Source organism: Peromyscus leucopus, chromosome 10 (genome assembly GCF_004664715.2).
Source record: "Peromyscus leucopus breed LL Stock chromosome 10, UCI_PerLeu_2.1, whole genome shotgun sequence".
NCBI classification, from domain to species: Eukaryota; Metazoa; Chordata; class Mammalia; order Rodentia; family Cricetidae; genus Peromyscus; species Peromyscus leucopus.
In genome coordinates this window covers 40,885,921-41,030,099 of record NC_051071.1, presented here as the reverse complement: position 1 = coordinate 41,030,099, position 144,179 = coordinate 40,885,921, and the positions used below count along the sequence as shown (strand labels likewise).

At 44.2% G+C, this 144,179-nt stretch overlaps 2 protein-coding genes and 1 pseudogene across 3 annotated transcripts; 1 reads left to right on the top strand and 2 right to left on the bottom strand.

Moving 5' to 3' along the window:
- Window positions 1–44,303: 44,303 nt before the first annotated feature.
- Anapc4 (anaphase promoting complex subunit 4) lies at window positions 44,304–76,615 on the bottom strand. Its single transcript, XM_028865910.2, has 28 exons — window positions 76,304–76,615; window positions 74,847–74,952; window positions 69,007–69,139; window positions 66,507–66,581; window positions 66,364–66,390; window positions 66,227–66,271; window positions 65,564–65,648; window positions 64,826–64,930; window positions 63,060–63,143; window positions 61,977–62,063; window positions 60,283–60,347; window positions 59,718–59,760; window positions 59,523–59,599; window positions 57,761–57,861; window positions 57,625–57,676; window positions 55,641–55,696; window positions 55,411–55,457; window positions 54,275–54,331; window positions 53,908–53,964; window positions 51,557–51,650; window positions 49,588–49,685; window positions 48,907–48,968; window positions 48,789–48,827; window positions 48,593–48,694; window positions 47,671–47,745; window positions 46,671–46,844; window positions 45,091–45,214; window positions 44,304–44,696 (listed from the first exon to the last, which is right to left on the bottom strand). The coding sequence occupies exons 1-28, from the start codon at window positions 76,430–76,432 to the stop codon at window positions 44,418–44,420; spliced, it is 2,478 nt and encodes an 825-aa protein (XP_028721743.1). The 5' UTR covers window positions 76,433–76,615; the 3' UTR covers window positions 44,304–44,417.
- Window positions 76,616–85,377: 8,762 nt separating this feature from the next.
- On the bottom strand, window positions 85,378–132,975 carry Zcchc4 (zinc finger CCHC-type containing 4). Of its 2 annotated transcripts, XM_028865908.2 has the most exons (13): window positions 132,815–132,975; window positions 131,878–131,996; window positions 130,726–130,808; window positions 115,804–116,079; window positions 115,327–115,404; window positions 107,936–108,008; window positions 104,942–105,092; window positions 103,514–103,614; window positions 93,478–93,599; window positions 93,163–93,238; window positions 90,793–90,844; window positions 89,827–89,971; window positions 85,378–85,488 (listed from the first exon to the last, which is right to left on the bottom strand). In XM_028865908.2, exons 1-13 carry the CDS (start codon window positions 132,936–132,938, stop codon window positions 85,419–85,421), a joined length of 1,470 nt encoding a protein of 489 aa, XP_028721741.1. In that variant the 5' UTR covers window positions 132,939–132,975; the 3' UTR covers window positions 85,378–85,418. The 2 variants fall into 2 exon arrangements, with proteins under 2 accessions (XP_028721741.1, XP_028721742.1); XM_028865909.1 differs by lacking the exons at window positions 130,726–130,808; window positions 131,878–131,996; window positions 132,815–132,975 and having other exon boundaries at window positions 115,643–115,896.
- LOC114690902 lies at window positions 95,619–96,417 on the top strand (annotated as a pseudogene).
- Window positions 132,976–144,179: the final 11,204 nt, after the last annotated feature.

The window sequence follows — 144,179 nt, the reverse complement described above, 5'->3', positions numbered from 1 at the left end:
TCCTTAGAAATGACACCAGAAGATGTCCTCTGCCTCCACATGCACACCCACATATGCAACTGTACACACACACACACACACACACACACACACACACACACACACACAGCAAAAGACAACTGTTAAGATCGTGTACTGCGAGCCAGGCGGCCTTTAATCCCAGCACTCGGGAGGCAGAGGCAGGCGGATCTCTGTGAGTTCGAGGCCAGCCTGGGCTACAGAGTGAGTTTCAGGAAAGGTGCAAAGCTACACAGAGATACCCTGTCTTGAAAAAAAAAAAAAAAAAAGATTATGTACTGCTCTTCCAGAGGACCTGAGTTTGGATCCCAGTACCCATGTAGTGCAGTTCACAACCACCTGAAACTCCAGCTCCAAGAGATCTTACAAATTTTCATAATTTAAAAAAGAAACAAATGGAAAACTACCTGGCCTGTGTTGGAATTCAACCCTGCCACCCACCAGGCCTGTATTTCCGCACCTGTTGGCCTCATCTCATGGAGTCACTGATAAGGAAATAAGATGGTGAGAGAGGATAGAGCTGGCCGAGTAAGGGGGGCCTCTAAGGAAACAGGCAAAGTCTACCCGTCTAGAAGTTCTTTAGGAACTCAGCTGGCAGTGACCTGAGCTCACCCCCTCCTGAGCCTGATAGCAGCTGAAGGCAACCGCTCTGCCACACCCCACCTACCTCCCGAGCCACCCCAGGCTTCCCGAGACACCAGGGACTGGTTCTGCAGGAATTTGTCTCCAGCATTCAGATGTCAATTAATACTAATGCTCAGATGAACACGGTGAGCCACGCCCTCCCTGTCCCAGTTTCAAACGGCACAGCAGACCCCACAGCTCTCTGGGCCAGCCAAGCACACATAGCCCGCTCCAACGACAGACAGCTGAGCAACTCATGGTTCCTAGAAAGTTGTCTTCACTCACGTCCAATTGGTAGTTGATGATCCATCCATCCAAGGAATACTCATCCTAACCTCAATGTACAGGGAGGGGCTGGCCTTGGGCACAGAGATGACGTGGCCATGAGGTGTCTGCTCATGCCGTGCCTAGCTCTTTTCTTTTGTGTCTTTGGGAGCCTCTACATCATCGCCAGCTCCCTCTTGGCTTACCTGCTTCCAACGGCTTGTTTTTCATCCCTCAAGGCTAAACTACAATCCGTCTCCTCCTAGTCTCCTCACCTGCCCCCTTCACTCTAATTTAAGACCCTCTGTGCCATGTCCCACAGCTTGCCTTGTGGTTAGCTGTGTTCTGCACGGTGATCACAGCCCCCCTTCCTTCCTCGATAAATTGCCCCTCCTGCAGATAAATATTGCTCTTTTCTTATACAGACACATTACCAAGCCACTGTTGTGAAATGTAGTGCAAGCTTGACGAGCATTGGGGGCAGTTATCTTTAGTATAGTTTCCCAATAGTCAAAAAAGTGATGAATCTGAAAATTTGGTCCATAAGAAGAGTTCTTGTTGTTTGTTCAGAAAATGCTCAGCTGTAACTATTGTAAAAGGCCATGAATATAAAATAGTCAAGGCAGGAAGTGAGACATCAGTGTCACAACAGTGTGCTGCTATTATGCTTTGATGCTATTGATAATGATAACAATGATGTTTGAATTTGTCCAGAAATCAGGAATAAAAGTCAAAAGGCCTGGATTTGTCCTTCACCTATGACTTTCAAACTGCAGACCTTGGACAAACCCTATGGATTCCAAGGGACCGTGGCCTGTGGATACAAGGCAGGCAAGCTTTGCTTTATCTCTGGGGACCATTGCAAACCACCCTGAGTCCTGTGACAAGTCATCCTCCGGAGACACACACAAGTGTAGATGCCTGGCACACTCGCTTCCAGAGCAAACGTAAGTTTAATTCAGTTTTGAGCCCACTTGGCGGTAGATCCTGTTAGATCTCAAAGAAACCAGGGTCTAGTCTCACTTAGTACCTGTAGCTCCCTGAAGCACACTTCTCACTCTGTCCCCTACCCTAAACCTCTCCCTCCCAGAGACTGGGCTTCAGCTCCTTCCCCCCCCCCCCCCCCCAGCATCTCTTCCCTATATAAGTCAGCCATGTTGGCTCCTGGATGGCTCTCCTCCTGGATCTCGCTTGGTCCAACTGCCCCCATCTCTTCTCTCTCAGTGCCTTCTCCTCTCTCTCCTCTCGTGGCTCTGTTCAGTCAGGACCCTTCCAGATGCCTCTGTCTGTTCTCCTCCATATGCCCAGTAAACTGTCTTCTCAGCCATATCTTGGAGCAGGAGCAGTCTCGTCCTCATTTTCCATTCAGAGCCCACACCTCTGGCTGTGCAAATGTGTTCGTGAAGACATCTTTGTTCCTTATCTAACGGCTGTTCAGACCTCATTCCCTTGTGTAACTCTGGAACTCTTTTTTTTTTTTGGACAGGGTTTCTCTGTGTAGCCCTGGCCATCCTGTAACTTGCTCTGCAGACCAGGCTAGCCTTGAATTTAGAGATCCGCCTGCCTCTGCCTTCTGACTGCTGGGATTAAAGATGTGTGCCACCATGCCTGGCCCCTTGCTGTAACTCTTAAACACATGCAGAAACAGTCATGGCCATCGTCAAAGCGGACATGGTCACTGGGCAGCCTTTGAAGACCCACAGCCTGGGTCACCACGAGAATGAACTGACGCAGGTAGGCAGTGCCGGCACAGAGCGCAGTGAAGCCTGGGTTATGATAGCATGCTGGAAAACAGTAATCAAAGCCTCTGGGGATGTCCTGGGAGGCTGGAAACTCTCCTTGTAATCATTTATCATGACGTCAGAGACTGAGTTGGGGGGGGGGGCTGGTATTCACTCTACCCTGTCCAATTCCACTACCTAGGAAGTTGGGTTACAGGTCAAAGGTGAAAACCTGGGGATGCAGATCTTCAGTGGGTCGTAATGAAAGCCTCAGGTTCTCCTGGGGCTGATCTGCCCTACAGTGGCCCCTGGGCCTCATTTGTCAGCTCTGGAAGGAGACAAAAAGATCTGTCATCACTATTCTGTGCCTAAAGAGGGAGAAAAAGAGGAGAAGGGATAGGAAGGTTTCTACGAACCTGAGCACCCACCCCCCCCCCCCCCCCACCCCCTCCGTGCCTAGGCTTAGCTGCTAAACAGACCTCCCCACCTTCCATGTGACCACAGACTGACATTTCCCTAAGGAGTCCAGGTTATCACTACATCCTTTCCTGCAGGGCCCAAGATGCCTTTTCCAGGAAGCCCTCCCTGATCTGGTTACACAACCTCTGCGTTCAGATCACTGAGTCCCCAGTCCCAGATGGCTGCCGCCGCCCATTCCCTGCATTTGTGCCTTAGCTCAGCCAGGCGAGAACTCTGTTTCAGTCACGTATCATGGAGAAAAGAAGTCGGGTCAAGTCACAAAGATGTCACAGCAGACAGAGTTGAAAAGCCATGGACAATTGAACGTCAAGGTGTTAGGCAGAAGTATGCTCGCTCAACGGCCCTTCCCTAAAGCCTCCATACTCCCCGTTTTTACAGTTGGTGGCTAGGCTTATACTTTCCAGGCTGAAACCTGGGGGAACTTTTTCTGCACAAACCAAACTGAGAAAACAGACCAAGAGAAAATGCAGACTACTTTATTTGGATATTTTAGGAAGAAAAAAAGAAGCAGGCACAGCCCAGATGTCCTATAGTGAGTGATACTTGCCGGTCAAAAGCTCCACTCATCTGCATTTTTGTGCCTTGTTTTTAAAGATGGACAAGCAGTCGATGAACTCCAGGTATTTAAGGACAGAGAGTAAACAAATCTCATGAGGAAGTTCAACAGGAAGTAGGAAGAAAGCAGGAAACAGAAGAAAACCTTGCAAGTCCACACACAGCATCTCAGAAATGAAGAAGAATTGAGTGTACCCCTGAAGTAAGAACAGGATGATTGCAAAAGGAACACTCAGAATGCGGAGGAAAGCTCTTATGAACAAGCACAGTCACAGGAATAAACAACAACAAAGAGCATATAAAGAAAACAAAGAGGAGGAGATTATGAAAGAGATAATATACGAAAATGATTCCCAGGGGATAAATGGCTCAGTGGTTAAGAGCACTGGCTGCTCTTCCAGAGGTCCTGAGTTTGATTCCCAGCAACCACATGGTGGCTCACAGCCATCTGTAATGAGATCTGGTGCCCTCTTCTGGCTTGCAGTGTTTTGTGCAGAGCACTCATACAGAAAAAAATATAAACAGCCAGACAGTGGTGGTGCACACCTTTAACCACAGCACTTTGGGAGGCAGAGGCAGGTGGATCTCTGTGAGTTCGAGGCCAGCCTGATCTACAAAGTGAGTTCCAGGTCAGCCAGGGCTGTTATGCAGAGAAACCCTGTCTCAAAAAACAAAACAAACAACACCACCAAAATTCCCAAACTGAAGAACATTTTTCAGATTTTAAAAGGTCTCCAACTATCTGACAAGCAGAACAAAACAAAAACAAAAACAAAAACAAAAAACAAGCCCACATACACTCTCATAGTCATGAAATGTCAAAACACAAGGTTCTGTATAAAGTAGGGTTTTTGACACCACAATCTAAACTGAGGACATGACCACTCAAGGTGTGGTTGAGGGGAAGGTTTTTTATTGTATATGTGATGGAGAGTACAGCCAGGGCATCCAGAAGAGTCCTGAGCAGGGAGAGAATGTAGTAGACTAAACATGACTGAACAAGGCCATGGGGGAGGAGGAGGACTGAGAGAGAGAGAGGGCCAAGAGAGAGAGAGCCAAGAGAGTGCCCAGGGAGAGGACCAGGAGCCAAGAGAGTCAAGAGAGAGCATGGCTGAAATGGCAGGGCTATATAGGAATGAGAAGCTGGGGGAAGAGAAGCCCATGAGCTGGAGAAGTTTAGGATAAGGGCCAGGATGCCAGTATAGAATCTGTAACAGGTACTTGTGATGCTGAGAGAGTCTAGAGGCCAGGATGTGCTTTGATATGCTAATAGGCACCACAGTTAGCCTTTTGTCCTGAGTTTCTTTTGGATCTGACAGGTTACAAAAGAGAAAACCAGGAGCATCCAGACTGAGAATCAGAACGGATCGATTTCTGTACAGCACACTGGAAACGTGATAACAATGAGGCGGCATCTTCAACATTCTGAGGGGAAGTTAGTTTTGACCTGGAGACTTTCACCTAGTTTGATAACCAAAAAAAGTGGGAAGGGAGACAAGAGGCAATTTTTAAAATGACAGGCAGGGTGAGCCACTCAGTATGGGTGCTGGGAACAAAACTTCACCCTCGGAGAGAGGAGATCGCAGCAAGCATTCTGATCCACTGAGCCACCTCCCCAGCCCACAAAAGGTTTAGATGTTGGAGATGCTAATCCATCCCCATTCTGCCCCTGCTGGGACAGAGGGGCAGAAGCCTACCTGCTCACCCACTTGATGCCCAGATTGCTTCCGGCCATGTGTTCCTCACTGAGTCCAGTTCTCCAACACACAGAAGGAAAGTTAGTCCTTGGAAGAGGAAAAAAAATCGTGTACTTTTTAATGTAGAAAGCACAGTTTCATAGAACATACAATCAAATACAAAGTACATAGCTATGTCGTGATAATTATATGAAAAAGAATCAAATACAAAGTACATAGCTATGTCGTGATAATTATATGAAAAAGAAACAATTAGGAAAAGGGGGTGGGAAAGAGTTCCTTAGGGGACAATAATGGACCGTCGCTGAGGAACACTGGCTTAGGGAGTGGAAGACACTGGCAGGGACCGACGGGAGAAGGTGTTGGAAAAGGAAGCTTCCATAGCTGAGGAGATGACTCAGTTGACAGAGTATCTACCTAATGTGCAGGAAGCCCTGGGTTTGATCCCCATACAGCATAAGCTGAGCATGGTAGTACATGGTTACTCCATGACAGCACCTTTGACCACAGTAAGCCGGTAATCATTCCTTGTCTACTGTTCCAGTTACCCACCATCAACGACAGTCCAAAAACACTGAATGAAAAAATTCCATAAATAAATAAGTTTTAATTTGGTTTGATTTTTTTTTTTAAAGACAAAGTCTTGCTATGTAGACAAGGCTGGCCTGAAACTCACTATATAAACCAGGGTGGCCTTGAACTCTGATCATCATTCTGCTTAAGCCTCCTCCTACAGGCATGTGTTTCTATGTGCAGCTATGGTAATAAGTTTTTAACTCAGCTACATTCTGAGCACCAGATGAAATCTCTTACTTAGGATATGCATATCCTTTTCTCCAAAGTATCCACTCAGTATATGTGGAAGTCTGCTGGTCCAGCTCTGACCTGCTCCCACCTATGGAAGGGTTCTTGGGTGGAGGAGAGAGGAATGAGAAAATGCTAGGTAGAAAGAAAGAGACAATAAGAAAGACAGAGACATAGGATCGATTCAGGACAACCTGGTCAATACCCAACAGCCCAGAGCTTTATTCAAAAGAGCTTTTTATCATAAGCCAAGGGGAGCAGCAAAAGACCTCCCCCTTGCAAGGTCAAAGCACACATGTACAGCCAAGTGTAGATCCTTCCAAACACCTGGTAAACACGCCCATGGCCAAATCATCTCCTTATGCAGCCCTGCTGGGTAAAGCAAGCTCAGATTCTCTGACCCTGGGTAATTTGGGCTCCTACAAGCATACACCACCCTCTTACTAGTCACGAGGAGCCATCTCAGTTGTCTGATTGGTGGGCATAGTACTACGGTGATCCTATTGAAGTAACTTTTACCTTATAACAGCCCTGAGTACAAGCATACGATGTTGGTGATGGGATATGCTGACAGACGCTGCAAAGATTGTACATGAAAAGATGAAGGTATAAATTACTTTCATATAACTTTTTTTTTTTTTTGAGTCAGTCTCACTAAGTTGCACAGTCTGCCTAGAACCTTTATCTTCTGCTTGCATCCTGCCGAGTAACTGGGATTAAGATCTGTACCATCAGCCTGGCTTGGTTTTGTTTTTGTGTTTCTTTTTTCTTGTGCCAGAACCTTCATATAACTCTTATTTTAATACATTGTTACAACTGTCTTATTTCATTTTAGTTGCTGTTGTGAATCTCTTGCTCGGTCTAATTTGTAAACTGAGCTTTTAAATCATAGGTATGTACATTTAGGGGAAAATACTATGTATAGAATTTGGTATTATCCTTTCAAGCATCCACCATAAGCCTAGTAAGGTCTCCATAGATGAGGGGTCCACTGCATGGCTCCCTAAAGTTCCCAAGGATAAGAGAGGCCACTGCCTATCTCCCTAAGGTCCCCATGGATAGGGGACTGCTGTATATCTCCCTATCTTGGGTCCAGAGCATATGTCAGGACTACCTAGCTCCGAGCTCCAGGAAGACCATTTCTCGACAGGCCCCTTCTGGGCAAAGCAGCACCTATACTACTTACCAGTTTCACCTGGCTAGTAGTTCTTCCATCATTGTTACGACCATTTCCTTAATATTCTGCAGGAACAGAGAAGGAACCATGTGCCCTGTGGCTTCACAGGCTACGAACTTTATAGTGCCGTGAAAAATGCTTTTAATTAAACTAATATATTTTTTAAACTTCTGGAAAGTACAATAGTTTATATATCGAACTGAAATAAAAGTAGTTGGCTCTAAACAGTGGAGGTGGGAGGCAGGAAGGAATAAAGGGAGTAAATAAACCACATGTCTGACTCTGGAACCAGCTGCATCTTTCTTCCTCACGCCCTGGAGTGGTTTCAGCATAGGGCGTAGCAGATTCTAGAAAGGACTGGGGATGAGTGATGCGGGTAGACTGGAGGTCTAGGACTTGGCGAAACAGAACGGGACCACAGTACCCTGCCTGGGATCCCTTGAGTCTCTTGAAATGACTCGGAGCCTCTGCATGCAGTATATCTAGAACCGTCATAAACTCGGGTCCCTGCCATTCATACACCCTTCTCCACTTCCATCTGTGCCAGGACTCCAGGCTGCTTCGAGACTGGAGGCGAGGAGGTATTTAAGGTTATGATGCTGTAGAGAGCCTCTTCTCTCCTCCTCTTCGCCCACACAAAGATCGCCGGGAAACCTTGTCCTTCCCTGAGGCACAGGGCATCTTAGGAAGGGGGAGGATTTTTTTTTTTTTTTTTTTTTTTCAGAATCTATTCTTAACTCTACAGGGAACAACAGGACACAGCTTGGCCTCATGCTCTTTCTTGGCCTCTCTCAGCCCAGCTAATTACAGGTCACCATCAAGGAAAATTAAGCTTCAAAATAGTAGGGATGGTTGTGTACTATATTGACCTGCTCCCTGCTAACCAGACAGTGCTATTTCTGTTGAAAGAGAAAGAAACAAAGAAAACAAACAAAAGCCAGACAGACAGGTGGGGGTTGGGGGTAGAATTCAGGGTTTGTCCTACACATGGTCTACAGACTACATGTAGTTCAGGACAGCCGTGGGTGGGATCCAACACAAAATCATAAAGCTACTTAAAACGTCGTAAGATTTGACCCCCGGCTTTAACATGTGACCCAAGACAATTCTCCTTTGTCTAGTGTGGCTCAGGAAACCCAAAGCTTGGACAGCCTTCGTCTGCAGTAGGGGTTCCCACATTCGGCCACTGAGCTTTTGAGCTTGGACCCCACCCTTTCTTTTCTTTTTATTTATATTTGCTTATTTGTCTGTTTTCCAATTTGGTGCAAAATGTGATGCGGGAAGCAGTGGAGGTTTTGTGTGTGTGTGTGTGTGTGTGTGTGTGTGTGTGTGTGTGTGTGTGTGTTGGTGGTGGTGTTGGTGTTTCTTTAACGGGAGAGTTTGCTCAGGGAACTTGTGGGTAATTTTTCTTCTCCCATCTTTTTCTCAATTATGTTTTCTACTCTTTCTACACTTTGTTTTTTTAAACAAAACTCCCTAAATATAAAGCAAAAAGCTGCAGTGGTTTTCTTATTTGGAATAAGTAGAAAAGAGCTAGTCATGGCGCTGCACACCTTTAATCCCAGCACTCAGGAGCCAGAGGCAGGCGGATCTCTGTGAGTTTGAGGCCAGTCTAGGATACAGAGTGGCATATATAGCCCAGAACAGGCAGGGCTACATGGAGAGACCCTGTCTCAGGTAAATAAACAAACAAATAAATAATAGACTAAATTACTTGGACTATAAAGTCACTATATCTCTGAATGATTAGGTTTGGGTGGGTTTTTTTTTTTTTTGCTGTGGTGGTTTTCTCTTGTCCATCTCTGTGTTCTAAGTGTCCACCATGAGAGACTACTGCTCACATAAGAAGGGAAATACAGACTCTTCGTACATTGCTTCCCATCACCCACTCTGTCACACCTGGCATATCTCAAGAGAGTTCCCAAAGTCTAGCCAGAGCCAAGAGCCTGGAGCTGTGCGAGGGAGCTTGGTTTCTATTCATCATTTTTCCAGTTTATTTTCCAGAGGAGGAGGAAGCAATAAAAAATGATATTTGCATTTGTTCTTGGGTAGGTTCTAAATTACATTGGAGAAAACTTTATATGTGTGTACATTTCTTTCTGATTTTAAAAGTATGTGTCAGTGTGTGCATGTGGGGTTCAGAAGCCTGTGACAGCAGGAAGAAGGCTTTCACCAGATCCCCTGGAGCTGGAGTTACAGAACTGTGTGTCACCAAACATGGGTGCTGAGAACTGAACTCAGGACCTCTGGAAGAGCAGCAAGCACTCTTAACCACTGAGCCATCTCTCCAGCCCCAGAAAACTTCCTTCGATGAGCTTTTCGTCTTTCTCTTGAGTTTAAAACCAACAAATGTGTTTTTTCCAGTGGACTGTAGCGTCTTTGAGAGAGGTAGGTACTATTTCTTAGTCGTTTTAGTCCCTTGTACTGTCTATTAGGTGAGCTGTGATGGATAATAGAAGTGTCACCCTTCATTCAGCAAACGTATATTGAGGGATCCACTGAGCGCCACCCCTTCACTCGGCTCCTGGGAAATGAAGAGCAGAGCATGGGCTGTGAGACAAGGATCCCCCACCTTCTCCCATCTTTGTGGACAAAACTGATCAGACGGGGTGCGCAGAACAGTGTGTGGTGGCAGACGCCTGTAATCCCAGCTTTAAGAGGCAGAGAGAGGAAGACTTGTCATATTGCTGCAACAAAATATTTGACAAAAGCCATTGAAGAACGGAAGAATTTGTTATTCTCACAGTTCCAGGCGTTCAGTCCGCCATGGCAGGAAGATATGGCGGCAGGAACAGGAGGTGGCTGGTCACTTGAATCCACACCCAGAAAGCGGAGAGATGAGCGCTCATCCTCAGCTCACTTTCTCCTTTTCAGTCAGTCCAGGACCCAAACCTGCGGAAAGGGAACCCATGTGTCTTCCCACTTCATAATGTATCTTCCTTCTAGATAATCCCTTAGGGGCATGTCAGGGCATTTCTAATCTAGAAACCCCCTCACACACACACACTAAGGGGCTGTCTCCTAACTAATTCCAGATCCTGTCAAAATATTAACTATCTCAAGTCATTCCTGGTGATGGCCAGCCTGGGCTACATGAGACCCTGTCTCAAAAAAAAAAAAAAAAAAAAAAAAAAAGACCTGATTCAACAAATTCTAATTCAAGCCTATTCAATATCCTCTATACGACAGGTTAGGGCCTTATCCTTCAGGGACAGGATAAGAGAGGAAACCTAGCATTTCTTTCTACTATTTTAGATTTTTACAAATTATTTTTATACAGACTGGAGAGATGACTCAGAGGTTAAAAGCACTGGTTGACCTTCCAGAGGACCTGAGTTTGAGCCCCAGCACCTACAGGATGGCTCATAAATGTCTGTAACTCCAGTCCTGGGGATCCAATGCCCTCTTCTGGCCCTCACAGGTATTGCATGTACATGGTGCACAGTCATTCATCATGCAGGCAAAACACCCATAAACATAATAATATATAAAATAAAAATTCAAAAAAAGAGAAGAAAAGTTGTTGCTATTTTTATGTGTCTGTGTGAGTGTATACCACATGTGCAGGTACCAGAAGAGGGTGTCATGTCCCCTAGATTACAGGTGATTTTGAGCTGCTCGATGTAAGTGCTGGAAACCTAACTTGGATCCTCTGGGAAAGCAGCAAGTACTATTAACCACAGAGATAACACTTCAGCCCCAGAAACTGGACATTCTTGAAGAGGAGACCAAGAAGCTCTAGAAGTGTCCTTGCCGGCTTTGAGGAATCAACTAAGATCTTCAATGATGGACACAGGAATTGACATGTCCGTGCCATGCGCCTTGTGGAAAAAGCAGGCAGGTAGATGGCTCAGACGCCACATCCTAAAGGGACGCCACTGCAGGCTATCCAATCACTCATCCTTTCTGACAATTAATTGCTTACCATAGACCAGAATGAGCCTGTCTTGGGGGCCCACACCTGAAAAGCTGTGGTCAGTGGGAAGAATAAAATATAAGCAAACAATTACGAAATATGGAGATCCCACAGGAGCAGACGGCTGGACTCTAATAGAGGGGTGCAAAGCTCTAAGACTGACTCAGAGGTTGGCACGGAGGATAGCCATAAACATCAACAGAGAAACGTGAGTAAGTGTCCAGGGAGGAAGAAGGAAAGAGAAAGCAGCCAGGCAGAGGCAGCGGGGAGCATGGGTAGACAAAGCAGGTGGGAAATGGCCAGAGAGCCAGTGGAGCAGAAGGGACGTGCCAGGCAGTGAGTGGCGGTGAGGTGCCTCACGGGAGCCCAGAGCTGGCTCTCCACAAGGCTGGTACGTGTGTGAAAGATACAGTACTGTGTCCACAGGCGCTGAAGACACTGAAGAACTTCAGGTGAGGGAGTGAGCCATCCAAGTTGGGAGACACCTTCAAGGGAAGTGTCGTGAGCCAGAGTGAAAGGAAGCCAAGTATGTTGGTATATGTCTGCAATCCCAGTGCTCAGGAAGCTGAGGCAGGGGGGTTGCTACAAGTTGGAGGTCAACCTGGACTACATAGTGAGCTCCAGGCCAGTATGAGACCCTGTCTCAAAAAATAAAAAACAAAACAAACAGCAGCAAAAACAGTCAGGGCCATGGTTGGGTGGTAGAGCTCTTGCTGGGTGTTCCTGGGGCCCTGGTTGTCATGTCCATCATGGCAAAAAAAAAAGAAAGGAAGGAAGACAGAGAATAAATGAAATGGAAGCCAGACCTGGTGGTTCAAGTCTGCAGTTCCAGCACTCCAGGAGCTGAGGCAGGGGGATCTCAGGTTTGATGACATGATCTACACCAAGACCCTTCCCCAAAAATATCAGTAAGTAAACTAGTAATAAGTGAAATAGAGAAAGGGCTTAAACATCCCTGCACATCGCATTTATAAACTAGAGGCCACATTTGGTTATTTGGGTGTCTGTGGGGGAGAAAGGAGCATTTGAGGAGGGGAAAGGCTACCACAGGGGGACAGAAAGACAGAAAGGTGAGAGGGGCTGGAGCGTGAATCAATGTCAGGTAATGGTGATGGATAAGGGGACAGATGGGAGAGACCGAAGGGGCAGACGTGACAGGATTTATTTGGTGGCTTCACTATACCTGGGATCTGCAGCATCCTGGACTGAGAAATGACCTGACCACGTGAGCTCGGAGAGATGCGTGATGAGAGAAGTTTCTAGGTAGTCATAAAAACAAAGGGACCACTGGAGACCAAGTTGGGGGAGGTGTGGTGGTATATTGTGTACCCTAATAAACTTGCCTGAGGATCAGAGGACGGAGCCCGCCACTAGATTAGACATAGAGGCCAGACAGTGGTGGCACACATCCTTAATCTCATCACGCAGGGAGGCAGAGATTTGTCTGGCTCTCTGTGAGTTCAAGGCCACACTGGAAACAGCCAGGCAGTGATGGCACACACCTTTAATCCCAGTACTGGGAAGCACATGTATGCCTTAATCCCAGGAAGTGATGTCTGAGCAGAGAAAGGCATATAAGGCATGAGGAAACAGGAACTCACTCTCTTTAGACTGACGATTTCCTAGAGATGAGAACTTGTGGCTGGCTGTTCTGCTTATCTGATCTTTCAGCTTTCACCCTGATAGCTGGTTCTGGGTTTTTTTTTTATTATTATTATTAAAAGACCATCTAAGATTTGAACAACAGGGAGGGGAGTCTTAGTCTAAAAGTGGGAGAATCTACTTGTCTGTACGCTGATGGGAGTAAGCCCAGAGAAGGGGGCAGCTTGAGGTGCAGGAGGAAGAGACAGAGGCCAACCAGAGGCAAGCAGGGCTTTCTGTGAGGAGTCTAGAGCTGCTGGGAGGGGCAGTGGGAAGCACAGATGTGAGGGTGAGAGTGTGTTCCCTGTGGCACCTGTCTCCTCGATGACATCAGCGCCATCGTGGTTCAGAGAGAGGATGGGAAGCGAGTGTTGGACGCTTAAGAATGGAGGAGAAGCAGGTAATAGCTCGCTGTGCAGCAGGTGAGGCAGTGGAGCCTGGAGCAGAGAAGAAAATGCGATTCAGGTACCTAAAGTGTCCATGGGCGCAGGCTGGAGTGACCAGCAGGTCAGCAAGCTATGGTACCAAGTGGGACATTGAGGAGACGGGAAGACGCTCAGTGGGACTGGAAATTCCAACACACGCAAGGAGAACACCCTCATCCGAGCTGGCGGTGAGGTGCAGAGAAAGCAGCCTCTTCATGTCAGAAAAGTTTCAGAAAAAGTGGGGACCTGGTTTCCATTTGAGGGAGGAGGTCAAGCAATGAGGGCGAGTATTAGTGACATGGGATTCCAGGGGACGTGTCAGGAAGAAACTCAGCAGTCGTGAGAAAATTACTAGAAAGTTCCATTCTGCTGCATGGAGAGCATGCAATCCTTCCCAGCTCTGCACCCAAAGCCGACAGATTTGTTGAGTGAGTGGTGGCAATGAGTGAGTGATGCAATTACTGGAGGGGCGGAGCTGGCTTTTCCTCTGTCGTATCGTATCGCGGGAGTTTCTCTTTCTCAAACTAACCATGATGAACGAAGAGCTTATCCCCAAGTCAACCACAACATTCCTTCCTTTCCTCCACTTCTGTCTTTTGTGTTTGTGTGAGTGCCTGTGTGCCTTCTGAGGATCACTGGGGGGTGGGGATGGGGGTCAGGCCTGGCCATCTCACTGACGCTAACATGACCTTCTGCTCTCTCCCGCCCCAGGAACATCAAGACATGGCTCCTGCATTCTTCTGACAGGCAGGCTGCTGCGGAGCAGAAGCCCCTTCCCCTCCGTCTCCACGCACACAGAGCAACAACACTCCCTGAAAGAAACATCTCAGCCAGACACATGCTTGGGAGCACCTCCCTCTCTCCTTCCCCGGTGGGGTGGGCAGGCCGGGACCTGCCAGCCCAGGTGACCAGAGAGCCGCCAAACTGAGAATAAGAAGCCCTGACTGGTGATGTTTACGCAGTTCTGTCCTGCATCCAGAGGGGACATGCATGGTTCCATCTACTTCTAGGTTTTTGTTTTTTGTTTTTATTTTTTTAAAGTGTTAAGTCCCATTTTATTTTTTCAAGGTTTTTTTTTTTCTCTTTTGTCGTTACGAAGCCATCTCTTCACATGGGCTTTGGTGGAGGTCGTGGTGCAGCAGGTCTGAATCATGGTAGGGGTGTTTGGTCCTTCCGGCTTCATGGGATCGATCCCTGACTACCTTGCCATGAACCGCACAGCTCACACAGTAATGCAGTTTGACAAAGAGTTTGGGAAGCACATAAGTGTTGAAGACACTTGCTTCGGATGTGTCCCTGACAGCAGCGGCCTCTACGGTGTTCCGAATGACGGACTTTTGAATGGCCTTGTCCTTGGGCACGACACCGGGTGCAGTTTGTGCAGCGAATTGGCTGCACATGGCCATGGCCCTTTTTGGCACTTCTTTTTTTGGTCTGAATATGAAAAAAAATATATATCCTATTAAAAAGGGGTGCGACTTAGTCGGTTTCAGCCCTTTCTGGCCAGTAACCGCTCACAGCCCCGACAAAGCGAGCCATACAGGTCTCAGGCATTTCAAACCCGGACTTAGAAGTGACACCACCTTGTCATTTCCTCCTCCAAGACTCCGACTCTCAAGTCCCTACAATCAGAAACTTCTAGGTTTTTAATGCCCAGCCCCTCCCTCTGCCCCACCTTACCGCTGCGGGTTTTCACTGTCTAAATAGTTGCGGTCTTTCTCTGGCCAGGCCCCTGCTGAAGAAAACCCATAAACATTCCCAAGAGGAAGACAGCTCCTCCCTGGGCTGCAGGAAGAGCGCCAGGTTCCTGGTTTTATCAGCCAAGCCTGGGTGTCTACTGACCCCAGTGGTGGGCTGGTGAGAGCAGAGAGAGTGTTTGCCCTGATGGCGATCTCCTGGGAGACTTTGGAGAGAAGAGCTAGAGTTGTGGGCATCTCTGATGACGACGGCCTGCACCCGGTGCTTAAATGAGTCTCTGCTGCCACTGCCCAGCATGCTCTGCAGGACAAGGTGCCTCTCAGAGGAGCCCGGACAAGAAAAAATGAAACCCGTCCTCTCTAGTCGGACTCCAAGGCTCTGGAATGAACGGACTTCAGTTCAGAAACTTCCTCTACCTCTCTATGGTTTTTTGAGGAATGACCTAACCTGCCTGAGTGTCAGGCATGGTAACAGCACTCACCACTCAGGGTGCTTGGAAGGATTCCATCATCAACAGAGGCATCAAGTGGAAGGCGCTCAGCTCATGTCGGCCGCCATCTTTCTCCAGTGTGTTTACAATATTGTCGCTCTATTCCAGGACAGCTAACCTAGCATGCTTCTGGAAGCATCCGCTGGAACTTGAGAAACAGGAAAGGCAAAGCGGTAGATACAATGCTCCATCCTTCCTGGGTCCCCGAACAGGCCAGCCAGGCTTCCTCTCTGGACTCAAACTTGCACACCCCCTCCCACATACACACAGTAACTGCCCCCCTAGAGGCCAGTACCCTCCCAGGCCTCTGGACCTTTGCATATGCTGTTCCTTCTACCTGGAAAACCTTTCCTCTTCTTTTTGACCCAAATCTTCAACCCATTCCTTAGAACTAAAATCAGGGTTCCTCGCCAGGAAGTCTTCCTGGCCTCGTGGGGCATGGGTCCTCTGTGCTTACACTGTCCTGGGACTGAGGATACAGGATTGTGAATTGCTGTGTGCTGGGCCATCTCCCTGCCAGACCAGAAGCCCCGGAGCCAGGGCCTGGACTTCCCTCATCTATGAAAATTTAACAGAGAAGGCACCAGAAGTGTACACAAGTCATCTGTTCATTATTTACTGAGCATGTGCAATGGAGCCCAGGTACATGGGTCTTGTGGTAACAGAAAGCCAAACTCCCAGAAGACAGAGGGCACAAAGTGGATAAAAACCATATGCTGAATCAAGTTGTCGCCTCCGTGGAAAGGAGTCCTCTCTGCCTGCTCGCCATTGAACCCTCCCCTTCTAGCCGGTCTGAGCACTCTGTCTGCTGAGGGAGTCAAGGCACCCAGGAATGCACACATGACTCTTTCTCCCCGGAGAGGACCGACCATCCTGAGCTGTACCGAGCCTGTAGCCAGGCCATGCTCTGTGGCTATTTTTGCACAGGACTTCTCCTGTGAGACTGTTTTCTCCTGAGCAGCAGATCTGAACCCCAGGGTGTCTCCCCTGTCTGCTACATAGAAGGGTGCAGTAAAGGAATCTTTATCATCATCACTGGTGATGGCTTCCCATCTGAGGCGTTCTTCTGCAAGGATGAGGTAAACAGGTAGAGCTGCAGGGAGCAGCCCAGCCCACCCTTGTGGTTTTTTAAACCAGGAGTTCCTCTCAGTTGAGACGCTGGGTCACAGTGGAGGTCTAAGGCAGCCCTGGACCAGGCATGGTATATGGTGGCTCATGCTTACAATCCCATATTGGCGAGCTGATACAGGACTGTCTGGAGTTCTGGGGCCAGCCTGGGCTATAGAGATCCAGCCTCGTACAAGCAAACACACAACAACAACAGTGGGCAAACGAGGAGTCCCCAGACCCTAAGCGTCGGCCCCAAGCACTGAGGCTTCCTCAAACTCTTCCCGACTCTCTCTTCCCAAAGACCACGTGTGACAACTTCTCAATTCGGAGTGGACCCAACAGTGACGAGGAGGGGAGGCCTGCTGCCCATGGATCTCCCGACTTGTCTCCAGCTTTGGACAGAAAGAAGTGTCCAGTGTCACTTAAAGGGTGATGTAGGGGTGATGGGGGCTATAAGCAGACAGACACTCTCTCATGAAAATCTCTCTCTCTCTCTGTCTGTCTTTCTCTGTCTCTATGTGTATCTTTCTGTCTCCCTGTGTGTGTGTGTGTGTGTCTGTGTCTGTGTCTGTGTCTGTGTCTGTGTCTGTCTGTCTGTCTGTCTGTCTCCCTCTCACCTGAGAATGTATCTAGGGCCTCCCAATGCTAGGCACCCCCTGCCTCCTTTTTACTAAACTGCCCAGGCTGGCCTTAAACTAACTGGTGTCTTCCCACCCCCCCACCCCCAGGCAAGCTTTGAAGTTGTCATCCTCTAAAGTGGGACTCCAGGCCTGCTCCACCAGGCCCAGCTTTCCTGGCATTTATCTAGGCAACGTAAAATGGTCCAAACTCAGACAGAGCTCAGGGGAAGCTGACTGGATAAGACTGGGTGGGGACAGGACTGAAAGATCAAGAGGCACCACAACATCCACACGGGAAATAACCTGGGGTGGTGCTCGCAGCTCCGGACCCACACCTAAGTGTGAATTATCTAGGGGACAATTTCATGAAGTGCAGGTTCCCTGTGTCTGCTCGCCCTTAGGGTCAGTTCTGCTCACAGAACACCTATGCTGCAGCCAGGGTCAGCGTCCTGGCCAAGGTGGACTCAAGGCTGCAGTCCACCGCCAGGAAGATTTGCAAAGCTGTCTCTGTCTATCTTTGCACTCCGCTCCCCAAGTATCCATCACCAGGGCAACCAGACTTCTCAGGCAGAGGAGGCAGGTGGGGTACTCTGGGGTAGAGTGCTCCCATCCCAGTCTCAGTTCAACCGCCTCACTGGCCGGAGGTGGTTGGCACTGGATCCACAGCTGTATCACACACAAGCACTGTTGGTGGGAGCACTGTTTCCCACGCTGTGGCACCCCCTAAATCAGAGTCACCTTAGATGGTTATAGTTGAGTTATTCCTGAGGCCAGACTGATTTCTTAAATGATGGGATGCTGTGGGATGGTCTATATGTCAAATTGCTCTGATTGGTCAATAAATAAAACACTAATTGGCCAGTGGCTAGGCAGGAAGTATAGGCAGGACTAACAGAGAGGAGAAAAGAAAGAACAGGAAGGCGGAAGGACTCACTGCCAGCCGCCAACATGACGAGCAGCATGTGAAGATGCCGGTAAGCCACGAGCCATGTGGCAAGGTATAGATTTATGGAAATGGATTAATTTAAGCTATAAGAACAGTTTTCAAGAAGCCTGCCATGGCCATACAGTTTGTAAACAATGTAAGTCTCTGTGTTTACTTGGTTGGGTCTGAGCGGCTGTGGGACTGGCGGGTGACAGAGATTTGTCCTGACTGTGGGCAAGGCAGGAAAACTCTAGCTACGATGGGATGTCTATGGCAGATCTCTACAGAGAAATTCAAGAAAGCATGGGCTAAGGGTTGGGGCAACGGCTCAGTCGGTAAACCACTTGTCTTCCAAGCACAAGGACCTGAGTTCGATCCCCCAGAACCTGTTTTAGAAAGCCAAATGTGATAGGACACATGTGAAATTTCAGTGCTGGTGAGGTGGAGACATGCAGCTTCTGAGGGCTCACTGGCCAGCCAGGCTAGGCTACTAGGTGAGTTCTTGGCGAGAGACCCTCTCTCACAAAAACAAGGTGGCCGGCACTTAAGGGGTGACAGCATAGTGAACATTGGTCTCTACACACAATTCATATCACACACCTGTACACACACTAACATGCATGCACGCAAAAGACATACAAGAAAAAGAATAGTCTAAGCGATATTTTCCCAAAGTGCCTGTTACTAAAATTCCTTCCCTGGAGGAGACATGGACAACATCTACCCCCTCCTAAGGTTCCAACGACAAGCCGAGGGAATTCCACCAAAGTTCACTCTGAGCGAGCCAATGAGGTTGGCAGGCCTCCTTACAGAGCAAGGCATGAGGGATTAAGGGCATGTGGTGGTTTGAAAGAAAATGGCTCCCAAAGGGAGTGGCACTATTAGGAGGCGTGGCTTTGTTGGAGTAGGTGTGGTCTTGTTAGAGGAAGAGGGTATGGTGAAAAGGACTGAGGAAAAACACCCTGAACCTGATTGACCCGGGACCAGGGCTTAAAATCCCACCAATCCCTGAGCTTGCCCCAGAGTCAGGCTGCAGAATCTCACCAATCCCTGAGCACAGAATCTCACCAATCCTTGAGTTCCCAGAGCAGGAAATCCCACCAATGCTTGAGCACAAAACTCCCCAATCCCTGAGCTTGCCCCAGGCTACAAAAATCCACCAATCCCAAGCCACCCTGGAAAGTTCCCCCCCCCCCCCCCCCCCCCAAGAAACCCTTCATAAGCTCTGTACCCAGTTCAGTTTGCTGCGGCTTCTCACCCTAGAGGCAGCCACTCTCCCGGATTCTTCCTTCCCAATAAATCTCTTGAGTAAGATTGGTTGTGAGATGTGACGCTTTCGCTGGGTGGAGCCCATCTGTAACAACTTTCACCAGAGCTGGAGCAGAGAACTGTAACACTTTTCCTGGGGAAACTTTCCCCTAGGAGAGCAGAAGCTGTAACAACTTCACTGGGAAAACCCTTTCCTATCAGGGCAGAATTGTTGTTATACTTGTACTGGAGAAACCTTTCCCCGGAGCAGAGCTGTAAGCCGCTACCCTTACAGTGCTTTGTGGTATCCCTTGGCTCCCCACTGTCAGGATACTTTTCGGCCTGAGCCGCGATGCTTACAAAGTGTGTCGTCACTGTGGAGGCAGGCTTTGAGGTCTCATATATGCTCAAGCCAGGCCCAGTGAGACATAACACTTCCCGTTGCCTGCAAGACTTAGGACTCTCAGCTACTTCTCCAGCACACGTCTGCCTGCACACGGCCATGTTCCACCATGATGATAACAGACTGAACCCCTGACCTGTAAGCGAGCCACCCAATTAAATGTTTACCTTTATAAGAGTTGCCATGGTCCTGGTATCTTATCACAGCAATAGAAACCCTAAGATAGGGCATGTGAGCATGGGAGTCTTTAAAGCAGCCACAGTGTAAGATCTGCACCCAGGAAGGATGAAGGTTTGTGTCCAAAGCCATGTAGATGGACCCCATACTCTCACCCTTGCCCATGTATATTCTCTAGTCCCTCTCCCCAAGACACTTCATACGGTTGTTGGGTGACTCACTGGTCAATGTTGATAATGGACTTAGAATCTTAGGTAGCCAGTATTAAAATATACTAAGTATGGATTAGAGACGCTATTCAGTGGTAGAGTGGTTTCCCCACCATGGGGAAAACCCTGGCTTCAATTCCCAGAGCCGCATATAAGCACTCTAGAGGGAGACACAAAAGCACACAGGCACACATGCACGCACTCGAGCAGGGAGATTGGAGCTTGGCACTTATTCATCAAGACAGCCATGGTGGGATGTAGATACCCAGTCCCACGAGGACAGAGAAGCAAACATGGGCAACTTTTCTCACACCTGCTTCCAGGCTGTCCTTTAATATCTTCTTCAACAGCTACTCCAGGTTGGTGTTTCCACAGCTGACCACTAGAGGGAGCCACTCCCCCCCTTACACAGCTCCTAAGGAAAACATTCACCTCTGTTCTTACCAAACCCAGTGGCTCTCTCTGGTCTCTCTGCAAGTGTTTACCACGAACCCAGGTCATCCACTTAATCACACAGATTCACACCAAGGTTCTGGAGGCCAGCTGGCTCCGACACCCACTTATTATATAGTCTAGGGGTCTTGATCAGGTCCATTTTCTCTGCCAGTTAAAGAATTAAAAGACAGGAAAAATCTGAAGTGCAATGGGTAGCCGCAGAGAAATCACAAGCACTGCTAACAGAACCAGCAGTTACTCCATCAGCCTAAAAGAGCAGAAACATGAAATGAGGTTCAATCCCACCAACATCCCCTAGTTTTCTCCCTACATCTGCAAAATGGGTATGAAAACTCCCCCAGGACTAAATGAGGTGAGACGTAGATGGCTCTGAGCATACTGTCTCACAATGACCAACAGCTTTTGGTGTCTCAGCTCCCTTCTTGGAACTGGAGAGACGGCTAAGAGCACTGTCTATTCTTCCAGGGAACTCAGGCTTGATTCCTAGCACGCACGTGGCAACTCACAACCGTCTATAACTCCATTCCATGATGTCCTCTTCTGGCCTCCTCTACAGGTACTGGGCATGCGTGTAGTACACATACATACATACATACAGGCAAAACACCCCTACACATGAAATACAAATAAATGTATAAAAGCTTGTCCTCAAGTCCCCTCTCCCGAAGGTCAGGTCCTGAGGTTCTGGAAGCAGGGCAGCAGCAGAAAGAAGATGCTTGCAGTCGGCATACCACATCCCTGAGGGTACCTCCAGATGGCCCTCTAGGGAGCACACCTGTGGACTCAAGGCTCTGTACCCCTCACTACCTTATACAGTGGTGCCCTTCTCTGAAGGAATAAGATATTGGGATGAGAGAGGAGTTGGTGGGAGATGGGTGGGACTTGCGGGGGGGGGGGGCAAGGTGTGTCAGGCACCAGCCCCTCCACCTCTGCAAGACCCTGCTACATCCCAGTTTCCTCCTCCTCTGCAGAAAGCAGATGCTCCGAGGGCTCAGCAGGATGTGTTAGGAGACTCGGAAGGTGATGCTGGAATGCCTTGCCCATAGTAAGTCCTCCAAACTGTCTGCTTACAACACATTTTTCTTTAGCACACAAATTATTTTGTAGCATTAAAAAGGACAGCGTGTGACAGTCACTGTGAGACCTTCTGGGAGAGTTTAAGTTGTTTACCTTGGAGAGCGACTTGGCGGTATGCAGTGTGGCTACATCTTTGCAGATCCCTTGGTCTGGCCACTCAACTCTGAAATCTATACAACAAACAGAGGCTCATCTTCCCCAGTAGTGGATTTATTCAGGAATAGATGCTCTATGGAGATCCGTGTGCTGTGGTAAATTACTCAGGTAATGAATGAGGTTGAGGCAAGAGGACCTTCTTTAAAGGCAAAATGAGAAAGATTCTATGTTAGCTTTTTAACATAAGAGCCAGGAGATGAGGAGAGGGCTGTGAAATCTGTAGTAGTTCCTTTTCGATTGCTGTGATACAACACCCTGTGGAAAGCCATGTGAGGAAGAAGGGTTTACTCTGGCTTATGGTTCCCGAGGGATAGTGTCCACCCCACTGGGAAGACAGGCGACAGTTAGGAAAAGCACAGTGCGGGCAGCAGGAGGAAGCGAACAGACCACATTTCCATCTACACACAGGAAGCAGAGAGAGAACAGTAAGTGAGGTGAGGCTATATGCCCTCAAAGCCTGCCCACAATGGTGTACACCCTCCAGCTTAGGGTTCACCTCTTAAAGATTCCCAAACAGCGCCACCTACTGGGGATCAAGTGTTCAAATGTGTGAGCCTATGGGGGACATTTCTCATTCAAACCATCACACCATCTTCTGGGCAGGACATAGTCATTGTAATCACAAACACACACACACACACACACACACGCACACGCACGCACGCACGCACGCACGCACGCACACAAGAACGCACGCGCAAGCACACACACACTCAGCAGCTGTGGATGCCTGCACTGAGTCTGCACCAGAATGGAACCTGTTAACAGTTGGGTGTAGCTAGAGGAGGGGATCAGGGACCTGACTCCTCACTGCTGAACCACTTACAGATAGATTCATGTGTAGCCACTGGAGACCCTACCAGGCTCCAGAGGATAGCTCCGATCCAGTGCTTGCCCAGAAGCCCCTGGTGAAGCTAAATGAGTCAGAAAAGTGAAACTCATGAATCTGGGAAAGAGGCTGGCAGGGATGTGGGAGAGGGGGAGTTGGTGAGGTTGGGAGTTGGTGAGGGAGCTAAGAAGGGTGGCACACCCACACAAGTGTTTCCGGCACACTCTGCGGTGGCCTTTGGGCAAGCTTCTTGTCCTGGCCCAGTGCCGTGGGCAGTTCTGTCAGCAGACAGATGTGCATGAGACCTCATCCTTCTCATCACTGTGACAGGAGCAACCTCACAGAGGAAGGGCTGTGGGGCTCTCGGGTGCAGACTCTCCGTTCTAGAAGGGGAAGGCTCGGTGGGCTGCCTGTGGCAGGGGAGTCTGAGGAAATTCATGGTAGCAGAGTGTACAGAGGTGGGCCTGGTATCAGGGGTGGGGAGACGGGGGTGCAACATTCTAATGGCTTTTTCTCCCCCCCACCTTATTCCGTCTGGGCCTCCAGACAATAGGCTCATGCCACTCACCTTCAGTTAACTCTCTTTGAGACACCTGCAGAGATACACCCTTGGTCTCCTGGGCAATTCTAAATCCAGTCAAGTTGAAAGTGGACACACCACACAGTGACCTCCTGGCTTGTTCGTTTATTTATTTGGTTAGGGTGGGACAACCTGACCAATACTCTAGTGAAACTCTCACAAGCACATAAGAGATGGACATACAAAATGTTAACCGATGTGTTATTTGCAATTATTCCCAAATTTGCAATAGCCTACACGCTCACTGGCAGAAGTCTGGACCAGTAACTTGCAATGGGTAAGCTCACAGGCGGACCCTACAGACGGCAGGTGTGAAGAGACTGTCTCTATGTGTCACCACGAGTAAAGCTTCCAAATCAAGCGCTGAATCACACACACGCACACACACACACACACACACACACACACACACACACACACGCAAGGTAAGCTTCAGAAGGCTAGACAGACAGAGTGATAGAAAAGTTGACAAGTATGCATTCTATAATGTAGTACGTGTTGTATCTATGACACACAAATTTTAAAGCACACATAATCTTATACATGTTACGGAGACAAATACATACATTCACAGCGTAAAAACATGCCTGGGAGTAACTAATAATCACATTCAGAGAGAAGGAAAAAAGGAAAGGTCTTGGGAGAGGTTACCAAGGGGACTTCAATTATGTCTGCAATCTTGTCTTTTTTTTTTTTTCTTACATGTATGTATATGCATTTGCATGAGCACATGCTTGTGGAAATCAGGTGACAGCTGTGGGGAGCTGGTTCTCTCCTTCTAGCACGTGGGGTCCTGGGATTGAACTCGGGTCGTCAGCCCGGGCTAGAAGTGCCTTCGCTCACTGAGCCAACACTGCTATTTGGTTCAACATCAGAAGATACAAACCCTGTTCAAACCCTGGATCCCTGTGTAGCAGGCGAGCAGTAGCTCATACGGATGCTTGCTCTACTCGTCGGCCAGCTGAAACCACACGTAAAATCTTAAGGTCTCTAATATTTCATGAACTTTATTCTGGAGACCCTTGGACTTAATGTCTTCAATCTCCCTTCAGTTACCCACCCTAGCTCACTTGCTCTCATGGCCATAGACCTCCATCCCTCTAGCCCGGCTTGCCAGCTCGGTAGTGAGTTCACTGGCCTGGTGCCCTGCAGTGCCCACCCGTGGCTACGCTGAGAGCTTCCTTCCTGCTGATCAGCTGATCCGAAGTCGCTCAAGAGCCCTTGACATTCTCCTCCAGACTCCCTGGAGAGGTTTCAAGTGCTACCGAAGGACCAGGGACAACATTGTTTTTCTCACCGGGTGACTGTCCTCAATAACAGGTACCAGGAAGCCTGAGGACACTTATCCAGAATCAAAGCTTTCCCAGAAACTGTCACCAAGCCTTAGCTAGAACACGGGGAAACTGCCCACCCCTACTTCCCTGAGGGTCACCTGCCCCAAACTGCCTTTGTCACAACAAAAGGTACCCCTGGGGTTCTTGAGGTGTCGGGGAGGCCAAAAGTAGTGGCCCTGAAGTGACTGCCCAAATCATACTTTAAAAAACACTTAATAAAACACTCCACCAGTTTAGCCTGGTGGGATCTCAAGAAAAACCCAAACCAGCTCTTGTCTTTCTCTGTCAGAGCCTCCCTCACACGCAGCTCACCCCTGCCTGCTCCCTCAGCCTCTTCTAACACTAAGAGAAATGGACAAGTCTGTGCGGGGGCTCCAGGGAAGACTAGACGGGAAGCTGGAGAGCAGACAGGTGGCCTGCCCTGGCCTCACTGCCCTTCAGCACTGGACTCCATTCCTCATCCACAAGGACATCACCAGCTAGCTGGGTTCTGCCCTGCCCACCAGCAGGGGCTGCTCCACAGGGAGCCAGGCAGGGAAGCCCTGGCCTCCCAGATCTCACACCCACAGGCACAGGTCGCTCACACCCAAACAGATAACCCCATCACATAGCACAGAGAGGGTCTGTGTTAGACAAAGAAGCAAAGTGAGGTCGGGGGGAGAGGTGGCCTGTGACAGAGGAGGCCAGGAGAGGTCATCTGAGCAGTCTGACCTCTAGACACACGAAGAGAGCTAGGCCTGGAGGCATCTGAGGGAGACATGGTCTGAAAAGGGTATCTGAGGAGGCGAGGGGAGATACAGATGATGGGAAGACAGCAAGAGACAGACCCTGTCCTAGCCTCAGGAGAGCAGTGCCATGGTTACCATTTCACAGGAGGAGAAACTGAGGGTCCAGGAGGTGATGGGGCTCACCACAGTCACACAGTTTAGCATGTAGTGCTGCAAGCCAGGTCTGACCTCAGGAGTGTGGTCTCCCAGCTACCCTAATCCTTATTTTATTTAGCCCAAAGTGTGCAGGTGACCATCCCTGGAACCCCTGGGGAACCTGGGATAGATGCCACCACAACATATTAATATTTAACACGTATTACACAACAGCATATTAATATTTCTGCACTAAAGCCTGCCTCTTCAAGAAGTCAGTGCAGCACTCAGAGTCATCTAAATTCAGGGGCTGCAGAGATGGCTCAGGGGTGAAGAGCATCTGCTTGCTCTTGCAGAGGACCCAGGTTCTTCACATCACACTTAAAGGACAACTGCCAGCCAACTTTCATAGTTCAGAGCCTTCTGCAGTCCCTCTAAAGGCTTTGAGGACACACAGAGTAGAGATGCTGGAAGTGGAGGGCATTAAAGGGGACCGGAAGCAAGACCACCCCCCACCCACCCCCCAATACACAGATTGGCTCAGCCCAAGCCAAGAACAGCCAAGGGACAGGACCACGCTGGTACACGCTTCCTGCTATGGGGCGTGTAAAACTGCCGTGCCCTGGGGCAAGAGCTGCAGGCAGCAATGGAACCTGGGAGTCCAGGTCCATGGCCCAGTTAGAAAACACACAAGGCTTGGCAGCAGCTAGACAGACAGACAGACAGACAGCCTGTGAGGCAGAGCTGGGGAGACAGTTCAGTTGGAAAAGAGTCTGCTGCGTAAGCTTGAAGACGTGCCCTTATAACCTGGTACCCACTGGGAAAGGTGGAGACAGGTAGGTCCCTGTAGTTACCCAGATAGCATGCCAGGGCCAGTGAGAGAGACCCTATCTCAAAGGACAAGGTGGACAGCTCCTAAGGAACAGACCTCTGACCTCTCCACATGCACACACACACACACACACACACACACACACACACACACACACTCGCGCGCGCGCCGAAACACTCATACATAGAAAAATAAATAAGTAAATCTAAAAGCAGAGTTTGTCGTCGTCATTGTTTGTTTTTTAAAGAGTTTCACTGCTAGGCTGTGTCCTCAACCTCTACACTAGTTCACCCAGTGAGTGCCATGCAGCAGGAGTTTGGGATACACCGGCGAAGAAAACAACAAAAGATCGTGTTCTCCCACACCAGACATGAGCTCAGATTCAAAGTCTCATTGCACACAGAGGCGCCTTGAGCGCCTTCAGGCTGGGTGAAGTGGGAGAAGGCGGGAAGCCTGGGCCAGGAGCTTCAGTTTTGAAGAAAGAGTCAAATGAAGCCAGAGTTGCCACAGGAGATGCCCCCACCGTGGTAGGAGTGTGAGGGAGAGTGTCCCTGGAAGAGGGCAGAGCCAGGGCGCAGGCTGCAGCAGGGACGTGCTGGCCATGGCTGGACCGGAACACCTAAAGAGGAGAGAGAGGAGGGGTAGGCTGCTGCCGAAGATCATCACTCCAGGGAGGAAAGGCCTTTTTGAGGACTCTGTCACTGATTACAGATGGGAAAAGGGATTAGGGAGTCCTAAACCATGTGTTATGGGTTTGGAGTGATTGTCGGGGTTACCTATCAGGTTTGGGGAATGAGGGCGAGCTATATCATCCATTTTTATTTTTATTTGTTATTATTACTGTACATGTGGATGCTGGCATGCCACGGCATGCACATGGGATCAGAGGGCCACTATGGAGAATTCTCTTCTTCCACGGTGGATTCCAGAGATCCAAACTTAGGCATCATTCAGGCTTGTGGGGCAAATACATCTTGCTTCTCTACATGAGGAGCTGCACCATGACCCCAGGATTGTAGGAAGGTGACCTGAGAGTCTCCTAGACTAGCATTCCCTGTTTACATTAACATCTGTATAGGGAATTTGTTGGATGCTCAGCCTCTGGGGTTTTTTGTTTATTGTTTGTGTTTTGACTTAATTGTAAAGGTCAAAATCAACAGATTCTTTCTGCAGGGGGGCCCTCCCTGGTTTTCCCTTCTGAAGACACAGATATGACAGTCCACACCGGTCTCAGAACTGGGATCTCGGTGAGTTTCACTATCTGGAAAAAGGGCTTGGTAGGTAGACACAGGCTTCAAATCATGGAGAATTCTCTCTGTAACTTGTGACTTATTTATTCATCCGTTTGCCTACCTACTTAGCAGTACTAGGCAAGCACACTTTTATTTTAAAGACCTTTCCTTACTAATGAAAGATGGCAAATGAAATAACAAGACTAATAATAGGTAGTTGGCAAAAACCAAGATGAGTGATGAGGGTGAAGTTAAAAGACGATTTGTTTGTTTGTTTTAAGTAATAGAAGTAAAAAAGGAGAAAGGAGAGGTCGTGTCAGGCCTGCAAATGTTAAGTCACAGGCTGCCCAGGCTAGAGTCGGCTGCGCAGCTGAACGTAGGTCGCCCTCTAGTGGTCAGATCCATTTCTGCACCAGCCCCTTCGTTAGGCACAGGGGCTCCATTTCCTCACAAGGCTGCGGAGAATTGCTGCTTTGCCTTCCAAAGTTGGCTTTTTCTCACTGTTGCCTCCCTGTTTCCCCCGGGATCATCTCCGTTAGATTTTGCTGACCAGCTGTATCAAATCTGAACTGGACCATCATCACGTGTTCAATAATCCCAAGTTTGCAGTTTGGTTCTGTGCCAGTTATCTGAGCCTCCCCTGGAAAGGCAGCTCTCCCCAAGCAAGCATAATGAATCTCAAAAAGGTAAAGGGACTGACCCAACACAACGCAACAGTCAGATGTTTTCCTGGGACTTAAACTTTGATGCCCTCACTCTGAGCCACAGTCTTTTCCATTCACGATGCTAAAAGAGGGGTGTGATCTTTTACTCTGAAATGTAGACGGGTGTAAGAGAGGGGTTACATTTTGCCATTGTCATAAAGGTCACGTGGGGAAGATGAGCTTAAGTGACAATGGAGAAGGTCGTGCCGCCTCTGCCCAGCTGGATGGCATGGGCTCTGAGGGGCCGAATCACACAGGCTCCGTGGTGCTCCAGTTGGTGATTTACAGGGTGCTGGAAAGCGAGGCTGTGCCACAACTGGGGGTTGGAATGAAGGCGCCTTCCTGTAAACCAGGAGGGGGCCCTAATGTGTATTTTATGTACTCCAACACACTGGAGAGACAAACAGTCTGGCTGACAGAATGATAGAGGAATTTCTCAGCTGTGAACATCCCCGTGACCCCAGAGCTGATCTTTGAGTACTACCTTTCCAGTGTAGTGGTGGCCCCCAAAGTTCCCGTCTTTGGTTTCATAAACACTACCAGAGGAAGTAATAAATTGGTATAGTCGCTTTTAAAAACGATTGACGTATGACTTGTGACCCACTCCTGGGTATGTACCCAACAGAAACGGTCAAAGATATTAACCAAAATAGAGCGACTAAGAATGCCATGGCTGTCTTCTTCCTTCCAGCCCCAGTCTGGACTCAACCCGATGCCCAACAGTCAGGTGGAAGATAAAGTTGAGATCAAGCATTTCAGAAAATAGAACAAAAGCAATGAGATAAAAATAAATAAATAAATAAGAACGTAGGTGTCCATGACTAGTTTTGTTTTGTTTTGGTCAACTTGACCCAAGCTAGAGTTACCTGGGAAAAAAGAACTTCGGCTGAGTCTCCCTCAATGGCTGTAGGCAAATCTATAGGGCATTTTCTTGATTAATGATTGATGTCGAGAAGTCCAACCCAATGGGGGCGGTGCCACCCCTGGACCTGTGGTCCAGGCTGGTGTAAGAAAGCAAACTGAGCAAGTCTGGAGGAGCAAGTCAGTCAGCAGCACGCCTCCACGGCTTCTGCTTCAGTTGCGGCCTCCAGGTTCCTGCTCTGACTCAATGAAGGACTGCAGTGTGAAGCTGTTGGCGGAGATAAAGCCCTTTCTCCCCCAAGTTATTTTTAATCGTAGTGTTTAATCACAGCAATAGAAACCCTAACTGAGACAGGACAGGAAGTGTTTAAGAGTAAGAGAAGCAGTTTGTATGCTGTGGTGTAGAATGAGATGTCTTCCGTAAGTCTCAGGCGTTTCAGTACTTGCTCCCCAGTTGGTAGCTGTTTGGGGGGGATTAGGAGGTGGGGCCTTGCTGGAGGAAGTAGGTAACTGGGGTTGGGCTTTGAGGTCTCAGAAGACTCACATCATTTTGAGTGCACTCTCTGTTTTCTGTTGAGGTTCAAGATGTGAGCGCTCAGCCTTGCCTGCCACCATGTCTTCCCACGCTGTCCCCACCCTCATGGCCCCTGACCTCTGGAACCATAACAGTAAAATAAATTCTTTCTTCTATTAATTGCCATGGTCATGGTATCTTATGATATCAGTAGAAACGTAACTAATACATGTGAATAAATAGAAAAAAAAGAGAACAGAGGAAAAATTTTAAAAATTTTTGAAAAATTTTCATTGTAGCAAAAGCAATATTAAGAAGGAAACTTTATGGCTACCAAAGGCTACATTTTTAAAAAGCAGATGGATGAGGTAGAGCACTTATCTACCATGCACAAGGCCCTTCCGTGGTGTATCAGCACACACAATCAAAGCAGGAATATCCCAAATAAACTATTATTTCAGCCCAGGAAAAATAATACAAATGGCACCACAGTCCGTAGGAGGAAGACTGAATGAAGACCAGAGCAGAAGCTGGGCCTGGGCGTTGCTCGGCCTATAACTCCCACTTAGGAGGCAGAGGCAGGAGCATCTCAAACTGAGGGCCAGCCTGAGAGATGCAATAAGATCACTCCTGTCTTTGTTAGGGTTTCTGTTGCTGTGAAAAGATACCATGACCACGGCAACTCTTATCAAAGAAAACATTTAATTGGGGCTTATTTACACTCAGAGGTTTAGTCCATCATCACCATGGTGGGGAGCATGGTGGCACACAGGCAGACATGGTGCTGGAGAGGTAGCTGAGGGTTCTACAACCAGATCAGCAGGCAGCAGGAAGAGAGTGAGCCACTGGGCCTGAGCATTTGAAATTCCAAAGCCCACCCTCAGTGACACACTTCCTCCAACAAGGCCACACCTACTCCAGCAAGACCACGCCTCCCAATCCCTGTCAAGGAGCAACACTCCCTGATGGACAGTATTCAAATATATGAGCCCATGGAGGCCATTCCTATTTAAACACCACACCGTCTCATTAAAACAAAACAGTATCAACAACAACAAAAGTCAAAGCAGAAGTAACTGAGAGTCTGAAAAAAAATTACAAACAAAGAACTAATTTTTCAAAAGGATAAAACTGGCATACCCTTAGCTAGTCTAACTTTAAAAGAAAAAATTCATTTAAATCAGATACGAGGAAGGCAAGATGACAATAAACTTTACAGAAATACAAAGGAACATTTAAGGTTTTCATGATTGCAGCCAGTAAAGTTGATAACCTAGAAGAGATGGACAAATTCCTGGGCACGTATTTCACACCAAGATTCTGACATTGACCTCTTTTGTCAATTTGACTGGATCTAGAATCAACTAAGAGAGAAGCTCCTGGGTTCACCTGGCAGAGGTTTTCTTGATCAGATTATTTACAGTGGGGAAGACCCACTCTCGGTGTGGGTGGTGCTTTTGGGTGGCAGACTAGAGAACAGGAATATGAGGGAAAGCTTCTCTTTTTGTCTCACTGCCTTCACGACTCACTGGCGAGTTCATCTCCCCTGTTGCTGGTGCTGCTGCATTCCTTCACTGATATTAGATCCCAGCCTGTACAGGCTTCCAACATGGACTGAAGACCCGAGACTCTCAACAGATTGCTGAGGTGTCCAGCTGTCAGATCTCAGCTTCTCCGTTGGAAAATCGCCAGGGTTGGACTACTCAGTTGTGGGAACCAGTCTAATAAATTTCCTTTTAATACACATGCATTGTACCCATTCTGTTCTTCTAGGGAACTCTAATACAAAGATTGACTCAAAGCAAATATAAAACCCAAAGCTCATTCTCATGATGAGAGTGAGTCGGTAATAAAAGCTCTCCCATTAGGGCTGGAAAGATGGCTCAGCAGGTAAAGGCACCTGCCTCCAAGCCTGACAACCAGAGTTCAATCCTTGGGACCCGTATAGTGTAGAGAACCAACACTCACAATTGTCCTCTGACCTCCACATATGAGCCTTGGTATTCCACCCCATACATAAAATCACAAGAATGAAAATTAAATTTGTAATAAAGAGAATTCTCTCTTTAAAAAAAAAGTCTCCCATAAGAAAATGCCCAATTCGTTGGTGAAAGGTCCATCTGATAAGGGGCCTTTATTTATTTATTTGCCAATAAATCTGATGGTCTGACTTTGATCCCTGGAATACTCATGATAGAATTAGAAAACTGACTCCTGCAGGTTGGCCTCTCACTTCTTCATGTGTGTGGTGGCATGTGAGCACCCATACACATAGACATTCACAAAATAAATGTAAAGAAAACAATTGAAATGCCTGGGACCTGATGGTTCCCCTGCTGAATTCTACCAAATGTGCAAAGAATCAATTCTTCCTAAATTACTTCAAAAAATTGGGGAGGAAGGAATTTTTCCAAACTTACGCTACACCAGACAGACATATAACAAAAAGAGAAGACGATATGTCCCCACAGGGGTCATAGAGGGAAACTACCCAAGTCACAGCAAATCAAATCTAGCAGCACATTAAACACATTATTCACCACAGTTAAGTGGGATTCAGGCTAAGGCTGCAAGGACGGCTCAAAAAACACAAGTTGGTGAACAGGATCTGCTACAGCAGCAGGAGGAAGCACACACAGAGCGTAGGATCATACATTAGATTCAATGTCTCAGTCAGAGTTCCTATTGCTGTGAAGAGACGCCATGACCACAGCAACTCTTACAAAGGGAAACATTTAATTGGGTGGCTTTATAGTTCAGAGGTTTAGTTCATTTTCATCATGGTGGGACATGGAGACACGCAGGTAGACATGGTGCTGGAGAAGGAGTTGAGAGTTCTATAAGTACTCATGGCTCTTCTTCCTGACTGGGGATGTAATGTGATCAACTGCATTGAGGTCCTGTTGCCTATGGCTACTGGTCACTATTCAGGGATACTATGTGTCTAGGGCCATTCCCCCAATACTCTGCTTTACAGATATGACCTGAGAGTAAAGGGAGTTCTTCTTAAACAACCTTCAGACCTGTGCATTCAAGTGAGCCTTCCCCTTGCAAATGGCTACCTTGGGAGGCCACACACAGATACCAGCCCATAAGACTGCTTCTCCAAAATTCAGAAAGATATCCTTGGACACAGTTATGGCATCTCCCTTAAATACTTTCAATCGAGAAAAAAAAAAAATCTGTCATTTGAAAGTCTTAATGGGATTCAAAGCCAAAGAAAGGGCATTTAAACGGGGAAATTTTCTTTAGTCAGAGTCATTACTTAACCAGGCAATGAGGATTGTGAACCATGCAAGAGCTATCCTTTATTGCATCAGCACCATTGCTGTGATGAACTACTTGACAAAGGCCTTCTAAGGGAAGGAGGAAGGCCATTGGTTCTGGCTCACAGTTGGAAGGGACAATCCATCACAGCAGGAGAGGCATGTCGGCAGGAGCATGAGGCAGCTGCTCACCCTGCCTCTGCAGCCAGGAAGCAGGGAGATGAAGGCTGGTGTTCAGTCGCTGTCTCCTTTTTATTGAAGCTAAGACCCACCAGCCAAAATTATTGGCAAACCGGGAAACGGACTGGAGAGGAGACATGGTCCATTGTCCTTCCTTCAATCTCATGAGCTGGTCACCTATGTGGGGACAGAGCAAACTGTGTCTCTGTGAGACCTGACAGGAGAGGAGAGATCTCCACAGGAGACAGAGGTGACAGGGGACATGCACAGTGGTGTCATGAGAGGAGTCTATATTCAACTAAGGTCAGAAGCCAGACTTCCATTCCCCGCTCTGCAAATCCCATTTCCAGTCTGCAGGGAAGCAAAGCGAAAGTCCTTCGTGGGCTGCTTTTCGGCAGGACTGCTTTTCCGCAGGGCTGAGGATGGAAACCCTGCATGTTGAAGATTGTCAAGATCGGCCTCAGCTGCCACAGCCATCACAGCTGTGCTCAGGGAGGATGGTGGTCAGGGTCCAGCAGTTAGCAGGGGCGGAGGGCACAGTGGAGGGAGGAACCCGGAGCCAGGGGACAACGGGTGCCTGCTGAAGCTAGCTGGGTCAGCAGACTCTACAGCTGGACCGCCTGGCTGAGCATCCTGCCCCAGGGCCACAGAATGCCCAAGGGCAAGTTAGTCAGTGTCCCCCGAGTCCCAGTTTCTTCATCTGTGTAATGAGGTAATCATAGCACTCACCTCATGGGATGCGGACGGGGGTGCACGAGTTATCACAGATACGCTTGAAAGAGCTCTTACTAAAGGTTCAATCCTTGACAGCGATACTGGTCAGCTGAAGTCACGACTGCCACACTGGTTTACATTCTGTCCCTCCTGTTATGCCCAGATTGTGACCCCAAAGAGACCACCGAAGACCTTGGATGTCCAGAATGCAACAGTAAGGTTTATTCTATAGATACAAGTCTAGACAGGGAACTCATTCCTACACCCAATACAGTGAGGCAGGGAGGAGTTGCTCTTTCTTTGTGTGGCTAACTTTTTAAAGGCAAAACCCACAAGCCCTTCAGGGCAGTTGTGGGGGGGGGGGTTTGCACGGGTGCAACTCGAATTGGTTTATTTTTATCTCTGTTCTCTTTTAATTGGGTGAGGGTATGTAACCTTTGAATTTACTGATTGGGGGTTACAATTATCATTTTGGGGGCAGTTCAGGACAAGTTCCAGGCTTTGTCCTTGAGCTACCATGGGGCTGGCTGGCCTAGCACGTACTGACTGTGGGGGCTGGCTCAGTGGTCCAGGCTCTGTCCTTGACTCATGCACATAACTCTAAGTTGGTGAGGGGTCCCAGACAGTAAACATCTGGCAGAACTTTGAGCAGTCAGAGTATGTGCAGAAAGGGAGCTACTGCAAGGACTATGTCTTTTGTTCATGGCCCTTCCAGAGACTGCTTGCTCAAGTCTCAGGAAATTGATATTGAGGCCTGGTCTCTGAAAGAAGACTGAGCAGCCTGTTATGGCATCTGCTTGGTCCTTTCACCTCCTAGCTGTGCAGCTTGGGGCAAGTCAACTCCAAACTTCTCGGAACTTCATTGTGTTCTCCCTGATCTATAAACAGCATCCCTTCGCTGCAGAGTAGATCAGAGAACCACAAGAGAGCGCTCTGGAAGGCACCTTGAAGGCTTTCCCATACTCTTCCTCTTCCCTAACAGACTCCTACAGAGAACCTTAACAAACCAACTGAAGCTAAGGAGCAGGGAGGGGATGGGTGTGGGTAGGGATCCTTAGCAGCACCTTGCCTGAGGGCTGGATTGGCCCCAAGAGCCCAGGACTTTTGGTGAAATTTGGCAGAGGCAGAGGTTCCCAGATTCAGCAGGGTTGGGGCGCTCCTAGGTCTGCTAAAGCAGTCCGTTGAAGCATGCATGATCTCCTGGGAATATGGAAACCAGAACTGAGCAGAAAGGTCACTGCTGTCTAGACTGGGCACTTCCTCCGGAGGTGGCCATTTGGTCCACACTGACCCAGAGCTGGGGCAGTCCTGACTCGCACCTTCATGCAGAGGAGGGTCTCTCATTATGCTTGTGTTCTGTTTGCCCAGCATCTTGACCTCTAAGCAGGGCTTGCTTAGGTCCAGTCTCCTGGCACTTGACTTCAGGCAGCCTCTTCCTCACTGGGTCCTGTGTGATCAGCAGTGCATCGAAGACATGAGGCAGGAGAATAACTATCATGACTTGTTTCCCAGAGTCCTCAGAGATGGGGGCTGCTTCCAGGTGTGGAACCAAATCAGAACTGGCCCCAGCCACATCACAGGTCAGGATCTTACTCTCTCAGTAAGTGACCTACAGTGACTGGCCTCTCCCTGGCCTCTCAAAACCTCATTCATTGCTGACCTCAGCCCCCAATTCATTGTTATCTTCTCCACTGTTGCTGCATCGTTTCAGGTGACCCTAAGTGCCACAGAGGGGCCATCTAAAACCCTGCCCACTCAGTTGGTGAACAGTCTGCTAGTCAGCTTCTGCTTCCTGTGACAAAATACCTGAGACAATCTAATTTAAATAAGGAAAAAAATTGTTTTTGGTTTGTTTTTAGTCTATGAGGGACACACACACACACACACACACACACACACACACACACACACACACACACAGGGGCTGTGTCTTAGTTAGGTTGCTATTGACACGATAAAATACCATGTCCAAAAGCAAGCTGGGGAGGAAAGGGCTTCTTTGGCTTACCAAACAGGGCAGGAACCCAGAGGCTGGGGCTTATGCAGAGGCCATGGAGGGGTACTGCTGACTGGCTTGCTCATCATAGCTTGCTCTGCCTACTTCCTTATGGAACCCAGGAGTACTAGCTCAGGGAGGGTACCACCTACAATGGGCTTGGCCTTCCCACATCAATTTCTAATTTAAAAAATGCTCCACAGACTTGCCTACAGCTCGATCCCATTTTCTCAAACAAGAAATTCCCTCATCAGCTGGCGGTGGCGCATGCCTGTAATCCCAGCACTCGGGAGGCAGAGGCAGGCAAATCTCTGTGTGTTTAAGGCCAGCCTAGTCTACAAAGCGAGTTCTAGGAAAGGCGCAAAGCTACACAGACAAACCCTGTCTCAAAAACAAGGGAAACCTCCCCCACCCCACCCCCACCCCAAAAAAACACCAAAAACTAAAAAAAAAAAAAAAATTCCCTCCTCTCAGTTTGTGTCATGTTGACATGAAACCAGCCAGCACAGGCAGGTATCCCAATGTCCCCTTTAGGGTCATGCCCCAAGTGATCTAATGTCTTCCCACTAGGCCACCCCTGCTAAAGGTTCTTCCACTTCCCAATAGTGCTTCAGGCCGGCTTCTATGTAGATTAGTTTCTGCCCTGCTATGATCAAGTACTTGAAAGGAACAATTTATTTATTTATTTATTTATTTATTTATTTATTTATTTATTTATTTATTTATTTTTTCCATCACAGGCAATTTATTTTGTTCTATTCATTCACAGTTAATACAGAAAATACTTGGAAACATTTCCATATAATGTTTGACACAGAAATCATCAAATAGAAGTATACAATGTTGACAGGAGACAGTACATTTATAATTTATAACCCCAAATGTATTTATAAATTAGAAATGGAAAGATCTACAAATGAAATTATGAAGGTTCACCAAGTCATTTAATCTGTCAGTTTCTCATTCATTTTTATGTCTTAATAATATTCTATTGTATGAATAAGCCACATTTTATTTCTCTCTAATATTTGATAGCTATTTGAGTTGTTTTAACTTTTTTACTATTAGCAACACACTGCTGTAAACCTTCATGTACATGTTTCATAGGTGCACATTTTCAGTAGTTTGAGGATATATTCCTAAGGGTAGAATTGTTGAGTAACAGAGTAACAATGTTTTGCATTTTGACCAACCACCAAACTGTTTTGCCAAAGTGGCACACCATTTTACAATCTCACCAAATCCTTGTTTTTAAAGCTCTGATTTTTGTACAAAAGCATTCAATCATTCTGTCAGACTAAACCAGGAAAAGTAAGCTATAGTTCAGAGCTGTTCTATTCCATTTACTATGCAAAGCCATTCTTGGCGTTTGCAACTCTCAGCCCTTTTGAGTATTCTTGCAGTGTTCACCTTTTCCTCCACCACTTTTTTTTTCTTCTTTTTTTCTGGTGTATTTCTATCTATTACAAATGTATAAAAAATCCTCCATCAATGCTGCTGATAGCAGCAGAACCTTGAGAAATATACCTTTGGTTTGCCTCAGAAAAAGGAACACATATTGCATTGTAAAGTTTATAAAATTGGCTCAAAACATTGTGATAAGGTTACAATACCAGTTTTAAGAGTTCAGTGACTAATGGGGAGCCGATGGGATACATGCAGAACTGTGAAAGCGATCTCACTTAGCCAGCTGTACACATAGACTGTAAATCTACATTCAGATCATTTCTGAACTAAGACTATCATCTCAGTTTATCTATTGAGGTCAACCAGGAAACCCTAGAATATACCTTGATTTTTGCAAAAAAAAACAAAATAGGGGGAGGGGTTTCTTCAGCATTTCAGTCCACGAGTAACAGTATCCTAACAGGCAAAGTGTTCTCTCACTGTCAACATAGAATGAACTGCTGCTGGAGGTTCATTCTATCTTTTTAAAGATTTATTTATTTATTATGTATATAATGTTCTGCCTGCATGTATGTCTACAGGCCAGAAGAGGGCACCGTATCTCATTACACGTGGTTGCTGGGAATTGAACTCAGGACCTCTGGAAGAGCAGTCAGTGCTCTTAACCTCTGAGCCATCTCTCCAGCCCGAAAGGAACAATTTAAGGCCCGTGGTTCAAGTCAGTCCATGGTTACCGGACTGCACTGATCCTGGGCCTGTGGTGAGGAAGAATATTCTGGTAGCAGGGGAGTATTCGCTAGAGAAATAGGGACCAGGGATAACCTTCAGAGGCTTCCAACAAGATCCCAGAACCTTTCAAAATAGCACCACCAGCTGGGGACTAGACATTCAACATAGGAGCGTATTGGGAGACATTGCAGTTTCAAACCATCACAGCTGGAGACCAAGCCTTTACTAAGTGGGCACTTATTTTTTTATAATTTGTCCAGATACAAATTGTAGCTACCTATTCAGTCTCAATGTTTTGTCCTTTACCCCCACAGCAGCCCTCAACTGCCATTGGTGACACTTACCATCAGGGTCATGTCTGTGACCTTCACCACCGTAGTCCTACTCCGTGTCCATGACCTGTCCTCCACCCTCTGATGGTAAAACTCCCATACTCCCCCACCTCCTAACCCTATCGTTGTGCCGACCTTCCCTGACTCCCCTGCAAATACTCCTTCCAGTTTGGGTCTTAGTAAACTGGATAAATCCCATCTCAGCTTACTCCTAACTCTCATCCCAGCCCTCCCCACGTCCCAGCAGCTGTAGAAAGTGATCTTAACTTTGTTACCCTTCTAAAGTGACTTTCACACCTGTCCTCTCCACTCTTGCTGTGAGAACTTTGGTCCTGGAGGTGTGTGTGTGTGTGGGGGGGAAACTATGGAGCTATCTACTCTGCTCCTCTGCCTCCCACAGCAAGAGCTGCCTACCCATGGTCCCAGTCTCTCATCTCACATCTATCCACAGCCCAACACTCCTGCAGACATGTTATCCATGTCACTCACCACTTATGTGCAACTTGACCGAGGTAAAAGCCCACTGACCTTTCCTTTCTCCACTTCCCAGCAGCATTTTGTACACCTGACAGAATCTATCAACCAGTCACTTGGGCCGGCTCCCATCTCCGATGGCGCCTTCAGCTCTTGCGGAGAAAGTGACCCTGGATTGCACAGGGCCCCAGAGCAGTGGCTGCAGCCCTTTGCTCCCCACAGACACATGGAGATGCTGAGCTTACCCCCATGGGAAGAGACTGCTTTGTAGATACACCTGACCCCTCACACCTCTTCCTGCCACAGTGGGCAAGCAAGCAGAGACGAGGAGAGAGGCAGCACCTGCATTGTGGCAAGTTTTCCAGACTCCCTGAAATGTCTGCAGCGCGGAGTGTGGTTTAGAGCCACTGCCTGCTCATCTCATTTCACTCCCAGGAACCCAGTTTTACCATCGAAGCTGTAGAAAGAAATACAACTTAATGTAACAATAATGTTCACTCACTAACAGGAGTCAGGACCGCAGAAATGAGGAAGGATCGTCCCTCAAGTTTTTAGTCTTGGAGGACAGGCGAGCCTTGTAAATTTGATGGCAGGCTGTGCAAACAACAGGCCCGCTCCCTCATGTTAGCGCTGAAGACATAACAAGCCAGTAAACACTCGCTTCATCTCAAGTCTTGTCGTGGGGCAGATTTATCATCCATACAACAATAAGTGCACATTGCACTTTGCGTCCTGAGGCACCAGGTTCAGTCTGACTGCACACACCAGAGGAAAGGTGACATTTATGAACTGTAATGGCTTATTACCAGCATGACCATACATACCCAACTCGGCATCCACTACTCAGCAGAACATAATCTTGTTAGGACTGAAATGGGGCCCTAAGGGATTCATTTCTACATGCTGCAATGCATAAAGAGAGTTGAGGTACAATTATGCCTCCATCGTTTAAACAGATTTATAGATGTGTGAGCATCGTGCATGTGTAATTAACTTCCAGTTAGGATCATTTCTTAAGAACAAAAAAATGATTTTCAATGTCTGTAAGGGGCCCGTGGATGCTCTTATAACTACAAAATTCATTTTCTAGAAACAGCTTTCAGAGAAAGTAGTTCTCAACCTTAAAAGACAGAATTTATCATGGGTGCAGCCCTGGGCCAGACCCTCATATGCTGAATGGGTGGGATCAGAGTTGAATCCTGTATTCGCTAACTCGGGCAGTTCTGATGTGAGTAGTATGTGCTTGGGAGATCTTGGTCTAGGAAAAAAATAAGAAAAGAAAGTACAATGCAAACATCTATGATCTCCCTACTGTATTAACAATGCATTTCCTAGAAGTACCTACTCGACACATTTCTAGTTGGGTGTTAAGAGTCTGGATGTGAAATGCCCTTCCTGTCAGCATGTGTGTCTCTGCGCTTAGTCCCCAGCTAACGCTGCTGTCGAGTGAGGCTGCAGAACCCTTATGGCAAGCAAATGTGAAGAGGTGGGTCACCGGAGGTGGGTCTCTAGGGCTCAGTGAGTGTCAGCTTTCTGCATCCCGTTTGCCAAGGCAGTGTAACCAGCCACCCACCTCACACTTCGGCTCCCCACTATCATGGAGGGGAGTGGGCCCTGTTACCACTTCCCTATCATGACCCGATGAGCTGCTTCATGAACTGTGTCCTCCAGCAAAGTGTTTCTTTTGGGTATGATGTCACAAGAATGAGGAAGCAACCTCCACTGGGTATGGTGGTGCATGCTGTATTTTTTAAAAAGATATTTTACGTGTATGAGTGTTTTTGCCTGTATTTATGTGCGCCACGCGCATGCCTGGTGCCTGCAATGGCCGGAAGAGGGCATCAGATCTCTTGTCACTGGAGTTAAAAATAGTCATGAGCCCCAGTGTGGGTGCTGGAAACTGAACCTGGATCCTCTGCAGGAACTGTCAGTGCTCTTAACTGCTGAGCTATCTTTCCGGCCCCTGTGGTATACTACGTACACTGGTGAGGCTAAAGCTGGAGCATAGTGAATTTTAAGGTCAGACCGGCTACACAGTGAAATCTTATCTCAGAAAAACAAAAAGACTCTCCTGGACTGCATATTTCTCCCGGGGGTCATTTCTGCTTTTAAATACTCCTTGCTGTCACTGTAAGATTTTTATGACCTTGAGAGTATAATCTTATGTATTAGATCCCCATGCTCTAGGGGAACTAAATAATGACAGGGCAGACAGGCAAAACAAGAGGCTATAGATGACTACCACAACTTCAAAAGGTGCCATCAACACTGCCTTGCTCCTAGTGAAATCAAGAGATCCAATTTCACTTACAGCCATCCTTTAGCACTGTGTTGACTAGCCGAATGCCCTCCAAAGTACAAAACTACGAACTCATATATATTAACTCCCCTTCTTATATGTTGCCATAAACCCAAGGTGATACTGCTTGGCTTCCCTTTATATTTAGACTCAACTATTCTGATTTTAAAAGATGGGATACTTTAGCATTTGATGTGTGTAAAATTCTCACTGTGGAAAAAAAAAATCAAGAATACAATGGGAAGGAACAAAAACTGCAAAGCCAGAGAATTAGAAAGGATTTACCACCGTTAACATTAAGTCTGGTATAAAGTAACCAAGTAACTAAATAAAATGGGGGGAGAGGAGGTATGCTATTCAAATTTCTAAAGCTTCCACACAATTTATCCTGGAAAAGGGCAACATGGAACACCTTAAATAAGAAGTGTTAATCTAGCCAGGCATGGCTAGTGCACACCTTTAGTCCCAGCACTCTGGAAGCAGAAGCCAAGTGGGTCTCTGAGTTCAAGGCCTTCTAGGGCTATATAGAGACCCAGTTTCAAAAAGAAAAGACAAAAAAAAATTTTTTTTAAGTGTTAATCTGAACTGGGCATGGAGGTGCTCTCCTTAATCTCAGCCCTCGGTAGGCTGATCTCTGAGTTCGAGGGCAGCCAGGGCTAAGTAGAGAAATTCTGTCTTACCACCCCACCCCCAATGCTAATCTTGTCATACACACACACACCAGCAACATTCCACAAGCTCTCATTTCTCCCTCAAGCTCCAAAGCCCCACTGGACAGGGAGCTTTACCTAATGCTCCTTCCATACACAGCCAGGGACAGCAGCATCACTGTACTTGCCGGACCCTACCCTCCACTGTCATTGACGAAATTCCAAATGTAAATTCAGCATTTGTAGCTCTATATACTAAAGAAGTGACGGTCTGTAATCATTAAGTTATCCTAGACATTAAAAGCCAAAATACTTGGACTGGTGATTAGCTCAGTGGTCAAGTGTTTGTCCCAGTTCTGATCTTCAGTACCAAGAAAGATGTAAAAAGCAAAGCAATGGTAAAAAGAATATAGTATACATAGTAATAAACAGTATTGTACATCTTATTAAAGTTGGGTTATCAACTTCAATGTTTTCCATTTGGATGTAGTAGGAATCCAGTTCGTATTTGTTATACATAGGAAAAGCATTAACCACAAACTACTTTCCCCAAATTAGGAAGTCAGCTTCAAAGGGTAACTGGCATACTCAGATGTGGACTGAACCCCTAGGAAAGTCTGGTAATTTCAGCTCCAACTTATGTGTCTGGTGGAATCACAGGAAGTCACCGTGCATGTACCAAAGCCTTTACGAACCAAACACTGAAGTCACATGGGAAGATTCCTGGCTAGTAAGGAATCTGCTGCTTATTTGAAAGAACAGTTCATTCTAAAAAGAATCTCTGATTATTTGTTCCCTCGATCCTTCCAAGTTGGGTAAATGTGTGCAATGTATTCACTCTAAAATGTCTCACATGCCTGCAATCGTCTGACTGTTAACTTCACTGCTCCTAAAATAAACTTTAAAACATTTTGCATTATACTATAAACACTGACCCACTATCAAGACATTTATGTAGAGGCTGATCAGTTTCAAGACTACATTGTGTACAGTGTCTTCTGAAGTTCAAACCTGGAATGTCTGCACATGTGCAGGACAGTGGCTTCCATTCAGTTTTCCTTTCAAAGCCCACAGATCAGATCCATGAAAGCACCCAGACAAATACAACAAATAAAGATCTTAATTGCCTTTACTTTGTGATTCCAGAATTGGACCATACCTAGGCCCCAGAAAGAGCAAGTGTTCTGATGAGGTCAGATGAGGGGGCTGATGACAATACAAACAACCAACAGTTAATCCATCACTTGTAAGTGGGAGACAGAATACAGAAAACCGACTGGTTGACACCCATCTTTTTTGTGTGTGTGTGAGGATTAAGGCAGAGGGAAGAACTTCACTGTCATGCTGACTGACAAGGAACAGTTTGGGGAATTTGGGTTACTATTTCTCTTCTGATTTCTCTAAAGTTCAGAGTAAAGGACGCCGTCTCTTTTTGATGACATGGGACTTTAGCACTGAGCACCTTGCTCAGTGGAGGTCCAATACAGAAGTCTGGAAAAAAAAGAGCTGCTGTACATTCTATTTAGTAGTATTCTACACCCAACTGTGAGCTACCTATTAAACCACATAGCAACCCTACAGTTATCCACTCACCTGGTTATTAATACGTCTTCTTGCCTACAGATAGTTCAGTCTTTCATTTATCAGTGTATTGTTGTATATTAGCATTCACATACACCCTGGAATCTCCTGAACAGGCATGTGAGACTACAATTCTATTGGAGGCATGAACATTAGGAAGTGACACCGCATTTTCACTAAATTCAGGTTAGGTGTAGTTGGTCTGCACCGCTCATGTTCCCAGTGGCCAACAGTTAGCTTGTGTGTCCCTAACCAGGTCTACACAGAGAGAAAGACCCATCTATACACTAAAAAGTCCACAAACAGGGACACAGTCAAGAAAGAGAATCACATGGCCACCAAGCAGTGTTTTGTTATTTCAATCGTATGACAGGATTTATCTTTTGGCTTAGCATTAGAATAAATCAACGTAATTTACCTTAAAATTTTTCAAGTACCCTAGAAACATAAAATTTTAGAAAAGAAAGATGAAAATTAGGCCCAGTTTTTTAAATATGAAATGTAGGTGCAGGAGAGATGGCTCAGAAATTGAAAGTGCCCTCTGCTCTTCCCAAGGACCTGGGTTCGGTTCTCAGCACCCATGCTGGGAGGCTCACGACTGCCTATAACTCCAGCTCCAAGGGACCTGACACCTCTGGCCACTGAGGGCTCCCATACACACCTCTGTATAACCGTACACACAGACACACACACACACACTTAAAAATAATAAAAAGAATTATTTAAATAAAATACATGAAATGTACCAAAATATAGGGATAAATAGCTACATTTAGTCCAGCTCATCTTGAACTCTCTTCAGCCTCCTGCCTCAGCTTCCTAACTGCTGAGATGACAGGAATACGCTCCCTGACTATTCAAATGCAATGCTCCCTCACACAGGAATAATGATAATACCTTTGACAAAATGACTTGCCTTTTTCTTCAGGTCAAATTTGCATTTTTTTTGAACACTAGCTCTGCACAGCACAAAAGAGAAATCTCAGCAAGAAAGAAATCTACCAGTGACTCTCTTCCGAAGGATGAAACAGAGTATGAAAATATAAAATTTACCATTTATTTTTTGTTACACAGATAATTCAACGTGACCCACACCAACTTAGTCCACCCATATGTTTTTGCTACAATAACACACGCTGCAAAACTGGGTCAGGAGTCCAAATCAGGGTCAAGTTTCTCCACTTTGATGACTATATCTGGGTCTAGGGCAGCAGCATCTTGGGGAGCCTCTGTCTCCGACTCTGACAACACTTCCTCCTTGATCTTCACAGGCTTCCCACCGGACTCCTCCTCCTCCGCCTCCTCCTCCTCATCGTCATCGTCATCATCATCATCATCGTCATCATCATCATCTGAAGACTCATCGAGCTCCCATTCATCATCGATGTCCATCTCAAACACCCTCACATGCCGGAGGTTTGAACTTAACTAATGTAAACAAGGCCAGATGAATAGTGCTTAAGTGAATGGCTTAACAAATACATTATGTGTCAAGGAATAAAAATCAGAAGCTGAAATCAAAGGATGGCTTTACAGGAGTATATTCATAATCCTAATTTACTACAGAGCTCAACTCAGCTTTCACTTTATGTAAAATGACCTCTACATAAAACAGTATGGAAGACTAGCAGAATCCAGAGTTATTTTTTCCTATTTAGTAAGCTTCCTTAGAATAAGAAACTAATAGTCAAGGCTACTACATGCTTGCAATGAATAGAAACAATGACTCAGAAGTGACACAAACAAAGGAACTCGCGGACAATGTATCTAATGAAAGTCCACAGGAGCAAGGTCAGGCGCCTGCTTTGTCTGCAATACTTACCACACAGGACACTTTGCGAAGGCCATTCCCGGCAACATACTGTGCTTTCATGCTTTCCAGGAGCCTCCAGTGCTTCTCAAAGTGCAAGGTGCGTGTGGGAATAATGCTGCCCTGCTCATCGAGCCTACAGAAAAACAACCACAAGTCAAAAGGGCTCTCCTCCCTGGATCGTCAGGGGAGACTCTTCTACCCACCCTTCCCTTCTCAACAGAATTCTAGCAGCGGCCACAAAACAGCCCTGATACGACAGGCTATAAAAATACTGCAATGCCAAACACACAGAATATCATGCTAACTAATGCTTTCAAAGAAAGAAAGTAAATGCATTTTAAAATTAGAAAGAATCTAGTTACTTCAAAAAATTCAGTCAACTAAACTCACCTCTTAGAACAGGCCACATACTCTCAAAACGAATGAAGAAGCCCTAATTCTGGAAAACACTAAATACAGATCTAAATTGAATTCCACTACACACTAAGGTAACAATGCCCTTGAAAATGGAACAAAGCCATTCTTAGGAATCCTTCTTCACTAACTGTTAAACCAAAATAATAGGAAAGCTAATAAAGTTTGTGTCAATATAAACAAAACACACACACACACACAGAGCTGAGCCTAGCAAACAAGTCTGTAATCCCAGCAATTTGGAAACCTGTAAGACAAGAAGATCACAAGTTACTGGGTAACAGAGTGAGTTCAAGACCAGCCAAGGCAATTTAGTGAGACTGTCTCAAATAAAAAGAGGGGTGTGGCATAGGCGTTTAATGCCATCACTCAGGAAGCAGAGGCAGGCAAAGTCCTATGAGTTCAAGGCCAGCCTGATCTACACTAGTGAATTCCAAGCTAGCCAAAGGTACACAGTAAGACTATCTCAAAAAAAAAAAAAAAAAAGAAGGCTGGAATATAGCAGCATGGTAGAGCACTTTCTTAGCATATGGAAAACCTAGGGTTCAATTTCCAGTACAGCAACACAGAAAAACAAAGACAAAAAGTATAAAAGTAGGAATATTTCCATTCAGCTGCCTCAATAGTTATCCCTACCAACTAAAAATCTACTATTTGGCATGCCTAAACCATAAGAATCTTTTTTTCCCCCAGATAGGGTTTCTCTGTGTAATTTTGGTGCCTGTCCTGGATCTCGCTCTGTAGACCAGGCTGGCCTTGAACTCACAGAGATTCACCTGGCTCTGCCTCCTGAGTGCTGAAATTAAAGGTATGTGCCACCACAGCCTGGCGAATCTTTGATATATATCAAAATATAGTTGCTAAGCATGGTAGTGCAAACCTTTAATCCTAGAGGCAGGTGTGTCTTTATGAGTTCAAGACCAGCCTGGTCTATATATCAAGACTTTGTCTCAAAACAAAACAAAAAACCTAGACAAACAAAAACACAAAATACCAGTTAATTGTTAGCTAGCATGGTGATATACACCAGTAGTTCTAGCAACTGGGAGGCCGAGACAGGAAGACCATGAGTTCAAGGCCAGTTAACTAAGGTAAGGCTGTCTAGAAGGGGGGGGGGACGGGACAGAAAAACTTCTTGCCCTATGAGGCTGACAATGTCCTAATGAGTCAGTTACCTTGTCGAGTAAGTCCCAGTGAACTCATACTCTTCGGAATCCTCACTGTTATACACTAAGGACAACGGCAACTGAACCAAGATCCTGTCTCTTCCATCTCGTCCCATGGAGTCTTTAAGGATGACTGTTACAGTCTCATCATCATAAAACTGGGCGTCTAGACAACTGTAAGTGCTGGAAGTAAAATGTTCTGTTAAAGCAAAACAATCATGACCTCTAAGAAACACTGTATGGGGTTACTTCAGGCTGGCACTGAGGTCCAAAAAATTTAAGACGCTGACATTCTCTACAAGACAATTAAATTATCCTATCAGTTTCTATTAAAAATTACTTTCTGTACTAATTTTTCCCAACGTAACTAAATCTTAAAAATAGGTAATCATGAGAAAAGAAAAATCTATAGAGCTGGTTCACAGTTCTTAAACAGCTGACATGGAAGGCCAGGCCTTATGTCTACTAAGAGTTCATAAGTGGCAGTCATGCTATATTCTGAAGGTGAAAACCAGACCTATCTCAAAGAATCACTGAAAACACTGGGTTAGAACAGTGTTTTCAGCGTGAGGAAAGACCAGGCAGTGGTCAGTGTCTGCTCTTCCTCCACAAAGCCTCAGGGCTGGCTTGGTTGTCACTATCCTTCTGAACCCTAAGAAAACCCAGTACACCACTTCATCTGTTGCTGCTTCAGGGCAGTAACAAAGACTTCTGTCTCACTGGACATCTGCTTCCTGAACCAAAGCACTTCCTCGGCTTAGAAGAACTGCAGGAAAGCACAGCACATAAGGACACACAAATTCCTGTGAGGTGGTCAAGTTCTCACCAGTGCTAAGGAAAACCGCCTCTGTGTATGTCTTACGAAGAGCCCTACTCCTCTGTGGGAAATGAGAGAACACTTTTGCCCCTACCATCTCTGAGTCTGACGCCCTTCTACCCAACGACTACAGTTCACAGAAGCCCCCACCCCAGGACCCGTGCTTGTCATTCAAACAGGGTCAAGACTTACCTCCTTCGGACTTTTTCAGTTGTGGCATATGTGAAGCTCCCAAATTTAATACCAATTAGTCCATTATTGACAGATCTTGAAGAAAGCACGGGAATAAAGACGAAGTTATGGAACAAACTGGATAGTCAATAACCTAAACACTTGAAAGAATGCAGCTGGCAGATGGAGAACATTACATTTTTGCTACAGAATGCTGCTATCTGAGCTACACATGCCAGAAGAAATCACCTTGGTTTAAAAATCTCACAGTCATCAGAGTATTCAGATATTTGCTGGGCAAGGTGGCAACTCTTAAACCCTTAATCCCAGCACTGGGGAGGCAGAGGTAGGAGGATCTCTTGATTTCTAGGCCAGTTTGGTCTGCATAGTGTGTTACCAGACAGCCAGAGCCACACAAACAAACAAATAACAACAAAAAATATTTAGATACTTAACTAAGGATATCTGAAGAGGCCAAACTATTTCTCTATGGCTACATCTCAGCCTCAAAAACTTTCCTTTAAACTGAGATTCAACACCATTTAAGATGCTAATAGAACTGTGAACTTCATTTTTCTTTAGAATTTCAAAGCAAGTTTCTGTGGGCAGAGCCTCCCATTTACTGAAAGATCTCATTAGTCCAAGATAAAAAGCCTTCCATGATATACTCAGAAATGTTGGGTTCAGCTCCCAATACCCACACTGGGCAGTTTACAACTGCCTGTAACCCCAGCTTCAGGGGATCAAATGCCTTTTCTGGCCTCTGCACACACACGTAGATAAACACACACACACACACACACACACACACACACACACACACACACACGGAGGGGATAACAAATAAATCTTATAGAATCCAAAACACTGGAAGAGAAGCTGTGTGTTAATTGTTAAAAAATAATAAAATGTCTGCAATTTCAAACTTCAGATTAATACTTACTGGGAAATATCAGTATGTCTCCTTAAGATACACATTTTATAAACCGAATCTTCTAAAATAGTAAAAAGAAGATAATGTAGATTTGAAGTTTTATTATTCCACCTAAGGAACAAAATTTAAAGTCAGGATATGGTATCAAGCTGCCTAAGATTGAAACAGAGTTATATTATTCACCCAGGATGGGGAAGAAACTTACAGAAATGGGAATTTTAGCAATCTACGGGCAGAGTCCATACTGAAACAACAAGAAAACAAAATGAGGAAATCTACAATCACTGCTAAACTTACAGCTCACAATGAGTAAAGGGAATTACCTCCTAGCATCTCGGTATAATGGAATGCAAATTGCTTGATTCATCGATCTCCCCATTACATCCTATACAAAGTAAGATTTAAAACAAATTATCAAGGGTGGGGATGCAGCTCATGGTAAGAATGTCTAGCCAGCATGCTCAAAATGTTGGGTTTGACGTTGATCCCATCCCAAACCAACATGAAACAAAAAGGAAAAAGACATAATTAGTGCAATTACATACAGAGACACTCCACAGAAAATGTGACTATCGCCACTAAAGTTTGCTTTTAAAAAATCCCTATCATTAAACCTTAAGGTAAGAAACCTTAATGGCAGATGGGAAGGAAAAGAGAGAGAATTTAAAAAGGAGCTGGCAATGATGTACAGGCGAAATGAAAGCCCACCTCTCACTAGTTTCTCAACATTCGTCATTCAGCAGGGAACAATGGGACACGTGAGCTTTGAAACCTAAACTTCAAAACAACTAAGCCTTCTTCTGGGAACAAATCCCTAAAGATGCCAACACTTTCACCAGCCCATTTTTTAAAATTCACGTAAGGAGCTAGCAAGATGAACCATGAGAAATTGTCCACTTTAATAATGAAAAACAGTTATATACTATGGTCGTTTTCATAAGCGGGCCAGATGCTGCCGTTTTTTCTCATCCCCACACAAAGACACGCATTTCTTTCAGACTTACTGCTGGCTTTTGCAAACACTGATGAATAATGGTCTCCATCCGCCTTTTCACAAAATGCAATGACTTTCGAGGGTAATAAGGAAACAGCAAAGGACTTTCTGGTTTCAAACAAAAAGAGAAACAAAACCCAAAACAAGCTAAGTAAAGCAGTAATTAGGAGAAAAGAGAAGCACCCCAGTGTATCTCACGGTGGAATTATTACACCGTTATACACACACCTCATTAAGTGCCATCACAGCATCTGCATCCCATCAACCCCACTGCCCGCTACTAAACCCACCTCTCCTCTCACCCAAGCCCAACCGCATCCCTGCTGGCCTAGGAAAGAGCACAGCTCACTATGCTCTGGTGACAGGGGCAGTCAGGGTTATTTGGAGAGTGTCACATTAAAACAGAAACGAGAAATAAGAAACTACTCTACACAAGTATCTTTTTTTTTAAAACTTTTTAAAAAGACCATTTTATCAGCAGAAACTGATACATGACCAGGTGGTGGTATACACCTTTAATCCCAGCACAGAGTCAGGTGGATCTCTGAGTTTGAGTCCAGCCTGGTCTACAAAGAGTTCCAGGACAGCCAAGGCTGTTACACAGAGAAACCCTGTCTCAAAAAAAAAAAAAAAAGAATATATGATATAGCATTTTCTCCTTCCTGCTCTACAAAGTTGTTTATTTTTGTTATTTATTATTTTTAATTATATATACATGTCTGGGTTTGTACACGTGAGTGCTAACGCTTGCATCAGATTCCTCTAGAGCTGGAGTTAAGGCAGTTGTGAGCCCCTGGTGTGGGTGCTGGGAGCCAAGCTGAGGTCTTCTGCCAGAGGATCACAGTTCTTAACTGCTGAACTATATCCTCAGCCCCTAAGTTTCTTTTCCTGTTGTCAGTGTTGCTTACAATAACTGTATGAAGCAAGTAATCATCACACTCTCCAATTTACAGGTTAAACAAAACAGGATTAGCAGGCTCAGACAACTGCCTGGAATAAAAGGACTTCCAAGAGCTATGAATACAGACTCCACTTCTGAAGGCCTGTTCTTCCGCAGCTCTGCAGGTATCCCCTACACGCAGTACCTCATACCCTGGCCACACTGGTAAATGTATTTTAAACATTAATCTCGTAAGCTACCGACAGAGGATGGAATGAGAGAAAGGCATCTATGATCATTGTCTCCCAGTCCTACAACAGTTCCCCTAACCCTTGGAATTCCCTATTGACAGGAAGGCTTCTGCTTTACTAAGGCCACTATGGAAGGCTCCTTGATCAGAAGCTGCACTTTCCAACTCTATCTGCCAACCCTGATGGAGGAGAATGCGGTGGAGGTTGAGTTCAACCACCAATGGACAAGGCATAATCAGTCAGGTCTATGTAATAAAATCTCTATTAAGGAAAGCATATGCTGGGGCTGCCAGAGACTCCAGGTTGGTGAACACAGAGTGCTGGGAGGACCTAGAATCTCTGGCCTCTCCTCCGTAGCCTACTCCCATACACCTCCTGCCTGGCTGCTCCTGAGCTGTCATTTATTTTAGTAAGCAAGTTAGGAAACCTGAGTTTTTCTGAGCTGAAGAGAGGAAAGGATGGAAACTCCTTGTAGTCTGCTAGGCAGAGGCACAGGCAATTCGGGGCCTAGCCTTTTTGGGCAGTCTGGTGGGAGTATTAAGCTCCCATTCCTAAAGACTCTGACACTTACTCGAGGTTTGTAGTGTCACACTGAAGCAAATATCAGAACCCTCAGTAGGGATTGTGACTGGCTGATGTAATAAAAGGAAAAACATCTCATAGTGTTTTCTACCCATCATGAGAGTATAACACCCTAGTTGTCATTTTGCAGTCTCTCCAATCAAAGACAATGGACATAAAAAACCAGCCCAAAGAAGTCAGGGACATCCAGCAGGTCTCCAGCTCGGCTATCAACTGGAGCACTATGGACCTGGCCTCAGGTGACTGTTAGCAAGCTCATGAGGTACCTTTCAGGTGGCTGCTGTTTTGGAGGAAGTCGTACCACTGGTTTCCTTCTGTGTTGGGGGGTGACACAAGGTCGTCGTCTTCATCTTTCAAGTACTGTAAGTAAAAATTGACCATTGAAACTCAATAAAGAATGAAGCTTCCCAGCCAGGCGGTGGTGGTGCATGCCTTTAATCCCAGCACTTGGGAGGCAGAGCCAGGAGTATCTCTGTGAGTTCGAGGCCAGCCTGGTCTACAGAGCAAGATCCAGGACAGGCACCAAAACTACACAGAGAAACCCTGTCTTGAAACGCCCCTCCCCCAAAAAAGAGTGAAGCTTCCCAAATTGCTTGTTTTCTATTTAGTACATTGCTGTGCTTTTCTGCCAAATTCTCTGCAAGTCCATTGTTAAAGTGAGTGGAAGTCAGGCAGTGGTAGCTCACACCTTTAATCCCAGCTCTTGGGAGGCAGAGGCAGGGGGATCTCTGTGAGTTTGAAAGCCAGTCTGGTCTACAGAGCGAGTTCCAGGACAGCCAGAGCTACACAGAGTAACCCGGTATTGAAAAAAAAAAAAAAAAAAAAAAATGAGGGGGCAGAAGTCTACCAACTGAAAATGGTTAGAAAGGTCAGAGTGAAGTTAGAGATCACAAACTGAATTAAGTTTGTATTTCATTTCCATGAGCATATTTTAAGTGGTTATAAATTAGGTGCCAACTATCAATGTACTCTAGAGTGTGGCCACAGACCCCTGGGAGTTCTCAAGACACTTCCAAAGATCCAACAGATCAACAGCAGCTTTGTAACAACCCCAAGATCACTTACCCTTTTCACTGGCTTGGCATTTGTACCAGTGGTAGGGAAAGTGGCTGGTGTCTACACCAAGAATCAAGGTAGTTGTCCAGACCAGACAGGTACTCACTGCAGTTCCTAGCCCACGTATTTGTTGTTTTAAAATTATTGCTTTTACTAAACCTCAACCTCTGAGTACAAATCTTTAATATTCCGTGGGACAGAACTGGGAAGAAGGCACATGGCACTTTTGCTGCACGTGAGAATTATCCTATGGAGAGGCACTTGTGGAACTGTTTTAGTTTTAAGTTAGACAAGACACTTCTGAAGACACAGAACTACATCTTTACTTGAAAAAGTGGCTGGAGGAAAAACTATTCATCTTGGTATTAGAAAGGTATCTTCTGGAAAATAAAGTAAGCCCATCACTCTGAGCCAAACAACCAGAAGGTATTTCATGCCAATACAACATTTAAACTCCCACTGCGTGTGATGGCAGACTTGTAATCCCAGCAGGAAGATTGTAGGTTCAAGGGGAGACGAGGGTTCTTTGTGAGACCTTGCTTCAATAAAGAAGCAAACTTAAGCAAGAACTAAAAGTTAGGAAATTGCACCTGCCACTGCTAAGTCTGAGAGCTCTGCAGTATTAAAGAGTTCTCTGATTAGGCTAGTGTCAATGAAAGGTAACTTCTGGAGACTTACTGGCTGTAACATGTCAGCACCTGATCTTTGACCTCATAGAACCAATATTGCAAAAATACCAAGACATGATTTTATAAAGATATGCATGGATAAAAGATTATTTCCCATTAAAGGAAGATGAACAGACTCAGTGACCAAGTAATGGAGAGTTCACTAACAGAATCTCAGAATCCACATGAAAACGAACCTCTGAGAAGCCACCATTGTTGGGTTTGGCATTACTGTATCAAAAGAGACAGACAAAGCTCTTACACTGCTGTTCCCCCTCCCCCAAGAACAAGCGGGGAGGACTCCAGAAATCCTTGAGCTGCATTAGCCAAATCAGCACCTCAGAGCAGAGACTGGACACACAAGTGAATGGGGGACCTAAACTGTCTTCTACTGGCTTGGCAGAAATGAGACTTGCTAATACATAAAGCAATGCCAGGCCACTGAAAATTTCCATGAAAACATTTATGACAAGTGCATTATTTTTAATTAATGAATGAATAAATACTTTTTACACTAATAGTAATATCCACATGTGACAGTTAACACTTGACTTAAAAGTGCTTGGATTCTCAATAATCATTCAGAATATAAAAGGGTTCTGAGTCAAATATTTTAGTAACATTTATCTTTGGTCATTTTACTAAAAAGGTAAACTTGCAATATATTTGATATTAAAATAGACATAAACTTTAGATAATACAGATTAACACTAGGTTTTTTAATTTTTATTTTAATTAAAATATAATATCATTTCACCCCTTCCCTTTTTTCCCTCCAAAGCATCCTAAGTCTTCTCCCTCCAACCCTTCCTATGCACCTCACTCCCTCTCAAATTAACACTATTCAGTTTAAAAGTTAGTTCTTAAAATCAAGTTTAATCCAAAATCCATACCTGACCAACTCTTTCAACATTGAAGTATTTTCCTTTCCGATTATAAAGGTCTGGAGCCTGGAAGATAAATACAGGTTAATTCTAAAGTTAGCTTAAAATAAAAAGACAGCAATCTTAATTTAAACAAAAGATATGTACTTTACAAGAAAGCTGTTGTTGCCATTACTCTTTTAAAGATTGTGAGACACACACAAAGAGAAGCGGACTAAGTTTGCTAAGGAAGTACTGTCACTGATTAGCTCAATAGCTTTTTTAAAATGTAATTGCTACGGCCTTCAACTAAATTGGATTAAATGCTGCTACCTCTTACCACTGCTAAGGGTTAGTGAAATTATTCTCAAAAACTACAGAAATATAAATTTCTTACTTCATTAAAATGTTCAGTGAGAAATTCAGCAACAAATGTTATATCCTTCTGAGTCATCTGTTAGAAAACAAGACAAAGGAAACAAATCAGGACCAAGAAAGCACCCCAATAACAGACTCCTAAAGAGCACAGTTCAGACCTGGTGGGCTGGCAGGCCTCTTCCATACACCTCCTAAGGAGACCATGGACACCTGTCCCAATGCTGACAACTAGAAACTACTGTCGACCAAGCTCTGACTTAGGAAAATAAGCAAGCATTTCAGACGTAAGGAAGTTAAAGTAGGGACTATAAGGATGCTCTGTCACATGTCACGGAACTTTAGGAAACACAGATATTATGAAGTTAGGTGGCCATAATAATATGGTGTGAGTTTTTTTTAAAAGATATAAAACACAAAAAGCTAAAAAAGAAAAAAAAAGAAAAAGAAAAAAAAAGCTGGGTGGTGGTGGTGCACACTTTTAATCCCAACACTCAGGAGGCAGAGACAAGTGGATCTCTGAGCTTGAGGCCAGCCTGGTCTACAGAGCAAGTCCCAGGCTAGCCAGGGCTACACAGAGAAACCCTGTTGTAAATGCTGTGTAAACATGTGCTGTGTAAGAGACAGCTGACCAGAGCTCGTGGGAACTCACAGACTCTAGACTGACAGCCAGGGAACTGGCATGGGACTGATCTAGGCCCTCTGCATACAGGAGACAGTTGTGTAACTTGGTCTGTTTGTGGGGCTCCTAGCAGGGGGACCAGGATCTATCCCTGGCACATGAGCTGGCTTTTTTGAGTCCATTCCCTATGGTGAGCTGCCTTGCTCAGCCTTAATGCAGAGAGGAGCCTGGTCCTGCCTCAACTTGATATGCCATGCTTTGTTGACTCCCATGGGAGGCCTTACTCTTTCTGAGGAGTGGATGGGGGTGGGGTCGGGGGTGGGGAGGAAGGAGATGGGGAGAGGGAACAGGAGGAAAGGAGGAAGGGGAAACTGTGTATGTAAAATAAATTTTTAAAAAATGCTGTGTAAACACACTTGTTTACAGTACTATTTAGGGGAAAGTGAAAGAAAATAGCCTTCACATGCTCAGTACTAACGTTTTTCTTGAATACGTTGATGTGGACCTGCAGGGCTGCCCAAGCTCCTATACACTACCTTGTTCAGCTCGGGAAGCACGTGGTCTTCTGTCATTCTCAGCATTGCTAGAAAGAAAAAGGGTTTTAAAATTATCTGTGAAGGTCACCATAAACACAATTTTAATTACAGATACATTTCAAAGGCTAAATGTAAAGGCTAAAGGTTTACTTCACTAAGGAAAACATATTTCTCCCAAAAAATTGAACTATAAAGAATTTAAATCTGATTTATATTTGCACTCAACTTACCTACATACAGCCACCGAAAAAATGCCTTGAAGTTTTTCATACTACTATCTATAACTCTAAAAAGGTAAAAAATAAATCAGAAAAAAATTATCATGTGCAGTTCACGTATCACTGTTCAACTGTCAGGAAATACAATACCCCTTCCTGCTGTACTTTAGCCTGTCTGGACGACATTTAAACACCCAGAGCAGCATTTTACAAAACAAACATATCCCTAAAAATATTTTTTAAAGGCAAAGTGGTTCTTTTAAAAAATAAAGCAAGTGATTTAGATTGCAACTGGTTCTAAGTGTCATGCTCCAGTCTTCCTCAGTGTTCAGAAACAAATCAGGAAGAAATAGTTTTCAACATTATTTTCAGTTAAAAACAGTATTTACCAGTCAGTAAAAAGAAAAACATTAACTCCAAAAGGAAACCATCATTCCAAATCTGTATGATGTCAAAACATCGAACATCAATAGACATGCAAAGCTGATTTCTAATTCTGACAATAAATGAGATCTCTCAAAAATTGAATTTCCCTGGGCATTACACACAAGTATCACCAAATTTAGTACTGTAAATCTTTATCTTAAAGAAACCACTTCTGAACTCCTTAAGATTACATCGATGAGGTAATTACCCTAAGCAAGTAACACTGGGACCTTTCATTCCTGTCTTTCAAACCCTCACCCAGTACTATGCTGCATTTCAGCTCTGAAAAGTGAACTAGCACCTGTGATGGTTTGTGCTCACAATCAACAAGACACACTGCAGAATCACTAGGAAGAGTCTCCAGGAGCATGTCCATCAGGCTGGCCTGCTGGCCTGTGGACTTGGGCTGCTCTGCGGGAGTGTCTTGATGGTATTAACTGAGGGAGGCAGACCCAGCCCACTGGAGGCAGCACACTCCCTGTGTTTGAGTCCTGGGCTCAACAGAGGTGGAAAATGAGTAGAAAGCACTTGTGCATTCATTCCTCTCTGCTCCTGAATGTGGATGTTTTAAGTTCCTGCTGCCTTGACTATTGTTTGTAAGATGAAATAAACAACATCCTTCAAAGCCATGAGAGAGCAAGAGACTGCCGCCTACCGGCAATTTAAAAAAAACAACAACAACAAAAACAAAACAAAAAAAAACGTAAAAGCAATGGAGAAAATTCTAGGAGTAATATTTCACCTTCCGATCCTAAGTCCCGCCAAAATCATCCACTTTGTTTGAGGGTAGGAAAAAGACAGGGGAAGTGGACCTTCCACGTCTACTTTGTGAGTAAGTTGCTTTAGAATGTGCTTCAGAAAAGAATAATTAAGGAAAGGAGGTGATCTGAAAGCCCTGTCTAATGAGGAAAGCAGGAGAGACAGAGTCTCTGCAAACAGCCAGGCAGGGAGCAAAGCATGAAGCCTGGTGAAAGGACACCTGTAGGGCAGAGGAATGCCAGGATGGAGCAGCGCCCTCCAGAGAAACCAGGGAAGGCTGTGCTACAGACAGATGGAACAAGGAAACAAGAAGGCCTGTAGGAGATGGGAGAACACTGTGACTGTAGCACTTGCAAGGCTGGGAAGAGGATTCTAAGTTTCAGACCAGCCTAGGAACACAGGAAGACCCCGCCACAGCCCAACCCAACCCAACAAGACAAGACAAGACAGGAAGGTCACCAATGTTCAGGAAAATCAAGACAAACAAAAGAATGAAGATTGGCAGGTAAAGGAAATAAAATGTAGCTGTGGAGAATGAAGGCAGCACACTCCCTGCCTTCATTTTAGGAGAATGAAGTAAAGGAAGTAACACAGAGACACAGGAGTTAGAATGATTCCTTTGCAAGGACGATTCATGATGAGGATCCAGGGAAGGAGGGGGAAATAAATTTTCTCTTTAAATGATCTCTGTGCTACTGGCATAATTCTGATTAAAAATTATCTTAAGACAATCAGGTCAACTTGGTAGATTCTTATTTAAGTAAAAAGTAAATATTCTCATAGCCACACTCCTACAAAACCCATTACTTACTGGAGAAGTTCATTTGCCTTGAGGATGAAAGAACCCACCGCAGTAATAGCATCTAAAAAAAAAAAACCAACAAGTGTCACTTTTTGAGTAAGTGAACCATATCTAACCTAGTCCTACTGAGAAATTCAATCAGTACCTTCAATGCCTGTAGCATCCAGTCCCAGAGGTTCATATTTTTGTTTCCATGAAGCCATTCCTTTAAGTTCACTCAAATGATACAGTAAAGACTCTGACCCACTAGCAAAGAACAGAGATAAGTATCATTACTATCACCAAGGTCAGCAATCACCTGCTGAACATTGCTTCATTTCATAAGTAAGATCAAACAACACAATCTTTCTACAGGGAAGAATTACTTCCCCAAACTACTTCTAAGAACTAGAAGAAGCATTTGTCCATCATGACAACTGAGATGAAAACTCAAAACTACCAGATGAGATTCTCTACTCTGACCAGACCATGTCCCTTGCTGGTCAAGCTCTCTACCAACTGATCTGTACCTCTTATCCTAATCCTGGCACTTTACCATATGGACATCTGTTCAACAACAGACACTTTTGTTAAAGAACAGACTCTTACTATGTAGCCCTGACCAACCTGAACTATGCAATGCTGGCTGGCTTGCTTCCAATTTACAGAAATCCACCTGCTTCTATTTCCTGCGTGCTAGGACTAAAGCATGTGACACCAGGTTGTACTCACAAATATTTTTAAGCTTTAACTTCATGTCAGACATTAGATGCCAGGGATAAAGTGGAAAACAATGGTAAGTTCCTCACAACATTTAGTGTAAATAGTAGGTGAGATGGTCACAACAAGTCATATGGCACGTCTTCCATGCCTAAGGGCCTTAAGGGAAAGGCACAGGTGAAATGGAAGACCCTGATCTACTCCAGACACTGCTGAAGGCTTTTCTGCAGGAGCGATGAAGCCAGGTGCTGAAGAACTCAAGTAAAGGGAAGGTGGGAGTGCTCCAAACAGAAAGGAGGTTGTCTGAGTCCTTATGCAGAGCTGGGGATGCAACTCAACAGTGGGTGTTTACCAAACCCGTCTAAGACCCTGGGCTCCATTCCCAGCACCATTAGAAATAAATGAACAAACAAATCAAAGAAAAGATATTTATTTAAAAAAGAGAAGAAAAAAAAAAGCCCTGGGTGGAAGACACAATATCAAGCTTGGAAAACCAAAAGACTCTAGTATGGGTAAAGCAGAGAGGCAGGCAGGCTCAAGGCCCTGAAAAAGCCTTGCTTCTAAGAGTAAAGCAAATGTAGTGCAAGTTTTTAAGTTACAATATTAGATGCACTAGGGAAAGTGAAGTCAATAGACAGAGTGGTCTCGAATAGACCAATGCAGAAGGTACTCAGGGACCTCAGGGGACTGTAGGTGTGTCTAGGTACCCCATGATGAGAGTTGTCAAAATGTAAACCAAAACTCAGCAACCACTTACATACTGCTTCACTCAAGTTGCTATGCACAGAAACAGCAGGAAGTCTGAAAGACCCAGAAGCAAGCCTTGGCCTAATACTGAGGAACACTGGGCCAGTCACATAACTAACTTCTGTGTGAAATGAAGCTGACGTGAGCAAACTGCTGAGATAGTAAATAAAAAAATACATAACACATTAGAAGCTATGTGGCCTATTGCATAATTAAATGAGGGGGGGGGAGCCCAAATGGAGTCCGGCCTGGTTAAAAGATGCTGGAAAACTATTTCACAAAAAAAAGAACTGTCGTTACTGACTTCAATCTTGAGTATGCTGAGTTCCTAAAATGCCAGTGCAAATAGCTAGAAAAGGCTTGAAAGGAGAATGTCAGACAATGGACAGAAGGAAGCAGAAAGATGACCAATGCCATGTATGTACGGATGCAATATCAAAAAATCTACATCACTTCCATACCTCTGTAAGTGACTTATAACCAATTTTTGTATACTGGAATATGATGACTCTATAGACTGGCCAAGCTTTTTTAAGCCCTAATTAAGAGAAAAAAATACATTTAGCATGTAACTAGGATACTATATGTCATTCCAAAAAAGAAAAAAAGTAAGAATGTCTTTAACAGCCATTTAAACATATATATTGTAACAGCACCTTCACTGTTAACTGGTTCATCAGGAGAGTCTGAAGTTCAGCACTAGAACAAAAAAGAAAGCATTTTAGTAACTTCTCCATTCAAACACTGGATGCATCATTTAAAACCTAAATTTCAAAGTACAAACATGATTTTGGAACAAAATAAACATGAAGAAATAGCACCCATCACAATAAGGATTTTGTTTTATTCACAACGAGACAAAAATGACACAGTAGGATCCAGAAATGAATGAACTATACATTTCCAAACATCCAGAAGGGTTATACTAATTACCACCCTGGGCAGTTATCTACCCAAGGTACAAGGAAGGAAGAGGCTAGCTTGGCATCATAAAGGTTCTGAGACATTTAACATCCAACGTACATACATTAAAAACAAAATTATCACATTTATATAAAAAGTTCATGGAAAATCTTAAAAACTCACTTTTTGGGGAGAGAGGAGTCTTATGCCAGAATTTTATATTTTATTTTTATAAAGAAAATAATTACTTTTGAAATCATTACTGTCAGAAGAAGGTAGCAAAAAAAGTCAGATCAAGAGCACCAAATGTGCACTCACCTGGCTTTCCCCCACAACAGTAAGTGCATGAATTCATCCTGCACTGATGTTGTTGTAGTTTTTTCCTAGACAAAGTGAAAAAAAAAAGATGATGCCTATTTTATGAATAATAAGTATATTTATTCAATGTTATAAGAACACAATCTTCTTCCTCTGCTTCACCTTTCCTCAGATGTTAAACTCGTCACCTCAGCATCACTGACTAGAAATGGTCAGTCCCTACTTCAACACCTGCCCTTTCTCCTCACCCCACCGGCTCCATCTCACAAAGGGAGGAGTCTACCATGGTCTGGATGTGGTTTGTTCCCCAAGAGTTCACCGCCTGGAGGCTTGTCCTCAGTGTGATGACATTGAAACTGTGGACTCTTTTAAAAGCAGGTGAGAATGGAAGGTGATTAAGTCACTGGGAAGAAATGAAGGTGATACCCAGAGGACCCTGGTTAGTTCTTCCAAGAGACTACCCAACCACACTGCCTGGCTTCCTTCGTTATTGTGACACACGCTCCTTCCAAGATGCTACTGAAGGGACTCTAGCCAGCCCAAGCATGGCAAACATGGCTCTGGCAGGCCTTGCCCTTCTCCCCAATTCCCTCTGTCTTGTTAAAAACCGTTAGATCACATTCCTAAAGTTGGCCACCAAGGTCCATTCCCTTATTTGGCCACTTCCTCCTCCTGAGGCTGACTACCAAGGTCCAGTTATGAAAGTATTGAAGTCCAACAATCAGAAGCCCCTTTTGGCTCACCTAATTAGCATGCCTAATTAAAATTAAACACCTCATCCTGACACAGGGTTTCCCCTTTTACCTTCATAAGCCACCATTTTCCTATGGGCCACGTCTGTCTCCTCTCTATCTAGAGGCAGTCCTTTGTCCCCCTGGCACAAATACCCCTGCCTCTCTCCCTTGTTCCCTTCCCCTTCTCCCTCTTCCTCTATCTCCTGTCTTTGTTCCTTATTCTTGTCCTCTGGGGCAAATAAATCTCCTTTGTGCTGAGAACTTGGTCTTAGGGGTCCTGAGATGATACAGATCCTTTCAGCTACCTGGCACAAACCCTCCGCAGTATCTGGAGAACAAATGATGCTACACAACACTGAACCCTCAGAATCTAAAACTAGGAGTTAAATAAACATCTTTATTTGATAATATTATCCAGCCTCAGTACTTTGTTACAGCAACAGAAAACTAATACAATTCGTTTTGTACACCCCCCAAAATACTGAGGTCATATTAAGCCATCTGAAATAAATAATGGTCTTAGCCTTTTACAAATCAAACTAATCTTTCTTTTTTTAAAGATTTGTTTTATTTTAAATTACAAGTGTGTGTGAGCGCATGTGCATGCACATGAGTACAGGTACCCACAGAGGCCAAAGACATCAGATCTCTTCAAAGCTGGAGTTACAGTTGGATGTGAGCCAACCAATGTGAACATGGGCCCTCTACAAGAGGAGCAAATGAGCAATCGCTCTCAACTACTGAGATATCTCTCCAGTCTGTCACCTTTTCTTTGAGACAGGGTGTCACTCTGTAGCCCTCATCAACCTTGAAGCCACGGCAAACTTTCTGTCTTGTCTTTTTGAGTGTTGGGATTACAGCATGAACCACCATGCCCAGCTCCGACCCTCATCTACCTCGTAAAGCACAAAGAGAACGCACTTAGTATCTGCACAGGAAGTTCAGTTATTAGGACATTACCTGTACAAACTTAGTGAGCCGAGAGTCCATCTGCATCAGTATTTCTTCCCAGGCCTCACACATACAAGTCAGTGACAAGTTTATATACTATTAACAAAAAGAAAAACACAGTAAAAAAAAAAAAAAATACCAAAGCATTTAAGTACTCCTCTAACTCATTAAAGCTATAGGAAAAAGAAGAGCATAGCTAAGCTTTGGTAATCACTTAGCTAAAAACTAAATTATCCAGTGATTCTTACAAATTTACAGTACCACATTCTCAAGTTGGTGTTTTGGAAAACAAGTATCCTTGTGCTTTTTGTATTTTATGCATGCTATCACATGCTACTTTGTTCAGCTACTCAACAGGTCCCCTAAAAAAATACCAACCTCTAGAATCTTGATCATCAAACAAAATAAGAACTGCAGTAAAGCCAACAAAAGATCAGTAATTCTTTGCATGTGCTCCATCTGGATACACTGTCTAGCTTGGCCTGTGTCTTGTTCTAACAGAACATATCACAAACATGGCAACTGAGCCCAAGTCTCAAAAGTCTCTGTACCCTTAGACTCACACTGTTGAGACTCCTGCAGCCATCACCACATGAATGAGCATGGTCAAGGTACTAGAGGATGAGGGATGTAGAGAAGAGACAAAGCATTCCATCCTCGGAACACATCTGTTTGCATGACCAGCTCACTTTAAAGTGAGCTAAACCAGACACAGATCTATAGAAACTTCTGGATCAGCCTAGCCCAAACTGCTCACCTACAAAACTATGAGCTAATTTAGGATGGATTTACTATGAACAAAAGCTGAGTCATATGAACTCTTTTTCTACAATAATTTATAGTTGCATTTTCATTATTGAATAGTTTAGAAGATTTATAAGATTTTTCCCCTTTTCTTTTAGGCAGTTAACAGGATTGGACAGGAGATTGTCAATTAAATTTCTACTTTTGCTTTAACAAATATTGTGAGATTTGCCTATAGCATTCCTGTTGCAAGTAGTTTTACAACATACATTTTTGATGGTTTTTCTTTATGGAAAGTTAGAAGCTTCCAATAAAATGCTTAACATAAAACAGGCTATGGAGGCATACCTGTAAGAGAGCTGAAATGTGAGTAAACTTTCTGGCCATGCGAGTCACTTCGGGTAAGAAGGAATATAGCAGATTGGTTTCAAGCTACAACATAAAACAATAAATAAAGTGAGTCACAGGAGCATTTGCTTCTTTTGAAGATAAATTATTCTTTTTTTTTTTTTTTTTTTTTTTTTTTTTTTTTTAAAGATTTATTTATTTATACTTTCTGTCTGCATGTATGACTGCAGCCAGAAGAGGCACCAGATCTGATTACGATGGTTGTGAGCCACCATATGGTTGCTGGGAATTGAACTCAGAACCTCTGGACGAGCAGTCAGTGCTCTTAACCTCTGAGCCATCTCTCCAGCCCAAAGAAGATAAATTATTCTTGCTCAGCTCAAAAACAAGCCTTTAGCTTAGAGAAGGGTCTGTATCTAACTGTATACCGGAAAACTTATCAGAATCGTGCCCCGTAAGCACAATCTATTTTGGAAAGCAGTGAGTGACTGGGGCACAGCTCTGAGTCACCCCTCCCTCCTGTGTAGGTACAGATGCAATAACCATAACGCCCTTATGAGAATAACATTCAAAATGTCCGCAGATTCATGCAGAAATTAAATGCAAGTAAAAATAACTAAAGGATGTGGATTAAAACATGATTATCAGTAGTATGAGTCATATTTCAATGTGGATGTCATTATCCATTGTGTCTGGGATCACAGCATTTGGGAGATATAAGTAGGAGAAAGAGGAAGTCAAGGTCATCTTCAGCTATATGCAATGAGTTAGAGATAAGCCTAGGCTACATGAGATCTAATCTCAAAACTACAACAAAAAAGAACTCTATCACAAACCTCATAGGGGAAAATCACTTTATTAGAGCTCAGATACAAACTTGTTAATCAATAGTTTCTCAGCCTCATAAAGAAGAGCAGATGCAAACAGCTATAGTCCGGGCTCTTTGATATTCTGAACAGAGACTGTAGGAAGGACTGCAAATATAACACTTCAAATTCTTCTGGTCCTACTTCTGAGAGTTCAGATATACTTAGGTTAAAACACTGGGACCGCTCAGAAATACTTGGGAAGACTCCTTAACAAAACAAAGCTATAATCTAACTATAGAAGCCCAGTCAGTAGCCTAGTCTATGACATAAGCCACAGTTTAGAAAAGATCTTCCCCCATCCTGAGTGATCATTTGACACATGAGGCAGTGTGCTGGCTGAGAGCACAGCTGGAACCAGAAAGCCTAGTTGACTTTCCAATTCTGCGACAACACGGAGTGAGCTCTACACTCCTGTGTGCCTGTAGTCTCATCTACAAAGGAGAGCAACAACAGCACCTACCCATTCCATTGCTGTGTTTGAAGCACTAAGTGCCTGTCACATGCTAAGTGACAATAAATATAAGCTTTCATTACTAGGAGAGACAAAGTCCTAAAAAACTATTCAGTATAAAGCTAAACTGGTCAAGTAACCAATCAGTAAGGCCATAACAGACTATCAAAACAGTTTTAACTATGAAAACTAAACTGCAGTGTGCAAGAATAATATTCACTACAATGTCATTCAATATACAAGATTTAGAAATCCTAAAGAGCCGTTTATGTTTTGCTGATTATTAGATTCCAGTGAGATGAGTAATTAAAACCTGAGGGGTGGAATGTGGCTCAATGGCAGAGGGCCTGATCTGCATACCTGAGGCTCTGAGTTCAATTACAAGCACCAGGGAAAAAACTCTATAAACCATGTACCTGCTACTGCTATAAGGTTCTAATACTCACCTGAAAATATGAAACTTCTGCTGTGCCACCGTCGGAAACCTCTGTGACCACCGATAAAGACTTCAAATCGCTTGATAAACACAGAGCAAGACAAGTACCGGCAATCTGCAAAAACAGTTATCGCCATGCCCGATACATTTGCTACTACTGACAGGCTGCATCTGCTTACAATGGAAGCAAAAGTTCACACAAACTTTAAAAAGTAGAAATGCACAAGCCTGGTTCCTATCTATGGAGTGGCCCAAGGACACACCAACACCCTCCATCTGTCCTCCTCCCATGAAGGGATCCACACCGAATAATGGAGAACCAACATATTCCACAGAATCTGAGATACCCTCTCCCTTCGTGAGTAAGAAGAGCGAGCTATGGAGAAAATGAAGACTTCACCGCACTGGGAGACTTGTACTGAGTTTAGGGCTGCTTTTATGACTGTTTCACATGCCAATCACCCACTTTAACTCTTGTCCACTGCAGGCTTAAAAACCAATCGATCATAATCAAGTGGACCAATCATTCTGTAAAAGGAAAAACCTTGCCTAGTTCCACCAGCAGCTGCTGGCTGCCACAAACACAGGAACACTAACTTCTACCCTACTAAAATTAACCTCTCAAGATTTCAACATGAACCCAAGCTGAAAACACCACCAACAAAACAAACTCAACCTGCTCTCTCCTTGTTCTGTAAGGAATCTGCTGCTGTTTTCTAAGAGAAACAGAAAACTTTGAAGAACTTACCCCTGTTACTCGGGCAATTTTGAACATTCCATAAGCATAGAGCTCAATAAATCCAGAGCTTCCTCCAAGGACAAGGATGTTCAGCCTAAGTGAGACAATGCAGCACGCTGAGGCCCGACCAAGAGCAGAGCCGGCTGCTTTCTTAACCAGACAGGACTGCTCATCTATACCTCAGCTGCACTGCACAGCTGAACCCACAGCTAGCCCACTACTACTAAGGCCTGCTACTTTTTTTTTCTTCAAAAAGAACAACGACTTCTAACAGCCTAAAACAACTGTGTTTACAGTAAAAGTGCATGGCCCCACCTTGTTTCTACCTCATCAGTAATGAAATGAGCCTTCCGCCAGCTAACACACATGACAGTGCCCTCAGTTCTGTCATGAAGGGGATGAAAATACATTCCGTAGGCTTTAAAAACTGGGGAAATTCAAATTAAATCTAGAAACCCCAGTACTTCTATCCTCTTAAAATACACTATAACATTACTAAAATTCAGAAAAATCGGTGGCCACACAGCAGACACTGAATCTGTATGCTGTTCAGAGATTTCAATGTCAACAGTGAAGTAACATGAGGAAGAATCGACTGTTCAAGTTCTGAAAACTCCCACAGATACATAACATCACCTTCAAGAAATTAAATAGGATATCTGTAAGATTTACCTGACATCTCCCAAGAGCTTAATAATTTCATCAGAATTTTCTTCACTAAAACAAAAACATAAATTGGTTCACCCTTCAATATTATCTTTCAAATAATAAAAGACCACCTTGTTTGAAAATAAGAAAGGTATACTTACCTAAATATTTTTGAAGTGTTGCTGTAACTAGAAGAAAACAGAGATAAGGTATGCTCTTGAGAAGCGCATGGGAAACTAGTACCATGTTAAAAGCAGAAGAGAAATGGCAAGGTTCATTCCAAAGAAATAAAACGGGTACATACTTTTTCGGCAATGTGGGCAGCTTAGGCAGAAGAAGGTTGGACTCATCCTCAGCATTATAAAATGATGTTAAGACACTAAAAGGGAGGGAGTCGAGCATTACACAACAGCAAAGATTCTGCTTCTCTTTCCATTAAAAATGCAATAAAAAGATTTCTAGTTTTGTAACTTTACCACAGAGATACATACAAACCCGTATGTAAGCCCGTATGAAAGCCCGTATGAGAAGAGAAAGGGGGAATTAAGGGTTTTGTTTTAGTTTGGTTTGGGTTTTTTTTTTTTTTTTTTTTTTTTTTTTTTTTGGTTTTTCGAAGCAGGGTTTTTCTGTATAGCTTTGTGCCTTTCCTGGAACTCGCTTTGTAGACCAGACTGGCCTCGAACTCACAGAGATCCGCTGCTGCTTTAATCCTAGTACTGGGATTAAAGGAGTGCGCCGCCACTGTCACCACCACCACCACCCGGCTTGTTTTGTTTTCAAAACAAACTGGCCTACCTATTGTACATACAGAGGAATATCAAGAAATGATTTTTGTCAGCATATGAAACATATTTATATACATTCAACATTCAGATAGACTGTGAACTTATGATTTCTGATTTTGATCTAAGAAACTACAGTAAACAAAGTACTAAATAATTTAAAGCAACTGTGATTATTGCATCATTTAATGACAGGTTCTATGGGTTATGCAGACTTGGGGATGTGGCAGTCTGGTGGTTATATAAAACTATGCCATTAATTCTGAACAGTCTATCTTTTTTCATTCTTTTTGGATATATTTGTGTATGTGTGTTCTGCCTGCATGAATGTGTGTTCACCATTTGTGTGCCTGCTGCCTGAGGAGGTCAGAAGAGGGCAGCAGATCCACGGAACTGGAGTTATGGATGGTTGGGAGCCATCATGTGGATGCTGGGAACCAAACCCTGGTTCTCTGCAAGAGCAGCAAGGGTTCTTAACTGCTGAGCCACCTCTCCAACTCCTGAAATACTCTTCACAGCTGGGATTATAGGTGTGTACCACCATGTATGACTCAGGAATATCTCCATTGCCTTTTCTTTTTCAATTCTATCTTCAAATATAATTGGAAATAAATGGTTGAGAAAGTAAAAATGTAGTGACCTGGAAATCATGTTTTTCACCCTGGAACTCACAGTGCTAAAATTTCCCTTTGGAGAAGCACTGGTTAAGTAGCAGGTACCTGGGCTGGGACACAAATCACATGACATGTTCTGTTTCTCTCAACTTCTAGAAACTCATATACCTATTTGTAATCCTTGAGTATTTGAAGATGGGTTAGTCACTCTGGCTTATCTTTAATGAATTTCAAACCTCAGGCTAAATCCTTGTCACCTGTTTCTTTTATGTCCCACTTAAGAAGGCTGCCTGCGGTAATACTTTATCTGTGTTCCCCAATAAAATTTAACTGAGGATCAGAGGAAAAAGCTAGCACTATATATAGTAAACATAGAAGTCAGGCAATGGTAGCACATGCCTTTAATCCTATCACTTGGGAGGCAGGGATCTGTCTGAATCTCTGTGAGTTCAAAGCCACACTGGGGAACAGAGCCAAGCGTGGTGACACATGCCTTTAATCCCAGCACTAAACATAGAGGTCTGGAGGTCTGTACAGACAGACAGAAAGTAACAGAGCTGGGCAGGAAGAGGAAGTACTGTAGCTGGGCTGAGACAGCAAATGAGAGAACAGAACAGAGAGACATATAGGTGTGGGTAGACAGGAAGTAGCCCATTTTTGGGAGCTGCAGAGTTGGTGAGGTGAGGTTAGCTGTGGCTTTTCTATTCCTCTAATCTCTCTCAGGCTTTAACCCCAATTTCTGGCTCTGAGTTTTTTATTAAAAAGACCGTTTAGCAATTCATCTACAGCTGCCAATTAACATTCAGGATTTATAACTTCATTTGATAATAATTTATTGAAAATTGGGGGGGGAGAACTATTGGGAAATAGAAACTCACATTTTCAAAAACCCTTCTGTCCCCAACATGAGCCAGTGTCACTGATGTCTTGGCCCTTCCTCACTACAACCCAGGCATTCCCTTGTATACACAAACTATCGAAAAATTGTTCCAGGGAACAAGGGCAAGACTGGGCCAAGGACACAGAGGAACTATTAGACTGTCTGCTCCACTGAGCACACTGTTCATGCCCTAAGAATGTCCATTACCACAGGACAAAGCTCCTCACAAAACCAACAGCACTCAGATAAATCAAAGTAATAAAAACTGCAACCCTCGTCCAGATAATTTAAACTAAAAATTGCAGTGTATACACACTCACAGCACTGACAGTCATTTCCATTCTAAACAATGAGAATTTCGGCGGGCAATACCTGTAAAATGTCCACAATCCCCCAACACATGGGAGGCTGAGAGGCAGGAGGATCTCAAGTTTGAGGACGGCCTAGGCATATAGGAAGGACATGTCTCAGAAATAACATGAAAACAAGCTCTGAAAACTTCCCAACTCTTCCCCCATTGTATTCTACCTGCTTTCCACGGTCACTTCCATCCAATGCATACAAGAAACCGGAGCCTCCACGGAGAAAGAGTGTAAGCTTTCAGGCTTTTCTACATCACACAAAATAATTTTCTTGGTATCAGCGAGAGCAAAGGCCAAAACTAAAAAAAGAAAAAAAGAAAAAGAAAAGAAAAGAACCAGAATAAATCAGCATGACATTTCAGAAAAGTAAATGGGCATTTCACTTATTGTCCAATTTTAATGTTTCAAACACATTCTAATAGCCTAAAAGTTCTTTTTTGAGGGCCAGCAAGATGGCTCAGCAGGTGAAAACCTGTAGCTGGAGGGCTTCTCTCCAGGTTCCCCAAGCCCCGCAGCCCCACAATCCATTTATAAAATAATCACTCAGACGCTTATATCACTTATAAACTGTATGGCCATGGCAGGCTTCTCGCTAACTGTTCTTTTATCTTAAATTAACCCATTTTTATAAATCTATAGCTTGCCACGTGGCTGGTGGCTTACCGGCGTCTCTACATGCTCTTCTCCTCGCGGTGGCTGTAGTCTCTCTCCCTCAGCCTTCCGCTTCCCAGAATTCTCCTCTCTCCTTGTCCCACCTACCTCCTGCCTGGTCATTGGCCATCAGTGTTTTATTTACATAGAGTGATATCCACAGCACTTCCCCTTTCTTCTTTTTTTAAAAAGGAAGGTTTTAACTTTAACATGGTAAAATTACATATAACAAAACAATTACCGAGCAAGAATTATAGTTCAATATTAAAGAAGATGTCCTATCTATCTTATATTTGTGAGTTTAAGGTTTTATAGCTAACTTATCTTTTATCATAACTGAGGAAATTACGACTATCTAGCCTTCAACCACATCAAAGACCTGAGAAGGAACATAATGGTACCTGAGAAATGGTAGACGGTTGCATATTGCACTATATATTCCTACCTCTGTTATAAATATCTTGTGTATTGTCACAATTTTGAAGTCATCGTTCTTCACCATACATTTGCTGATAGACTGTTTACCTTATTTACGTGAAGCCTTAGTCCTTAGGTTATTTCGATAGATAAGATTTATAGATTTATAGTCGCCTATGCTTGTCATCTCTATAGTTACGTTACTTAGGTTATCCAGATTTACAGATACATAGGTTAGATGGGCAGGTAATCTTCAAACACTTCATAGACCTGGAGAATATGACATTTAAATAACTTAGAATTCTGTTGACGTGAGACACAATTGCTCCTGGCTGCACCAATTGATCCCGAGAGAATGTTGGGCTTCTAAGACATTTCCATTTGGAAGTTTGTCTTTTGGCACAAAATGGCCTACTGGGCAAAGAACTGCCCTTGCCTTGATGGCTGACAGTACAAATGCAATGCTCTCCTTTCTGGACAAGCGGGACACAAGGAAAGCGACCACTGTACTCTGCCAAGACAGGGTAAGATGGTCTTTCAGAAATCCTGCTTCTGAAAATGGTCTGTCAGATACTCTAGGCCTGTAGCCAATTTGAATGCACCAACAATGCTGAGAAACATTAGGTGACTGTCCAGGCTGCCAGCTGTCTTGGTCTACTCTTGCAAGATTCCCGAAAGTTGCTTGCATCCATCTACCATTTCTCAGGTACCATTATGTTCCTTCTCAGGTCTTTGATGGGATTGAAGACTAGCAGTTATAGTTACAACTTGGTATATATAATATCTTAGATAGAACATATTAAGTATTAGATTCAGGTTCTTTAGGATAGGACACCTTTGAATGATCTTTATAACATGCTGTTTACCTATGCTCTATACTTCTCTGGATTTTAGTATGTGTTTCTTGCTTGATATTGTTTGCATTGGTTGTAGTTCCATCTTATCTAGGTCATTATCTCTCATTATTTCTGGACAATATTTGATAACCATTCCTTTGTATATAGTCTTGAATTAGTTTAGAACCTTCTTATTTAGACAAAAAGAGGGAGATGTAGTGGGTAGCCATTCCAGCTTGGATCTGGAAGTTCCAACCCCCATTGAGACTCTGGCAACTGTCACGCCTACGAGGCGGGGTGAGGGGAGGGCCGGGGAACCCAGAGAGCTGGATGGGCCAGCGCTCGCTCGGGGCGCTCTCTCGTTGCCGGAACGCTGACCAGTCCAGATTGACTGTGTAGAGCTCCGGAGAACACCGCTGGACTGCATTACACCTTCCCCAGACACTGCGACCTACCCATTACTTAATTTGTGAGTTACGCCATTAAATAAATATCCTTTTAACTACGTGGAGTGGCCAAAATAATTTCTCCAATAAAAACCCTCGTCACTAACCTGACTACCTGGGTTTAGAATGGAACTGACTCCTACAAGCGGTCCTGTTTCAACACAGGTGCCAGGCACAGGCACCCCACACACCTAAGTGTAATTAAAATCATTTTTAACTTCGCTTTTATTTTCTGAGACTATAATACAATTACATCATTGCCTCTTCCCTTTCCTCCAAACCATCCCATACACCCCTCCTTGCTCTCTTCCAAATCATGGCCTCTTTTTTTTTCTTTTTTATTAATTGTTATACATACATACATACATACATACATACATACATACATACATACATATTCCTAAATACATGTACAACCTGCTCAGTCTGTATAATGTTACTTGTATGTATGTTTTCAGGGCTGACCATTTGGTACCGGATAAACAATTGTATGCTCTTCCCTGGGGAAGACCATTTCTCCTGTTCTCCCATTTCTTAGTTGCCTGTGTTCTTTGTGCAGAGTTGAGGCCTCCAGGGCTTTCTCCTGTCCACATTAACATTTCTATTGTTGTCTTTGTTCAGCTCCTATTTAAACAGCCATGTTGGTGAGACTTTCATGGGACTATCTATTAGTTTAGGTAATATTTTAAAGACTAAAGAGATCTTTGCATATAGTTATGCTGATTACTTAAGCTTATCGTCAAGTGTTCAAACTACATGACCTGTCTACTATCTTCCCACATATTCTACTTATTAACTTACACAACAAAGTCTCTAGACTGGGACCGTCTTTCAATGAGAAAATATCTAAGAGGTCCCAGGAAATTTATCTTTATTAACAAGAGATATATTGCACCCCACCACCACCACCATTCACAAGCCTACAAGACAGAAAGTGGTTCCATTTGCTGGCTTTTTTGAAGTCTTTTATTCTCTTTATTCCATCCCATGTTAAGAAGCAAGATGACCAGCTGCCAGGAACCTGTGTTCTCTGACTCCGGCTGAATTATCTGGGTAGTTCCTCTATGTAAGTCAGTATCTTCCTAACACACACAATTTCAGCGCTTCAAAGCACAGAGTGAGCTTCACCTCACACTCCTACAAGCCACTTTGCCTGGGGAGGGGCTAGACCAGCCTGCTTTCTCCCCTCCCCCTTTGATAGTTTTGTTTTGTTTGTTGCTGTACTGGTAACTGAACCGAGGGTCTCTCACACTTTCCACTACTAAGCTACATCCCCAGCCCCCTCTCTTTCAACACGAATATTGATAGTAGCTTTATCTGTGATAGCTAGCAAATGGAAACGCCCCAGATGTCCTTTAAATCCAGCCACTTTTACCTTTTATTTTGAGAAAGGGTCTCACTAAGTTGCCAAGGCTATCCTCAAACACTCAAGTCAGTGCTTCTCTTGCCTCAGCATTCCAAACAGCTGGGACTCCAGGCCTACCCCACCAGGCAGGGCTCCAGCCACCACTCTCAAAAAGTTAAAAACCCTTGAAATGATTACTTTTTAACAAAAATATGAAATTCTGTTTTATATGGCACACATTTTAACACATATTTGGCTTTAATGATTTTTCCTGGAGATCCTATACTTTTAGATGAATACTAAAGTCCTCAAAATGTTGCTTAAATTTTTTTTTTTCCCTAAGTCAGGTGTGGTGGCTCAGGCCTGTGATCCTAACACCTTGGGGTAGGAGGAAGATTGTCATGAGTTCAAGGCCAGCCTGGGCTACAAAGTGAAACTGTATCTTAAAAAAAAAAAAAAAAAAAAAAAAACCAACAAACAAACCTCTAACTTCAGGGTTAGAGTTATGGACTAGTAATAAAGTGCCTAGCATGTGGGAGGCTCTGAATTTAACCCTATTTTGGGGGTGGGAGACAAATTCCTCTATTACATTTATTTTATTTGTGAGTGCTTATGGGTATAAATGTGTGCACATGTGTGGAGGTCAAAGGACAACTTATGGGAGTCATTTCTCTTCTCTCACCATGTGGGTGCTGGAGGTCAAATTCAGTTTCTGAGGCCTGGTGGCAAACACTATGACCTACACAGAGCCACATTCCTCTGGCTTTATACACTTTATTCATCTTCTAAGAAAAGGAGAAGGGAATGAGTATGGTATTTTTAAAGCATTCCTGAACATTCTATTTTTTTTTTTTTAATTTTATGTGCATTGGTATTTTGCCATGGGTACTGGGTTCCCAGGGAACTAGAGTTACATACAGTTGTGAGCTGCCATGTGGGTGCTGCGAATTGAACCAGGGACCTCTGGAAAAGCAGTCAGTGCTCTTAACCACTGAGTCATCTCTCCAGCCCCCTGGAAATTCTATATTTAGGAATTAATCTAAGGAGTTAATCAAAGTTCTCCCACATGTTCAGAATATTTATCCACTGCCAATAAAAGCTGGAAACTGGCAATAAGATAAGCATCGTGGCCAAAAGATGTAAATTACACTATACAGTGGGTTAGTGTGCGGTCATTTAACATGGCACATCTGTTTCTATTGAGCCTGAACAAAACCTATTGAAATAGTATGTATCAAATGAATTCTGATCAAAGTACACAAATAGATTTCTACATACATATTTTATCAAGGAGTGTTGCCAAAGTGGTTCACCAAAACAGTTATGGCTAGATGATATGTTTTTAAAGAAGTTTTAAGTACTTACTTCTATTAATCTAGAAAAAATAAGCCAGAGGACATATTCATTTTACAAAGGCAATTTACTATTTTTAATAAGTACCTTCAGGCTTGTTCAACCTTTTGACATGGTAATACAATGTTGTCATCTACACAGTTCACACTGGAGAACTGTGCAATCCCATTTGTGAAAAATGTCTTGAGCATGTTAACAATTTTGTGTTGGGCTACATTCATTGTTATCCACAACCATATGTAGCCTACAGACCATAGGCTGGACATCCTGATGAACTTCAAGATGCAGCCCACAGCATTTCACTATTCTGACACTGTGAACAACAGCTCAAGCAACTCTCAATGTAGAACAAACAAAACACACACACACACACACACACACACACTGAATGATCAGAGTCACAGTGGACAGCCCCTCAGGTGTGGCAAGTTGCTTGCATAGAGAGTATTTATGAGCCTCACATTCAGTGATAAATGAATCAGGTTGAGAAAAGGCTATGATGGTGCTGTATGGACTAGTGTGTGGTACTTGGATCAAATGATATAGGACAAAAGAGCAATGAAAACATAAGCCAAGAACTCTTTAAATGTGTTAGACTTTGAGTCTATCTGCCACAAAGCCAGAGTTCATTAAAGAGTCATCTTTGCTAACAACAGACTTCCATGAAAAAAATTTAAACAGTCTAAAAAGAAAAAAAAAATCTCAAACTAGTATTTATAATTCTAATAGAAGTCCAGGTATGGTAACCCATCTTTAATCCCGGCACTTCAGAGGCTGAGGCAGGTGGATCTCTGTAAGTTCTAGTCCCAGGACAGTCAGGGCTATACAATAAGACTATATAACAGAATCAAAATCATAACTAAAATATACCAAGAACAATTTATTCTTCTAAAAAACAGGCTTCCTTCTAGAGTACACATTATGAAAATGAAGAATATGTTTATAGCATTATCATTACGTTTGCCATCTGGTCTCCAGGCCAAACAGGTCACTTCTTTTCCTGTATTTTCATTTGGTGGAAAACTCCAAACTCGATGAAAACTTGCAAGTCGATGAAGTAAAACCTAAGACAAAAAGATGTAATAGCAGAAACTTGCAAACTCATTTTCAGGAATAAAATGAACCTAGAGCCACAGAACCAATTTTTTAAATTACTACTTTTGAGTATTTAGCTAGCCAAAGAACAAAAGAGAACAGTATCTGAATGAATATAAGATATTTTCAAAGAAATGGGTGAACTGTGAAGGCCGAACCTAGCTCTGTACCCTAAACATTTTCATATCTTTATTTTAAGTACTTGTATGAATATTTTGCCTACATGAATGTGTCTGTACCACATTTGGGCAGTCGGTGCCTGAGGAGGCCAGAGGAGAACATCAGATCTCCTTGGAACTGGAGTTACAGACAGTTGCAAGCCGCTATATGGGTGCTATGAACCGAACCGAACCCAGGTCATCTACAAGAATACCACGAGCTTTTCTCCAGGCCTTTTAGACTTAACGCTTTAGAAAAGGTCAAGAAGATTGTCCAAGACAACAACAAAAGAAACAACACAAACAGCACCAAAAGGGAGCTGTGACCTGATTCCAATCTTAGCCCAGGCTTTTATCTATGTCCTTTCCAGCCGTGGATCTTAAGAGGCAGAGCCATGGCAGACAGCATGATAATACAATTTGGTACACTAAGTTTCCCCGGATACTAGGATTTCCTGAACATCTCGTGTTCCATACTTGGCTGCACACACACAAATTATCTGGCTGCTATCAGGGAAACTGACAAAAGGTATGAGGAGGAAAGAGGTGTAGGTGAAGGTTTCCATTCAAGATGGCTGTCAGGTAAATAAATAGTAATTCTCAACAGAAAGTGGGGTGTGCTTTGGTTATACTCGGTAATGCACGTTCACATTTCAAATGTTAGAAATGCGAATTGACAATGTTCATACCCATTCTGTCAGGAATCCTGTGAGGCATCAGCCTTTAAACTTAAGGATCTTTTAAATAGTTAGCTAGATGTAACCAAGATGTAGAAACCCAGAATACAAGGATTTAAATCATCAAACATCCTCCGTAGCAACTCCACACACACATTTCCAGTTGGACTTGACGACAGCTCCTCTTCATTCTCCTGCTAACCTGCGTCAACTCTGGGTGGAGTCTGTGGGTCTGCTCAGAGGTTGCATCCCTGGCCAAATCAATCTATGGAGACCTGGGTGTGCAGAACTTTTGAGGGCATTTGTTCTTGCCACACAGGGAATGGAAACATAAACCACGTTTGGCAGATACGGTCCTTCACACTTCCACTTAACGCCAACTGCCACGGTGAGCTGTAGGGGCAGGGTAGACAGCGGATGCGCCATGTCTGCAAAATGGGAAACTGAGGCTCGAGGCATGACGGACTCCTTGCCGGCTCACTTACCTCGCCTGTCGTGTTGGCCAAAGCAATGAGGTCCCGCTTGGGTGACCAGACCAGGAAAACAATCTCCTGGGGCAGTTGCTTCTCTCCCACCACCCGGAAGGATGGGAAACAGGTCGGAAAGCGCAGCATGGGGACTGCCCTGCAACAACGTTCAGGTGAAGGCCGCCGGAGCACCCGGCCACTAGTCTTGGCGCAGAGCCCCGCCTGCAAGCGATACCTGCCAGAGTCACTAACTCGGCCTACGCCTAGCCAGCGGCCTTCCCCGCCCTCTCCCTCCGCCCTCCGCGCTCAGAGGAAGCTTCCGGCGCCGACGCCAGAACGTCCTCGCGAGAGGAAGTGAGTGGCTCGGGGGCGGGGCGCCGGCGGGGCGGGGCGGGGCGAGCGCATGGTGGCAGGCGTGGGCGGGGCCTGATGGAGGGCGGGGCTGTATGGGCGGGGCGGGCGAGTGCCACAGACCGAGTTGGCCCTGGCTAGAGCTGGGATGGGCGGGGCTAGAGCAGGGATGGGCGGGGCTAGAGGTGCCGAGGAGCGTGGCTAGGGCGGAGCGCGCTCTGAGGCTCCCCGGGTCCGCGACTTCTGCTAACCCGGTACCTAGCAAGCACGGAGAGCAACTCTCGGTGCGTACGTGCAGATCTAAGGGAACCCTTCCGGGTCTTTTCCGTGTGCTCAGAAATTCTCTGCTGTGGAGGAAGGGATTGTCACATGTTTATGCTCTGATCAATACTCCCGATCCACATACTCCTGGAACCTCCTTTTACACCCTCTTGATAGTTTTCAGCCCTGGCTGCACAACAGAATCGGAGAGGGAAAACAAAACAAAAAAACCCGAACAAACAAACAAAAAAACAAAAAAACTCCCTATCAGACAGCATTTTAGCAAATTAAAAGAGAGTTAACCATGTTTTAAAAAGCACTAAATGATTCCAATTTACAGCCAAATGTTAAAGCGCATACACCCTCCATGACACGGGACAAATAATAGTTTGATTTCTCACACTACTTAAATGGGCACTTCACAACTTGTAGCAAATCCACCACAGTTAAGAGGAACCAGGGTATGGGCTGGAGAGATGCCTCAGCGGTTAAGAGCACTGACTGCTCTCCTAGAGGACCAGGGTTCAATTCTCAGCACTCACATGGCAGCTCACTCCAATTCCAGGGATCTGACACTCTTGCATAGACATACATGCAGACAAAACACCAATGCACATGAAATAAAATAAATAAATATTTTAAAAAAAAAGATGAACCAGGATTTATTCTACAGCTATCTATGCAGTCATTATGTGAGCGAATGTGGACAGACACTGCCCAGGCAACCTCAATAGTCAGTATGTTGATTACAACTGCTCTGAGGAGCAGTTTTAAGTATAAAGCCCATTCTGCAAGATGGGAGAGCACCCTTCTTAGCAGAGTGAGTCTACATTTTATCATCTGCAGTGCTTTTTTTTTTTTTCACAGTCTCCCCTACTACTTCACTTGCTGTTCTTGGAAAGAAATTCAGAGCTAACTCATGTGATTCCAGTTTGATGTTCTAGTAAGAGCTCTAGAACCATGGTATTTGCATTTATAAGAAGTATTTGCATTTATAGGAAACATGCACCCCACTTGTCAATGTGATTGTTGTTACATATGAAACATAAACAGCACACTGCATAGTAAGCAATACATGGTAATTATTAAAATGACACATTTACTCTTGAACGCATGGGCACAGGAGACCACTTCCTAAATATAACACCAGCAGCATAGACACTGAGCACAACAATTAATAAATGGGACCTCTTGAAACTGAGAAGCTTTTGTAGGGCAAAAGACACAGTCAATAAGACAAAAAGACAGCCTACAGAATGGGAAAAGACCTTCAACAACCCCACATCTGACAGAAGACTGATCTCCAAAGTATATAAAGAACTCAAGAAACTAGACATCAAAATACTGAACAATCCAATTAAAAAATGGGCTAAAGAGCTAAACAGAGAATTCTCAAAAGAAGAATTACAAATGGCTGAAAGACATTTAAAGAAATGCTCAACATCCTTAATCATCAGAGAAATGCAAATCAAAACGACCCTGAGATACCACCTTACACCTGTCAGAATGGCTACGATCAAAAACATCAGTAACAGTCAATGTTGGAGAGGATGCAGAGCAAGGGGAACACTCCTCCACTGTTGGTGGGAATGCAAACTTGTACAACCACTGTGGAAATCAGTATGGCGGTTTCTCAGAAAATTGGGAATTGATCTACCTCAAGACCCAGCCATCCCACTCTTGGGCATATACCCAAGGAATGCTGATTCATACCATAAAGATACATGCTCAGCTATGTTCATAGCAGCACTATTTGTAATAGCCAGAACCTGGAAACAACCTAGATGCCCATCAACTGAAGAATGGATTAAGAAAATGTGGTACATATACACAATGGAATACCACTCAGCAGAGAAAAACAATGACAGCATGAAATTTGCAGGCAAATGGATGGAACTAGAAACAATCATCCTGAGTGAGGTAACCCAGACTCAAAAAGACAAACATGGTATGTATTCACTCATAAGTGGATTCTAGATATAAAGCAAAGAACAATCAGACTGCAAACCACAGATCCAGGGAGGCTATATAGCAGGGGGATCCTAGGATGACTGTGGCTTATACTGGGCAAGCCTCGGTAAAACATTTCACAATTAGGATAAGAATTTATACTGTATCAAGCTGATAATAGAAAAATAAATTTAAAAAAGTGAAAAAAAATGACACATTTATTTACCCTAAGGAAGTTCCAGATTTGATAAGAAAATGTCAACAGAGGGTTACTAAAGTCGTGAAAAATGCAAACCAAATGTCCAACCATAGGACATTTTTTTAGATACGGTAAACCCATCCTGAAGAATTCCATTTTTATAGACATCGATTCTCCTATTTCTGAAAAGGTACAGAACACTAAACATTTACAAATATGTTTTTGGGGGAGGGGTAGCTTTAGCATGTTTCATATTTCTACTTATAAAAGAATCTAACTGAAATATTAAGGGGGTTGTAACTGGCTTTCTTGAGATTGTAGTTTGAGAGGTACTTTTAACTTCTGTCTTCACCTGGGCACGTGGTTCCTGATAAGTGACTCGGCAGTAGTGTTTCCTTTTGCCCTCACTAAGCATGTAGGGTGTTTGTGCAGCCTTATCAACCCCATTTGCAGATAAAGAAACAGGCTCATCTCTGCAGGCTGTTTCTTTTTGCCTCCAAATGGGGAGGGGGGGTCCTCATCATGTTACTCAGGCAGGCTTCGAACTCCCAATCCAGCCTTGGTTTCCCAGAGTGGCTGGAATTGCCGGCATACAAATCCATGTCCAGCTACAGGTTTAGTTCCTCAGAATGCACATCTAACATTAGAGCTCTGCTAGTTAACAGGATAACAAGAAAGTGCAAACTAAGAGTCCTGGAACTTTCTAAGGGGCTAAAAGCCACCTCCCAGAGTTCTGAGATCTTCTCAATCACTCTGGTGCTATTTTCCTCAATCTTGCTGAGTTAACATTTATACTGAAAAGGCCTGAAATCAAACAGCAGTGACCTTATCTACACTTTATTGCAATGACCTTCTTAGCTAACCCTCAAGTAATCTAACCCGTGTCTTAATGCTCCAATTAAAATTACATCAAATAAGTGAAATTGGATCTTTCCTTTGCATTTGGCAGGAGTGTCCCTTACCCATGCAGCTCCAGGTGTGTTAGCCTCTTGTGGAACATGGCTAAGGATCTGAGGCAGGAAGTGTTCTATCACATGGCATTTCCATTCACTACGTTGGTATTTATGTGTACTGACTAGCAGGAAAACGTATTATTTCTGTATGCCAGCTTCTCGTGAATGGAGGTCGTATGTGATGCAGGTAGGAATCTCTGGTCAAACTCAAGGAGGCAAGAGACTTCTGCCTTCAGTTTCTAGTTCATACAGAGCTAAGTGAGTACATCAAGTTATTCTAACGCATGGAAGGATTAAATTACCTGAAGTATATATCTTAAAAATTATTTTTAAAAGTGCATATTCACACACTCAGAGAGATAGATAGAGAGATAGATAGATAGATAGATAGATAGATAGATAGATAGATGATAGATAGATAGTGAGAGAGAGAGAGAGAGAGAGAGAGAGAGAGAGAGAGAGAGAGAGAGAGAAATGTGCTGCCACTCTCTAGCTCCATAGGAGAGGACAGAGAACATGGTAAGGGGGGCAGCAAATCAGGACCCTTCATAGGCTGTTTGTCATATTTGATTTTTCTACATTACATTTTTGGTTTTGCTCTTTTAAAAAAGTCCCAAAGTACAGCTGTTGGTATTGTTATGAAGTTCAAGGCCTCAGTGCCCTCCCGGCACAGCCGCCACTAGCCATTACAAACAGCCCTTGTGTGGACTCCACATCCCTCCTGGGGTTGCCGTCTGAGCCCCTTTTCTCTTTCTCACTCTTTCGAAGAAGACAAAAGCGAACCCCATGCCCATCTCACTTCTGTCTGCCATCTCAACACCTCTAAAACGAGGTTCTCCTGACCGAATTCTCCTGAGTACCTGCAAGGTACATGAGACAAGAGAGCAGACAACATGGGCACTGATGTTGGAAGCCGAAATCTTCCAGAGAGAGAAATAAAATCTGCAAACAGAGTCTAGGTGAAGTCTAAGCACATCTGGTGTGGTGCAGGGATGCGGAGAGGCATTGCTTAGTACCCGGGGCTCAAGGAAGACTTTACCAAAGACAACGGCTTAGAGTCAACCCTGACAATCCCATAAGACAATTCAAGCAGGAAAGGTAGTAGGGGGTATAAAGTGACTCTGGATTTCAATAACTCCTATTCATACAAGCGTCAGAATTCCTTTTTAAGCTTTACTCTTTTGTGTGAGTATAACTGTGGATATGAGTGTGGTGGTCAGAGAGCAACTGGGATGGGTTAGTTCTCTCCTTCCACCATTTGGGCTCCAACTCTCAAACTCAGGCTAGGCTGTGCCAATATTTTGTTTGTGCTCTAACAAATAAAGCTTGCCTGAAGATCAGAGCGCAGAGCCAGCCACTAGTTAACCCTAGAGGCCAGGCAGTGGTGGCACACACCTTTAATCCCAGCACTCGGGAGGTGGAGACAGGAATATAAGGCAGGTGGAGACAGGATCTCTTCCTTTTGGGCTGAGGATTCAGAAGTAAGAAGTCTGTCTAGTGACTGGTTCCTTTACTGGTCTTTCAGCATTTACCCCAATATCTGGCTCTGAGTTTTTATTATTAAAACCAATTAGGATTCGTGCTACACTAGGCAGCAAGCATCATTATATCCTAAACCATCTCACTGACTCTAGCGTATTTTGTAATATAAGAATGAAATTTACCTGTATTATTGTGCTGGTTAGTCTTTTTGTCAACTGACCACAAGCTAGGGTCACCTTGGAAGAGGTTAAGCCCAGTTGAGAAAATGCCTCCATAAGATTGGCCTGTATGGAAGTCTGTGGAGCATTTTCTTGGTTAATGATTAACGTGGGAGAGCCCAGCCTATGGTGGGCAGAGCCACCTCTGGGCAGGCGATCCTAGGTTTTCTAAGAAAGCAAACTGAGCTAGCTAGCCGCGGAGAGCAAGCCAGTAAGCAGTGTTCCTCCATGGCCTCTGCTTCAGTCCCTGTCTTCAAGTTCCTGCTTGAGTTTCTGCCCTAACGTGATCAGCGATGAACTGTGACCTGGGACATACAAGCCCTTTGCTCCCCAAGTTGTTTTTGGTCATGGTCTTTATCACAGCAATCGAAAGCAAATTAGGTTGTTACTCCTTTAAAATTCCCCCCTTTGGAATTAGAGATCTTCTACGGCTCTCTAAAGCATGTGCTTTAATTCAGATACTCCAATTTCTAGGAAGAACAACTGACCCCATTCTCAATTCACATCCTACTTCCCGGGGTCACAAATGATTGGTTTATTCTGAGAACACCAGTTATGTCCCTGAAATTAATATTCACTGAATGTAAGAACAGATTCACTAAACCATTTACTTTTAATTTTCTAAGACAGTAACTACCTTTTTAAATTTTATGTGTCTCTGTGTGTGTGTGTGTGTGTATGCGCGCTCTCTCTCATACAGGGCTCTTTGCAGGAGCCAGAAAAGAATGTTGTGCCCCCTGAACCTGGCGTTGTAGGCGGTTGTGAACTGCCCGATGTGGTGCTGGGAACTGAGCTCAGGTCGACTGGATGAACATCAAATGCTCTTAAGTACTGAACGATCACTCGAGCCCTGAAAGTAACTTTGTAAAGCCTATTTTCATTTTTGCGGTTCTGGGAGTTAAGCCCAGGCATTACTCATACCAGGCAAGCACTCTACTACTTACTAAGCCAGATCCCAACCCCTTATTATTCCTTTTATCCTGAGGCAGGGGCTGGCTAGGTTGCCCAAGTTGATCTTCAACTTCTGATCTTAACCTCTCAAAGCTGGGATTACAGGCATGTGTCACCGTGCCACAGAGTTTTAAAAGATACATTACTCTTGACTGTAACTAAGGCTCAGGTTCCTTAATTCTAAGATGTAATTTGTCTACATTTCAATATTTCCAAAATCAGAAAATCTAAAAACTAGTCAGTATAATCATGAAGCACTGTTCCTTTCCCCCGGGGAAAGCTATGGTAAGATCAATGTTGAATTCTTTATATCGAGGGGACTAGGCCTACACACAGGTTCCAGCAATCTTCCCACCTTAGCCTCTAGAATAGCCAGACTGGAGGTATATTCCACAGTACCTAGCTGAATGATGGAATTTATAACGGACATTATCTTAAAATTGAGGAATATGGAGATAAAAATGACCCCTGGCCATCAGGAACCAACTCTGCAGTGGTCACGGTCCCTCAGGTGTCTGAGTTTGGGAGACTCCCATAGATTGGGCCACGGTGTGGTAGACACAGTGAAGTCTGGCCATGTCCCAACCAGAATGGAAACAGAGAGGTGAACTCAGTGACCTCCAGTTCATGTCAGTGTCCTCCCGTCATCCCAGCCATCGGTGTAACGAACGATGGGGCGGAACTGGGGATGAAGTTCAGGGGTACAACACTGCCCAGCACACACACACACACACACACACATATGTGTACGCACGTGCACACATCTTTGTTGTTGTTGTTGTATGCATACATGTGTACACATGGATGTGGGGAATGTGTGCCACAGCTATGTGTGAAAGTCAGTTCTCGCCCTCCACTGTGTTTTGAATCAGGGTCTCTCTTATTTCTGCTACTGCACTGGTACCATAGGCTAGCTCCCCAGAGCGTCTGGCCATGTCTGGCTCTGCCTCCCATGTTGCTATAGGAGAACTGGGTTATACATCTGGTTTTCTCTATTGTTCCAGGGACAGAACTCAGATCGGCAGGCTTGCATCCCAAGCACTTTCAACCACGGAACCATCGACTTGTCTGTCTTCTGATGTCACCTGATGTTTACCACTATCATTCTGATCTGCCCCATGCTTAAACATCTCACAGAACACTTCCAACAGTCCTGGCTTACGGGGAGTAGGTAAGTACTCACAGGGCTCCAGCTAACACCAAGCCAAGAGGCTTCACCATGAACTCCAGAGCAGCTGTTTGGAATCAAGAGAAAAGTCATTATGCAAATTAAGCCATTTACAACTATTCAGTCTTAAAGAGATAAAGCCAGGTAGGTACCTGGCAGAGACATGGAGCAACAAACTGCTTGTTCTAGGAGATGGAACTGCTCTCTTCGGCGCTAGGCAACTGGGCCATCTGGCTCTGTGGTCACACAGCTCACTGACTGCAGAAAACAGAGAGCTGGGCATGTGTGTCTTGTTTAGTCACAAACCAAATCTGACATAAACGAGATGCTCCCAGAGCCATACTGAAGACACAGAGGCTTACAGAGAGGGGTCTGACCAAGGCCATACAGCCAGGAAGTGTTCCTCAACCAGGAGTGAGGGGTTATTCACTATCCTGCCTTCTGCTACCAACTCCTCTCATGAGGAGGTAAACTCAGCACAGGCTGGGACGCCGAAATGACGGGCAATCACAGCCCTCCACATCTATCCAACATCCGAGGGACTGCATACCATCAGAAGACAACTGCAGCAGAGAGAGGCATAAAGGCACGAGCCACCGAGCCTGGTGACATCAGTCAGTCCCCAAACCCACATGGTGGACAGAACAGACCCTCAGCAGTTATCATCTGACCTGCACATGAGTGCTGAGGCATACATACACAGGTCCACACGGGCACACATACACAATACCAATCGGTGAATGTAAATAATAATAATAATAATAATAATAATAATAATAATAATAATAAAGACAACTGGGAAAAGCACTGAAAAAATAAAGATTTAATAATAAAACCACAATTACAATCTTCTTATCTTTACAATGCTTTAGTAACAATTTACCCCATCATCTTCAGATCCAATCTTGAAGTAATTATGCATCATACTTCTTGTTGAAAGAGCCTGGGCACGTCCAACCTTTTGACATTGCAACACGACGTGACCTACAAAGTTCCCACTCAAGGACTGTGTCACTGAGTTATGAAAAAAGTCACGCAGTCTCATAATGTTTAAAAAGTGTTTATGATTCTGTGTTGGGCCACATTCATAGCTATCCTGGGGCACACATGGCCCGTGGACTGTGGGCTGGATGTGCCTTAATGTATGGCATGGTCAGTTAACAAAAGTAGTTTCATATATAAATTAAAACAAAAGTCTGACTATAGATTTTCATCTGCATTAATACCTGGTAGTATATGTAAACATATGCTGTATGCCCATTTTTCAGACAAAAGAGGCCAAAACAAAGACTGGTGGGATTTAAAGAGTGGAAAAAGCAGGCAGACAGAGCCAGGGAACCTGCTGAGGGCAGAAAGCTCCCGGGTCTGCAAGGCAGCTGAAGGGACTCGAAGCCAGCAAATGCCACCTGCCTATTATGGAGCTCGGGAAGGTGCACACCTTGGAAAGCAGCTGGATTTAAGTCCAGTGTGGCACTTGGAGAAAATGGCATCAAAGGTTGGACCATAAATCTTCCTTATTCTCAAGTCACTGGACATTTAAGAGCAAAGATATTGATGGGCCTTTCCCTTCTCTTCTTTCTTCTTGGAGCAGATGTGTGATTCATGGATTGTCCTTTAGTGGCTCCGTTTTTATCTTATTACTTTTTCTTTGCTTCTGCCTTCTGACAGCCCTGAAAAGCAAGGTGCTAAATTATTTTATGGAATGAGCACAGTGAATTATGTAATTATGCTGAAGTTTAATTAACTAGCTAACCAAATAGGGAACTAGAAGACATGCAAGAATTTACTGTGTAGTAAGCATAAATCCTTGGTGTCCTAACCATGACGACAAGGAAATGGACAGAGGCCTGATCAAGCAGAATGTTTCCGAAGACATTTCTTTAAAAGATGGTTACTACAGATTTAGAACAAGCTATTCAGGACAGCCAGGCCACAGAAGTGAGCAGCCACACCAACGGGCTTGTCTCTTCGCTACATTTATATTGCTCGACTCAGCACTTCCATTTCCAAATCCCTGAATTACATTTTTTTTTTTAAAGAAAGGGATTAATACATGCGGCAGTCAGCAGGGGCTGAAAAATGAAACATCACAACAGGAAAAGAAAAACGGACCACACTCAAGCGGGCCCATTCCTAATGCTCCAAAGCTAACCTTCCTCTCCCTCACAGGTGTAAACGTGCCAGCAAACACCTCAAAGGATGCCCGGCTTCTGGGTCCCAAGCTTCTGGAAAACAAGCCTCTAAATGACCAGCTGGAACTGCCCCTCCACAACACGCCCCGGCAGACAGAACAGAACTGAGATACAGACAGCCTGTGATGGCAAAATTACTGACCGTTGATCCACTTCTCCATGCTGGCAGAATCATACCATTCCCTGTCGAGGATGGGGCTGGCACTCACAGCACTGGGCATTATCTGGGAAGGGCCTGACTACCTAGCAGCATCAGTTTTTGAGAGTCAGGAGCCAGGACTCTCACAAGCCATAACAAGCTAGCCCCTTCTTGGTTGTTCCAGAACAAAGCCTGGGTAAAAGGCTTCATGAACAGTAGACTACGCCTGAATTGGTCAAACCTGGTCCTCACTTCTTGTTCCCTCAGTATAGTATGTATCAGGTGCAGGGAATGTAAAAATGAGTGGACATAGTCTTGAAATTCAATGAACTAGGAAACTGAACAAGGTAGATCTCTCCCTTTCCCGTAATTTTTTTTAGGTGAAAAACTTGAAGCCCTGAAGTCCTAGAATCATCCAAGGAGAAAGTGGCAAGGCCAGCCTGACTCCAGAATCTGTTTTCCTACTCACCTGACAGAGACGACTCAACCAGTAAAAACGCCAACCCCAAAGGATCCCTGACAAACCTCAGCTCTGAGCAGTTACACTTGGCCACTCAGCAGAGCTGTGCTTGACATACATCTTCAATACTTTGTGCTATGGGCTGAGAACACCCACCGGCGCCCCCCAAATCCTCACTTTTATTGTTTCTTTGCATGGTATATAAACTTCTTCTTTCAACCAGTCATTTTCTTAAGGTAGGATAATTTCCTGATAAGTAAGGACTTAGCAAATTTAATGAAGTCAAGTATAATCTCTAATAGAAAAGTCAATGAAGCCATGTGTCTCTATTCAAATTTTAAATTTCTCTTTGGTTCATCTACTCATAAGCAAGATTAAAAATGAACCAGATTTCACCAGGGAATAAGCAGAAGGAAAATAATTTAAAAGCATTCACTTGTAATGTAAATAAACAAAACTTTCAAGAGCTAACTATATGAACACTGGTGAACTGGCTAAGTAAAATTAATCATTTTAGTTTGCCTTAAAATTATCCTGACCTAGCATTTGTCCTCTAATCTACAGGATTTCTGTAACTGACAGAAGGAGCTTTCACCACAAGAGGGAGCCAGCACCATTTCAGTTCACATCCACAGGAACATTTAACCATAGAAAACCAAAAGACAAAAGACAAATGTAAAATGCTTAGGACTGAAAGATATTGCATGCCATGGTATGCTCAAATGTATACTGAAACAATTGCTATTTATAAAGAAAGAGCATTTGCTCAGGGCTGGAGTTATGGCTCAGTGGTTAAGAGGATTTGATGCTTTTGCAGAGGACCCAGGTTTGATTCCCAGCACCCAGGCAGCAGCTATGGCCATCTGCGACTCTAGTTCCAGGATAATTTCCGGCTTCTGCAGACACCAGGCAGGCACGTGGTGACACATACATATATGCAGGCAAAACACTCATACATATAAAATAAAAAGTATCTTTGTCAATTTCATTACGCTGGGATTTGGAAAGGTAGTAACAGAGTCTACGAGTTCTCTGACTGAAGAAAACAATACTACCTAAGGATCACCAGGTACATTGCACTACAAAGGATTTACCCTTTCAATGTTACTAAACACTCCAACAAACAGACTAACTTTAAAAAAACAAAACAAAACAAAACCAGGCAGGGTCTTACTACGTAGCCCTGGCTGACCTAGAACTCAGAGATCTGCCTGCTACTGCTTCCCCAGTGCTGGGATTCAAGGTATGCACCACCATGCCAGCCAGGCTAGACTAGTAGTAGAGAGCCTATCATCCATTAGTGAATGCCACCTGGGTATGGTAGCACAGGCCTGTAAGCCCACTTGGGGAACTCAAGTTCCAGGTCAGCCTGGACCATACAACAAAACTGTCTCAAAACCAAAATGCACACCAGTTTTCATATACATTAATTCACAGAATTAAAGGCTGAGCATGTTAACTCCTGAGTGTACTCAAAACTACACTGTAAATGATGCAACCACCCTAGATCAACAGGAAGACAGATGGGTTTATTTGATTATTCAAGGCTTCTAAGAGGAAAAAAAAAAAATCACAAAATCCCCCATTTAATTAATTTTTAAAAATTATTCTTCTACTTTGAACTACTCAGTAGAAATAATCACAAAGTAAGTTTATGAAAAGACATTCTAAATAGGAAGCATAGTTCAACAGGCTGGACCTGAATGGAAAAAAAGTCCTTCTGGCTATAAACAAATGAATAGACAGAAATAACTATAATTAATCATAGTAACTGAAACTTGAAATACTTCTCAAATTTCCTGTCTTATCACAAATAATATCATAGGGCAAAATGTTATCATAATCTCAATTTTCACGTAATGTTAAATTTAGCTACTTAGACATCTGCAGGTAGCGTGTGACACTAAGGTTCTATTTTGTTTTCTAATTTAAATCACTGAAACAAGAAGACACGATCCCTATCACCAATTTTAATCTTTAAAACAGGTGCATTCAGGGGCTAGAGAGATGACTCAATAGTTTAGAGCCATGGGCTGCTCTTCCAGAGGATCCCAGTTCAGTTCCCAGCACCCACACGGCAGCACACAGCAGCCTGGATCTCCAGCTCCAGGGGATCTGACACCCTCTCTGGCCTCGTCAGGCACCAGGCACTCATGTGATACAACATACATGCAGGCAAATCACCCAACACAGTTAATATAAAACTATATCTTGGGGGGGCACTCACCTGCATTAACTCAGCTGGTATATCTAGCGGTAGTTTTTCTAGACATGCTATAATTATTGGAATAATTTTTTGTTTTGTTTTTGTTTTTCGAGACAGGGTTTCTCTGTTTAACAGCTCTGGCTATCCTGGAACTCATTCTGTAGACCAGGCTGGCCTCAAACTCACAAAGATCCACCTGTTCTACCTCTGCCTCCTGAGTGCTGGGATTAAAAGCATGCGCCACCACCACCCAGCAACTGGAATAATTTTACTCTGAGTTATCAATGCCAAATGTTAATGGGAGATGTGAAAACAATCATGGGGAAAAAAATAACATTTTATATATTTAAGTAAAAAGCATGTGTAAATGTTCTTAAGAGCTGACAGAATTTTCAGATCTAACTAGTACTAACATAAATAATGTTTATATCAAATAATACAAGCTAAGTTTGTTTGCTTAGCTCATTTTAATTTGGCTAAAGAGATCAAGCTGTAGTGTTTGAATCCCACATAAACTGGTAACTTCTGTTTGAACACGATACATTCAGCCCTTTTCTGCTTTGGAATTCACACTTTTCTGCTACGGAATGGCGTGCTCCATTGCATCCAAAGTGCCTTCACTCTCTCCTCCTGCCACCAGGTAGGTGTCTGCCCCCATCTTCCCACACAGCCCGACCTGAGTATCATTTCCTTCCGTGAAGTCTGACCTTTCACCCTAGAATTACAATTTCGTCTGAACCATAGGAGATGTGAAGTCAGCCACTTCCTCCTGGGGTTTTGACCTCTTGTGTCTAACCCGTCAAGCCTGAGCTCTTTGAAGCATGTTCTTTACCGGCCTAAGTGTGCCCCCACCGCACCCCCCTGCAATCCACGTAAATAACACATAACGGTGAGAGGGACGATTTAGCACTCCCGAGTCCTCTGAAAGCTTTGCACTTTGGTAGATTGCTCCTAGAAAGCTTGATACCAGCAATCTTCCTTTTTTCTAGAAAGTAAAAGAATTCAACTAACTTGTTAGCTCTCTTGAAGGTGCCAATGTTGGGACAATTGCTGCGTTTGTGATCCAATGCACCACAAATAAAGCAGCCATCTCTAGGGCCCGCACAGGAATGGTCTGGGAGTGTACAGCGGTTACAGGTGCTACAATGGATCCAGGCTGTAAAAGAAAAACAAGTTTCAGAAGAGGTTCATTGAACAGGATTTTTTATTTCATTAACTTCTGAGGAAGGTTATATGAATAATGTTTTTTTTTTTTTTTTTTTTTTTTTTTTTGGTTTTTTGAGACAGGGTTCCTCCGTGTAGCTTTGCGCCTTTCCTGGAACTCACTTGGTAGACCAGGCTGGCCTTGAACTCACAGAGATCCGACTGGCTCTGCCTCCCGAGTGCTGGGATTAAAGGCGTGCACCACCACCGCCCGGCTGAATAATGTTTACTTCAAATATTGTGGCTGGGTGGGCTTAGCTCATTTTACTTTGGCTAAAGAGATCAAGGCCAAGTGTTTGAATCCCACATAAACCAGCAGCTTCTGTTATAATGCGTACACATTCAACCCTTGCCCAACACGTCACGATCTGACAGCCACTGCCACAACAGAGGCTGGCTGAGAGGCACAGTGCCCAGTTGAAGTAATGGAGCCAGATGCCACACTGACATAGGCTAGCAGTCAGCTCTCCCTATGAAAGACATGTGTGTAGGTAATTATAAAAGTCAGTATCGGGCAGGGCGGCGGCGGCGCACACCTGTAATCCCAGCACTCGGGAGGCAAAGCCAGGCGGATCTCTGTGAGTTCAAGGCCAGCCTGGTCTACAGAGCAAGATCCAGGACAGCACCAAAACTACACAGAGAAAACCTGTCTCTAAAAAAAAAAAAAAAAAGTCAATATCGGTCTCTACATTATTTTCCTTTTATGAATATAATAAAAATCTTATTCACGTGAACGGAACTGGAAACTGTTTTCCCAGGATCTCAAACACTTACAAGGCTTCACACACTTTTTGCAGAGAAAGCAATGGCTCCATTTCCTCCCATCCTACAAAAACAAATTTTAAAATGTTCAATTTGTTATAAAAGCCAAGTTCCACAATTAAAAATTAAAATGTCTTATTAAAATATGTGTAAATTATTCATTCCTTATTTCTCCCTTTCCTGGGCTTCACAATTAAATACTTTGATTTTAATTTATGCATTTCTCCACTTAACTCAAATGCCTCCTTGATGGGCCTCAATTTCCTTAACTATGAAACCAGATTTATCCAAATGATCTTGAAAATCCACTCTGCTTCAAGCCATCCAATCTTCACAAAGAAGGACGCAAATGAAAATTTCAAGAGAATTAATGATTCCATAATTTTATGTTCTCTCTACTACATAGCCCCTAATGAAATTCATATTTGAGAGCTTCATGTAATTTAGAGAGATAGATTACAGGTTACTACTTGAGTAACTTTTTTAAATGTGAAGTAAAACATACCTAGAAAAGTACATTCAACATAGACACGCACTTTACTAGTATTAAAGCAACTGTGTGAAGGATTGGGGCCTCTTGAGCCCCTAGAAACCTGGCCGGGCCTCTCACCACAGCACGCCTCCTTCCCACCAGGTAGTACCTGTCCTGATTTTTGTGACCATCATTTCCCTATTCTTGTTCATTTTTACCACCCATGTGCATATTTCTAAATACGTTTTCCCCCTCGATTTTAAACTTTATACAACCTGACCACAAGACAGACCACTTCTAAACTAGTTGAAAATAGTTATATGAACCTAAACTTTTCTTTGGAAAATCATTTGTGCTTTTTAGGAACGCTAAACTCCAAAGGTTCTTTCTGACTAGACTTAGTAAAAATGAACAAGTAGCTGAAAGGTCATCCTACCTCCCTAAAAAAATCTTCATTATTGTTCAAAGTTGGAGGCAAGCAAGATGTCCTCCACTAGGTGAATGGTTACAAACTGTGATACTCCCAGACAACGGGAAGTCATTAACAAGAATGAACCTTTTGTCATGGAAAGACAGACAGGAGCTTTAAATGGCCACTTCAAGTGAGAAGCCAGTCTGAAAAGCAGTTACACATGCTGTGTGACTCCAATACTATGACCTTCCGGAAAAGGTAGCACTATAGAGACAGTAAGATCCGTGAGCAAGCAGTGCGGAGATGTTCAGGGGACACAGTGAGGCCACTCTGTATGACCCTACGGTGGCAGAAGCAGGTCATCACAGTCATCCCAGTCAAGGAACACACAGCACCCAAAGTGAACCTCACAGGAAAACGTGGACTTGGGGGTTAAGAGTAAGTGAGTTCATCAACTGTTCCCAGGGTACACTCCAGCCCAGATCCTGATGAAAGAAGGCTGTGTACGGGAACGGGGGTAGGAAGTATACACGAATCTCAGCACCTTCTGCTTCATGTGCAGCAAATCTAAAACGCTTTCAAAAGCAAAGGCTCTTGAGAACAACACAAGAGCTAAACCCACAAACAGGAGACGGGTCTCCTGTTCTGTAGCAGCTGTAAAAGAGCAGAGAGTGACCACCCCACCTCTCGGGGGCTACTTAGAGGACTAAATGTGTGAACCCATGCAAAGCTCTTAGGGACAAGCCTAGCACATAAAAAGTGCACAGTACATGTTACTAATCATTACTTCATCAGAACAGCAATGGTATCTAATGGTCCAATGCCTGATTTGAAACATCATAATTTTACCCTTAACAGACATATAAATTCAGCACTTAGTGCCTTATTTGAAACACTCTTGGTAAGTACCATATGAAAATGATTGAAATAGCTATTTACAATGATGAAAGAAATTAAGTACTTTTAAAAGCCTGTTTTCGGGCTGGAGAGATGGCTCAGTAGCAAAGACATTCATCACCAAGACTGATGCCCTGAATTTGATTCACAGAACTCACCTGGTGGAAGGAGAGACCCACATACTGGAAGTAGTCCTCTGACCTCCACATGAATGCTGTGCACACATGTGCCTACACATATGCACCTTCCACACTCGAGATTTTTTTAAGCTTATTAAATTTATAATCAGAAATAAGGTACTACTATATTAAGATTTAGAAGGTGATAATACATATAAATTTAAGTATTAACAAAACCTTTTTTGTTTTTTTGTTTTTTTCAGACAGGGTTTCTCTGTATAACAACTTTGCTATCCTGGAACTCACTCTGTATACCAGGCTGGCCTTGAACTCACAGAGATCCACCTGCCTCTGCTTCCCAAGTGCTGGGATCAAAGGCGTGTGCTACCACTGCCAGGCAACAAAACATTTTAAGAGAAATAAAACTATCAACTAACATAACCAACATTTAAATAAAAATGTATTACATAAGAGGACCATACCTTGGATGTGCAAGAATTACAATGCATACAGTGCTGATTCTCAAGAGAAACATATCTCTGACAGAGGGAGCAAAATCTAAAGACAGAAACAGAGAAATGAGCTGCATGTATTCATTTGAGATTCACAGAACAGACAAAAGCAAACAAGGTACTTGCTCCAAAAATTGGAGGTAATCAGAATTCAATTCAATGTGAAATTATGAACCAAATCTAAGAGCAATACAAGAACCACCTGATTCAATACTGAAAGCATTTTACTGTCCGGTACACATAACTGCATTTTCAGATGGCCCGTGAAGCTCAAAGGGGTCTCACCTGTACCCTTCTTCTGTAGGGAGGATGATTTTGTTGGGGGGAATGTTGGTGAAAATCCGCACAGGAGACTGTTTGCGACCTGTCTTTCCATGTTTGTAAAGTGTGTGATTATCATAATCTACCTAGAAAGTAAAGAGAAAATTCACTCAAATGAGTCAACGTTCTCTAAGCTCCTTTAACCAATAGACAAACAACCTGATGCTAAGATACAGGCTGAAGCAAGTAGTGAACAGGAAACTCCTAAGAGCAAGATCACTCACAGCCAACCTCGAGAGGCCTCCACAGCAGGGGCATCTCATCACAACAAGGGTAAGGGGTTATGACACATTCATGTCGGTGGATCATGGGAATGACTCGAACTTGACCTAAAAGGCTTCCTAAGAAAGTCTGTTTTGTAATTAGCTTTATTTCTGATGCTAAAAACAAGGTCTTTGGAGATGTGTGTGGATGTCACTGAGATGGTCCACTTCCTTGGGAAGACATTTGTCATTCACCAAGTCAAGTGCATCCTCAGTCTGGCCTTCCACTCGCCATCTGTCCTCTCACTTTCCAATGGAACAGAGGTCAGGGGTCAGACAACGGCTGTCACTTCCTTGTTAGATGACCGTAACAACCTTGAGGATGTTTTTAAACTGTAAAAGGAGGTCACAGATCCTGACCTGAAGAGTTGCTCTGAGGGTCAACACTTAGTCCAGAGTCTGGCACAAGGCAGAAGATGTCGAGGAAGAGAGAAGGGAGTCCACCTGTGCTTCGGCACCCCACAAACACTGACCTCCCCCAGCACCCGTACTTGTCATTTCAGCTGAGTGTCCGACAGAGAGGCCCACAGCATTGTTTACTCAAGTCTAAATTCCCTGTCCTCCTTCAGCCTGCTACTCACACACATTCTCAGTTTGACTTTGTGTCTGTTGTGAACCCATTTGGCTACTAAATCTGTTTTTCTTCAGCTCAGTTATACTCAGTGTTTGCGCAACACCAACATTGCCCAGGTCCTGTTACAAATGCAAATGTTTACTCAATCCAGCACCTACTATATCAGAGACTTTGGGAGTGGGGCCAGCAGTTGGTTTTAGCAAGCCTTCTGCACACACTCAAGTTTGAGGAGCACTGCTTTAGGTCATCCCCAAGGAGACCATGAGATGGTCAGGAGCTCAGGACAGGTGGATCCCAGCTCCCACATGAGGTGCAATGAACTGTTTTAATTAGAAACAAGGATACACGTAGGAAGCTGGAACAGACCAGGTTTGCAAGCTAACTTTTTTTTTTTTTTTTTTTTTTTTTTTTTTTTTTTAGACAGTTTCTGTGTAGCTTGCGCCTTTCTGGAGCTCATGGTAGCCAGGCTGCTCGAACTCACAGAGCCTTCTGCTCCCGAGTGCTGGATAAGCTGCACCACCCCGGCTGCAAGCTAACTTTTAATAAGCAAAGCACAAACATGGAAGGAAATCATGACAGGGAGACAGGAGTTTTTTTTTTTAAATCATTTAAAAAATGTATCCTTAGATTATTCATACATGTATACAATGTATCTTGATCATATCATATCCTGCCCAAAGAGAAACTCCCTTTTCCATTCCCCCTGACCCCACACCAATGCTTCCTCCTCTTACTTTCATGTCCTTTAAACACACACACACACACACACACAGCAGAGAGAGAGAGAGAGAGAGAGAGAGAGTCCAATCAGAACTACCTGCATGTGCATAGGTGAGGTCATCACTCAGCATGGAAAACCTACCAGCAACTACACCCTAGAAGAAAAATGACTCCCGTCTTCCAGCAGCCATGGGTTGTCAACAGCTCCTAGCTAGGGATAGATCCTCACAAGCCACCCTCCCATCCACGGCAGGATGCTGACAGATCTGGTACAGTTCATCATAACTACTGTGAATGCTTTGGGCACGTCATGGCCAGACAAACGGTCCTTCACAGCACTCCTCCCCACCCCCAGACTCCTACATTCTTTTCACTCCTTCTTCCGTGATGTTTCCTGAGACTGGTTAAGGATGCTGATATTCATGTCCCACTTCAGGGGTTCAGGGGAAGTAAGAGAGGGAAAGCGCAGGAGTGGTTATGACCCGAATACATCATATGAGAGTCTCAAAAGAATACATTTAAAAAATTACATGTAAAGTTCTAGTTAGAGCACAGCCTAGGAGGTCCCACAGATCTGTGTTTTGCTTCAACAATGTTTGGATGAAACAGAGCTGGGGACTCCCTCTTTCTTAGCTTCTAGCAACCTTTTAGTCTCTCTAGTTGCTTTGGCTCCTAGGACCAGCCAGCACCATCTCTTTGTGGTTAGCTCCATGTTTCGGATCAGCCATGACCTCCTAGATTCATCAGAATTACCCCACCAAAGTGCAAGCTGCCGTAAACTGCCTGGTCAACTTGTACCTGCGGGCCTCCTACACCTACCTCTCTCTGGGCTATTTTGATCGGGATGATGTGGCTCTGGAGGGTGTAGGCCACTTCTTCCCAAACTGGCCAAGGAGAAGCATGAGGGCACCTCCTCAAGTTGCAGAACAATCACGGAGGTGCACTTTTCCAGGCTGTGCAGCAGTCATCTCAAGATGAGTGGGGTAAAACCCAGGAGGTCATGGAAGCTGCCTTGGCCCTGGAGAAGAACCTGTACCAGGCCCCCTGGGGTCTTCATTTCCTGGGTTCTGCCCACACAAACCCTCACCTTGTAACTTGTTGGAAAACCACTTCCTGGGAGGAGATAAGAAGATGGGCAACCACCTGACCAACCTCTGTAGGACTGGCATGCCACAGCCATGTCTGGGCAGGTATTTCTTTGAGCAGCTCACTGTCAAGCATGACTAGGAGGCCTCCCCTTCCAAGGCTCTCTCCTCTGCTCAGCACCAGCCAGACTCAGGACCTCCACCTGAACCTTTCAAGCCAGTAGGCAGCTTGTAACCACCCTGGAGCCCTCCCCACCCCCCAGCCAAGTCCTGGACCAAGTAAAAGTAAAGCTTTTTGAAATATTAAAAAATAAAAAAAAAAAAAGGTTGGAGAGATGCCTCAGAGGTTAAGAGTACTGGTTGCTCTTTCTAGAGGTCCTAAGTTCAGTTCCCAGCAACGACACTGGTAGCTCACAACTGTCTGTAATGGGATCTGATGCCCTCTCCTGCATGCAGATAGAGTACTCATACACATAAAAATAAATAAATCTTTTTTTTTTTTTAAAGATTTATTTATTTATTATGTATACAGTGTTCTGTCTGCATGTATGCCTGCATGCCAGAAGAGGGCACCAGATCTCATTACAGATGGTTGTGAGCCACCATGTGGTTGCTGGGAATTGAACTCAGGACCTCTGGAAGAGTAGTCGGTGCTCTTAACCTCTGAGCCATCTCTCCAGCCCCTAAAAATAAATAAATCTTTAAAAATTAGCAGAAGGGATGAAAAACGACCATTAAACAGGGCCTATGGAAAAGGCTCGTGGAAGAGACGGTAGAGTACGCAGAGAAAGCAAGACAAAGGGAGAAATAAGACATGAGGGCTAAGTTTAAAAAAATAAAATGGGCCGATCATGAATAGGCCTGCACTTGATCGTCAGAAAACTTTCACGCCAAGGACTTGATTGGTGATTAATATATTGAGAAACCCAACACAAACTATAAAAATTGAAAACGACACAATCTAAAACACCAACAAAAAATAGACTGAGCATATATTCATAGGCCAAAATACACGTCACATACACTTGCAATAAGGCCATGGGCGAAATTACTTATTCTAATATCAACTTGATATTAGTCTTTAATAAAAAGAGTAGAGCATAGTTCTGCTTTTGATTACATAATTTTTAGCATATAAAATCAATTAAGGGAAACATTATAGGCATAAATGACGAGAATACACCTTGACTTCAACAATACTGGTATCTGTATGCTCCGGGCTGGAAAGGATATGAACCATATACTATATCGCAATATTGCTCTCTCAGACTTCAGATCACGATAGAATTCAACAAAAAAGAAAAAAGGATAAGTGCCGTGAGAATGGTCTACCAAAACATGTGGCCTAAATGAGAACGTGATTTAATCCCTGAGAAACATAAGTTAAAAGAGCAAAGTGGCAACATATGGGTAACCAATGTGTGTAAACTAGCCAGGCAGTGGATAAAGAACTACGCAGAATAGGATGATTGCCTCCAAAGCTCGGAAATGACCAGCTTAAACTGCAGTAAAACCACACAGTCAGAACAGAAAGAGATGCAACATACTGCCACAACAACAAGGAATGGCAACAAGGAGAGAAACGGCACTCTGAAAATTGTCCTCTAGATTCCACACTGCATGCAAAAAAAAGAAAGGCAAATAGGATGGCACGGAGCCACACTACCTTACTCATACACATTAATCAACACAAGCAAAAGACAAAACAAGTTCCATTTGGGGCAGAATACCCAAAGGTCATTTGTTCTCCACACTTCAACCAAACTGTTAGGGGTCAGGCTTCTGAAGGCAGACTGCTTGCCTCTCGGCAGCTCTGGTTTAACTCAGTGTTACCACATTTACAAGGAAATGCACTCCCTGAGACTCACTAACAAGCTTCAGCAGTGAGCAAACGCTAAGAGGATGAGATGAGGGGAGGCAGGAGCATGTGGGAAGCCCCTGCCCCCAGGGCTTCTGACTGGCTGCCAGCAGGGCCGTCCTCAGTCATGCTGACTGTGGTCTGTGTAGGCTGCTTGGAGGCCTCTGCATATGCGCAGCATCCCCATAAGCCAAGACTGAGTTAGCTCCCATTTGCAGCCCTGCATTCAGTCCTCACATTTTAAGAAAGACACTGATAAAACCGGGTCATTTCTACTGAAAATAATAGCAATGAATAGGATTTATAGTTTAACAAATTGGGGGTGTTTGCTCAGAAAAGACTGGGAAGAACTGACAGCTAGTTCATAACTGAAGGGGTATCATATGGAATAGAAATTAGACTTATCCTTTATTGCCTCGGAGAATAGAACCAGGAGCAATGGTTAGAAGTTAATGGGGAGCATATTTTATCTCAATATGAGAAAATTCTCTAACGATTAGAGCTATTAAATAAATTGAGTTGCCTTGTAAGGCTGTAGGACTCTGCGCCCCGAAAGCATCCGAGTGAAGCTCGATGAGTGCTTGTCATGAATTTAGCAGAGAGGATTATTACATTGGGAAGTCAGCCCAGGTTACCTCTACGTTTCTTTCCAACTTTCAAAATCCTATGAATATATGTTACCTATTAGAGGCAAGACACAAGAATAGATTTTACTTAAAACATCAACCTAAAATAGTAGTTTAAGTAGTTTTCTTTTAAGGGGATTTAAATTTATAATGTTTCCCCAGTGCACTCCTTTGTGGGCCTGAATATATGTGGTACCTTATTAAATTCAACAAAAGATATCCTGCATGCAAACTTACGAGTGTCATAAGGAAAACCATTCTTCCCCAGAGAATCTTGTGAAAACTTTCAAATGCTGGAGAGTTAGAGTGTGGGAAGACTTCTACTGAGTGGGATGTTCTGTGCACTACAACAGCAGATGGAGGGGGGCAGTTGCTTTATGGTTTCCCAAGGAGCTAGAGAATGCATGTGTCAGGAAGGTGGCTGATTGCTCGATTTTGCATAACCTAATTGAGATTATTATTATTTTTAAATGCGGGTTTGTTGTGCTAATTAACTATAAACATATGGTATGTAAAACGCATGCTGCTAGAGTAAATTAATGTACCTCTAACATACATCCATATTTCATAGCTTCATCCACACAAATAAACCTCCCGTGGAAGTGCTGTAAAGCAAACACAATTTTGCAAATTGCCTATCGCTAGTGCCTGAGCTGATCCACCATGTTCCCATCATTATCTCTGACATCTCACTCACAATGATGATGAGAGGCATTTTCAAACAGAAAATTTCTCCCACAGAACTGATTAATGTGATGAAGTACTGTATAGAAATGAGGGAAAGCACAAAATCTCTGCAATTCCCAACTTTTAATTTGAGCCATACGCAAATGTCTTCGGCTACACGAGACAGAAAGTAGTGAGCTGGAACACTGAGGTATTTGTTAGAGCACTAATCCTGTACCGACTATGCTCCAGGCAGGATGCCAGGCCACACTAGCATTTGCACAACTCCCCGAGGACTGTGCTCTGTGTAGTTTCACTAAGGTCTCAAGACCATGCCTCAGCTCCACCAACCGGCTCCCATCACCGCAGTCAGCCCTGTAGTCATAACCTCCCTGCCTTCGAACCCCGATTTCAAATTCCCACACAGACCTCATCCTGCTTCTTATTCAATACCTACTAAGTCTTTTTTATACACAGGGTTTCAAGAATTTGGTTGCCACCCCCCCCTTTTTTTCTTTCTTTCTTTCTTTTTTTTTTTTTTCAAGACAGGGTTTCTCTATGTAGCCCCAGGCTGGCCTTGAACTCACAGAGATCCACCGCCTCTGCCTCCCGAGTGCTGGGATTAAAGGCATGCCCAAGTTGACACCTTTTAATATTCAATAATTTCTCAAAATTCCTATCAAATATCTTTTCTAGTGTAAAGATAAGCTGGAAAAGGTTTCCTACACAGGCTGATAATAAAAAGGAGAGCTCTGACAAAGCAAACTGCTCTACTTTCAACATGTAAGATGTGCTCCATGATAAGAAATGACGAAACACGAGAGAACGAACATTCCAGGAGGGTTGAGATGTGGAAGCATCTCACCGGATGTGATAACCACATGACCACTGCCACTCCCTAACCCAGCTCCTAGCCCTTCACCCTGTGGCAGACATCACTAATCGATCCCGTTAATTCACCACGTGAGCCTGGCTTCCTCTGAACAAATCTAAGGAGTCACTACTGAAGGATTCTCAGGCTCAGCGCTGTGAGGGAGGACTGTCTGCCATCTATCTGCTCTTCCAGGCACTGGCTTTACAGGTGAGGCAAACAGGGATCGGGAAAGAGCAGCTGATCATCTGAGGTCACATCACTCTATGGGCAGTGCTGGGACTCAGAGTTCTAGCTCTAGATCAGAATTCCCCTTCTTCCTAATCTGCCTTAATGAAGCTGCAGTTAGGTTTCTCGGTTTCTGAGAACTACTTTATCATTGAAATCCACATGATTTATATTTCATGAAGGTTTGCAGCATTTGGACCGGCCACTTATCTGAAAAGCATCCTCCCTATCCCTAAAAAGATATTCAGTGATTCTGTTTTGTTTAACTTTTTGACTATGTTGTGGCTTGAAGTCTTATTGTGGCTTTGCTGGTAATTGGGGCAGGGGTTGGAGCTATGTGAGAAGATCTGTAATGGAAGACAGGAGACGTGTAGTTTCCCTTTTAATTATATTTGTCTGCAGTACTGGGGATCGAACCTGGGGCCTCAGGCATGTTATGTTTTGGTGTACAGATCTGATTCTCATTGTTCTTCTCAGCAGTTGGCTTTTGTTTTATCGAAAACATTGCTTTGCTCCTGTTCAGATACACATGAAATAACCTGAACATTTTTTTCTTTCTTTTTTTTTAAAAAAATTATTTTTTAAGACTTTTTTTAGATTTATTTATTATGTATACAGTGTTCTGCCTGCATGTATGTCTGCAGGTCAGAAGAGGGCACCATGTGGTTGCCGGGAATTGAACCCAGGTCCTCTGCAAGAGCAGTCAGTGCTCTTAACCTCTGAGCCATCTCTCCAGCCCCTGAACATTTTTTTCAGTAACACAGTGAATTGTACAATTATTTCCAGGAAGCTTAGGCTGTCCACTATTCCCCAAAGCCCTTTCCTAACGACACAGGCAGGCTAAGGGAGTGGCGTATAAATGGCAGTCTGCACTAACGTCCTTTGCCTACCCTGTTGAAGAGCTGCCTCCTTTTTCTATTTTTAATTTAATTTAATTTAATTTTACAATATAATTTAATTCTACATATCAGCCATGGATTCCCTTGTTCTCCCCCCTCCTCTTCCCCCTAGCCCAACCCCCCATTCCCATCTCCTCCAGGGCAAAGCCTCCCCCGAGGATTGAGATCAACCTGGTAGACTCAGTCCAGGCAGGTCCAGTCCCCTCCTCCCAGGCTGAACCAAGCGACCCTGCATAAGCCCAGGTTTCAAACGAGCTGCCCCCTTTTGCCCCATCACCATTTCAAATCCTGCCACTTCTGTGTATAGAGATGCAACCCCCTTCCAGGAGACCTGTGCTATCCAATCCTAAATTCTCAGACGTACAAAAAGAAAAGAAGGCTGACTACCCGAAGGATGACCATGCTGACAACGGCAGCCTGCACTCTAAGTGTAGAGACTGGCCACACGCTCTCACACATTACCTCAGGAGACATACCTGTTATCGTAGCTATTAGCAGTACTAATGCTCTCACCATCATCATCTTCACTGAACAGAGAGGCTAGGCAGCTGAGCCAAGACTCAGGCCCAGATCGTCTCAACGCTAGAGTCTGTGCTCTTTCCATTCAATCATTTGAAATAGACGGGACACCTACTGTGTGCCAACCATCACACCAGGGCACCACTTCCTCCGAAGGCAGCAGCAGGTGCCACTGAGACTGGAACCAGCTCAGTTACAGTTTAAGTCAGCTGCATCTGCACTGCAAACGCCAGTTCCAGAAGCAGCCCTCCCTCAAACAAGGAACAAAACCTGCAAGCTTGAAAAGGAGGGCACACAGCTGTGGAGGGAATCGTGATGAAGGATGTATTTTACCTAGAAGTCAAGGCTGAAATGGCTTACACTACCCACTTTTGGAAAGGACCCTGTTAATATGGCTCAACAGCCACAGACATGCCCATCACACCTGAGAAACTAGTCAGTTTTCCAAATCTATACTGCGGAAGCTATGGGAAAACTCTATGCATTAGAAACGCTTACAGCAGTTTCATTTATAGAACTTAAAGAGAGAAGGAACATAAGAGAGAAGGAAAGGACAGCTCAGCTGGTTAGGAAGTGACTAGAAATTATTCAAGTCTACGTAGCCACCTTTAAAAGCACGTACTTCTAAGAACAGAGAAGCAGTCCCCAAAGTCTTTTCCAACGGGCGGGAACATCCACTTCTTAGCACTCACAACCAAGAAAAGGAGGTGAAAAATAACCCGGTGCCACTGCTGTCTGCGGCGGCGGTGGCGGTGGTGGCGGCGGCGGCGGCGGCACCGCAAGCGCAGCGGCCCCATGCTCTGGGTAACTATCGTCCCTTCCACGTCATCGCCACGACGGCAGATGCTCTGAGAGGAGGCAGATGAGAGCGAGTGCCGTCTTGCACCAGCCGGTAAAGACGTTTACAATTTAATAGCTGAAAAGCTTTAGTCAGTCAATTATTCAGAAACTCAAGAGGAAAAAGGCCTTTGCAAAAAAGAAGAAGCAGTACTAACTTGGTGACCACACCAAGTAATGGTGACAAGGTTGCTTTAGAACCCAGGGAAAGAAAGAAGTTGAGGGCAGAGTGGAACCGCCTGGGCCGTGGCCTGTATTTAATCTATGCAGTACCAGGAGGGATGCTCACTTTGGTGGGCCAGCACACTCACACAGCCATCTCTGCTTCTTTAGACACGCCACTGCTGGCAGCGTGCCCCTCCCTTTAGAGCTCTCAGCATCCTGAGTGACACACACACAGAAGGACACATGACTTTCCACCAACCAGAAACGGAGATTCACTTTCCTGTAGCCTTGAACAGAGCAAAGCAACGCTCCCACTGAGGGTCCCGGGGCTGGGGTGGCTCAAAGAGCAGACCAGCTGATCTAACACCCGGCTGCACCCCGCAATCACCTGGGGCACTTGAGAAAGGATTTTCTCTTAGGGCTTTCTGCTCTGATTCTCTGATTTTGTCTGACAAGGGTGTTTTGTCTTGCTTCCCTTCGAGTGTGTATACTCAAGAATTTGTATTTTTATCAAGTACCCTAGAAGTTGCAGACATTAGGAGCCAGGGACTAACCTATACACAGTATAATTCAGTTGTTGATACAGTTCAAAACACTTTAATTTACTAAAATCAAAGGTTAGTCTTATCAGAATATTCCAGCAGCACATCCATTCCCCAACCATGCCCGAAGGCAGGGTGTTACTATACCTGGTAATCCAGCATGTGGAAGCTTGGGAAAAAATGACAAATCCGTGACTCGAAAAAATAGGGGAAAATCCAGAAAATGGGCAGTTCTTTCTGACTGTCATCTAACGGATCACACAGAAGAAAAAAAAAAAAAAAAAAAAAAAAACAAAGTTAAATGGATAAATAAAACAAGCAATCGATTCTAGAAACAAAACTAAAGTTTTCAGTAGGATTTCAGTTGTTCAGTAACTGTCAGTCACCCCGACCTTAACCGAAGGTGATGGAAATATTACACATCCAAAGCAATGCACAGACTATTGTTCTGAGCAGTGATCGCAAGAGCAGCAAATAATACATGGTCTTTAACAAAGAGCCATCTCTGCTTCTCTAGACACCCCACTGCTGGCAGCGTGCCCCTTTAGAGCTCTCAGAATTCCTCTAAATCCTGTCCCTGAAGCACACTGCTAGCATAGTTCAGCTAGCGGAGAAGCCTGACCACATGCCCCGACACTCGTGTAACTTATCAGCTCACAGGCTAGCAGCTGCATCTAAAACTGAATGTACTGACGACGGGACAACTGAACGAAACACTCGGAAGTCTCAAGGCACTTCAAACTGACATTTCCCCACTCGTTAACCCGCCTCCGGACGGAGCTGGAGGTCTGTGTGTCCTGTTACTGTGGACTGTCACTAGCCTACTGGGTGTCCAACCTCCACATAAATCATGGTGAAATTCAAGGCTCTGGGCCTGAGGTTGCACAATGTTCTGGTTAAGTTGTTTTGCCGACTTGGTATAAGCTAAGGTCATTTGGGAAGAGGGAACCTCAGTTGAGCAAATGTCTCTATGAGATTGGCCGGTGGGGTATTTTCCTGGTTAATGACTGATATGGGAAGGCCCAGATCGTTGTGGACAGTGTCACTCCTGGGCGAGCGGTCCTGGGATGTATAAGTAAGCAGGCTGAGCAAGCCATGGGGGTGGGGGGTGGGGGGTGGGGAGCGCCCGCCTCTGTATCAGCTCCTGCCTCTAGGTTCCTGCCTTGGCTTCCCTCACTGGACTGTGATTCAGGATGTGTAAGGCAGATAAACCCTTTCCTGCCCAAGCTGCTTTTGGTCATGGACTTTATCACAGCAACAGAGCCCACTATCTATTCTCGGCATCTAAACGGCACCCGCACACAGCAGCCCTCACTGAGCAGTTTTGAACAAACGGCAGCAGTTACTGTTGGGCTTCACAACGCTCCAGAATCTTACAGCCATGTTACCGAGAAGCCATTGTAAAAACAAGACTAGGGGAAGAGGAAGTGTCCCATGATCATGAGGTCTGCCATGACCATGCTTTTCAAAAGAGCCCAAGAGCTGCATATTCCATCAGTGCTGGCCTTGGCTAGTATTGACAGGATGCAGACACATAAACACACGCTCATTTTGCAGTAATTAAAAAAAAGATACCTTGGCTTTGACCTTCTTTCCACATAGCAATTAACTTCTTGAATGTAATAGCCAGAGGTTCAACCAAGCCACCAAAAGGAGGGTCTGTCACCATAATCACGCCTTCACCTTCCTCTTCCTGTAAGAATGCCCTGCATACTTCAAGGGCAGCCTGCAACAAATAAAACGCCATTTCTAAATTAGAACAGAGAGCGGCCCTTTATCCTACTGGGAGAATGCATTCCGCTTAGTCTCTCTCAGGACTGGAAACGTCACCAAGTCACCCTGCCACTGCAGAGTCCCTCTGTGACATCCAAAGTCTCTCTTAGTCACTTAACGTCAGATTGTATCTTTGGGTTCCTCGATAAGCAGGTTTTTAAATTGCAAATTCAAATACCATCACTATCAGACAACTACACATTTCAAATAGTTAAATTAAAAAACTAAATTTAGTAACCCAAAAGAGAGAAAGCCGTCACCCGTGAAAACAACCTACACATTCAATTCTACAAACAGGAGCAGAGGCGGTGCTGAGCCTCGAGGACACAAGGAGGCACTGGCTGTGGTTTTGGCTGTCTGTCCTGTCTGCTGCCACAAGTTCAGCTTAACAACTGCTTCGTAAGCACGCACACACTTCTGAGTACCAGGTAAGCAGCAGACATATTGGAGCACGCATGGTAAGTAAATAAAGGAAGCCTACAAATGGCAAAACCCATCTGGTCCTGGAGACTCTGCCAGTAACACACTTTCCCACCAGGCTGCTGGCGTTTCCAGTAGCTGCCAAACTAACAACAGCTAGGAGATTTACCAGTTTCTGCCTTGAGCGCAGTTAACAGAGATGCATCTATCATAGAATCGCCAGTCTACTGACTTGGAAGTAGTTTGCAAATCAACACCTTCAGTACTCAAAAAGCATAAGCCTGTAAAGTTATATGGAACTTCAGCCTTAGCCCACTAATGCAGCATCAAGGATGCACACCCAGTTCCTTACGCATTACCCTAACCTCACACCTCCCTGCCCCCCAGTTTCTAATGGTTACACCAACCACCCACCCCACATCAGTACCCCCGCAGCCATACGACCACAGCGCTTCTGGGCCTCACTCCTCACCCTGCCTTATATTCTTCAGAGCGGTCCACAGAGCAAGCTGGCCTTGATTTCCATCTGGGAACAGCTAGAGTCCACCCCCTGCCTCCTTCCCTCTACTGTCCTAGCTGAGAAATGCTGCCTCATCCACTGTTAGGTGGCTTCAGTTCTCATCCTCCTCTCCATGGACCTAATCAATTCCCAGATGCAGATTCCAACTGATACCCTTTGGGAAACAGTGGCACACACAGAACTCTACCTGCTGTTCATCGAGATCCTTGGTTTTGGCAGCTCTCATGGCTGAGACACATCCCATGGCAAATTGATCTCACTGAATGGAGAACTATGTTCACTACAACACAAGACTCATGTTTCAACCCTAACCAATAACTTGGTATTTGTGTTCACTTCCTGAAAGCTCTGTTTTCATCCTGTTCGGTTTTCATTCCATCATGAGCTAATATCTCAGAGGGCAATACAAAGTTAAGCATGAGTCCCAGTTTTAAAACGACTGATTGAATGCTGGGCGGTGGTGGCGCACGCCTTTAATCCCAGCACTCGAGAGGCAGAGCCAGGCAGATCTCTGTGAGTTCGAGGCCAGCCTGGGCTACCAAGTGAGTTCCAGGAAAAGGCGCAAAGCTACACAGAGAAACCCTGTCTCGAAAAACCAAAAAAAAAAAAAAAAAAAAAAAAAAAACCGACTGATTGACAATATACTCTCCAGGAATGCTTCAAACTGTCGTTGATAATTTCCAAACACCTCTGAACAACCTCCTGTCGGGTGTGACTAGTTGATTAGTTACGGATTTGACTCAAGGACTAACGAGAGCTTCAGCTAGGAACAGCCATGTAGGTAGTATCAACTGTTTCTCTTCAGTGATGTTAGAAACATCACCTTGAAAGCTGCTCTTTTTTCCCCCAAACAACTTTCCTGTTTGTTAGAGTTTGTTTGTTTAAATTTATTTATTTATTTATTTATTTATTTATTTATTTATTTATTTATTTTAGTTTGTAGCCTTGGTTACCTGAAACTTGCTCTGTAGACCAAGTTGGCTTCAAACTCAGAGATCTGCCTGCCTCTGCCTCCTGAGTGCTGGGATTAAAGGTGTGAGCCAGCATAACCAGCTTTTACTTATTTTTTTTTTAAATAACTTTAGGTTCATGGAAAAGCAAGAGAAAGATAAAGAGTTCTCATACAGTCCCTGCCTGAAATGTGCATTTAATTGCAGTATGGTAGAAAATGAAGGAGAACGTGTCTGCTAGAGGTTCCTGGGAGGCCAGAGGAGGTAATCTGGAAAGCAAAGGAGCCAGGGGACCAGCAGGGGCAAAGGCCCTGTGGTGGGGTCACTGGACTCGCTGACGGTCTATGCCATGCCAGGGGACCAGCAGGGGCAAAGGCCCTGTGGTGGGGTCACTGGACTCGCTGACGGTCTATGCCATGCATCTTGAACCCAAACAGCAAGGCTGAAGACAAGGACAGGTGAGGCAGGGAAGGTTAACAGAAGTCAGAACACATGGAGCCCTGTGGGCCTCGCCAAGTGTGGAGCACTCAAGTATAATTCCAGCACGTAGAAGGCAGAGGCGGGAAAATTCCCTTAGTCCGAGGCCAGGCTAACCTACTGTACATGATGAGTGGCAGGCTAGGCAGACTATACAGTGAGACGCTGCCTGAAGAGAAATGACGAAACCGGAACAAAGATTCCCTTCTAGTAGCTCAGTAAATAACCAGTGAAGGAGACGGACGCGACTCAGTGGTGGAGCACATGAGGCCCTAAATTCAATGCCAGCACCACTAAACAAAACAAGAAGAAAAAAAAAAAGGAAAAATACACTAAGAAATGATTAAAAAAATAATAGCAACAAAAAGGTACTCTTGAATTTGTTAATCAACAATAACAGGAGAAAGAGATGATGGTCATAAATCTTACCTTTCCATCAAAGAAATGATGATTGAACATATTATAGCGGCAAAAGCTATCTTCCAGGTAAAATTGCGAATATCTGTAAAAGAATTCATTACCAGATGACATGCTCAGGCACACAATACAGCAAATAAGCAAACACTACACTATATTTTTAAACTACAAAATCACATCTTGATTAAATAAATTTCATCATCTTTTGTTTGTTTGTTTTTAAATAAGAAATACTTTACAAAAACTTAAGTGAATCTATAACAGTACATATTGAATTTATTTTCCCAGGTAGGCCAGTGGCAAAACCAAAGAATAATCATACAGAAGATACAGGATCCAAGTAGGCTGGTGGTATAGGCCTGCAAGCCCAGCTATTTGGGAGGTTGAGGAAGGAGGATGGAATGTTCAAAGCCACCCTGAGTCACAGAGTGAATTCAAGGGCAACTTGGTGAGACTACCTCAAATAAAACGTAAGGGCTGAGAACAGAGGTCCTCAGTGACGGAGCACTTGCCTAATTAATATTCCTAAGGTCCTATGTTCAACTCTGAACTACACAAGCAGCAAATGAAAGACACACATTCTCATGGACCAGAACACCACACATAAACAAACGGGCTAGACATATTATGCAACTTAAGTCTGCAGTGTGATCACAATTAAAATACGTCTCTCCTGGTTAAGAGTTTTCTAAGATCTTATTTTCATTTTTAACTATGTGTCTGTGTGGGGGTTTGTGTACATGAGTGCAAGATGACTGCAGAGGCCAGAGGCTGTCTAGCATCTGGATCGAGAATTACAGGTGTTGTGAGGTGCTTGATGTGAGTCCTCTGCAAGAGCAGTCTGTGTTCTTCTAAGCCATCTCTCCAGTCTCTCATGGTTAAGGAAATCTTAAGTCAACATTTCTGCTCAACAGCTATTATTTCTCCTGTGATTAAAAAAAAAAAAAAAGCACTTGATGTAGAAGTTTTCCTTGTCTAATGCAAATTAGTTTAATAAAATATATTTCTCAATATAATACTGAAAGAAGTATGAGCATTTAGTGTTTGCTGAATTTGTGCCAGGAGAGAAGCATATTTATTTACTGAATGAATTATTCTATCTAGTCACTACTTTAAAATCACTACTTTAAAAAAAATGCCATCAAAAATGAATCAGAGTACCAGCTTTGGGAATTGAGATTGTATAATTTTTTTTTTTAACTAATTGGCTAAGAAAACCTCATACTGCATAACGGCTTAGTTTATATTTACTTAATTATGTAGAAGACCAAATCTTTTGTTTCCCAGCCGACTACCTGTTTCCTCATCTGTGGACCTGGCCTTGCTGTGTTCAGTGCTGTTTCCTGGGTTTTTCACACAGAAATGTGAAAAAATCTTGAACTTTTTCTCCCTTATTATAAGTAATTCATATATGGACCACGCCATCCTTGTTGGAAAAACTGGAAAAAAAAAAAATAAAAAATCAGGAACGCAGCCTTACTTCTACAGCCCCTTGAAAAACCCTGGTAGTGGCATGGCTTGTACCGCACATCCCTCACTGTGTGTAAGGACTGGCACCCAGGGTGAGTGTTTCTTACGGCAGGGGCCCTGGTCCAGCCTCTTCTGATTTATAGTGTGGTAAGAGCACAGGCTCTGTGGTCAGAGATCTGGTTCAAGCTCTCGGTCCCTTGTGTACTATGTAACCTTAGGAAGTAAATCAGTCAACCTTTCCAAGCCTCAGTTTCTTCATCAATGAAATGGGAAAAATAAGTTCCCTAGGACTTCATAGAGCAAGTAAGACAATGATACAGAGCACACACTAAAGCGTGTATTTACTCTAATAAATATTAGCTATAAAGACGTGTGTCTTAATGCCACCAGTACTAGAAAATCATGGTTTTATTCCCCAGATCATAATCTACACCCCTTTCTGCTTGCCCTGTGGAGAGGGAGTCATTCTGTTAATGGTTAAGCTGTTCACCATTCCTTACTGTTATTTAAGATGCAGTCGGCATATCTGCTGTTTATAAAATATGAATGGGAACTGAAGGAGTAAATAAAGGCTCGGGCACCTCAGGAACACACCACAAACTGCGGGGTGATGGCAACTACTATCAGTAGACAAACAGCTTCCCGTGTCATCAAGGGTCTTGCTTGCTTGTTTGTTGATTTTCATCTTCTGAGACAGGATGACATTCTGTACCTCAGGCTGCCCTGGAACTCACTGTAGCCCAGGCTAGCCTTGAACTCACAGTGGTTCTCCTGCTTCAGGCTCCTAAGTGATAGGATTATACATCTACACCACTGTGCTCTACTTTTTAATTGTTTAACCAATCCTAGTACTGCCAGATGTGGTCTACCTTCATTTGAGGGGGTTCTGTCTTTTAAAAAAGGAAAATACAATCCTTTTAATTTATCTTTCTTTTTGTTCATTGTTTCACAAAGGTAGAGTCACTTTTAAAAATTAAAAAGAGAATTTGATTTACATAAACTCCAGCACAGCACACCTGTCCAACGCATTCTGGGCAGCAGTATGCAGAGCCAGGCGAGGAAAGGCCAAGATTTCAGTTCTAAGCTTCCATCAAAAATAAACAAGGGAACATAATTATTCATATTTTAAATGATATAAAAAAATCACCCAACATTGCCCTCTTAAAATGAAATTGGCCACAAAGAATTATTCTCTCCAGTGAACAAGGCAAACAAAACCAATCAGAAAAGCATGCACTTGAAAACTGCTCAAAAGGACATCGGCTTAATTTGGCCATTCATTCTCTTTAAATGAGAGTCAGTCACCAAGTGTGAAGCACGCTCTTCCACAGGAAATGTAATCAAGAGCTGAATAAAATTACTTCATAAATGAACCTAAGAAATTCATTTTTTGCTCTAACTTTATTTGGATAATAGTTTGCCAAATAGAGTCTCACATCTTTCACGCTAAAATTAGAGCGTAGAGAAACCATCTTAGCAAATGTTAACTTCACATCACTCAGCCCCCGCTATCTATAGCCCACAACAGAAAACACTGCTGTTGAGGTACTTGTATAGCCTTAACAGGCCGCTCATGGGGCAACAGGAAACCAGAGTGCCCTGAACTTGTGACAATCCTCCTGATTCAGCCTCCTAAGTGGTAGGATTACAGGCATGAGCCATCAGGCCTGGCTATCAACGTTTGTTGTGGGAACGACCAATGTGACCTATGATAACTACCTTCCAAGTGCATACCCCCCCACCCAGAGCCTCCCATTAGCCCCAACTAACACTAAAGGTTCTACTACCCCACAACTGGGGGATATTGGGAAGCAAGCCAATTGGGCCATTGGAAAAAAAATACAGTATAAATAAAACATGCATAATCCACACTTTGGAATATTACTCATCCATGTAAAAGAGGTGTCCTGGTACATGCTCCCACATGGATGGACCATGAAAGGCTGCCTACTCTATGACCCTGTGTACAGAGATACCCATAAAGAAGGCAGAGTGGTGGCCAAAGGCTGGATCAGGGAATGAATGCTCACTGGGAGAGTAATTCTTTTCAAAGACAGAGAGAGATGTGGTGCCACAATCTTATGAGCATACCTGAGAGAATTGTTTTGTATGTGTGAAATACATCTCAATTAAAAAGAAACATGCCTGAAATAAAGCAAATGGAAGAAAACACTGTTGTGGACCTATTTTTTTTTTAATGTTTAAAAAAATGTTAAAAGATTGGAAAAGCGAAAATCTGGATTTGGGGTAGCCGAATCTACAACCACTTTCCTTTACAAAAGAAACCTGAGACCCTTGCCCTCTGAGAGGCTCCTGAGGTGACAGAGTGTGGTTGTCCCGGCTCCTCTCTGCCTGAGTCGTCCCACAGCTACCTCACAGATCCTCTTGACGTCAGAGTCATGGAAACTGTGTGAACTCAAGGAGGTCCCTGCTACTGATTCCTGCTGAAGGAAAACCAGCCCAGAAGGAGGCCCTGACTCTGTCTTGACTGCTTCGGGGACAGGCACCAGCTTTGTCTCACTGAGGAGCACCCATTTCCCCTTTTCCGTCCGTCCCCTTTTCCGTCCGTCCCCTTTTCCGTCCGTCCCCTTTTCCGTCCGTCCCCTTTCCGTCCGTCCCCTTTCCGTCCGTCCCCTTTTCCATCCGTCCCTTTTCCGTCCGTCCCCTTTCCGTCCTGTACAGAGCATGGTCCATCTGCCCGGTCAGCGCTGCCCGCATTGCTGGCTTCGAGAACGGAAGTGGCACGTGGCTCCAGCAAGCTAATCGGAGCACTCTTGGGAGTTCTGCCGCCAAGGCTCTCAGGAAAGACCACCTCTTTCTACTGTTGGGGCAGCAGGGCAAAGTGAGTGGAACACATATGCCACCCAAGTGCCCCAGCAGTTCGAAGGAAGTTAAAGGACAGCACCTGGTGATAAAAGGCCACACAGAGGGATGGAAGTCTAACAACACAGTGTGAGGCCCAGACTGGAACAAAGCGGAGGCGGCCTGGACTTCAGCAACATGAAGGAAGAAACGCTTTCATATCAACAGACGCGGCGACACCAACGCAGTGCTCGCAACCAGTCAGAGTGTCTTAGTCTAAAAAATACGTAATGAACTTGGCAAAAGTTACCGGTTCACACGAAAACCTTCATGGAACAAGGCACGCCAGGAGAAGGAACGGAGAGGGAAGGCTGGAAAGGAGAAAGGGCTTATCTAAAATTCAGAGGACAAGGATTTCCACTTGCAGTGGAGAATGCCTGGCTTTGAGTTCTGGCTTGGTCACCTGGCTTCTTTGTACGCCCGTTTTTTCACCTGGAAGACGAGGACGACGGCACCACCTACTGTCTAGGGCTATTATGAGGAATGAGTTATACAGTACCTGACATATTCTAAGAACTCAAAAAATACTTTGCTACATGATAAAAAAAAAAAACAAGGTTAAACTTCTACATATAAAACAATGCATTTATAGTGACTGCCACTGTATTTAAAGAATGGAATACAGAATTTTAAAAGAGAAATTTGATGTCTCTATACAGTGGCTATTAAACAATCACAGAAAGAAAGGCGATGCTGTTGTATACTGTATGTATAAGCCTTGCGAACATGGTGCTAACTAAAAGAAGCCAGACACAAAGTCACATACTGAATGGGTCCATCCGTATAAAATGTCCAGAACAGGCAAACCCATGGAGCCAGAAGGAAGCTGTCAGGAGGTGACCACGAGGTTTCTTTTCTGTGTGATGGGAACGCTCCCACACAAGCACAGTGGATTACACCCGTGATCCCAGCACCTGAGAGGTAGATCAGGAGTTTAAGGCCAGGCACTCAAGGCCAGAGTGGACTAGATGAGACCCTGTGCCCCAAATAAAGAAACGAATAAAATGTTCTGGAGTAGACAGTGACATGTCTGCACAACATACTGACCACTCACTGGAAACCAGTGAGACACACATCTCAAAATGGTAAATGATAATAATTACATCCCAATTTAAAAATACAGTCGAGGAGAGATGGATCAGCAGTTCTGACCCAAATTCAGTTCCCAGCACCCACATCAGGTGGTTCACAACCACCTACGACTCCAATTCTGAGAATCTAATAATGCCCTCTTTGGGCCTCTGAAGGCACCTACACTCACATGCACATTCCCACACACAGACACACATACACATAATTTTAAATAAATCTTTTACGATTTGAAGGATGCTGTTAAACACAGACAAGTTCTGTCAACAAGGGGTAAGTGGTTAAAGAGCCAGCCCTGTCCCTATGGCTAAGAGAGTGGCATGAAGAACCAGGAACCGCTGCAGACAGTATAAAGTTGACTTGGAAGTATAAAGAAAAATACACCACACAATCTGTGCTTTTGGAGGCGGCAGGTGTGTGGGCATACGAGGAAGTCAGGGGTTAACGTTGGCCATCTTCCTCAGTCGTTGCTCCACTTCCTTTCTGGAGAAAGGCTTTCCTCCTGAATCTGGAGCTCACCTTTTCAGGGAGCCTGGCTGGTCAGCAAGCCCTAGCGATGCTCTCATCACAGAGCTTCACAGAGCCGGGGTACAGAGTTCATTCTGTCACACACACGGTTTACCTGAACTCAGGTCCTCGGGCATGCGCGCCTCCCCCATCCCCCTCCTTAACCCTGCGCCATCTTCCCAGCCCCAAAGCCCTGCTGTTTCATGTGACATTTTACACTTTAAGAATCTGCTTGGGGGGTGGTGGGGATGGTGAGATAGCTCAGTGGTTAAGAGCACTGGCTGCTCTACCAGAGGACCTGAGTTCAATTCCCAGAACCCACATGACAGCTCACAACTGTCTGTAACTCCAGTTCCAGAGGAGCCGACACCCTCACACAGACATACATGTAGATCAAAACACCAATGCACATGAAATAAAAATAAAATTTTAAAAAGTCTCTGCTTTGGGGATGCGCAGATTATCAGTGTTTAAGAGCACTTGTTGCTCTTACAGAGGACCCAAGTTCAGGTCCCAGCATCCACATGGTGGCTCACAACCATCCTTAACTCCAGGTCCAGGGGATCCGATGCCCTTTTCTCACGTCCACAGGTACCAGGCACACAATGTGGTGTCTAGATTACATTCAGGTAAAACATTTACACATACAAAATCATTTTTCCAAACCTGCCTTATTTGCATATTTATTGTCACATATTCTAACAAAATTGTAGCACTGATCAAACAGACACTATCATATCTAAATGAAAGACAAAGTCTGATCCCTTTACTATATTCAACCATATGTAAACACTTCTAAGAATAACTGTCTCATAAGGTCTCTATGAGGTGGCACTGAAAGCAGTATAGAAACTAAGAGGAACACTCAACTCTGCACACTCAGGCAGTGGAGGGACACTTGTACCAGTTACATTCCAAGTCAGCACTGGCTGTCATCCCAAAAGGAGACGTGCCATCCGGTTCCCTCACACCGCTATCTCCCACGAACATACCTGCTTCCTAACTCTCAGCCCAAGACCTGCCTATTCCAAGTCAGCACTCCCTCCACTTCCGGCTGCATCTGGGAAGCAGTGTGCACATCATCTGGTAAGACTTGTGTTTTTAAAACCTCTTATCACATGACCAGATCTGAAGCAGAAACAAAGTCCCAACAATCTGACCACAAAGGAGGCAGTTCGGTTTACCTGGAAGGATCAGGACATTAGAAAGGACTGCATTTTGGAGGACTCATCTCTAAGTCACATACAAGGAGACACATTCAGAGCATCTGTGACGCACAGTAGGAAAAAGAGAAATCAACTGCCAGCTTTTTTGAGATCCCAAAGGTTGAGTGTTGGTGTTACATGACCAACAAGGTGTTCCCAACCTATGACTACTGAATGTAGTTAAAGAGTGTGACAGGTTATGAACAGTTAAGGAGAGAAAAACACAAAGAAATGAGACAATAAAGAAGAAATACTATATTATAAACCTACCGAAAATCAATATCCAATAAAAGGCTTTTCGTGTTGGACTTCTCACCTGGTGCTGCCAGTCTGATCTGCTCGTGTAGCCTGAAGCAAGCAATGAAAGCAAATTTAATCAGAAACTACAAATGCCACAGACAATCAGCAAACAAAACCATTGCTGTTCTCCCCCATCTCAGACATTTCAATGAAACACTGCAGAGAATCTGGCCCCGGTGAGGTCTGCAGATATTTTTTAAAGGGCAGAATTTAACAGAGAAATCTAACATAAAAAATTTCAATCTAAGATCAGAAAGCATCCACCCTACATGAAGGCTTCCCTCACATGGGATACAGGCTGCAAACTCTTTGAGAGGCCACGCTTTCCACTTCCTCTCACATCCAGAGCTTCGCACCTCACTCTGCACACAGTACCGAACTGCTTCCTACAAATGTTTGTACGCATAGAGTCGGGCTGCGAGGAGAACTTTTGAAAGTGGACCAGACCTGGGTGTTCCAACACAGAGTACTCTTCTGAAGCCGAGGGTGGCAAGGAGGCCTGCCAGAAACTGGCAGCTCCTCTCAGCAAACAGGTACTGGGCGTGCGTCTTCTTGTTCTCCAGTGGGTAGAGCAGCTGACTGGGCCTTCGGAGCTGGGTGATGGAGATGTCAGGCAACAGCTGGTGCTCACCGTGCTCCCCCCAATCCACAGGTAACAGCAATTGCTGGCAACTTCGACAGAACTTTCTTTGAGTCAAGGGCAACTGAATAAAACTCAGGTACCTTCAAGACACAACAGAGGACACAGGGAGTGTGTTAACTTTGTTTTGTTTTTTAAGACAATGTCCTCTGGGCCACGCAGCAGTGGCGCACGCCTTTAATCCCAGTACTTGGAGGCAGAGACAGGTGGATCTCTGTGAATTCGAGGCCAGCCTGGTCTACAGAGCAAGATCCAGGACAGGCATCAAAACTACACAAAGAAATCCTGTCTCCAAAAAAAAAAAAAAAAAAAAAAAAAAAAAGACAATGTACTTTGCTTTTGCTATTTTTAGTTTTCACAAAGTATTCTTACTTCCCAAAGAGTATTGCATAAAGAAGCAAAAATAAGAAAAAGGATCTATGGAATGTTGGCTAGAATTTATGTCTGGCTGTATACCTACAAAGTGGAAAAGAGTCAGCAATTTCATAAGAATTGAGATGCTCCAATTTAGTCACTGAATGAAGATCAATATCCATTTAAAATGTGAATATAATATATTACTCAAACAATTTAGTAGTAATGGCAACTACTAGCACATTTAAATTTATTGACAAATCCATGTGCTCTAACTTTGACATGTTAAACAGTCTGGCTCAGTTGGCAGTCATTTTAAAATGAGAAATCAAAATCATTCTTCAAGTTCTTATGACATATTTAGCAGGAAAAATTACCTCCTAAAAGGAAAGATGTTCCGACCGAGCTCTCTGCTCTTAGCAGTACTGACACAGGCAGTCAGCAGCCCTCCCCAAGCCGGCAAGGCAGGACCCAGAGCCTTTCAAAGGACTATTCCGGACAGGTGTGGCGCACATGTCTGCAACCCTAGCACCATAAACTGAAGCAGGAAGATCATGAGTCCCAGGCCAGCCTGGACCAAACAGTGAAACAGTCTCAAAAATCACAAACAGGGTCAGTATTGGATATCCCATTTGTTTGCTTTCAAATCTGTTTTAGAGTTACTATTTCTCAATTTATTTTCGTTTTTCAATGTATTAAAGATTACTGAAGAAAACACAGTCATTATGTCTTAAAAGCTGTAGATAGTTTTATACATGTGACGCCAGTTACAAATTCAGAGTAAGAACACAGAAGGACAAAGAATGAGCCATTAAGGACAGACAGGAGCATGCGTGTGTGAGCGCAAGCATGGCACACGGCTGCGCTCCAGGAGCCCTGTGGTCCACAGGTCAGTCAACCAACATTGGAGCCGCAGGGCAGAAGCTGTAAAAGAGGAATCCTGAGCACATTAGAACTTTTTCTAAGCAGTTTCACTTCAAAGGCCCCAGGCAGTGACAAAGATTCTAAACGGGTACACAGGAAATCAGCTGGCTGCCTACAACTGAAATGTCTCCAGCCCCATGGTAAGTGCTCCGCTGACAGCTTTATTCATGACTGCAAAGAAGAAAGAGAGAGGAGGAGAGGAGGAAACTCCACAGTGACACACAGTCAGTCAGCAAGGAAGGGCCCCAGGGCCCAGATGGCCAGTGGGAAGACTAGCAGGACTTTAGCAGCCCTGATGCTGAATCACCATGCTGCCTGTCCATCCAGGGGTGGACTCACTGAGTCCAGACTTACCATTCTGACCCTCAAAACCTGACAGAACGTGCAAAATAAGTTTCCAGATACTGTACAACTCAAAACAGTGACTGGAGGGAACAGAGCATGGGGGAGCAGCAGGGGGAGCAGCAAAGAGGCAGATCCCTTTCAAAAATGAAAAGAAGGGATCCACTCCCACAACCTTATAAAGCTTATCTAAGGAAACCTCAAGGCTGACATCTTACTGAGGAAAGACTAGCTGCCTTCCCCCTAAGCTTGAAGCAAGGTATTCTTAGATTTCATCTGCTAGAGTTTCTAGCCAACCTAATTAGACAAAATAATGGATGGGACAGGGAATATTAAAATTTCTTTAATCATGGTCAGCATTGTCATAGATGTATAAAGTCCTAAGAAAAGCTTCAGAAAGGCTGCTGAACTGGTAAGCAAACTTATCCAGGTGGTAGAGCAAAAGCTATTGTAGAAAGTCAACTGTACTGTTGTTCCAGACTACAAGGCCACCAGGTTGGTCTCCAGTGCAGCCAAAAATAAATAAACAAATAAAGCAAAAAGAACAGGAGGGGAAGAATCAAACACCTACCAATGAGGCAGCCCCCAGTGGGTACTTCCACAGCACTCACTATGCATTAAGCAATGATCAGACCCTTCTTAAGCTCTGGACAACAGTCACCAATTACTGCTAAAAACTGCCAGCTGAAAGGCTGAGAGAGATTTTTACATAGGCTAGCTAATATCGATCTTAATTCCATAAAAGGGAACAACCAACCTTGTGTGCCTTACGGTACACAAAAAGAAGTAAAGGGAAGGAGGCTAATTCTAAAAGAAATCACCCACAAGAGCTGGCTGCAGCTCCTCTGGGCAAGGGCAGTTCTTCTCGAAGCTTCAGGACTACTGCTTCTACTGCCTCAGACAGCTCTTTCAAACTGAGATGTAATCCGCAGGCTTACAATACAAGGGAACACAATTCCCCCAGTTGCTGTGTACAAGTCAATGGTGGATAGGGTATTTATGAAGTCATGCTCCACTGCCATAGCCTAATTCCAGGTCATTTTCATCCCCACAAAAAGAAACCGCACCCCATTGGCAGGTGCTCCCCATTACCCCACCCTCTAGCCTTGGCCACCACGACTTCACTTCTAGTCTCCAGGGATTTGCCTACTCGAGACATGTCACATAAATGGAATTACGGAGCAGCAACACACAGATTCTTATAAAAAAAAAACTTTTAAATAAAAGACTTTCGCTTCAAGATGGAAACTGCTTTGACTTTCAGCCAAATCGATACGTAAACAAGTCCGGCCAAAGGGCTGTTCTGGGCACTGAAGCCAGTCACAGAGTCTGAACAAAGGCAAGGACGACAGCGGCAGCACAACGCAATGCGGGAGGAGGGGGGCAGTTGGGGTGCAGAGCTTTTGCTATGGAGTAGCACACAGACCCACATATAGCCTAAAACTAAAGAGTCAAGCTCAAGAACGCTAAGACAGACTCAGAAGCATCAAAAGTAATCTAAAGGGGAAAAAATTCACCTAAAATGACAGTGATAAGACACAAGGAAGAAACAGACGGTCTTTTCTCATTTTACACGGATAAAGGTCAGAGAAAGGATTAGCATGGCGTAGAACGGCACAAAGGAGGACTAGCAACATGACTTACCAGGTAAAGCACTTGCCACAAAAGCCTGATGACTTGAGTTCAATCCCCAGGACTCACAAAACCACAGTGGACAAGGAGGACCAACCCCCCCAAAATTGTCCTCTGACCTCCACACCTGTGCTGTGGCCACGTGCACCTATACTTACACACATATATCATACAGGCAAGTTTCAAAGGTGATAGAAAAATATAAAAGAAACACCACCACCACCCTAAAAGGGAGAAAACACACACTATAATATAAAGAAAACAAGAGAGAAGCAAAAGTAGACACCAAACCCAGAACATGCAGACTGAAAGCAAGACAAAAATGGGCTGCTTCGCCATGACAACGAAACACAAGTGACTTATTTCCAGTGCCAGAGGCGCTTAGACTGAAGTTGGCCGGGTCACAAGTGAGCGAGCAGTAGGCCCTGGCCCGCTGCTGACCTAGGAGCTTGTAGTGCATCGCAGATAGGATGCACTGGACAGTCTACATCCTGGCGGAGACCATGTATCAGAGTCGGGAGGGAATCTTGAGCCCCAAGAGGATGGGGAGTTTGGGGCAGGGCCACACCAGATGATCATGAATTGTGCTCCCCACCAGTAAGGAACAGGGGGTAGAATTTGCATTGTGACTATAAAAACCACTGGTTTGTGCCAAACTGGAATCTGAACACCCACTGTGTGAATATGGAAGTTCGTCTGGGCTGCCATGGGTCCTGGGGGAAGGATCTGCAGGAAGTTCAATACTTGGAATATCAACAGCCTGCTTTCAATATTTGGAGTATCTTGACATCATTATCATAGGGCTGGGGGCTTGTTTCTCACAATCACTGTATCAAAGAAAGTGTATCATTCTGGATCAAAGCAAAACCCAGACTGTTATTTCATCACTTTCATTATTTTCACACTTTATTTTGGTCCATGTATGCTGTTGGTGTTGGATGGGTAACTGCTGTCAGCAGAGGTGTGAGCATAGCTCAACTCTATGCTCCTAAGAAAGTGTGGTCCCAGTTCCTAACGCCATCATGTACTGAAGTCATTACTAGAACCCCAGTGAAGAGTTGTCTGCCATCAAGCCGTGGCTTAGCACAGAGGCACACTACCATGCAGGCAGTGGGCACATTTGGTACTGGACATGAACACACTCAACCACAACAAACACAGGCCTTATAAGACCGAAGAAAACAAGGAAGATGCCTGAGACAGTTCACGTCATGATCAACTTGACAGCATCTGCACTCAGAGAAACACGCCTCTAGGCAGAGCTGTATACTGCAAACTCTTTCAGGATTTTTTTTTTTTTTTTGAAATGTATTTGTTTTGTTTTGTTTTGTTTTGTTTTGTTTTGTTTTTGTTTTTCGAGACAGTTTCTCTGTGTAGCTTTGCGCCTTTCCTGGGACTCATTCTGTAGTCCAGGCTGGCCTCAAACTCACAGAGATCCGCCTGCCTCTCCCTCCAAGAGCTGGGATTAAAGGCGTGCGCCACCACTGCCCTCTTTTAGGAAATGTGGCCACTGCATGCTTGTTTCTGACTGGTCTTGGATGTCTGAGTTTACATGTTCTATGTGTCTTGCTTGGTAATAGCTCAGCTGCTACAACTAGCTGGGCTCAGAATTTGCCTCTGGGACTTGCTGATTCTAATGTGATGACAGAGAAAGTTATTCTATGTTGTTCTGCCTTATTCAAAGAAAAAAAACAGCTACTAAAGAATTGGGTACGGTTAAAAAAAATCTGTAACCATCAAGCGGTCGTGGTGCACACCTTTGATTCCAGCACTCGGGAGGCAGAGCCAGGTGGATCTCAGTGAGTTCAAGGCCAGCCTGGTCTACAGAGCAAGATCCAGGACAGGCACCAAAACTACACAGAGAAACCCTGTCTTGGAAAAACAAACAAACAAAATCTGTAACAAAAAGTTTAGCTTAAGCCGGGCAGCGGTGGCCCATGCCTTTAATCCCAACACTTGGGAGACAGAGGCCAGCCTGGTCTACAGAGCGAGATCCAGGAAAGGCAGAAAGCTACACAGAGAAACCCTGTCTCGAAAAACCAAAAAAAAAAAAAAAAAAAAAAAAAAAAAGTTAGCTTAAAACTTGGAATTCCAAATTCAAACCGCTCCAAGAAACAATGTGGTCTGCCACCACCTTAATTAAATACAACAAGTGGGCAGCCACCATTTTGACTAAGGATGGTGAAGAGGGAGGTCATATGACTTCACTGCCATCTTAAGTAAAGGTGACCACCCAGAGTAGGTCCACCAAGAGACAACAGGTCTCCAAAGTATTTTAGATTAGGATAGATTTTGGTATGATAATTCCTGTCCTGTTCTAAAAACAAGGTTTATGAAAGATAGGATTTAAATCAATGCTGGTTTACTGAGGCGTCAAAGCTCCACCTCCATACATCCATGTACAGGGATGTATCTTCCTGGCAGCCAGATTTTGTAACATAAGAGTATCCCCTTGGTATTGATTTTAGAAACACTAAATTGTTTACCCTGTGAAAACTGGGTTTTGCCTTCTAGAGATACTAAACTGCTTATACCTAACAGATAATGATCCCCTGATTCTCAAACACTTCAAAGAATATGGCATTTAATTAAAAAAAAAAAAAAAAAAAGTTCCTCATGCTAGAGAAGAGATAGACGCCAGCTCCTGGCAGCACCCTGTATCTCCTCCAAGGAAGATGGATGGCTGCAAAAGAACTTCCACCTGGAGCTTGTTTTAAATGTAGCAAAGCCAGCCACATGGCAGAAAACTGCCTTGCACCTTAACTGCTGCTAAGACCCTGTCCAGACCGTGCCCAAGGTGGACACTGGGGAATTGATTGTCCCGCTTTGCCAAGACAGGGTAGGCTGGTCTCCCCAAATTCCTACTCCACAAGAAAGTCTGTCAGAGCTTCTGAGCCTGGCAGACTGAAGACTGATATTGCCCTGGGACCCCTGTCCCCAACGACCATGAAGAAATCTGAGAAAGCTGCCTAGGCAACTGGAAAGCTGTCTCTCACTCCTGCTTACTCGGGTGAAATTTATCCTTCTCAGCTCTGGCGTTTGATGACTGGGGTACTGATAGATTTACCAGTTTACCAGCTCTCCCTCGACCTCCCAAGGCTACAAACACCTTGGTAGCTTATTAGTTCATTAGTTAAGTTTCCTGTTAAAATACAGACAGGTTTGCCTGGTTCACAGGCTTCACAGCAAAGGATAACAGGTTTCAGATGTAATTTCCCACTTAAGGTATGTAAAGATGTTTCAGACATCTGTCCCCTTTCTATGCTATTACTATACTGGAATTTTGGAGGTTCAGAGTTTTAATAAACGCAGTTTTAATAAACAGAGAGAGCACTGACTACAAACAGCTTTCAGAAGTTCTTGAATTTCTGTAGATTTTACTGGTTCCAGCTTTTAGGACTCCGTAGAGGCTTTTTTGGCATTACTGTATCGTCTCCAGCCACACAGGACAAAACTCTGCTCAAGTGCCAACTCCTCCCCCTCTCAAACAGTCAGCACTAAAGAGGGTGTGGAAGCCTGCAGGTGTGTTCAACCGTTCCTCCTCCCCTGCTCCTCAGCCTCTCCCCCACCCCCTCCTTCACTCCCTCAACCTCTTTCAGTCAGTAAATTTCCTCTGGTTGTCTTCTAAGTATAGACTTAAAGGTGTATTTCATCAGGCTAAAACCAGGCCCGAGGAAAAATGTTTTAACCCAAAGACATAGCCTTTGCTATGATAAATCTGTTCCAGCTGTTTTACAGGCACCTGCATGTTCCTGGAAAGAGTTCTGCTACTGTATCAAGAAATCTGGCCTGGTGGAAATTGGTATCAGTCTCTAGCGCCTCTTTTTGACCCCACCCATCTTCCAGCCTGTGTTTGACAGGTCCACTCCTCCGGCTAGAGGTGTGCCAAGGTCAACCCGAAGGGGGCCCTCCAGATACACCAGCTCTGAAAACACCAACTGGGCGTACTAGCAGGTTGACCTCACCCACATGCTCATTCATAAAAAGCTCTGTTATCTCTTAGCTCCTGTTGACACCTTTACAGGATGGATGGAGGCAGCAGTTGTGATGGAACACATCGTCCCCCAATTTCATGTGCTATCCCCCCAGGCTCCTGGAACATCAGTGCTGGGACCACCTCTCTCAAGCAGGCACCTATCCAGGATAGATGGTCTGTCTAGCGACTGGGACCCTCCACCCTCCGTTTTCCGAACTGTCCCAATGAGGGGCCTATCTGCTCTTCTGCCTTGCCCATTCATCTCTGTCAGTACAACCAGGGCCCAGCTCCGTTCCATTCTTACTGGCAACCTCCACTCTCCCCATGGCCAGTCCCATTCATATGGCCGGTGATAACAACTTATTTTTTCTCCTACTAACTTGCCTTCTCCGCTTCTTCAAGAAACAGATCCTTGAGGTCTCTAGGGTAGCAGTTAACCGAATGCTTCTTCTCCCACACCTCCCGCTGAGCGTGAGCCCACTGACTCCTGACTCCCTGTCCCTACATCATCCTATGCCAACAGGAAGTAGCCACACTTGGACCAGTGCCCATGCATCCAAGGTTGAGATGTTCCGTTGGAAGCTCTACCTCAGCCCCCCTCCGCCCTCTCCAAACCCTACCCCTTTCAGAAAGCCCCACCAAGTTGAGGCTCCTCCCCCAGAGCTGCTCAAAACCACACCTTCAGGGTATGTAAGCTCCAGTCCATAGACCTGCCACATGATTTCTCCTCCTCCCTTCCCCCAAGATCACTCAGGAGTGCTTTGCTCAAGTTAAACCTGGTCCTTTTCCTTTTAATTCAGCTCGATTTGGCTTACTGCATTGGCGGAGGAACTCACTACCCACTACTGGGCAATCAAAATACTTAGCAGTACCCAGTTGGAAGCCTTAGGTGTGGCCTTGCTGGAGGAACTAGGCCACTGGGGCTGGCTCTGAGGTTTCAAGACTCGTGCCAGTTGGTGCTCTCGACTTCCTACTGTGGTTCAAGATGTGAACTCTCCACAGTTCCTGCTACCATCTCTTGGGTCCACCATCAAGGACTCTAACTCTCTGAAACATAAGCCCACTTAAATGCTTTCTTTTATAAAGTTGCCTTGGTCATGGTGTTTTATCCCAACAATAGAAAAGCACCTAATACAGAAAGCAATAGTGGGCAGACAGGACCATTCGCCCAACTAGAGTAACAAATATCAAAGGGAGGAAAGAACACCACTCTCTGAACCCTGATTACTTCCTTCCTTTAAGGCCTCCCAAACTACTCTTCAGAGGCCTCCATCACCAGCTCATTAAGCCTTTCTTGACAGAAGATAAACAGATCTTACATCTATTTCATATCTCATGACCACAACATCATCATTCACCTATACTGCTTTAAATTTAGCATTCAGACAGGCTTTTGAAGTTTGAGAGAATGAAAGAACAGGAGACGGAAGCTCTCAGGATTACTCAGCTCCTGCCTCCTATTTACTGCACATGCCCTGAGGGAGAGGAAATTTCATTCTGCCGCATGGCTCAGCATGATTCACAAATTGCAGGCTAGCATTTTGAAATGTCATTTTTATTGATCTCCATTTGATGTTCCATTTGCCTTTCCTGGAGTACACAAATTATGTTTATGGCATTTGTCTAACAGCAGACCTTGAAAATCTAAGTTTAAATGAGTTCTGAAAAAAAAAATAACCAAATGAAATATCAACCAAGCAAAATTATCTGGATGCACATAAATTAACACTGATCTCCACATTCAAATTTATCTTCCCCTCAGACATCATAGGTCACAATAAGGATGGAAACACACCATATAATAGAATATTAACACATTTTAAAGCATAACAGGCAGCTGAAAACTATAAGGAAAAGCAAATCTCAGGCACAAAATGTAAATCTGTCAGCTGAGCATCTATGAAATACAACATGATTCAAAGACCACATTAGAAAAAAACGCTTATCAAATCCCATTCCATAAACGAGAAATCTGTGCAACATTCCCAGGCCCACAACAAAAACTGGGTAACAAAGATCTATTCATCTTACTGCCATCATTCTTTTTGAACAATTTCAAAACAAAATGCGCCAGCTGGGAATCATGGTCCATGCCTATAAGCCTAGCACTTGGGGAGTTGAGGCAGGAAGATTGCAAGTTCAAGGCTAGCCTGGGCTACATACCAAGACCTTATCTAAAAACTAAAAAAAAGCCAGTAGAAAGCTCTTCCTACTTACACTGAGACCATGGTTGCTTTTTATCCTAAGTATCAAGTTTAAATACAATTTATGCTTGCAATATAGTTCTTTAATAAGCTAATTTACAGATGAGATGACATGATTAAATTACCTAAATTAGAAAACAATTACAATCTCAAGAATATATCATCCTTAGGTTCATTCACACACAAAAAGGAACTCCTAGTCTCAACATGAAGACATATTAAGGAAACAGGTAATCCACTAAGCTTGATTTTAAAATTGCCAAGATCTCAACACGATTTATCTTAAGGTAAATCTTAGAAGAATGACCTACCTAGAACTTTTACTCCACACAGCAAATAACAAAACATGGGAACATGACTAGAAAGCAATGCAGTGAAATCAACTCAGCCTCTATTAATTTCCCAAACTTGATTAGATGTCACATCTTCACAGTGTTCGGATCAGCTAATGCACAGGTCAGCAGTAATGTCTTCACTTTCTGGAGCACCTAAGTCATCTCAACAAAGTGAGCTGAAGCTTACGTAACACATTCTTCATACTCTACGTCTTTGTGTCTATACAGGTTTAAGCATACGCACATACATTGGCTCCAATGTTAGCACTTAGGTTCTCTTTGAACTTTTAACAAATACCTGCTGTATGAACAAATGATTAGAGGGACTGATGTTTCTGACAATATAACCCAAGGTTATGGGTCATACATGGTTTAAGATGTTGAAGATAATTTTATCAAAACATATTCTCGAGAGAGCAGCATAAAATAGATGAAGTTACGCTCTCAGCCCCCACCCTCAAATAGCCTTTTGGACATTCAATACTTTATATTTTAGCCAATTTTATATTTTAATTATGTATTATGAACTGGAGAGATGGCTCAATGGTTAAGGACACTTGTTGCTGTTACAGAGGACCAGGGTTTGGCTCCCAGTACCCAAATGATGGCTCAGAACCATCCATAACTCCAGTTCCAAGGAATCTAATATTTTCTCTTGGCCTCCTTGGGCATTAGGGACACACATGGTGAACATACATACATGTAGGCAAAATACAAACATAAAATAAATCTAAAAACAGATTTTAAAAAATTATCAGTCAGGTGTGGTAGAATATCCTTTAATCCCAGCACTCAGAAGCAGAGCCAAGTGGATCACTGTGAGTTTGAGGCCAGCCTGGTCTACAAAGCAAGTTCCAGGACAGTTAGGGCTGTTACACAGAGACACCCTGTCTCAAATAACCAAAATAAAATAACCTTTATCATGTCTGGAAACACAGTTAAATGGTGCGTGCTTGCCTTGAACACATGAGGCATGTGTGAAAAATCACCCCCACTCTCTGGCAGCACGGAGATGAGAAGAGAACTCCACTTCCAGGCTACAAGTTTATTATGTAGAGAAAAGGATCACCTAGATATTAGCATCTAACCATGTCACCAACATCCTTATGTGACATGAAAACACGCTTACCAGATAAAAATGGCTGACAGAAGCAGAGTATAAAACTAAAGACACATTATGACTACAACACCATCAAAAAGCAAACTGCAGTGTCAATTCCAATGTGGTCCCCCAAAATGGTTGTGCTGGTGACAATGTCCTAAACAGAAGAACTCTGGCCAGGAAAACAGGATAGTTATTGGGTAAACAACATATGGCTAAAGGCCGGGTTTCTGGTTATGAGGAGTCTTCCTTAAACCCCCAGAACCATCTCTTGGGCAACGGCATCCAGTCCTGGTCAACCAGCTCCAGACCCCACCCTGCTGACTGTCCTAAAATCCCCTTGCTTTTCCACCGTGTTGCTCCTCTCTGCCCCACCCCCAGACGGCCTTGGCAGTTTGATCTCCAATAAACCTGTATTTCTACCCGTGGAGTTGTACAGTTTGGAGGGTTCACTTCGCTCTCGCCTACACTTAGCAGAGGGGAAAAAAAGCTAGCAGCAAATCCTACCTGACTGTCAAAGGGATGGGTTGCTGCCAGAGAGCACAGGCCATGCTTTTCTATTTCCTAAACCATCAATAATCTGTTTCCTACAGTTATGATAATCACATCCTGACATATCTTTATCTCCTGTCTGCATACAGTAAATCATTATCAGTCACTAATTACCATTTGCTTCCATGTCTAAACTGATACTTTGAATCAGAGAGGCAGAAAGTATGAATCACAATTCAGTTCAGTCATTCTAACAAGACGGACTTCAAGTTACTTCACTGCTCCAAGCCCCCATTTTCCCACCCAAGTTGGCCACCTTGGCAGGACTGAATGTCACCTCAGGTAAAACATCTTGCAGACAGCCTGGGCTACAGAGTGAGATGCAGGAAAGGTGCAAAGCTACACAGAGAAACCCTGTCTCGAAAAAACCAAAAAAAAAAAAAAAAAAAAAAAAAAAACCAACATCTTGCAGAGCACCAGCCTCATAGGAATGCTCACTCATATTCACTCCCTTCTCAGCATTTTTTACCTCTCTGGTTAAGTACTGAAATAAAGGGGCAATCAAGTTATCTACATAAAACCATCCTCTATCACAAACTTTAAAGTCTAGGGAAGCAGCCGGGCAGTGGTGGCGCACACCTTTAATCCCAGCACTCGAGAGGCAGAGCCAGGCGTTTGTTCCAGGTCAGCCTCGTTGGTCTACAGAGCAAGATCAAGGACAGGCACCAAAACTACATAGAGAAACCCTGTCTCGAAAAACCAAAAAAAGAAAAAAGTCTAAGGAAGCTCAGGCAAGATGTTTTATTTACTTATTCATTTACTGTGGTTTGAGTTCGGTTTGTTTGTTTTACTTTGTTCAAGACAGGATTTCCCTTCTTAGCTCTGGCTGGCCTGGAATTCCCTACATAGAGCAGGCAAGCCTGAAACTCACAGAGAGTACCACCTACCTCCCAGTGCTGGGATTAAAGGAATTCACAACCACACCCAGCTATTTTAAACAGGCCACAGGACTCCTTTTTACTTGGCCAGAATAAGGCTTCACAGTGCTGAATGCTGAATCCTGGGTAGCAGAAGGAAGTACCATAAATGAAAACCTATCTGTCATCAGTAAACTGTCAATCTTCCTGGATAGCTTTGCCCAGAACATGGAGCACTATGCCTAAGAGTCAGGGCAGAAATGAATTCTTGTCACAGGTTTCCTATGGAAATAAGTCTATGAATTCCAATGCATCCAATAACATCTTAATAACGCCAGTTGTAAAATGTTTTCAGCTTTCGCCTATAATCCTGCACTTGAGCGGCAGAAGCACACAGATTATGAAATCAAATCCAGCCAGAGCTATATAGTAAGAGTCTATCTCCAAACAAACAAAACAAAACAAAACAAAACAAAAAAAAAAAAAAAAAAACAAGGGCTAGGGGCTGGAAAGAGGGCTCATGTGTTAAGAAAGGATTCTGCTCTTCCAGTGTACCTGGGTCCAGTTTCCAGCATGAACGTGGTGGCTTATAATCATCTCTAATCCCAGTCCCAGGGAATTCAATGCCCTTTTCTGGCCTCTCTAGGCACCAGGCATGAATACGGTGCATAGACACACACACACACAGGCAAAACTCTCATAAAATAAAAGTAAATCAAGTTTTTAAGCCCATAGCTAAATGTAGCTTTGTAATGTTTACAGCCATGGAGCTGTTCAGGGTCTCAAGGACAAGTTGGCACTCAAGTTCATTGAGAACAAGGGGACACACAGCAATGCCAACACAAGTCAGAAGCAGGTGGGCAACACACTGGAGGCCACGAGGAAGGCAGAAGCCAAGGACTGAGCCCAGTCTGCTGTCTCCACCCTAATGAATCTCTCTCTCTCTCTCTCTCTCTCTCTCTCTCTCTCTCTCTCTCTCTCTCTCTCTCTCTCACACACACACACACACACACACACACACACACACACACACACACAGAGAGAGAGAGAGAGAAGAGAGAGAGAGAGAGAGAGAGAGGACACAAAAGTACTGGAATAGATAATTCTCCAAAGAAATCACAAATGCCAATAAATACATGAAATAATGACCAACATCAGTACTAATTCGGGAAACAAAAATCAAAACCACAACACGCCACTTCCTAACTACTAGGATGACCTGACAAAAAGCTGGACCCGTGCCACATGCCCAGGTATTCACAGTGCCCCTATGGGAAGAGCGGGGTGAGGGAAGCAGAGTCCCTGGAAACTTGCAGACAGACTAACCCGGTCCACACAGCAGTGAACACGACAGACCCAATTCAAAAAAGCAGAGAACACCTCTTCAAGATGTCCTGTGACCTCAAAGGGCATGCTGCAGAATGTGCACATGTATGCCCACACAGCACACACACACACACACACACACACACACACACACACACACACATTAAAAATCATAATAACATGGCTAAGATGTCATTTACCGCTACAGCTCTTGCCTATCATACACAAGACCTGTGGTGTTTGACCTCTAGTATCACTCAGAAAAAGTAAATGTTAGCCAGACAGTGGTAGCAGCACTTTTCATCACAGCACTCAGGAAGCAGAGGCAGGTGGCTCTCTGTGAGTTTGAAGCCAGCCTGGTCTACAGAGTAAGTTCCAGGATAGCCAGGACTACACAGAGAAACCCTGTCTCTGGGGGGAATAAAAAGTAAATGTAACCTCTATCCATTGCTGACAGGGACATTAAATTGTTTTCAGCCACCATAGAAAAGTTGGGTAGCTCCTCAAAAAGAACTAAATAGTTACCATATGACCAGGCAAAGCCTCCTCTGTGTCTACTGGAAAGATGTGAAAACACGCATTTTGTATGTCTGTGTTCACTGTGGCATTATTCACAATAGTCAAGAGGTACAAGCAAACCCAATGTCCATCAACAGAGAGATGAGATTTCAGAATGTGGTTCCTACATACAATGAAATATTAGTTAAAAAACAAAGCTTTGTCATATGCTGTAATGTGGATGTGCCTTAGAAACATGCTAAATGTAAAAATCATAGATATCAAGAACAAATAGTATATTATTGCACTCATATGTACCCAGAATAATCAAATTCATAGCAACAAAAAGTAGGTAAGAGGTCACCAAGGTTTGGGGTTGGTGGGATGAGGAGTTACTACTTCACGGTGACAGAATTTCTGTTTGCCGGGATAAAAACATTTAGGAAACAGTAGCAATGGTTGGACACATCATGAATGTAATCAAAGCCAGTGAACTGTACACATACAAATGGTTCAAATGGAAACCCTTGTGTTAAAAATAAACAAATGAAAAGCTTAAAGGAACAGAAAAAAAAAAAAGGTTACATTACTGCCAAAATTCTAAAGAAAAAAACATCACACCAGTACCTTTCTATGCATTGTGCGCGGGATAGAGGGGGCTGCCATCTTTGGTTATGAGCTTCTCGGGCAGCAAGTCTAGCTTCCGACAACTAAAAGACAGAGTAAACCTCATTCAGTCAGTTATTTATTTATTTATTTATTTATTTATTTATTTACTTACTTACTATCAGGAGGGTGGAACACACCACCACCCCCTTTGTATCTTGGACTTCCCAGTCCCCAGAGCTCTTGAGAAATAAATGATTGTTGTTTTATAATATTCGTGTTAGAAAAGTAGAAGTTGTTGGGAGTAGTGGCTCACGCCTTTTATCCCAGCACTTGGAAGGCAGAGGCAGGCAGATCTCTGTGAGTTTGAGGCCAGCCTAGTCTACAGAGTGAGTTCCAGGACAGCCAATGATACATAGTGAGACACGGAAAAAAAAAAAAAAAAAAGAATATGTTGCTGGTCGGTGGTGGCGTACACCTTTAATCCCAGCACTCCGGGGCGTCAGAGGCAGGTGGATCTCTGTGAGTTCTGAGGCTACCCTGGTCTATATAGAGTGTGTCCCAGGACAGCCAGGGCTAAACAGAGAAACCCCGTCTCCAAAAACCTAAATTAAATTAAATTAAATAAATAATAAAATTCAAGTTAAAACACAGAGGTTGACTATTCAAACTAATTTTCTTTTGAGACAGTAACACAACAGTATCAAAGTTTAGAGTTAAATAATAACTCCATTCCCCAGGGGAAAAAAATCCAAAACATGGGATTTTCATCCCTCTTAAAAGGTATTTATCTGGGCTGGAGAGATGGCTCAGCGGTTAGGAGCACTGGCTGCTCTTCCAGAGGTCCTGAGTTCAATTCCCAGCAACCACATGGTGGCTCACAACCATCTGTAATGAGATCTGGTGCCCTCTTCTGGCCTGCAGGCAAACACGCAGCCAGAACACTGTATACACAATAAATAAATAAATATTTAAAAAAAAAAAAAAAGGTATTTACTTGTACACATTTGAACATACCCATAAAAAGGCACACAAACACACACACATACAACTAAAAATAAAATGTAAATACCAGTGTACTAAAATAAAGAAAAGATATCATTTTATACAATGTTTAAACTGCATGTTTTATTGGTTCATTCTCAATAAAATTGGCCAAAAATGTTATCATACCTTTTCATCTTCCCATTGAAAAAAATTACAGTCTTTTCTATCTCTACAGGCTGAGCAGGCATAAAACTTCCGTGTTTCTTCCTTCCCTTGGCTCACTTTAACAAACAGAAGAGTGGGCCCTAGTTCCAGAATAAGCAGGGGGGAAAAATGTGTCAAGCAGTAGTCTACACCAAGTCATTTTGCATAAAACATATTCAGGCATTATGCAAAATTTATAATTCAATGCACTATTCTGTGATAAACTTTTCTTCAGTTGCACTGATGCATTAGACTATTAGAAATAATTTAAAAAACTGCTCTCTCCAGAAAGAAAATGCTTGCTGTCTACGTTATCAAAGACACTAGCTTGGGTCCATAATGAAAGCAGGCTTAAAGGAATAGACCTGGATAAAACAAAGGGAGAAGCCCAGAAAACTGCGCTGTTTGCCATTACTGGGGGAGGGGTGGGGAGGAGGGCGACACCGGGCCGGGGGTGTCTTTTCGGTGACAACTTGGGCTTTACAGTTGGCCAGTTTACAGATCTCCAAGAGGGAAAGTTGATTTAACTTTCTTTCTTTTCTCATTCTAACTTAAAAATAAACAGACAAGCAAAACCCCAGCAAATCAACAAATGAAATCCCCCTAAGGACTTGTCAACGGGAACCTTTCAGTCCCGTGCATTCTCCCTTCTGCTCACTCCCTACCCCGCTCCCCAAAGCAGAGGTGTTAACAGCTCTGGAGCCAACGCTCCAACAGTCAAGGCGTCTCCAGGGGGTTCTTAAATACCGTGGAAAACACTTCCAGAAACCCGATGGTACTCAAGCATTCACAAGGTGAGGAAGAGGGACCGACACAAGCCCTCCCTGCCAGAGACAAGTCCTAAAAAGCCCACGGAGGACCCAGCCCAACCCTCGCCATTGGCGCCAGCCGGCCAGGCTGAGCACAGACGCCGACCCACCGTGTGGGCACAGCGGGGCGGGAGCCGCGGGGTCCGAGGGGACCGACAACTCCACCCCGGACGCCCTGCGCCCCGCGCTGCCTTCACCCTCCGGGGACTCCACAGAGTCCATGGGCGCCGCCATCTTCCCGCCGCCGTCCCGAAAGCCTCAGTCCCAACCGAGGAGGCGGAGAAAGAGCGCCGCCGCGGCTCAAGGGACCCACAGCGCCCCGCGTGTCCTGGAGGAGCCAAGCCGTCCGACGCAGAGCTAGAGAGACTTGGGGAGCAGGGGTTGGAGGCGGGAAATGATGCTGATAGACCTGTGCGGAGTGCTAACCTATAACCAGAAGAGATGAATCTGGTTGGTTGGTTGGTTGGTTGGGTTGGTTGGTTGGTGTTTTCGAGTTAGGGTTTCTCTGTATAACAGCCCTTGCTGTCCTGGAACTCACTTTGTAGCCCAGGCTGGCCTCAAACTCACAGAGATCCACCTGCCTCTACCTCCCAAGTGCTGGGACTAAAGCGTGGGCTACCGGCTAAAACAATAGCTGAACTAGCTAACAGCTCAGCAGCTCTGTTGGCTTTTACAGTCTAAACTCTTTTGTTTGGTTTGTTTTGTTTTGTTTTGTTTTGTTTTGTTTTTTGTTTTGTTTTGTTTTGTACAGGGTCTCATGTAGCCCAGGCCCAGCCTCCAACTCCCTAGTAGCAGTGTATGACCTTGAACTCCTGTCTGTCTCCTCCTCCCAAATACTGGGATTACCAGCATACATCACCATGCCTGGAGCGTACCTACTGTTGTACTTGATTATTGGATTCCCGCTGATATTTGTACATCAGGAAAAGAATGTCCCCATTTGCCAGTGACTATTTTCTATGAAAATAACAAATAATCTACAGTTTTTATAACTTCTAGTTTAATTTGCATTTGGCAAAATTGCAAGATATGAGACTAACATACAAAATGATCATCTAAACATATAATTTAGAATACTGCTTAGAATTCCCAAATAAATGGAGCATGTATAAGTCTAACATGCACAGGTCTCAGAGCAGAAAACTAGAAAATGTTGCTGAAAAAAAAATTCAAGAAAGATCTAAATAAATGTGGAAGCATAGCCTGCTCATTAGATGGGAGACGAAACACAGTAAAGATGCCAGCTCCTCCCAGATTTAATGCAGACTGATTTAGTGCAATTTCAAAGCATTCTGAAATTTATAGGAAAAGGCAAAGAAATGGGTAAAATAATTTTGAAAGAAAGGTAACGGGGGGGGGGGACTAGTCTATACAATTCCAAGCATGGTGGTAGTAGTAACCAAGACTCACACTATATACACACACATCTGATTGTTAATAAAATTGCCAAATGTGTCATTTTGTAGTATCCCTAACACAGCACAAAGCACACACATACAAAGATCAACAAAAGTTAATCTGAATAAGGTACATGAGAAGCTACCACATAATTAAAAAGGTAATGCAGGCTTCAAAAGTAATGCAATTTTCTCTTTTGATGAAGAACTTGGGTGAGGGGGAAAAAACCCATGCCTTATATTTAGGCACACAGTTACCAGTTCACAACAGGCAGGTATTCTAGGAACTGTGCCACTAGGGGATTTTGTTACATAGACATTAGTGTAGACTCAACACAACTGAGAAGACAATATCACCATGGTCCTAATTTTCTAGAGCACTGTTGTGTGTATATCCGATCAATGACTGCAATGTCGTTATGAGGAGTTAGCTGTGATTAATAGACTATATAAGCACTGGCCAAGAGGGTTATGATAGTCATTAGTAAGTTATGATTGTTTTTATTGCCTAATAGTGTCTTTAGTTCATACTGGGTGCAGAGATACGCTGAGAGCCTTGGGAGGATTCTAATGGAAACTGAAAAGAGACCTGAGCACTGGGATGGACTCTGGCCACATGTCTCATCATTCAGAGCTTAATCCTAAGGCTAAGACCCAATGAATTCAGAAACTCTTCCCACAAAAGCTCTGGACAGAGCAGTGACCTCCTACAAGCACCAGGAAGTCTATCCCATTGTCCTTCGAGAACTCCAACCCCCAAATCTCCTTCAAAGGCTATGAATGAAGGCAGATCATTTTATAGAGGATGTCTTACCATTGTTTCTGTCTTCTGGTAGTCCCCTAAGCCTGCTGAAGAAGGCTGGTCCCGTCACTCCAACCAATCATGACTGACACTGTAATCATCATGATAGAGGTGTGTAGCCACTTCTGTGGCATCCTTTTCCAGTCAAGTTCCAAACCTTGGCTGCACTCTTTGCCACAGGTAGTTCTTCCTCTTAGGCTCCCCCAAGTCTTCTAGGTTCTTGGTAGAATGTGGCTTCCTCAGCAGTCTTTGCTTTACTGACCCAATCTCAGAACTTAACCGTGATGAGCTGATCTTGAAGCCCCCCCCCCCAAGAAGTCTTCTCTCTGATTTCCCTTGCCAGCCCTGAAAAGCTCCAACCATGGAAACTTGGCTGGGAAGGCATGGGATGTAAAGGGACTATGGGGGACTTCTGAAACCTTTGAAAAGCAGTGACAACAATGAAGAGCTACACACCCTGGAACCGCCACCCTCTTGTGAGCTATTGAGACTCACTGAGCTTTTTTGTTGTTGTTGTTGTATTTTGATTGTTTTTGTATTTAGAGACCGGTCTCACTGTGTATCACTGGCTGATCTGGAATTCAGCATCGCAACAGCCTGGCCTCAAACCTCTGTTCATCTTCTTGCCTCAGCCTCTAAAGCACTGGGATTATAGGCACGTGTCACCACATCTGGCCTTTACCTAGTATGGCTGATGTGCTAGACAAAAGTCCCATGGAGTGCGTCTCTAGGAAGCCAGAACAGCCCTGAATGCGAGACTGGTTCAGGGGCAGAGTGATTGCCTTGCATACAGGAGACCCTGTCTCCCACAAAGCAAAACAAAGACAACCCTGTACACCTGGAAGTTTGCAAAAGGCCTGTCATCAAATCTGGAAGAGCAGCCCAGCTCCTTTTTCCTGCTTGCAAAGCCTTTCTGGCAAGAAAGCTAGAGAGAAGGGCTGGAGGAAACAGGACTCATATATGAAAGTGGCTGTGCCCTCTAGAAATGTAAAACGGAAACCTTGAAAGGTGTACAAATGGTGGGCCGAAGGTGTTCTCCAAGATTCCTGTCCACCCGGAACTCACATTACCTTCCTACGAGTTAGGCTTGTCAGAAATGCCAGGTTGTTCAAAAAGCTGAGGATATGGTGGTAGGTTAGAGCGGCCTAAACCCAAAGATTCTAAGAGTATCTGTGGTAGTTTGAATAAGAATAGCTCCCATAGGTCTATATATTGAATACTTGGTCCTCGGTTGTGGAACTATTTAAGAAAGATTAGGTGTGGCCTTGGAGATGAGTCACTGGGGGTGGGCTTTGTGGTTTGAAAATCCCATACCAAAGCTAGGCATGGTAGCACACACCTTTAATCCCAGCACTCAGGAGGCAGGGGCAGGCAGACATCTGTTTGAGGCCAGCCTGGTCCTCAGAGTGAGTTCTAGGTAGAGAAACTCTGTCTCAAAAAAACAAAACCAAACAAAGAGAAGCCCACACCATTCCCAGTGTCTGTCTTGTGCTTGTGAATCAGACATAAACTCTGTACACTGCTCCGGCCCATACCTGTTGGCCTGCTACCATGCTTCTTGCCGTGATGGTTATGGATGGACTCTACTACCCTCGGGAACTGTGAGCCCCAAATTAAATGCTTCCTTTTGGAAGTTGTTGTGATCATCATGCTGTTACAGCAATAGAAAATTACCTAAGACAGTACACCTAGAAGAGGACATTGGAGGGTAACATGGAGATTATAGAGATAAAGGCCATGTAGAGACAGAGGTGGTTTGAACTTGGAATCCTCTGTTTTGAGTCAGGGAACTGATAGGGGACAAGAGAGACAAATAAGTATGCTTTCATATTGTATATCATAGAGACATACTTGTACTCTATATTGTAAAATGAAATCAGTAAAGCGTGTTACTTATCACTAGCACAACATGCACACAGTTAATGCTTTGTTTGTTCTGAGTTAACCCTTCCCTGCCCAGATGGCCCTTGAAGGAATATGTGGCTGATATTAGCAGAAACTAACTAGACTCAGCATTTCAAAAGGCCTCTGAGACCAGACACCCCCAGAATGAGGGTGACAGTGAGAGAATCTTGGGCTTGTATTACAAGTAGCTGTCTTTCCATTCACTGAATTATTACCTGAATTAGGTGTTTAGAAGCTGAGACTGCAGCTCAGTTGGTAGAATGCTTGCCTGACATGCACAAAGTCCTAAGTTCAACCCTCCCCACACAAAAAAGCCTGGGCATGGCAGCATAAGCATGTGACTCCAGCATTCTGGAGGAAGAGGTAGGAGAATCAAGAGTTCATGGCCATCCTTTGCTACATATTGAATTCAAAGCCAACCTAGGCTACATAAGACCTTGCTTAAAAGGAGGAGGAGGAAGAGAAAAGAAAAGAGAAAATTGTTTCAAATATACTGTTCTACAGTAACTATGGATTTCATTATTTTTGTCCATTTCAAAGGAGTCTAAGCACCAGTGTTCTTGACAAAAGCGTTGTCTTATGAAAAGGTACCCCCAGGGCTAGGAACCTGAGAGCCAACCCAGGGCAATTCAGGCAGGAGAAATGGTGGGGCTGAATCAGAGGGACCTCAATCTGCATCCTGCTCTCCCACATATAAATTATAAATTATATAAACTCTATGCAAGTATTCTAGCTCTTCTGAACTTTTCTGGGTGTATGTGGGATAACAACACATAGCTCTTCTGAGAAAAGTAAGAATCAAATGGCATCACCTCTGTAGCACATAGGATCCGAGCCAGAATCAGAAGACACACTCAAGTGGGGTATTGAGGAAGGTTTCAGGAATCGGCGTCTTTTTTTTGTTTGTTTTGTTTTGTTTTTGTTTTTTCAAGACAAGGTTTCTCTGTGTAGTTCTGTGCCTTTCCTGGAGCTCACTCTGTAGCCCAAGCTGGCCTTGAACTCACAGAGATCCGCCTGCCTCTGCCTCCCAGGTGCTCGGATTAAAGGTGTGCACCACCACCGTCCGGCGAGGGAGGTTTCATAGAGGGGCTGTTTTCTAAATTGTGGGTAAAGTTAAGCTAAATCACCAAGAAGCCTGATTGACCAGTGCCATTTTCTTCCCATTTTACAGATGTTAATCCCACTGGGCAAGAATAAGACCACTACCACTATTTTGAGCCAAGTATGAAGCAAGTTTTATTAAATATGGGCCAGGACCATGGATACTGGCCAGGTCCATAATCAGGAGTCCCAGAGTATAGTACCAAATTACATTAGTCAAGGGCTTATACAAACAAACCTGAGTCAGGTGGTGGTGGCACCCACCACTCAAGAGGCAGAGGCAGGTGGATCTCTGAGTTTGAGGCCAGTCTGGTCTACATAGTGAGTTCCAGGACAGCCAGGGCTACACAGAAAAACCCTGTCTAGAAAAAAAATCCAAAAGAAAAAAGAAAAGAAAAGGGAAGGAAGGAAGGAGAGAGAGAGGAAAGGAAGGGGAGAGTGAGAAAGAAAGAGAGAGAAGAGAAAGAAGGAAAGAAGAAAAGAAGGAAAGAAGGAAAGAAAAGAAAAACCCAGAAGGCTGTAGTTGAAGATTTCCTGTGTCCTGCCCAGCCCACAGTTGAGATGTATCTCTCTCTCACCCATGTCCCACAACCACTTGGTTCCAAGTAAACACACAGAGGTTTAATATTATTTACAAACTGTATGGCCTATGGCAGGCTTCTTGCTAGTTAGCTTTTATAACTTAACCCATTTCTATTAATCTATAAGTTGCCATGTGGCCGTGGCATTACTGGTCTACTGGCATCTTGCTACTCCTTCAGTGGTGGCTGGCGTCTCTCTCTCTCCTCTCCTTTCTTCTCTCTGTCTATCTGCTTGGATTTACCACCTGCTTCTAAGCTGCCTTGCCATAGGCCAAAGCAGCTTATTTATTAACCAATGGGAACAACATACATTCATAGTGCACAGAACGACATCCCCTAGCACAAAGCTATATCCTGTGAACTTTCATTTAATCAGGGGCAAGCACACATCCTGACATACTTCCTATGTACCTCCTGCCTATGTGTGATCAAGCACACATCCTGTGAGATCGGTTCAACCATGCTTCCTTACAGAAGTGAAAACACTGGACTTGTTATCTTAAATGAACAGCACCCAGCTTTCCAGGAAGTTATCTGTCCTTCGGCAAGTGGGGCATTTTTGTTTTATAGATCTCTTAAGCACAGTAATTTAAATTTAAAACACAAATTAGCCATCACATAGAGCCAAGGAAGGCCACAGTTTCTGGAAACTGTAACAGGCTAAGACAATGCAGAGATTCCTCCATTGTGGTAATATTGTTTGTAATCTAAGAAATAAAACTTGCCTGAAGATCAGAGAACAGAGACAGCCACAGTTAGTCTCAGAGGTCAAGCAGTGGTAGCACACACCTTTAATCCTAGCACTCAGGAGGCAGAGATCCATCTGGGTTTCTGTAAGTTCAAGGCCACACTGGGCTACATGGGATTAATCCAGTCTAAAAGAGAAACAGAACCAGGCAGTGGTGGCACACGCCTTTAATCTTAGCACTAGGAAGGTTGAAACAGGAAGTGATATGGCTGGGCAGAGAAAGGAATATAAGGCAGGAGGAGACAGGAACTTGTTTATTCAGGTTAAGGAGTTGGTGAGGTAAGAGGTGGTGGCTGTGGCTTGCTCTGCTTCTCTGATCTTTCAGCTTTCATCCTGATATCTGGCTCCAGGATTTTAAGACCATTTAGGATTTGTGAAACACTCCATCTTGTATTCTTGCTGAGACCATTTTAGATTTGACTAGAATTTGACTTCCTTGATGGAAAGCCCCTTGGAAAATTACTCAACTCCTTTCTAGGAAGCAGAGGTAAAGGTGCCCCAGCTAACTTTATCTTGGCTTCTGTTTAACTGCCTGCTTATGCAAAACCTTCCTCTCCAGCTAACTGCATATCATAGCTTCTGTTAAACTGCTTGCTTGTGCAAAACCTTCATCTGCATCTGCTACTCAAGATAACAAGATGATGTTTTTGCCTTTAAAAGCCCATTACCTAAACACCCAGTGCTACACTTGGGTCCTGAATACTTGGGTGTAATCCCAGCCAGCTGGAATAAAGATTTTCAATTGACAATAAATAGTGTCTGAGAGGTCTTCTCTGGCTGCCTCCTCCAACCCCCCATGACAAAACAAAAGAGAAGAATTTATGGCAAGGGCAATCCTACAAGATATAAGGTCTTCCAGAGGGCTCAGGAAACCATGACAAGCCACCAGGGCAGAAGCTTTGGGTTAAAAAAAAAAAGTGTGAGGACACACAGGCACACAAACGAGTATTGCTAAAATGTGTATACTCTCCAAAGTGGTCTGCTGAGGCTGGAGGGTGAAGATTCCCACCTCCTCTCCCCTTTGGTCCTCATCTCTTTCTTCTGCTGTGTCTGCTACTGGCAGAACGCAACAGAAACTGAGAAGTACCGAGGCTTTCAACTCTGCCATAATGTTCAGCTGACCGGGGACACAGCAGGGAAGAAGGATCAATAGGTAGTGTCCTGTGCAGCCTGGAAAACTTGAGCATAGCACCTGGGAAAATAAAAGATCGATACCAGGCAACACTCAGAACAGGTAAGTCAAAGTGAGTTCTCCCCCGTCCATGTACATTGACAATCCACACGCCAACACATGCACTGTAAACCCAAACTCCCCGGCCTCACTGTGCATAGTTCCCACCGCAGTCTTTTTAGCTTCATTGCTCAGTCAGAGGCCTTTTCCTTGGCAGTCCTCCAGGGCTTATACCAAATTCCTGCACCAAAGCTGACAACTCAGCCTGTGCTGCAGGCCTTTGAGATTTGACATTGGGGTCGTAATACCTGCTGTGCACACAAGCGAAGCAGAAGCTGTCCCAGGAAGATAATGGCATTTTAAGTTAGAGATCTGGGACAGTATGCACTCCCATCTCCTCAAAGGTAGCAGAGAGCAAGGGCGGCCAGATGCTAAACTGTTTAGTAACCAAGCTAGGCAGTTGCCACTCTGGCCTGAAACAGCATGTGGTTTCAAAGCGCTTCCCCATTTCCACTACTACAGAATGTTCCCCAAACCACACTGAGATGAAAGGCAGTGTTATTCACCCCAGTGGCATCAGGCACCTACCATCTGGTTAGACCAGTTTCCTAGGCCCAGTTCTGTGGATGTTTACATAACCCTCTCACCCCTGAGGCTGGGGAGGCTGCCAGTTCTTTGCTGCTACTGTCTGGAGCTTCTGAAGCCTTCAAGTGAGACTCCTGCTTGCAGGAGTCAAAGGAAAAAGAAACATCTCTTCGCTTACAGGTATTAGCTGCTACTTATTGAAATCATGTGCTCTCGATGTTCAGATCTCAAAGACCAGCAAGAGGACTCCCAGGAGCCCCAGTCACCTCAACTGCTGGACTACTTTTTTTTTTTTTTTTAATAGACCAGACCCAGGCACCAGGAATCTTTTGAGACATCACATCTTCCCTCAAGGAATCACTTCTGGATCATCTCTTCCCTGTGACCACAGGGGCCTTTTCTTTTCAAAATCCCAGGTTAACTGCGTTGTTGGGTTAAGGGAATAAGTTTACAATAGCTTTGCTATGTTTTGTCACTACACTCCAAGGAATCTACTGGTACACATAATTCCTTTTATGCAATAACCAAAATCTTAAGCACAAGATGCATTCTGCCCTGACTGCCTTCAGTGACGGACTGGAATGTGAAATGAAATAAGCCCTTCCCTCCCTAAGCTGTGTTTGGTCATGGTGTTTTATCACTGCAATAGAAACCCTAAGATGGTCAACAAGACCACCTATTTGCTTCTAGAACTTTCAGTTCTCTTATTGGTGGTGAGGAAGTCCCAGTACAAAGCCCAAACTGGCCACTTTGAACTTGTGATCCCCCTGCCTTTGGCTTTGCAAGATTGGGATTGCAGGAATGTTTCTCTGTGCATTTGCAAACTCTTGTGGGTCTATATAGGAGGCGAAGGGCATCTGGATGCTGTGTGTGCCTGTCTGTTATCTGGCTACTACTGTATGTATCCTTTATTGAAAAGGCTCTTTCCCTCTGAGATACTTCGGTATCTTTGTTAAAAAATCAGTTTACCACATGGCTAGGGTTTCCTTTTGAATTGTCCGAGAATAACAATCTGTCTATCGGTACCACACTGCCTGGTAATAGCTTTTAGTTTTGAGACCCAATAAAATACTTCCTCCAACCGTTCTTTTCTAGTTATTTTGGCCAAAACATTTTCATATGTACTTCAGAACTTCCTGCTCAGTGTTAACCAAAATTTCTCAGTATTTTGTGTTCAGTCGATAAATTTGAGAAGTAGCCTTTAATATTTTCAAGTATAAGCCCTCTGTTCATGTGAATACATCTTATTTTGTGTGATACTAGGAACTGAATCTAGAGTCTTGATCATGTAAGGCAAAGCTCTAGCACTGAGCTACAAGCAACCCCTAAATCCTTATTTTCAGCTGTTTCATAGCCCAGTGTGGAAATCCAATGTATCTTCAGTTTGGACCTAAGATTTAATGTGTTTTGATGCTATTGACAAGTAGTGCTATTGGAATTTTTCTTTTTGTTTTGTTTTGTTGTTTTTCAAGACAGTTTCTCTGTTTAACAGTTTAATAGGCCTCGCTGTCCTGGAACTCACTCTGTAGACCAGGCTGGTCTTGAACTCAAGAGATCTGCTTGCCTCTACCTCCCGATTGCTGGAATTAAAGGTGTGTACCACCCCTGCCCAGTTAATTTTTTTTAATTGATCTTCAAAACTACTTAATTTAAAATTCATTTTTAATCCTACTAGTTAACTATGTAGATTTTGCATTTTTCTACATAATGAAGTCATCTTCAAGTTGTTGTGTTTCTTATCTTTACACCTTTTCCTTGGTACTTGATGTCCTTCTCTGTGGGTCAGGCTCTCCAACACTTATTGTCGTTTCTGCTCTGGTCTTCTGTGTTGTCTGTTTTTGTTCTATTTCGTTTCGGAGACACGTTTTTATCTGTAGTGTTTCCTCTGAGCTCTGTCAGCTCTCATGTACTAAGAGCTTGCCTCTATGGCTTACCCACTTCCTTTAGATCTGATTTTAATGTGATGTTGTTCTGTCTTTGCTTCTTAAAACTCCTCCTGCAGCATGTTTTTAAATGTTAGGTTGAACTAGGCGTGGCGATATGTCCACCTGTGAGGCGGTGTGTCCACCTGGGGAGACTCACCAGATCACTGAGCGCACAAGGCAGAGAGACAAATGGCGAAGCATGGCAACACACTCCTAAAAAACCAGATTACTGGCCAGGCGGGGGTGGTGGTGCACACCTTTGATCCCAGCACTTGGGAGGCAGAGCCAGGCGGACCTCTGTGAGTTTGAAGCCAGCCTGGTCTATAGAGCGAGATCCAGGACAGGCACCAAAACTACACAGAGAAACCCTGTCTCGAAAAACAAAAAAACAACAAACAAAAACCAGATTACTGTTTTCTCCGCTTCACTGGTCAGTTTCTGTGAAGTTCTCATTGTTTTAAGACTGTTACCTTGTGCTTTGAGACCATGTTGGAAGTTGTAGTCATGTATAACTGGGTGGGGGGTGGGGGTGAGTGTGGGCCAGGACTGTGCCTTAGCTTCAGAGTTTCAGGCTCTCTCCTCTGCTCACCGCGACGCTTCCTTTGTCAATGTGAATTTGGGCTCGTTCGGCAACCTCTCTCATCAGTACCAGATCCTTTTCTCTACCTGCCAGGCCTTGCTTGCTGAGATGGTTCTGTCCAGTGCAATCCCTCACAGTCACCCAGCCATCCCAGCACCACTTTTCTGAGCTCCTTCTGCTAACTGCCAAGATTGAAGGCCAGGCGAGCCTTTCCTGACTGACTGGTTACTGAACCTCCCCCATCATCAAGTTTCTGTTACCTTCTCTCTGCTGCTGCTTCTCCACAGCTGTTTCCACGTGATCTTGCTGATGGACCGGACAGAAACTACTCCCACGCCAGGATTCAGGGATACTCTATCACAGGTTTGCTTTCCTGGTTACTACGTGACCACTCAGAGAGATTAAAAAGCCACTGCTGCTGCTTCCATCTTGCCTCTCTGAGCATTTTCTAAACTTTAAAGTGATGTATCATCTTCTTTTTACATGATAACACTCAGGACAAGACAGTCTATATTACAGTGATGATTAAATTTGCAATTTCAGTGACCAGTCTTTCATGTTTACCCTGGTGACAGTCTCATGCCACCAATCAACTTTCTGGGTGGCCTTCCTCCAGCAGAAATGTCGTGCCCAGGCTACTTCTACTTAGCCAAGTTCCTATTCACGACCAAATGGAGACA

Excerpts from the sequence above, each read along its gene's own strand:
- Zcchc4 (XM_028865908.2), bottom strand. The coding sequence starts at position 132,938 with ATGGCGGCGCCCATGGACTCTGTGGAGTCCCCGGAGGGTGAAGGCAGC. Across the intron at positions 131,997-132,814 it reads CGCCCCGCTGTGCCCACACG|GGCCCACTCTTCTGTTTGTT; the intron begins GTGGGTCGGCGT and ends TTCTGGAACTAG. Across the intron at positions 116,080-130,725 it reads CGCGCACAATGCATAGAAAG|GTACCTGAGTTTTATTCAGT; the intron begins GTACTGGTGTGA and ends TGTGTCTTGAAG.
- Anapc4 (XM_028865910.2), bottom strand. The coding sequence starts at position 76,432 with ATGCTGCGCTTTCCGACCTGTTTCCCATCCTTCCGGGTGGTGGGAGAG. Across the intron at positions 48,969-49,587 it reads AGTGTTTGCAAAAGCCAGCA|GATGTAATGGGGAGATCGAT; the intron begins GTAAGTCTGAAA and ends TACTTTGTATAG. Across the intron at positions 47,746-48,592 it reads AGACATACTGATATTTCCCA|ATCTGTCAATAATGGACTAA; the intron begins GTAAGTATTAAT and ends GCTTTCTTCAAG.